Source organism: Anabrus simplex, chromosome 5, assembly GCF_040414725.1.
Source record: "Anabrus simplex isolate iqAnaSimp1 chromosome 5, ASM4041472v1, whole genome shotgun sequence".
Taxonomy (NCBI): domain Eukaryota; kingdom Metazoa; phylum Arthropoda; class Insecta; order Orthoptera; family Tettigoniidae; genus Anabrus; species Anabrus simplex.
The window spans coordinates 145,742,043-145,886,221 of NC_090269.1; the positions used below are offsets into that span (position 1 = coordinate 145,742,043).

The 144,179-nt window shown below is 39.8% G+C and overlaps 2 protein-coding genes across 6 annotated transcripts in view; one reads left to right on the top strand and one right to left on the bottom strand.

Moving 5' to 3' along the window:
- Positions 1-40,848: 40,848 nt before the first annotated feature.
- Cyp303a1 (Probable cytochrome P450 303a1) lies at positions 40,849-109,767 on the top strand. Its single transcript, XM_067147144.2, has 8 exons — positions 40,849-40,933; positions 50,412-50,839; positions 57,447-57,695; positions 57,893-58,001; positions 72,478-72,658; positions 102,896-103,013; positions 106,437-106,578; positions 109,544-109,767. The coding sequence occupies exons 1-8, from the start codon at positions 40,849-40,851 to the stop codon at positions 109,723-109,725; spliced, it is 1,494 nt and encodes a 497-aa protein (XP_067003245.1). The 3' UTR covers positions 109,726-109,767.
- A 28,128-nt stretch (positions 109,768-137,895) lies between these two features.
- Mgat4a (alpha-1,3-mannosyl-glycoprotein 4-beta-N-acetylglucosaminyltransferase a) overlaps positions 137,896-144,179 on the bottom strand; it is a 978,023-nt gene continuing 971,739 nt past the window's right edge. For all 5 annotated transcript variants that reach the window (XM_067147150.2, XM_067147146.2, XM_067147149.2 and 2 more), the window contains one exon: positions 137,896-144,179. This exon is cut by the window's right edge and continues 1,215 nt beyond it. The gene's annotated coding sequence lies outside the window, so the exon portion shown is untranslated.

Below are 144,179 nucleotides of genomic sequence, written 5' to 3' on the forward strand. Positions count from 1 at the left end.
GGTAGAGGTTAGTGAGATCCCTCGCTGAGTCCGAGGGAAAAACCAACCCTGGAAGATAAACGGATTAAGGAGAAGAAGAATTATGGAATAGCTCCTTTCCTGTCCGACCATCCAGGTTTACCGCGCCTCTCCTCTGAGGCGACTAAAAGGGATTATCCACTGAGTGTGGCATTGCGTCCACTTACTTTCTTCTTTGCTGCCCAACCTCTCGTGGTCAATTCTTTTTCTCGTCCGAGAGAAAGAGAATTCAAAAAGGAAAGCTGGCCTTCTACGAAGGTTACCGAGAATATTCATCTGCATAATTAGTCTTTTTAAACAATATTTAAATAATGTTTCGAATTGAAAAGTAGCGAGAATGATTGCTGGTAAAAACAGGTGGGAACAATGGCAGGAGGGTATTCGGAATGAGGTGGTACAGTGTAAGTTAGGAATGAACTCGATGGATGAAACTGTGTGCATAAACCGGCTTCGGTGGTGGGATCATGTGATGCGAATGGAGGAGGATAGGTTACCTAGGAAAATAATGGACTCTGTTTTGGAGGGTAAGAGAAGTAGAGGGAGACCAAGACTACGCTGATTAGACTCAGTTTCTAACGATTTAAAGATAAGAGGTATAGAACTATATGAGGCCACAGTACTAGTTGCAAGTAGAGGATTGTGGCGACGTTTAGACTTGCAGACTGAACGCTGAAAGGCAAAACGGTCTATAATGACGATGTATGTATGTTTGAATTTAAAATAGCTATCACTAATTCAATTTCTTTTTATGATTACCCGAATTTAAATGTTATTTCATTGGTAATTTATCACAGAAATCTTAAAGGAATTTATTATTAACAAATACATCGCAATTAAGAAATATCCCGGTGGCAATGGTCACTTATAGTAGTGTGACAATAACTACTACTACCAGCTCCATGGAAAGGAACTACAAGTTTAACATTCTAAATCCAGCATCTTCACACGTACCTTCAGTATTTCAAAATTTTACTCTGTGAGTTACAGTAGATTGAGTGATCCAATTACTATTACCTTAGTATTGTAAATATAGCTGGTTCATATAAACATTCAGGGGCTACCTGGCCGATGCGGTAAAGGCGTGCTCGGTTCGCCTGGAAGGACGTGGGTTCGAATCCCCGTCACGAAGTCGTAAAATGTAAGAAACGAGATTTCCACTTCCGGAGGTGCATATGGTCTTGAGGTTCACTCAGCCTACACCAAAAATGAGTACCAGGTTAATTCCTTGGGACAAAGACGGCCGGGCGTAGAGCTAACCACTCGATCCCATCACGTGCCGAGGTTAACAATGGTGGAAGCCTTTACCTTCCACTCCTCCAAGGGCCTTCATGGCCTGTACGGAAGTGGCTTTGCTTTTCTATATATATATAAACATTCACACACACCTTAAATAATTCAGATGCCTTAATACTACAATTGACAGTGGGTTGGCCGTTGCATTAAAATATGACACTATTTATATACAAAATAAGAGTTTTGTTTGCACATTGTTCAGAATTTTAAAAGGATGGTATTCCTGTATCGGTCGGTCCACAGTAACAAGGAAATGTACTTTTTAATTTTCCGTAATTTCTGTCTGTCTGTCCGTATGTATGTATGTATGTATGTATGTATGTATGTATGTATGTATGTATGTACGCGCTTCACGAGAAAACGGCTGAAGAGAACTTCATGAAAATCGGTATGCAAAGTTGGGGAAATAAGTCGCTATAATCTAGGCCATAAATAATTTTATTCACGCTGAGTGAAATGGTAGTTTAGGGGAAGGCCAAAACTTAATTCTCAAATATGTATGTTATACTATCGATAAGTATTACATAACTAGAGTTATATAGCATTAAATTTCTCATCATTTGCGTCTTATACATTTTTGCCGTACCGGCTATGATAACAGAGATATTCATGAGTTCGGATTTTTGTTGCTAAGTTCATGTCAGTGCCGAGTCACGAGAACAGAATTTAATGAAAATCGGTATGTAAATTCGGGGAATAAGGAACTACAGTCTACGCTATAAATAATTTTAAAAGGCGCCCTAATATCACAGAGTCGAAAGAAAACCATATGTGAAGGCCTATAATATAGAAAGCTCATAAAATTGATCAACAATAACATTACATTGACCAGTGTTTGTTGTGATGTGATGTGTGTCTTCTGTTGCCACTCATCTCCGATAGATGGGATTACTGCTGCGTACCGAGTATTTTCTTTTTGAATTTGCTTTACGTCGCACCGACACATATAGGTCTTATGGCGACGATGGGATACGAGTGGGAAGGAAGCGGCCGTGACCTTAACTAAGGTATAGCCCTAGCATGTGCCTGGTGTGAAAATGAAACCCACGAAAAACCATCTTCAGGTCTTCCGATAGTGGAGTTCGAACCCACTATCTCTCGGATGCAAGCTCATAGCTGCGCACCCCTAACCGCACGGCCAACTCGCCCCGTCGTACCGAGTATAACAGCCTGCCTAAATATTGGCGGGAAGTAGCTGGGGAGTTAGATCACTTTATTTTTTAGCATGTTATTCCTACTACCGGTACGTAACACACTGGTTCATCATAGCATTCGAGGTATTCAATCCCTGCTCTGAGCCACTGATTGGAATCAACAGTGTGCACATTTAACGGAATAATGACAGAGGAGTGCTCACGGCTGTCTGCGGCCTGGGCCCTGTTTCATAAAACATCTTTCACTAATATTATTAGTAAGAAACCAATAATATTAACGAACAATATTAGTATTATGTTTCATAGAGTTATTAACTAATAATATTACTAATGAAGATATTTTATTAGTCATGTGTAAATCTTTATGAAATGGAATATGGTTAACTAATAATTATTTTTATGAGTTCTAATAATATTAGTTCATTAGTCAGCTGATACAAATGGAGGTTAGAATCGGTCTGATGCATATGTTCTTGGTTTGGGTTTGTTCCTAGCAGTACACTAATGCTTGACTACAACTGACTATTTATCCACATGTTCGAGAGGCTCACTTGATATTTTCGTTGTTGCGACTTTGATGCATATGTAAATGGATAAAAGAAGTGAAAATAATGTGAGAGAAGAAAGTTTCTTTGCGGAAAGTCAACTATTCGCAGCCTTTTGCACACCATAACCCTCCTTGTTCCTTTTACTTTTTTATTTCATGTGTTCTTAAAAATCTCTGTTGAGATGGACTAGCAACATCCACGGTATCCCCTGCCTGTCGTAAGAGACGACTAAAAGGGGTCCCAGGGCTCTCAACTTGGCGGCGTGGGTTGGCGAACACGGGGCACGGAGATGAGTCCTGCCATTGCTTCAACTTGTGCCACGCTCATTTTCATCTACCTTTCCGACCTCCCTTGTTCAACTCTTGTTCTTTTCCGACCCTGACAGTATTAGGTTGCGAGGCCGAGAGAGTCTTTCATTTTCACGCCCTTCATGGCTCTTCTTATTCTTTGGCCGATATCTTCATTTTTCAAAATGTCAGACCCTTTCCATTTTTCTATCGGAATAGTGTTATTATAGATGATGGTTGCCTAGTTGTAGCCTACTTCCTCTTAAAACAATAATCATCACCACCATCATCTTGGTTTACAGGTGGCATAAGCCAAGATTTTTAAGGATGGCTGGAGTGGCCGAGCAGAACTGCACTAGACAAACACATTGATACTGTGTATCACTACCAACCGGTGGAGTGCAATGCGAAGCTGCTATTTTAAGGTTATGCTTCATTCCTTTCAGTGGAACGTTCTGTTACCAATCCTGTCAAGCAAATACTCACAAGTTCTGTAATCTAACCTAAATCTCCCATTGTATTCATATGTTTGTTATATGCCAGTACAGGCTGTTTTTGATGTAACATTTACTGAACGGTGAATACCTATACTCGTTCCCTATCACTATTTGAATCAGAGTCGACCATTTCAGTGATCTTCACGATTTTATGCCAAAATATTAAAATACCACTCACTTTGCTTTATTTAATAATATGAATTATGAGTCAAAATACACTCATGGAAATAATCCTAATAATATAAGTAATTTGTATTAGTCATGTTGTCTATGAAACAATTTACTAATATTATTACGAATAAGCCTATCTACTAATAATTTTTACTCATAAACTAATTACTAATATTATTAGCTAATAACTCTATGAAACATAATACTAATATTATTAGTTAATATCATTAGTTTTTACTAATAATATTTATTAGTAAAAACTAATAATATTTGTGAAATATGTTTTATAAAACAGGGCCCTGGTCATACAAGCACTGGAACTTTGGACTGTTAGTGTCCGTTAAAAGTGAGAAAATGTGCAGTTTTTCATTTGATCGAGTATTTTATATGACAACATTGCTTTTAATCGCAGCATTCCTACTGACGTTTTTGTAATGACCTATGTTGACTTCACACCACAAAGAAAGTATTTCTGAGAATCCCGTAGCGAAGCATGCGTACATAAACTAGTCACATATAAATTTACACACAATTAACAGAATTTTCTAATCTTGAAGCATCTTACATAGCCTATTTAGGAAAAGGGTCTAAGACAGCTGCAGCTAACGCATTCCAATCATCAATTCCCCGCTTACAAACGAATACTTGCCATGAACTGGAAATCAAGTAGGGATGACATAAAATTGTTAGTGTTGAACTGTAGAAGTATTGTAAGGAAAGGAATAGAATTAAGTAATTTAATAGATATATATTTACCAGATATTGTAATAGGAGTTGAATCATGGCTGAGAAATGATATAATGGGTGCAGAAATTTTCTCACGGCACTGGAGTGTGTATCGTAGAGATAGAAGGGTGGGAGGGGGAGTGTTCATTCTGGTGAAAGAAGAATTTGTAAGCTACGAAAAAGTTAAAGATGAGACACATGAAATTCTAGGTGTAAGGCTCATTTCTAAAGATAATAGGCAACTCGATATATTTGGAGTGTACAGATCGGGAAAGGGTAGCACTGACGCGGATTCGGAATTATTTGATAGGATAGTCAGCTATCTGGGAAACGACATGGAAAGAAATGTGATTGTAGCGGGAGATCTGAATTTGCCAGATGTCAATTGGGAAGGAAATGCGAACGACAGGAAGCATGACCAACAAATGGCAAGTAAGTTAATATGGGAAGGACAGCTGATTCAGAAAGTGATGGAACCAACCAGAGGGAAAAATATCCTGGATGTGGTGCTGATAAAACCAGATGAGCTCTATAGGGAAACTGAAGTAATAGATGGTATTAGTGATCATGAAGCTGTTTTTGTGGTAGTTAAAAATAAATGTGATAGAAAGGAAGGTCTTAAAAGTAGGACTGTTAGGCAGCACCATATGGCTGATAAAACAGGCATGAGGCAGTTGGTGACGTGAACGCTACTGATCCACGAAATATCACTGTAATATTTGTCACAATGTGAAAGGTTATCATTGATTTACTCAAATAAAGTCTCAAATCCCAGGTAGATTAAGAAATACCGTCGTTACTAGCAAGAAATATGAATACGTACTTACGAGCTGTAAACAGGAGTCCATCATGTTGCATATCGCTGCTCGCGCCGTCTTTTGTTTGTTTCTTGAGGTCCAGGGCTGGCACCGATGAATGGAAGTGCCATGTCTGTGGATTCTCATTATCTTTGTACATTTGTCTAGCGCAGACAGTTCAAAAAGCAAAATGGAGGTGAACAACATTAAGGATGTTATCGCTTTTTTTGACGACGAAAATCACCATGTAATAAGGAAATTACAAGACCTAAATCTCGTGCCGAAGCAACCGGAAAATAGCATGATCCCTGGACCAATAGATATATTACTTTATTAAAGGAACAGCACTATTAGACAATTGACAGTTGAAGTGACACGACACCAAAGCATTACCGTGAGCAAAGACATGACACACGAAAGTGTTGTGTTACACACAAACAAAACACGGAAGCCGTGCGACGCAGAAGAAATTGTATGTACTTGTAACGCAGTAAAGTATGTATTGTGTAAAATTAAATATTTCCATTATTTCTTAATTTACCTGGGATTTGAGACTTTATCTTAGTAAATCAATGATAACCTTTCACATTGTGACAAATATTACAGTGATATTTCGTGGATCAGTAGCGTTCACGTCACCGAGGCGGTTTCTAAAAAGTAACTACGATCGGTGGAAAACGGTAAATAAAAATGTAAACAGACTCTGGGATGGGTTTAAAGAAATTGTTGAGGAATGCGAAAACAGGTTTGTACCATTAAGGGTGGTAAGGAATGGTAAAGACCCACCTTATTATAATAGAGAAAGCAAGAGACTAAGAAGGAGGTGCAGACTGGAAAGAAATAGAGTTAGAAATGGCTGTGGAAGTAAGGAGAAATTGAAGGAACTTACTAGAAAATTGAATCTAGCAAAGAAGGCAGCTAAGGATAACATGATGGCAAGCATAATTGGCAGTCATACGAATTTTAGTGAAAAATGGAAGGGTATGTATAGGTATTTTAAGGCAGAAACAGGTTCCAAGAAGAACATTCCAGGAATAATTAATGAACAAGGGGAGTGTGTATGTGAGGATCTTCAAAAGGCAGAAGTATTCAGTCAGCAGTATGTAAAGATTATTGGTTACAAGGATAATGTCAAGATAGAGGAGGAGACTAAGGCCAAAGAAGTAATAAAATTTACATATGATAACAATGACATTTACAATAAGATACAAAGGTTGAAAACTAGAAAAGCGGCTGGAATTGATCAGATTTCTGGGGATATACTAAAGACAATGGGTTGGGATATAGTACCATATCTGAAGTACTTATTTGATTATTGTTTGGTCGGAGGAGCTATACCAGATGAATGGAGAGTTGCTATAGTAGCCCCTGTGTATCAAGGAAAGGGTGATAGACATAAAGCTGAAAATTACAGGCCAGTCAGTTTGACATGCATTGTATGTAAGCTTTGGGAAGGCATTCTTATTATATTAGACATGTTTGTGAAATTAATAACTGGTTCGATAGAAGGCAATTCGGTTTTAGGAAAGGCTATTCCACTGAAGCTCAACTTGTAGGATTCCAGCAAGATATAGCAGATATCTTGGATTCTGGAGGTCAAATGGACTGTATCGCGATTGACCTGTCTAAAGCATTTGATAGGGTGGATCATGGGAGACTACTGGCAAAAATGAGTGCAATTGGACTAGACAAAAGAGTGACTGAATGGGTTGCTATATTTCTAGAAAAGAGATCTCAGAGAATTAGAGTAGGTGAAGCTTTATCTGACCCTGTGATGATTAAGAGGGGAATTCCTCAAGGCAGTATTATCGGACCTTTATGTTTTCTTATATATATAAATGATATGAGTAAAGGAGTGGAATCGGAGGTAAGGCTTTTTGCGGATGATGTTAGTCTCTATAGAGTGATAAATAAGTTACAAGATTGTGAGCAACTGCAACGTGACCTCGAAAATGTTGTGAGATGGACAGTAGGCAATGGTATGTTGATAAACGGGGTTAAAAGTCAGGTTGTAAGTTTCACAAATAGGAAAAGTCCTCTCAGTTTTAATCACTGCGTTGATGGGGTGAAAGTTCCTTTTGGGGATCATTGTAAGTATCTAGGTGTTAATATAACGAAAGATCTTCATTGGGGTAATCACATAAATGGGATTGTAAATAAAGGGTACAGATCTCTGCACATGGTTACGAGGGTGTTTAGGGGTTTTAGTAAGGATGTAAAGGAGAGTGCATATAAGTCTCTGGTAAGACCCCAACCAGAGTATGGTTCCAGTGTATGGGATCCTCACCAGGATTACCTGATTCAAGAACTGGAAAAAATCCAAAGAAAAGCAGCTCGATTTGTTCTGGGTGATTTCCGACAAAAGAGTAGCGTTACAAAAATGTTGCAATGTTTGGGTTGGGAAGAATTGAGAGAAAGAAGAAGAGCTGCTCGACTAAGTGGTATGTTCCGAGCTGTCAGCGGAGAGATGGCGTGGAATGACATTAGTACACGAATAAGTTTGAATGGCGTTTATAAAAGTAGGAAAGATCACAATATGAAGATAAAGTTGGAATTCAAAAGGACAAACTGGGGCAAATATTCATTTATAGGAAGGGGAGTTAGGGATTGGAATAACTTACCAAGGGAGATGTTCAATAAATTTCCAATTTCTTTGAAATCATTTAGGAAAATGCTAGGAAAGCAACAGATAGGGAATCTGCCACCTGGGCGACTGCCCTAAATGCAGATCAGTATTGATTGATTGATTGATTGATTGATTGATTGATTGATTGATTGATTGATTGATTGATTGATTGATTGATTGATTGATTGATTGATTGATTGATTGATTGATTGATTGATTGATTGATTGATTGATTGATTGATTGATTGATTGATTGATTGATTGATTGATTGATTGATTGATTGATTGATTGATTGATTGATTGATTGATTGATTGATTGATTGATTGATTAGTTTTGTTTGTGCGATCTATCTTCTACTTCATGCGCATGGTCTGTCCTACGTATGTAACAGTACTTTTGTACTCGACTGTCAACTCTCCCTAAGCTGACTTATCAATGTAAGCATTATACATGGAAAATAACCGTGGGAACACACTGGCCTCTCACCGCAGCGTCCCGTGGTTCAAATCCCGGTCACTCCATGTGAGATTTGTGCTGGACAAAGCGGAGGTGCGACACATTTTTTTTTCTTTTTCCGGGCACTCCGGTTTTCGCTGTCATGTTTCATTCCAGCGACACTCTCAACTATCATTTCATTTCATCTGTCAGCCATTAATCATTGTCCCAGAGGAGTGCGACAGGCTTCAGCAGCCGGCTCAATTCCTATCCTCGCCCCTAGATGGGGGTCTTCAATAATTCCATTCCTGACCAGGTCGAATGACTGGAAACAGGCCGAGGATTTTCATTTCAACGAACAATTAAAATTATTCTAATAACCTATAATGGTTTTGACTTTAATAATTTGTTTAAAAGAATGTTTTATTATTGTTAGGTAGAACTAAATTAAAGTCGATATATAATCGTGAGTTTCTCATTCCCAGTAGCGGTGCTAAAAGCTCGCCCCCCACCCCCACCGCAACAATTGAAAATGGGGCCCTCGTTTCCTGGTATGGAAAGTTACAAGTTTATTTCGTAGTACAGGGTTGTATATTATTTCAATGAACAAAAACGCCGCGTTTTTAAGACACCGATTCTCTTATTCGATTTTTTTTTCTTTTAGTCAGAGTTTCTTATGATTTGGAAAAGAAGACGTCTGCGCTCTCGTAAGACAGTTCCCGATTCCAGTATCTCCCTGGTAACGAAAATGAGAAAGGAATTTGCAGGACCGCCAACCTGGGATTTGAACCCGCAGTCTCCCGAGTGCATTGATAGACCCAGACAGCAGACGAACGCTCTGACATAAGTGGGCTGAAGCTGATAATGTCATTTTTACCATTTAGTCCAGTTTCGAATATGAACTCTGGAGTTGAGTGTTGAGATGAGATTCACATAGTAGGCTACAAGTTTTAGGTCAGTATGCCTTTCCTAAGAGAGCAGTGGCGAATTGGGTGAAACTAGCTAGTAGTGGAGTGTATGGGCAGAATGAAACAGGAAAACATGCATCGCTTACGCTTTAAAAAAAGATAGAGCACAATCATGGGCCCCCACGCCCCGCGGCGTCCTTAACGCCGCCACTGCTCATTACACTGTTCTTAGAATACGTACACTGTCATTCAACTTTTAATTTTTTCTGCACACTTGAAATGTTTACCTCATACTTCATTTCTCTCTCGGATTAGTTCAGTTCAGTTCAACACGGACATGTTTTTGATCGTTCCTGCCAGTATTGTAACCATGGCAACTACTCGTCAGTAGCGTCATCTTCTCATTGTGCGCTTACCGGGCGAGTTGGCCGTGCGATTAAGAGTGCACGGCTGTGAGCTTGCATCCGGGAGATAGTGGGTTCGAACCCCACTGTCGGTAGCCCTGAAGATGGTTTTCCGTCGTTTCCCATTTTCACACCAGGCAAATGCTGGGGCTGTACCTTAATGAAGGCCACGGCCACTTCCTTCCCATTCCTAAACTTTTCCTATCCCAACGTCGCCATAAGACCTGTCTGTGTCGGTGCGACGTAAAGCCAATAGCGAGAACATCTCGCATCAAATGAGCCCCGTTCTACTCCTCAGTTCAGAATTAAAATCCTTGAACTGATCAGGGCCTTGGAATAACAGACCGACACACTACTCTACACCCCAGAGGAACAAGAAGAAGAAGAATTGCATTTGCCAACCTAAGGAAAAAGCCCTAGTGATAATTTTCGTTGACTTCCGGAAGGCCTATATTCGATAAACAGGAAGGCATTGATAAACATCCTGGAAGAGCCTGGGCTGGACAATAAGACTAGAAACGTCATCAAAGACACTCTAACACCAACGAACTATATTTTCCCACAGTTTACAACCGACTCCAGTGCAAAACTTTGGTGCCAAATTTTGAGTTAACCCAATGTATGTCAGGCCATGGAAATTTCAAATCATATTTTGAACATTTTAAACTATTTTGACAGATAACTATTCTTGCTTTTGTGGGTCTATTCAAACAGTTGATCATTTAACATTTTATTGCCCTGTGTTTACAAGAACTAGATTTGATTTGGACTCTCATTTGAACTGCTGTAATATTCAACTTTCACACCGACTGTATAGCAATTTTATATAGAAATCCTGTTACAAACATTTCCTAATTTTCATTCATCGCATCTTTCGTAAACTGCTTCTGTAAATCATCATCATTATGTTATGTATGTGTGTGTGTGTATGTATGTATGTACGTATGCATATATGTATGTTTCAACTATAATCCTAAAATACTTTTTAAAATAAGGTTCATTTGTATTGGATGTTCACAACAATAATAATCAAGACCGGAATCCGACAAGGGGATGGATTAATACCTACTCTTTTCAATTGTGCCTTAAAAGTTCATCACAAAATGAAGAAAAGTCTTCGAGGGAAAGGGAGTCCAAAATTAGCTCAGCTTTAGGGGATCTAAAATTAGACCTCGTATAGATTGCCCGGCTTTTGCGGATGATCTTGCAATCCTAGCACCGTCAGTTGAAGCAGCTGAGGAACTTTATCCTCAGGCAGGCTAAATAGGTCTCAAAGTCTCAATTGAAAAAATAAAATACTAGGTGTATGCATAAGTCTTTTCCGGTTCCACCAAGAGATGGCACCAGCGAACAGTACGCAGCGTATGAATTTGACACATGGGCAATTTGTTCGTCTGATATTAACCTACCAACACACAAGAGTTGAGTCCGCCAAACACTAGCGTCTGTGTTGTATCGCTCAGTGATCATGTCGACGTTTGTGCCTGAAAAGGAACATTCGCGGTACGCATTGATTTTCTTATTTAATCAAAAGAATAAGGCTGTAGAAAGTCGTCGTTCGCTGGTAGAAACATATGGTGAAGAGGCTTCATCGACTAGAACATGTGAGACATGGTTTCGACAATTTAAAAGTGGTGATTTCAATGTGAAAGACAGTGAGCGCTCTGGTAGACCACAAAAGTGCGAAGACGAGCAATTGGCACAACGCTATCCACGCACTGATCGAATGGGCCAGAAGACATGGCAAAGTTACACGACAATGAGGTGTCCCACACAGCAAAACCAGTGAAAGACACCTTGCACCCGCTGCGGGGGCACGCGCACGCAGAGCAGTACTTCAGCAATTATGACCAAGTTGGAAAATAGCTCTACGAATGGTTTGCGCAAAAGACAAGCAATTTTTCTGGTATTGTATTCATAACTTACCTGAAAGATGGCGAAGTGTGTAGAAGCGGATGGTCTATATTTTGAACCAACAAAAAATGAAATTCCCTTGAAAATTACGTGCTTACTTTACCACAGAAACGGGCAAAAACTTATGCATACACCTGGTATATGGAGAACATTAAGAACAGTCCAACAACACAGGGTGACGTTCAAAACGTTGAAGCTTTCAAATATTGTGGTTTCTCTAGGTATACTAAAGGAGGTGTCAATAATTATATATGACTGATGAAGGAAATTGTTGTTGTTGTTCTTCTTTTTCTTCTCATTCCTATCTAGCCTTTTACCCATTTCTTGAGGTCATCAATTTGAGTTGATGTGACCCAGTTTTACGGCCGTATGCCCTTCTCTATGTGTTTCTGTGGTACTGTGTAGATGCCTATCAAGTCAAGGAGCGGGACGATCAGAGGAGTTCTCATTGTGAAATACATCTGTGAGGCAGGTCTTTCAAGGTCATGGTTTAATCCTAAACAAATTGTTGAAAGAATGTTGAATACTGTGGACTGGGAAGACTTGGGAGCAAGGAGACGAGCTGCTCGACTAAGTGGTATGTTCCGAGCTGTCAGTGGACAGATGGCATGGAATACCATTAGTAGACGAATAATATGAAGATGAAGTTCAGTCAATCAATCAATCAATTAATCACTACTGATCTGCATTTAGAGCAGTCGCCCAGGGGCAGATTCCCTATCTGTTGTTTTCCTAGCCTTTTCTTAAATGATTTCAAAGAAATCGGAAACTGATTGAACACCTCCCTTGGTAAGTTATTTCAGTCCCTAACTCCCCTTCCTATAAACGAATAGTTGCCCCAATTTGTCCTCTTGAATTCCAACTTTATCTTCATATTTTGATCTTTCCTACTTTTAAAGACACCACTCAAACTTATTCGTCTACTAATGCCATTCCACGCCATCTCTCCACTGACAGCTCGGAACATATCACTTAGTCGAGCAGCTCGTCTCCTTTCTCCCAGTTCTTCCCAGCCCAAACTTTGCAACATTTTTGTAACGCTACTCTTTTGTCGGAAATCACGCAGAACAAATCCAGCTGATTTTCTTTGGATTTTTTCCAGTTCATGAATCAAATGATCCTGGTGAGGGTCCCATACACTGGAACCATACTCAAGTTGGGGTCTTACCAGAGACTTATATGCCCTCTCCTTTACATCCTTACTACAACTTCTAAATACCCTCATAACCATGTGCAGAGATCTGTAACCTTTATTTACAATCATATTTATGTGATTACCCCAATGAAGATCTTCCCTTATATTAACACCTAGGTACTTACAATGATCCTCAAAGGGAACTTTCACCCCACCAACGCAGTAATTAAAACTGAGAGGACTTTACCTATTCTTGAAACTCAGAACCTGACTTTTAACACCGCTTATCGTCATACCATTGCCTGCTGTCCATCTCACAACATTTTCGAGGTCACGTTGCAGTTGTTCACAATCTTGTAACTTATTTATTACTCTGTACAGAATAACATCATCCGCAAAAAGCCTTATCTCTAATTCCACTTCTTTACTCATAACATTTATATATATAAGAAAACATAAAGGTCCAATAATACTGCCTTGAGGAATTCCTTCTTAATTATTACAAGGTCAGATTAAGCTTCACCTACTCTAATTCTCTGATCTATTTTCTAGAAATATAGCAACCCATTCAGTCACTCTTTTGTCTAGTCCAATTGTACTGATTTTTGCCAGTAGTCTCCCATGATCCACCCTATCAAAAGCTTTAGACAGATCAATCGCGATACAGTCCATTTGACATCCTGAATCCAAGAAGTCTGCTATATCTTGCTGGAAACCTACAAGCTGAGCTTCAGCGGAATAACCTTTCCTAAAACCGTACTGCCTTGCATCGAACCAGTTATTAATTTCGCAAACGACTCTAATATAATAAGAAAGAATGTCGGAATTGAAGAGGACAAATTGCGGTAAATATTCGTTTATAGGACGAGTTAGGAATTGGAATACATTATCAAGGGAAATGTTCGATAAAATTCCAAGTTCCTTGAAAACTTTAAGAAAAAGCAAGAAAAACAATTGCTAGGGAATCTGCCCCCTGGGCGGCAGTTCTGAATGCAGATTGATTGATTGATTGATTGATTGATTGCACTGGAAATACTTCAGTTGTATCTGAAATTGTATATGATGATGCTGGATTTAGAATGCAACTAGTAGAATTTCTTGTAATATATTTTCCATGGAATTGCTTGTTGTTGTTGGGTGATTATATTTTAACTGCACTTTATATCACACTACTGTAAGTGACCATTGCCACCGGGATCTTTCCCAATTGCGATGTATTTGTTAATAATAATGTGAGTTAGCAACCTCTTTTTTTCCGATCCTGCAAATTTGTGCGTTCACTTGCGCGAAATACTCGAGAAGTATGTCATGTAAGTCCCAGGGCTGCTTCTCTGAGCGTGACTTACGTCAATCACGAGGTGTGCCCGACTTGCTACTGTCTGGTCCACAGACCCGCTGCATCTCCTTGCCTGGAACTCCACTTTCTCCTCCGGAAGTGATCCGGTCTCATATTTATTACGCCATACGGAAGTGGGGGCCACTTTCTTCAGACATGTAACCGGTGTTAAACCCGCTTACGAAAGAAAGCTCTGTTTATCTCGAGAAAGTAAGTACTGATGCTCGACAGGCTGCCTTGCTCACTCTATTCCTCACTTTCTTCTTCCCTGATCAGCTCCTCCTCCATGAAGTGGCCGGATATTGTTCTTTTAAAAGGAAATACAAATAATCGACCATTCTGTAATCCACAAACATCGGGTTCGATTCTCGGCCAGGTCAGGATTTGAGGCCTGGTACGAGATCCACTCAGCCACGTGATTACAATTGAGCGGCCGCGGTCGAGAAAGTCCCTTCACACATCTCCGGAACGTGATGTATCCGTCCTTCTCTGTCTGTTCTCACACTTCAGTTCCGCGCAGAAAACTCCGTACTTAGGTGTTCCGTGACAAGGACAGCTTGATGAAGGCGAGATACAAATAACCCTGTATGAAAACGTACAAGAATAAAAGGATGAAAAAATAAATACGTTCAGTGTGCTGATGAAAAAAACGGAAGTTCAGTTGCAGAGGAGGACACTTAATGGCGACCTGCAATAGTACCTAAGGAAGGACTGGCTGCATACCTATACTAGGTATATTTAAATTGTATTAAAATACAGTAGGTACGTCACTGAAATGAATAACATTCATGCTTATGATAAATTCTTATTAACAAGAATGTACACAAGTGAAATATTTTGTAAAAAGTACAAATTTCTTTCTGGCTTTCTTTCTTTCTTTCTTTCTTTTTTAATCCGTTTACCCTTCAGTGTTGCTTTCTCCCTCGGACTCCGTGAGTGGTCACACCTCTACCGCTTCAAGAGCGGTGCCCTGGAGACTGAGACTTTGGGTCGGGGTATACAACTGGGGAGAATGACCAGTACCTCGCCCAGGCTGCCTCACCTTCTATGCTAAACAGGGGCCTTGTGAAGGATGGGAAGATTGGAAGGGATAGACAAGAAAGAGGGAAGGAAGCGGCTGTGGCCTTACAGTAAGTTAGGTACCATCCCGACATTTGCCGTGAGGACAAGTAGGAAACTACGGAAAACCACTTCGAGGTTGGCTGAGACAGGAATCGAACCCCCTCTACTCAGCGGATCTCCCGAGATTGAGTGGACCTCGTTTCATCTCTGGTACCACTCTTCAAATTTCGTGGCAGAGCCGGGAATCAAACCCGGGCCTCTGGGGGTGGCAGCTAATCCAACTAACCACTATACAACATGGGACAAGTGCAAATTTACGAGAAAAAATTATAAACATTAAGTGTGTATTTGAAACAACAGAGAAAAATGAAGTCGAAATCATGAATGCTCTTGGATTCTGAAGTAGTTGTCTTGTTACTGGACTGATTTTTTTTCTTTTTGTTAGGAATGAAGCCATACTTGTCAGTATCGACTTAGTCAAATGAAACAAAAACTTTTCAGTCTGGCAAACACACTGCAATTACAATATAAAGTGTTGTTACATTGAACTGAATTCTACACAAATTCTGCTAAACGCACGCACATCACCATAACACTGGAAGAAAACAGAGAAGCGGAAAGAAAGAAATCACGTCCGCGAGCAAATACGTTTTGCCGGCACGGATCACTCATCACTTCGTTCACAAGGCGACCCAGATAGGTTTTATGGTGACGGTAGGAAAGGAAAGGTAGGGTACAGTCAGTACCTACTAATACTACAGGCCTTACAACAGATGTGTCGTGAGGTATGTGACGTCACGGGGATAGGCAGACGTGGCCAGTCGACGACCCAGCGTTTAGATCACAGCAAAAAGAGAGAGATTCCTTGGCGGTGAAAGGAGGAACTAAGCATAGTAGAGGTGCCAACGTCTACTATTTCACCCCACGTATGGAATATTAATTCCACGCTCAGCATCGTAAATAAATGTGATTATAATGAACTACAAAGAACAGCGAAGTTCATTAATGAATAAAAACGGTTAAATGTATTTCGAACCAATTTATTTTCCCTTCCCTACCTCTTCACCTGGAGAAAAATTGAAGTTTCCATGTTGGCACCCCTACTGTAATGAGTATCATCAAACATGGCTGCTATGTTGAGTTGTGCGTGAGGAACATGCGACTAAATAATGCTGTGCTGAATCTGTTTAATACTGGCGTATGGTCGAAATAATTAGTGTAGTGTACCGGTATTACAGTTCGTAGAAGAATGGTGTTTAAATGTTCCGTTCCCCGCTGCAGGGGAAATTATGATAAAGGATCCCGTGTAGCTGTGTTTTCCTTCCCAAGCGATGAAGGACTTCGCAAGATATGGGTTAACGCAATACGCCGAGACAATTTCCAGGTCACGCAGAATTCAAAGGTAAGCTCAGTACTTATATTTTGAAAATTCTGTTCGTTTTAGATTGTGAGCTCTTATTTTTCACTTAAAAGTCTAGGAAGCTTGTTATACCGTATTCATTATCTCTCAAACTGAACCAGGTGATAAATGTGAACATTTAAGATTTATAATATTTGAGTCTAAGACCACCCTAATTTGAACCACACACATCAAGTTGCTGTCCTGTTCCACATTTTAACTGCCCACCTTGAGATGATTATCCGTAGTTAATTAATTACCTCACTGTTTTCTAAGGTATTGGCATAACAAATTAGACTTTTCTTTTTCTTTTTAAGGTCTGTGAACTGCATTTCAGTGAGGACCAAATCCTGAGGCATAGTGACTGCTATGACAGTAAGACTGGAAATAAGTATTGTATACCTCTTCAGAAACCTCGTCTGAAACAGGGAGCAGTGCCAACAATTATGCCCAACTGCCCCTCTTATCTCTCTTCCACTTCTTCGTGTAGAGAGAGTGGTGATCAAAGAAGAGAAAGATTGGAAAACAGGGATCTTGAAACAGCATTAACAGAAAGTTTGAAAACCCATGCTCAGTACCAAGACAAAAGGAATTTCACAGACTTTCAAGGTTTTCTTCAATGTCTCCCTAATATCCAAATTTTAGATGACTGGATCTGTGTTAAATCAGAATCTAATGTTTCATTTGTCCTACTCGAGGCATGCAATATTCCCACACTCCTAGCTTCCATTGTGGTAAAAAGTGACCTGAGTATGTCCTTACATGTGGGGAAAATGGAACTTAATAACCTAGATAAAAGAAAGTTTCCTATAATAGTTAGTAATATCAATGATGTAGCAGACAGTATGTTCAAACTTGATAAGATTGGACGATTAGAAAATCAGGATTTTATAAAAGATCATTTTCAGTTTATTAAGGACAGTTTAATGAAGTTATCAGAGCTACTTAAAGGAGAAGAATCTAGTTTGATCAACTTTATATGTGAACAGTTACTGTTATTTAATTTACCCAAGAATCATTATTCTTATTCATCAGATTTCCTCATTTTTTGCAGCATTTTATTTTCTATTTCACCTCATGCATATAGATTTATGAGAAGTTCAGGCTATTTGATACTGCCCCATCCCAACACACTGCATAAAATTTGCTCAGCATATAATACCAACCCAGCTATGAAATGGCGTATGGCTTTTAGTGCCGGGAGTGTCCGAAGACATGTTCGGCTCGCCAGGTGCAGGTCTTTCTATTCGACACCCGTAGGTGACCTGCGCGTCGTGATGAGGATGAAATGATGATGAAGACAGCACATACACCCAGCCCCCGTGCCATTGGAATTAACCAATTAAGGTTAAAATCCCCTACCCGGCCGGGAATCGAACCCGGGACCCTCTGAACCGAAGGCCAGTACGCTGACCGTTCAGCCAACGAGTCGGACAACCCAGCTATGGAGCAAATTGACAAGAATTTTCTCCTTTATATAAGGCAGAAATATAAATTTCTTAGTGTATCAGCTAATATTGTTTCACTAATGGTTGATGAAATCCATCTGAAACCTTACCTAGATTATACTGGTGGTAACATACTAGGTGCTGCATATAATTCCTCAAATGCTGCTGCTAGTGCTCAAGATTTTATGATTCAAAGTTTATTGTCATCATTCAAAGATGTAGTACACATACTTCCAGTCAAGAAGCTCAATGGTGAGGGTCTGTTTCAATTTATTAAGAAAGTGGTTTGTGGATTACATGCAATAGGTTTTAAGGTCATATGCATTGTAACTGACAATAATGCACTCAATAGAAGGGCTATGTCTTTTTTTGCCTCACCACCAAAATTATCAATTGTTTATAGGCACCCATGTGATGACAACAAGCCTCTTTTCTATGTGTTAGATTCTGTTCACATTCTGAAATGTATTAGAAACAATTGGCTTAACCAAAAAGATGTTGATCAGTCGATAATGTATCCCTCATTTGAGACATTTCCACAAGACACTGAGTTAGCAGTGGCCAAATTCTCAGCCATTAAGACACTTCATGACATTGAGAGTACTCAGATTGTAAAATACGCCAACAGGCTGAACTTGAAGTCGCTATTTCCTACCAATCTTGAATGTCAAAATGTAAAACTTGTACTGAATGTTTTCAATGAAATGACTATTCAGGGGCTGGAAGCTCTTGGAGAAAGCAACAGAATTGTAAATTTTAAGGCAACTGCCACTTTCATTAAATTAATTTGTACATGGTGGAGAATTGTAAATGTAGGATCACCTGGTAGAGATATTCGTTTTAAGGATATCTGTCAAAAACCATTGTCAAATCCAAGTGATGAAAATTTCATATTTCTGGAACGTTTCTTGTGTTGGTTAGATTTCTGGAAAAATTTACCAAACCGTGCAAGTGCTCTGTCAAATGAAACACATCTAGCCATATCACATACTACTCATATCCTTTTAGAAATCACTAAATACTGTACTCAAGAGCTGAATTTCAAATACCTTTTGCCAGGTAAAATTCAAACAGATGCACTTGAAGCACGATTCGGTAAGTACAGAACAATGGCTGGATCTCAGTACCTAATATCTCTGCGACAAGTATTTGAAATTGATTCAAAGATAAGAATTCAAACTCTATTGTCATTGAAAATTGCATCTAATGCTTTTGGTGAAATTGATCTGGACCTGGATTCATTTGAATGTGATCTCAAACTGGATGACTTTGAGGCTAGTCCCCCAGATGTTGACCTTTACTGTGTAGATGTCAGTGAAGACCAGCTTTTATCCATTCAGGAATATTTGCCTGTTATCACATATTTGTCAGGATATTGTGTAAGAGCAGTTCTTCGAAGGTTGAAGTGTGAAATTTGTAAAACATCACTCGTTTTGGATAGAACGTTATCATTAACAGATGATCAAGGTAATTATGAGCTTATAAAAAGTGTTGACAGGGGGGGGGGGCTGCATTGTCCCAACCCAGAAGTTGTTAATGCCATTATTTTCACTTACTTGACTGTCAAAACCTTGGTATCTGAGAAGTATGAATACTTGTTTATGAAGCACCCATCACAGCAAAATTTAGTTGTAACATTGGCAATGTCTGTGATTAGAAAAGAAGGTGTACTTCTTGTGGAGTTGCCATGTACTCAAGATGACCATACTCATGAAAAAATTCTCTCTTACATTGTAAAAACAGGATGTAACATATTCCTTAATAATTATGTTAAGAAACTTAATAATGTCCAGAGTCACATACATACAAAGAGGAGGAAGCTTAACAGTCTCATAGGTTAAGGGTACTAAAGTATCTTGTAATAGAGTGGTTCTACAGTAAGAGGATGAAATGTTATAATGTAGGTATACCCTGTAAACTTGGCTATTATGTTGTCATATTCCACCCTTTAGTCAGTGATAAACTGGTTCAGATATTTTCATAAATGCAGTGTAGTGTAATTTAAAAAGTGTCATATTTTCAAAGTGTTCTTCAATTAATATAAAGTGTTCATTCCTATCAGAATGGCAACAGAACCATAAGATGTATGTGTTCCTGCAAAGGAGAAAAAAATCTTTAAATTTTAAAGTACTGTCTTAGTGAAAAACTTAGTAGTTCACTTTCGAGCTGTATGCCAAGGTTGAAATTGAAATTAAGTCACATCATGTTTTTAATGAACCTAAATCTTTGCACAGTTTCATTAATGAGTTTCCTTGAAAAATATTAGGTGCTTGCATACCCTTTTAAATGTGTCTTGTAATTTTAAGAATTAATATCTTGCAGTGACTATGGTTTGGGTGCATGATTATATTACCATGTATGCTGTAAATTATTTCTTAAAAAAATATACTCCAAACCTTTGCATATTTCTATTGACAATGAAAAAATATTTTTCAAACATTATCTAAATGGCCAGTGGTACTTTATAGCCAAGTTAAAATATTTTCAAATAGATACTTTTAATTTTTGACATATTGAGTTTGAGAGTACATAATTTAGTATCAGTACTTCCATGTAATCTGAATTTAATCAGGCATTTCTGGGCTCTAATTTTGTGATATTATTAAGCCCATGTACTCATATTCTGAGTGTATTGTTGTTGATTCACTGTTTCAAGGTTAGTCTATTGCCATAAAAGGCTTTACTTCCATCATCCTAATTGTATGCTAGTCTCTTAGTTAATTTAACTACAACAAAACATATTTAAAAAATTTCCTGTAATCTGAGCAAAATTTTAAATTTCTTATGCTAAGAATTTTTTCCATATTATGCTATTTTCTTAGTTAGCCAGCCTAATTTGTCTTCCACAAAAAAAAATAGATTTAACATCTTTCTTGCAATTTGTGCAAAATATGCACTTGTTAGAATTTTTAGATTTTGTTTGCTTAGAATTTTTCCTATGTTATGCCAGTTTCTAAGTTAAATTGTCTTCCATAAAAAAATATTTAACACTTTTCTTGCAATTTGAGCAAAATATGTTTAAACCAGTGTGTTGGAGAGAAAGAGAGCTTTTACATTAACGGAATGTGATTGACAGGGTATTACTTGAAAAGTAAAAAATCAAGTTAATTACTGCATCTTGCCACTAATGGAGAAAAGAAATACGGAACATCTAGGACAAATGTCAGATTATTTCACTGGAAGACTTAAGGAAAATTTCAGTGGATTTTCAGTAATGTTTGTGGAATTATTATGTTCTTATTCTTATTATTAAACATTGAAAATTTACAGGATTTAATTTCATCTAAATAAACAAATGAGTTTAAAGAAGTTTCTGTGAGAAAATTCCCTTGATTAAGAATTAACAGTTCAGAAATGTGTATTGATGTAATGTTTGTACAGAAGAATTAAGTTATTTAACTAAAACTATGTTATTATTGTTAAATTGTTGTATTTCCTGTTATGAATTCCAGCATAATTTCTTCATCCTCTGTGAATCATTCCCTCCTTTGTATTCCATTTTTCATTTGTAACTAATTATTTCCATTATGTATAATATCCGATTTGTTTCTAAGTCAGCACTAAGACAAAAATATTTACCAAAATAGTAAATATAAAATGTTCTAAATAAGAAATAAAGGGAGGTTTCCGGCACGTTAAAGAGTCTTAAATGGGACGAAATTCCAGTTTACGTTGGCTTATAATTAGTAGTATATACGAAAGACCTTGATTATTAATTAATATAATTATTTTATTTTCCAGTAAAATGTTAACTGATACTTCATGAGTAAAACGTAGGTTAATTACTAATCACCAAGGGTCATAAAATTATTATTAACTAAAAAATGGTAACAATCAAATTAAAACCCCTTATTGTTATTTACTATCAATCTGAACTTTTACGAAATTTCCAGAAAACGGAGTGCGCCATCTCTCCGCCTTTCTTCTACTTTAATTGGTCTCGGTACAACTGAATGTGCTTTAATACCCTGAAAGAGCATCTTTTGAAAACGTTTTGTAAAGCTCACAAGTTCTCATCATCAAAGTAATTCTTTCAACAACCACTGAAGTGCCGTTGCGCGCTTCAGGAGTGACTGCCTATCCTTGTGACGTCATCAGCCGTGCTGTGAGGCCTGTTGTATTAGTAGGTACTGGTACAGTCGTAGTGCGAAAGTCGGCGGTTGCAGAATGGGCTTCAGCTGGTCCGACAGCTCTGCACTCCGACCGGCCAACAGAGCAGAGGAGGGGCAGCCATAGCTCTACCGTGGCTCTACACATCTGTATTCGGGAGTCGGAGAGGGGATGGTCCCCACCGTCGGCTGTTTTGAGGATGGTTTTCCATTATCCTGCACTAAAGCGAATGCTGGGACAGTTCCTAGTATAGGTCACGGCCGCCCACCCCCTCATCTTCTCCGCACATCTCCTTCTTCGAAACAAATCTCCTGGCCTGAGAGATGGAGTCACCATCTAGGAGGCCCTCAGGGCTGCCGACAGTGGAGTTCGAACCCACTATTTCCCGAATGCAAGCTCACATCTGTGCACCCCTAACCGCACGGCCAATTCTCTCGGTTCCAATGAATGACGTGTGTATGATGGTAGGAACAGAGAGGCTAAAACCTGGCGCCGGTACATAGTCTCCTCCTGTCGAATAACACCAAAGGACGCAAGGTTTAACGTCACCATCCGACGAATGAATTACCGCCAACGGCGTCATATACTCGCACACCATATGAGCACTGCGAAGAGATTTGCAACTGAATCCAGGCCTCTGGTTCGCAATCTAGTGATCAGAAATTGTCTACCCTGCCGGCCAACATTCTGATGAAACCTGGATGGAAACGTAAGTCAGAATGACAAAATAAATATTCAACGATGTTGAAATTGCTGCCGGAAGTAGTATAATACAGGGATTCTGCGGCCACCACCACCACCACCGGGCTCCCAGAGGCCTCCTCCACCTCCACCACAGCCAGAGGCCTCCCAGAGGTCTCCTCCACCTCCCGCGGGATATTTGAATTTGTAAACATGCCACGTACTTTTTGACAGCTGTCATCGACAACAACGCATCGCTCACCTCAGTACTGCCATCTTGACGGGCCTAAACCTCAGTAGTACCAACTTAACCTCACAAGTGCGAGATTTGAATAGGTAAACAAATCCACGTGTTTTTTGCCAGCCACGTGCTTTTTGACAGACAACAACGTATCGCAAACCTCAGTACTGCCATCTTGACGGGCCTAAACCTTAGTGCTACCAACTTAACCTGACTAGCGCGAGATTTGAATCGGTAAACAAAGCCACGTGCAGCTGTCATCCGCCATCTTTAATCTATAGAACACAGTGCTGCCCTCTTTAGCTACTTACATTTGAAATGTGGTGGTGGATAATTTGAAAAATGCTTTTTGACAGCAGCCATCTTTGAGCACCGTGCTGCTCTCTTTAGCTAGATACCTGTGGTGGCAGACAATTCCACGTGACAGCAGCCATCTTGGAGCACAGTGCTGCCCTCTTCGTGGTGGCGGGAAATTCCACGTGCTCTTGTTTGGAAACAAACACTCGTCCTTTTTTCTGACAGCTGTCATCCGCCATCTTGCGTCACAAACCTCAGTGCTGCACTCTTTAGCTAGATACCTTTGAAATGTGGTGGTGGCAATTTGAAAAATTCTATGTGCTCTTGTTTGGAAACAAAGCCACGTGCTTTTTTGACAGCTGTCATCCGCCATCTTTAATCAATAGAGCACTGTGCTGCTATCATGCGGGCAATTTCGTCAGCTGTCATCCGCCATCTTTAATCCACAGAGCACGGTGCTGCCCTCTTTATGACATGTAGTAGCGGGCAATTTGAGAAGTTCTGTTAGCTGTCATCCGTCATTTTTAATCAAGAGAGCACCGTGCTGCCCACTTTAGCTAGATACATTTGAAATGTGGTGGCGGCAAATTGAAAAATTCCACGTGCTCTTGTTTAGTAAACAAACTCACGCGCTTTCTTGTCAGCTGTCATCCGCCATCTTTAATCTATAGAGCTCAGTGCTACACTCTTTAGGTACATACCTTTGAAATATGGTGACGGATAATTTAAAAAGAAAAATTCTACATCAGCCATCTCTCGACGCTAATTGCACAAGATGGTGGCTATACATGACTCCTTAAAGGTGCTTATGCAAGATGGCCGCTATACATAGGTTCTTATGAGACTCCCTTGGGATGCTTGCGCAAGATGACGGTTATACAAGGCTCCTTAAGAGACTCTCTGGAGATTTGCGTAATATGGCGGTTACTCTTATGAGGCGGCTTAAGGGTCCTTTGCACAAGATGGCTAGATATGCCCTAAGGATGCTTGCGCAAGATGGCGGACGCAAGATGGCGGCTATACACGAATCCTTATGAGACGCCTTAAGGGTGCTTGCGCAAGATGGCTGCTGCTCTTATGAAGAAAGCTAGCTTACAGGCTAACGTGTCGTGCTAGTTCGATTCATTAAATTTGGGGCTTAAATGCAAAATGTTAAATATCTCGAAAACGGTGCATCGTAAAGCAAAACGGGCAAAATTTATCTCCCCAATATCTCGGTTCGCAGTATGAGGAACAAGAAAAACATAGTCTAATGATGAGATCAACGGTTCGGTTCCTACTTAGGCCCTTTGGCATTCGCTCTGTTTTAGCTTGTATTGAAGCAAGTCTTCGTAACATGATGAGGTCTAGCTATGGTAGAGAGTATAACGTGCCATGCAGGTTCGATTCATTAAATTTGGGGCTTAAATGCAAAATGTTAAATATCTCGAAAACGGTGCATCGTAGAGCAAAACGGATAAAATGTTTCCACCTAATACCTAGGTTTGCAGTATCAGGAACATGATAGTATAAGAAAAACATAGTCTAATGATGAGATCGACGGTTCGATTCCTACTTAGGCCCTTTGGCATTGGCAGCTATCTAATTCTACAAGATGGCGGCTAGACATAGATTCTTATGAGACAGCTTAAGAGCGCTTGCACAAGATGGCTGCTGCTCGTATGAGACTCCCTAGGGGTGCTTGCGCAAGGTAGCAGCGACAAGACGGTGACTATACACAGCTCCTTATGATAAGGCCTAGAGGTGCTCACACAAGATGGTGGCTGCTCTGACGAAGAAAGCTAGCTTTGCATCGTGCAGGTGTCTTTACAGCACTAAACCTCATGCCTTTGAAATGTGGTGGCGGGTAATTTGAAAAATTCTACGTGCTTTTTCTTCACAGCAGCTATCTTTAAACAATAGCGGCTATACATAAGCTGTTAAGGCCTCCTCTTATGTCAAGGCATAGCTCTATCGAACAAGTTTAAACCTGCATCGGGATAGCTAGAGTAAGCACGTGCTGCAGTGATGACGTCATTATGCATGTTTAGACTTGCAAATCACTAAAGAAACATAACAAGACTAGAATCGAACACTGCACTCTACGCCGTTAACTTTATCATGTGATCGGAACATTGATTGAAGTGTTTAGAACACTAAATAAGTGATCAAGACTAAAATAGAACACTGTACTCGATATAACATGTGTTTAGAACATGTCAGGGGATACCTTTGTTCTAAGAAGATTAGATTACCGCACATTCCTTGTGGGGCTAATAGGCTAAAGGGCTAATGGGCAAAAGGGCCAAAATAGCTAATGGGAAAAAGGGGTAGAGGGCTAATGGGCTAAAGGGCTAGGGTGCCTCTCCTCTCTTTATCCGGGCTTGAGACCGGCTCTACGACTAGAGGCGGAGTTAACACCCTAAGGAAGGGAGAATGTTGGGAAATAATCTATGCGAATATAGCTACTCGATCGACTATATACTACAGATGGATGACTTAGGTGAGGGTAAGCGCTTACTTAATAATACCTATACAACGTAATTCATGCTCTACTTCAAAAATATCTTCTTTGTGCTGTGTGTAACCAGCATCATGATAGGCTCTTAGCAGTTGTAAACGTTTTACGAGTACGTTGGGGTCTTTACAGTATCTTATATCTACATAGGGTAACAGAGGCTCGTTGTGAACTTTGAGTCTATATGCAGACAGTTAATGTGTAGGGACTTGTTTTGATGTAATACGTGCTTCAGCAGTAGCGTTTCTAGGTACAATCTTAACTTGTTTCGATAGCGATGAAGCGTTGAAATTTCCTTCTTCTTTACCTTGCATCTCTTCTTGAGATGTTTGCACTGCGACAGAACGTGTAGTAGGCTTAGGAAATGAAGTAAAATCATCAAGCTGTAATGGCAATGAAACATTCAGATCTTCTTCTTCTTCTCCTCCTTCTACTTTCCCTTTACTACTGTTTTTATCAACATCATTATCCTTATGATCATAATCATGATCTTGCCTCTCTTTATCTTGAAGTTTGTGCTTAGTAACAGAACTTGCAGCAGGCCTAGACAACAAGAGAGAATTAAAAATATCTCGCAGAGGTGTACTTTTTAACATAAATCAGTGTTCCTTTGAATGTGGTTGAGCTCTTTGTATTTTGTTCCCGATGAAGCTACATTACACGCGGCTTCATTACGTTGAGCGTTGTATGCGTTCTTGAACTCTCTTCTACAATGTTTGCATTGAAAAATTGTCCTACATGATATCTCGTGACGTCTCCTGTGATAGCTTCTGGAAAATGCTTTTCCACACTCTTCGCAAATATACCTAGAAATAGGTTTTTCCATGACGGACTTTTATCTTCTGCTAACAGATTCTTCTTCAAATCTACTTGACATTTGTTACTCTCTACTTCGATGATGCGAACAGCTTAGCGATTAACAGTAAACTAACACAAAAGCGTATAACCAAGGTAGCAACAGTAAGGTTTAAGCCCATCAAGATGGCAAGAGTGAGGTTAGCGACGTTCTGTTGTTGGATTTTAAATTCCGCGCTATAACATGCATAAGGTGGCAGCCTTGAGATTTACCGCCGTAAAGATGGCAACAGTGAGGTTAGCGACGCTCTATTGTCCTTCAATGTGAGGTTAGGGTCCGTCAAGAAGACAGCTGTCAAAAAAGCACGCGGCTTGGTTTACTAAACAAGAGCACGTGGCTGTGACGTCACGGTTACGCTGTATGCTACGTCAGCATGCGAAGTTGAAAAATCCTCGCCTACGCAGTTAATTTTCTGCTATGTTCACAAGATTTTTACAGATAGTTATTCTTTATGCTTTAAGTTCGTGCACATACGTTATGTTAAGATAGCAGCACATGTACAAGCGATGGTCGCACGCTCGCGTAGAAGTTGTTTAGTACGATAGTTGATGTATGCATTATCAAAAGGTGATAGGTACACACTTTTAAACCTTGCTATTCTTACTGCCACTATGTTCGCAAGATTTTTAAACATCGCTATTCTTTGTGCATAGGTCATGCTAATGTGGCAGCACAAACACATGTGAACTTTGTACATTCTAGCGGAATGTGTTTAGTATAATAGTTGATGCATGCAAAATCGATAGGTGATGTGTACACGCTTTGAAACTTAACTATTTTTCGTGCTTTAAGTTCGTGTACATAAGTTATGCTATGATAGCAGCACACTCCACCGGGAGAAGTTTAGTAGGCCTACTCTAGTTGATGCATGTATAATCGATAGGCAATGCGTACACGCTTTTAAAACATTGCTATTCTTACTGCTGCTGCTATGTTCACAAGATTTTATACATCGCTATTCTTTATGCTTTAAGCTCATGCGTATTATACTAAGTTAGCAGCATACTTATAAGGTTGTCGCACGCTCTAGTGGAAGAAGTTTAATACGAAAGTCGATGCATGCAAAATCGATAGGTGATGTGTACACGCTTTGAACTTGTGTATTCTTTGTGCTTTAACTTCATGCACATAGGTTATGTTAAGATTGCAGCACACACACAATCGATGATCGCACACTCTAGTAGAAGAAGTTTAGTACAAGAGTTAATGCGTGCAAAATTGACAGGTGATGTGTACACGCTATTCTTTGTGCTTCAAGTTCACGCACATAGGTAGCAGCACACAATTGCGAACGTTGTACACTCTAGCGGAAGAAGTTTAGTACGATAGTTAATGCATGCAAAATTGACGGGTGATCTGTACACGCTTTGAAACATAACTATTATTTGGGCTTTAAGTTCACGCACATAGGTAGCGGAACACAATTGCGAACGTTGTACACCCTAGCGGAAGAAGTTTAGTATGATAGTTAATGCATGCAAAATTGATACGTGATGTGTACGCCCTTTAGAACATAGCTCTTCTTTATGCTTTAAGTTTATACACATGTGGAATCGTTGTACAATCCGGCGGTAAAAAACAGTCGATGCATGCAAAATCAATCATTGATGTGTACGCGCTGTTAAACGTTATTCTTTATGCTTTAAGTTCATGCACATAGGTTATACTAAGATAGCAGCATAATCTAGCGGAAGAAGTTTTAGTACGAGAGGCGATGCATGCGAAATCGATAGGTGATGTGTACACGCTTTGAAACATGGCTATTCTTTGCTCTTTAAATTTATGGGTATAGGTTATGCTAAGATATCAGCACAATCTAGCGGAAGAAGTTTAGTACGAGATTCGATGCATGCAAAATCAATAAGTAATGCGTACACGCTTTGAAACATGGCTATTCCTTGTACTTTAAGTTCATGCATATAAGTTATGCTAAGATAGCAGCAGAATCTAGCGGATGAAGTTTAGTGCGATATTTGATGCATGTGAAATCGATAGGTAATGTGTACACGCTTTGAAACATGGCTATTCTTTGTACTGTAAGTTCATGTGTATAAAATTATGCTAAGATAGCAGCACAATCTAGCGGAAGAAGTTTAGTATGAGAGTCGATGCATGCAAAATCGATAGGTAATGTGTACACGTTTTGAAACATGGCTATTCTTTGTACTAAGGTCATGCGTATAGGTTATGCTAAGATAGCAGCACGATCTAGCGGAAGAAGTTTAGTACGAGGGTCGATGCATGTAAAATCGGTAGGTGATGTGCACACGTTTTGAAACATGGCTATTCTTTGTACTGTACGTTCATACGTATAGGTTATGCTAAGATAGCAGCATGATCTAGCGGAAGAAGTTTAGTACGAGGGTCGATGCATGTAAAATCGGTAGGTGATGTGTACACGCTTTGAAATATGGCTATTCTTTGTACTGTAAGTTCATACGTATAGGTTATGCTAAGATAGCAGCACGATCTAGCGGAAGAAGTTTAGTACGAGGGTCGATGCATGTAAAATCAATAGGTGATGTGTACACGCTTTGAAACATGGCTATTCATACTGCTGCTCTGTTCCCAAGATTTTTAAACATAGCTAATCCTAATGCTGCTCTTAACGACGTAGAGCTAAGGATTGATTACGTGACCGTGACGTCACTGCCACGTGCTCTTGTTTAGTAAACCAAGCCACGTGCTTTTTTGACAGCTGTCTTCTTGACGGACCCTAACCTCACATTGAAGGACAATACAGCGTCCCTAACCTCACTGCTGCCATCTTTACGGCGGTAAACCTCAAGGCTGCCACCTTATGCATGTTATAGCACGGAATTTAAAATCCAACAACAGAAAGTCGCTAACCTCACTCTTGCCATCTTGATGGGCTTAAACCTTACTGTTGCTACCTTGGTTATACGCTTTTGTGTTAGTTTACTGTTAATCGCTAAGCTGTTCGCATCATCGAAGTAGAGAGTAACAAATGTCAAGTAGATTTGAAGAAGAATCTGTTAGCAGAAGATAAAAGTCCGTCATGGAAAAACCTATTTCTAGGTATATTTGCGAAGAGTGTGGAAAAGCATTTTCCAGAAGCTATCACAGGAGACGTCACGAGATATCATGTAGGACAATTTTTCAATGCAAACATTGTAGAAGAGAGTTCAAGAACGCATACAACGCTCAACATCATGAAGCCGCGTGTAATGTAGCTTCATCGGGAACAAAATACAAAGAGCTCAACCATATTCAAGGGAACACTGATTTATGTTAAAAAGTACACCTCTGCGAGAGATTTTTAATTATCCCTTGTTGTCTAGACCTGCTGAAAGTTGTGTTACTAAGCACAAACTTCAAGATAAAGAGAGGCAAGATCATGATTATGATCATAAGGGTAATGATGTTGATAAAAACAGTAGTAAAGGGAAAGTAGAAGAAGGAGAAGAAGAAGAAAATCTTAATGTTTCATTGCCATTACAGCTTGATGATTTTACTTCATTTCCTAAGCCTACTACACGTTCTGTCGCAGTGCAAACATCTCAAGAAGAGATGCAAGGTAAAGAAGAAGGAAATTTTAACGCTTCATCGCTATCGAAACAAGTTAAGATTGTACCTAGAAACGCTACTGCTGAAGCACGTATTACATCAAAACAAGTCCCTACACATTAACTGTCTGCATATAGACTCAAAGTTCACAACGAGCCTCTGTTACCCTATGTAGATATAAGATACTGTAAAGACCCCAACGTACTCGTAAAACGTTTACAACTGCTAAGAGCCTATCATGATGCTGGTTACACACAGTACAAAGAAGATATTATTGAAATAGAGCATGAATTACGTCGTATAGGTATTATTAAGTAAGCGCTTACCCTCACCTAAGTCATCCATATGTAGTATACAGTCGATCGAGTAGCTATATTCGCATAGATTATTTCCCAACATTCTCCCTTCCTTAGGGTGTTAACTCCGCCTCTAGTCGTAGAGTCGGTCTCAAGCCCGGATAAAGAGAGGAGAGGCACCCTAGCCCTTTAGCCCATTAGCCCTCTACCCCTTTTTCCCATTAGCTATTTTGGCCCTTTTGCCCATTAGCCCTTTAGCCTATTAGCCCCACAAGGAATGTGCGGTAATCTAATCTTCTTAGAACAAAGGTATCCCCTGACATGTTCTAAACACATGTTATATCGAGTACAGTGTTCTATTTTAGTCTTGATCACTTATTTAGTGTTCTAAACACTTCAATCAATGTTCCGATCACATGATAAAGTTAACGGCGTAGAGTGCAGTGTTCGATTCTAGTCTTGTTATGTTTCTTTAGTGATTTGCAAGTCTAAACATGCATAATGACGTCATCACTGCAGCACGTGCTTACTCTAGCTATCCCGATGCAGGTTTAAACTTGTTCGATAGAGCTATGCCTTGACATAAGAGGAGGCCTTAACAGCTTATGTATAGCCGCTATTGTTTAAAGATAGCTGCTGTGAAGAAAAAGCACGTAGAATTTTTCAAATTACCCGCCACCACATTTCAAAGGCATGAGGTTTAGTGCTGTAAAGACACCTGCACGATGCAAAGCTAGCTTTCTTCGTCAGAGCAGCCACCATCTTGTGTGAGCACCTCTAGGCCTTATCATAAGGAGCTGTGTATAGTCACCGTCTTGTCGCTGCTACCTTGCGCAAGCACCCCTAGGGAGTCTCATACGAGCAGCAGCCATCTTGTGCAAGCGCTCTTAAGCTGTCTCATAAGAATCTATGTCTAGCCGCCATCTTGTAGAATTAGATAGCTGCCAATGCCAAAGGGCCTAAGTAGGAATCGAACCGTCGATCTCATCATTAGACTATGTTTTTCTTATGCTATCATGTTCCTGATACTGCAAACCAAGGTATTAGGTGGAAACATTTTGTCCGTTTTGCTCTACGATGCACCGTTTTCGAGATATTTAACATTTTGCATTTAAGCCCCAAATTTAATGAATCGAACCTGCATGGAACGTTATACTCTCTACCATAGCTATACCTCATCATGTTACGAAGACTTGCTTCAATTACAAGCTAAAACACAGCGAATGCCATAGGGCCTAAGTAGGAACCGAACCGTTGATCTCATCATTAGACTATGTTTTTCTTGTTTCTCATACTGCGAACCGAGATATTGGGGAGATAAATTTTGCCCGTTTTGCTCTACCATGCACCGTTTTCGGGATATTCAACATTTTGCATTTAAGCCCCAAATTTAATGAATCGAACTAGCACGACACGTTAGCCTCTAAGCTAGCTTTCTTCATAAGAGCAGCAGCCATCTTGCGCAAGCACCCTTAAGGCGTCTCATAAGGAGTCGTGTATAGCCGCCATCTTGCGTCCGCCATCTTGCGCAGGCATCCTTAGGGTATCTCTAGCCATCTTGTGCAAAGGACCCCTAAGCCGCCTCATAAGAGCAACCGCCATCTTACGCAAATCTCCAGAGAGTCTCATAAGGAGCCTTTTATAACCGTCATCTTGCGCAAGCATCCCAAGGGAGTCTCATAAGAACCTGTGTATAGCAGCCATCTTGCATAAGCACCTTTAAGGAGTCATGTATAGCCACCATCTTGTGCAATTAGCGTCGAGAGATGGCTGATGTAGAATTTTTCTTTTTAAATTATCCGTCACCATATTTCAAAGGTATGTACCTAAAGAGTGTAGCACTGAGCTCTATAGATTAAAGATGGCGGATGACAGCTGACAAAAAAGCGCGTGAGTTTGTTTACTAAACAAGAGCACGTGGAATTTTTCAATTTGCCGCCACCACATTTCAAAGGCATCTAGCTAAAGATGGCAGCACGGTGCTCTCTTGATTAAAAATGGCGGATGACAGCTAACAGAACTTTTCAAATTGCCCGCTACTACATGTCATAAAGAGGGCAGCACCGTGCTCTGTGGATTAAAGATGGAGGATGACAGCTGACGAAATTGCCCGCATGATAGCAGCACAGTGCTCTATTGATTAAAGATGGCGGATGACAGCTGTCAAAAAAGCACGTGGCTTTGTTTCCAAACAAGAGCACATAGAATTTTTCAAATTGCCACCACCACATTTCAAAGGTATCTAGCTAAAGAGTGCAGCACTGAGGTTTGTGACGCAAGATGGCGGATGACAGCTGTCAGAAAAAAGCACGAGATTTTGTTTCCAAACAAGAGCACGTGGAATTTCCCGCCACCACGAAGAGGGCAGCACTGTGCTCAAAGATGGCTGCTGTCGCGTGGAATTGTCTGCCACCACAGGTATCTAGCTAAAGAGGGCAGCACGGTGCTCAAAGATGGCTGCTGTCAAAAAGCATTTTTCAAATTATCCGCCACCACATTTCAAAGGTATGTAGCTAAAGAGGGCAGCACTGTGTTCTATAGATTAAAGATGGCGGATGACAGCTGTCAAAAAAGCACGTGGATTTATTTATCTCGCGCTAGTGAGGTTAAGTTGCTAGCACTAAGGTTTAGGCCCGCCAAGATGGCAGCACTGCGGATGACAGGTGACGAATTTGCATCTACTACGATAAAGAGGGCAGCACGGTGCTCTCTGGATTAAGGATGGCGGATGACAGCTGCACGTGGCTTTGTTTACCTATTCAAATCTCGCGCTTGTGAGGTTAAGTTGGTACTACTAAAGTTTAGGCCCGTCAAGATGGCAGTACTGAGGTTAGCGATGCGTTGTTGTCGATGACAGCTGTCAAAAAGCACGTGGCTTTGTTTACAAATTCAAATTTCCCGCGGGAGGTGGACCTCTGGGAGGCCTCTGGCTGTGGTGGAGGTGGAGGAGGCCTCTGGGAGCCCGGTGGTGGTGGTGGCCGCAGAATCCCTGTATTATACTACTGCCGGAAGTAAAAAAATATACTCACGAAAACGAACACCAATAATTTCAGAAACGAGGCATGTGTTCATTACACGAAACAGCCGCAGCGGTGACTAGTAAAATACAAGAAAGTTGACTTCCTCTTATCCTACAATAATTATTTGCAAATACCACAGCGTAGTGGTTAATGTGATTAGTTGTCACCCCTCGGATGCCCGGATTCAATTCCTGCTTCTGCCACGAAATTTGAAAAGTGGCACGGGGACTGGAACGGGGTCCACTCAGCTTCGGAAGGTCAATTGAATAGAGGTGGGTTCGATTCCCACCTCAGTCATCCTCGAAGTGTTTTTTCGTGGTTTCCCACTTCTCCTCCAGGCAAATGTCGTGATGGTACTTAACTTAAGGCTACAGCCGCTTTCTTCCCTCTTCTTGGCCCATCCCTCCCAGTCTTCCCATTCTCCCAGAAGGCTCCTGTTCAGCACAGCAGGTGAGGCCGCCTGGGTGAGGTGCTGGTCCTCCTTCCCAGCTGTATCCTCGACCAAATAGCTCACTCTCCAGGACACTGTTATCTTTATTAGAGATCAAATTTAGGTTCTCCTTTACTAAGAGGGTTTTAAATATTGTTAATCTGCTACACCTCATGTGAAATTACCGTGTGATTGAGGAGAGTTGTGACTGATTGGCTGAACATAATATATTCGTGTAGAGAGTTAAACAAAATTGTGTATGTTTATTCCAAGAAACCTATTCATCGCCTGTAAAAATGTAATCAAATTTGTATTTTAATATTTTATCTCTCTTCTTATCGTATGGCGTTTAGTGCCGGGAGTATCTGAAGACATGTTCGGCTCGCCTGGTGCAGGCATTTATATGTGACTCCCATGGGCGACCGGCGCGTCTGAATGTGGGATGAAGATTATGATAATGATGTAGTTAGAGGGTGAAACCGTCTGTCGGCACGTAGCCTACTTCTATCGAATAACACCAAGAGGTCTGTTCAAAGCTTAACGTCTCCATCCGACGGACGAATCACCATCAACAGCGTTATTGCATTATACATACTAGAATTATTTGTCTATTTAGATTATTCTTTTGCTGAAGTGATCGGATCATGATTTTACCTAGAGATTGTTATGGTCGGTTGCCACCAGATCTGAGTGGGCGAAGGGGTGTAGTCACTTAGTGGACAAAAATATTTTTTTATTCCATTTTAGCTCCCTGAAACTACGAATTACATATAAAAGAGCAATATGTACCAACCCTGTTGTATTTTCAGTTAATTCTTTCCTTAAATTTCTTTAATTATTAAGAAAAATACTTCGCGAAATTAGGCACAAAATGTTGTTCGTCCCGGCATGTACAGCGCCACAGCAAGTAGTGGAGACTAGCATGTGCTGTGAGGAAGGGCAGCAGGGGTATATTTTCACCAAGGTCACCCGCTTCGTCAGTCTGGCAGTCTCACTCAGTTTGTTACTGTGTAGTCAAACACTAAATTACTTTTTAATTGTATAATCACTACGTACTTCTATTTAACTGCAACACATGTTCCTTTGGTGAAAGTTCTATAGTGTAATACTATTAGTATCGCAGTTAAGTTGTAAACCTTTACGTTTCTATCGAAATTCGCTCAAACAGCAAACAAAAAGTACCATTTTATATCTATTTTTGTCAATTTTGATGTCTACCCCCGCCGTCGGGAAGGAAAGAAATTACATTTTTACGATATTCTTTCAGAGAGTTTTCTTTATTGTTACCTTCCATCAGTGGCGTATGCTGGGATCAAGACGTAGGCTACCACTAGACTTAGGTTATCTCATGTCGATGGTTAGTTTAGTGAACGTCAAGCCTGCAGCCACTAGCCAACGGAGAAGCCTGCTGTGTTGTCAAGGCTGCTTCACAAGCTACTGCCCTGGCCTCAGCTACTGTTAATGCTCAACCCCTGATCAGTGGACATGGTATCCTAAGCTTTAGCAAATTAAAGTCCGGCTTTGTGGCTAAATGGATAGAATGCTTGCCTTTGGTCCCATGGTCCCGGTTCAATTTTCAAAATCAACACCCTGATACTGTTAATTCCCCTCAATTCGCCATTCATTTTATCCCCATTAGGTCACCACCGAGCCTATACAGATGGCATGCACTATTATTGTTATTATCATCATTATTAAATAAAAACGTTGAATTTTGCAGCGGACGTACTTATCGTTCACTGGTTAATTAGCTTCCTCGGGAGATCAGTGGTGGTGTCTGACCTATGATCACGGGTTCGAATCCAACCAACAAAAGAGAACACTAAACCTGAAAGATTGCATTTTATTTTAGCAGATCTACCAATAAAAAGAAACCTATATTGCTCCTATAACAGCAGCCCTGCAGTGTCTTCCTATAAGGATGTAGAAGTAAACGGGAGTGGAATACCAGCACTCTGTTATCTATATAATTAAGTCAGAAGTATGAGATGAGGAAATATATACGATGAGTAAGGCATGGTTGATAGTTAGCAGTGGCGATATGATGGACCGAACTATACCGCCCGGTCCCCGCTCCTATACGATGTACAGCAGCAAGCCGCATGAGGTGAGTCGAGGGGAGAGGGACGAGAGTCTGGGCTGCCATATCAGTCTCCGATGGTTTTTTCTCATTGTTTTCAAGTTTTGTAAATGGAACAATGTGTCAGATGCTTACAATATAATATGCTTTAGACTTATTGAGTTTTGGGCTTCACCGATAGCCTTGGTAGCCCTCGGTATACGCCACTGCCTTCTATATCAATTGTTCTAAGGTCTGCATTGCTCATTCTTTAAAAACGTTAAATTACACGAAAAAAACGAACCTAGTGCATGTTGTTTATGTAAATAAAATATAGTACTGTGAACAATTTCCTGCTAATACGTGTAAAAAGAGCAACAAACAAATAACCGAGTGGAATACAGCACGTAGACATTTATAAAGTGGTAAGAGGGATTAATAATCCCTTTGTTTTGGCATGAATATGTCTTAGAGCTGGTGGTCATCTAAAATTAGCAACCGTTGATGTTTCACTCAGTAACAGTGACCTTGAGAGGTGCACGGCGTGTAGATTTGTTTAACTATGGTGTGTGGAAATAGAAGGCACTATACTCCTGACCAGAGGAGAGGGTATGGGCCAGGGTAAGATGCGAGTGAGAGGAGCTGTAGCTAGGGTGTTGTCATATGGGCAAGGGGGCGCGCGCGTCATGCCTACTGTCAGCACGAGTTACGGCAATGGTGTCGCCAATGCGGAGTTGCCATACTTACTCCTTACATATCTTAACCGCTTGGCTGCAGTTGCTCTCTTAGCCCGTTTAAAACAGCAGTGAGATAATTTAATAGTATTCTTTGCTATCAAAATCCCGTGTATGTGCGTATTATGTGCTCATTATTATTTCTTCGAGCCTCTTACACGTTTGTTGATTTATTCTTACTCTTTCTCGTCGTTATTAAATATTATTTTTTGTGTACACAGACCTTCGTGCAATTGATCCGAAAAAAACTCATCAGACTGTTATCGGTTGAAAAAGAAACGCAAGATTTTTACGTCCGGCGGGAGAGAAATGATTCTGTCTGTTTATAAGCATTTCCTAGTGAAAACTATTGTCGTCGGGATTTCTACTGACATACCTCTCCAGCCGGCGCAGTTCAAATACCAAGAGTAGGTGGGGCATCATTACATTCCCGGTCCGGTCTTCGACTGGAATCGGGCCATATATTTAGATAATAATAGTGATCGATAACTAATAAAATAATGCAGGCCTCATATATATTACGATAATAACAATAATTTGTTGTAAGTAATGCATATTGTGCGTGGGAAAACAGTTCGTTTGCAATGATTTAAGCGTGAAATTGTGGTTGATACATCATTCAGTTCAGTACATTAATTATTTTAAGAATTAGCTTTTAAGATGCGGGTAGATATTTATTGCAACAATTAATTCCAACGAGCCAAAGGCTCATACAGAGGAATTGTCCAAAAGCTGACTGGCGCTTTTGGACTCCACTAATACGAGTATGTTAATGCATTACTTCGTTTGAATGTGCTCAAGTTACAATCGTGAAGTGACCTGTGTCGTAGTGCTGCAATACAATTAGTAGTAGTAGTAGTAGTAGTAGTAGTAGTAGTAGTAGTAGTAGTAGTAGTCAGTGGTTTAGTTGGGCCGGAACGGACCGGAACGCCGTTCCGGAAAATATTTACCCGCTTTAGAATGACGTAACATTTTTAAATTCAGTAAGAAAATCTTATAATCTATACATAGCGCTGAAACGTCATGGGTGCAGCAGAAAACAAAAAAGTTTAGAAACATAGGATTACATGTTTCTAAAAAAGTTGTAAAAATTAACAGAAAGCAGTTTTTTAGAAGTCTTGTGGACAGTTTAAATAACAGGCTTATGGAAAATGTGTCCACATCATCTCATCTTCGTTCCAGCTCTAGTCAGCAGAGACATGAGAGAATGACAAAAAAGTTATCAGTGATTCAAAGGTACTATACAAAAGTAACTGGCCCTCCACTTCTACTTTGGATATTTGCTATGGTGATGAGAGTGTTGGCAACCTTTGTGACTTTTTCCACATGTCATACAAGAGGAGGTACATTAATGCATTTAGAAAGGAAATTCCAATGCAGCTGATGCCTTTAATCAAGATTGTACAGTCCATTTCCATCTCTTCAGCAGAGACTGAAAGAGCTTTCAGTGCCGTGAATGAGATCCACACCGAAAAGAGAAATAGGCTCCTGGTTGCAAGATCAAGCGGACTAATCAAGCGGACTTATTTTCATAAGCAGCGTTGGGCCTGCTGTGCATATATTTAACCCACAACCATATGTGGGGAGGCGTTCGGCTGATGAAACAACTTGTCGGAAACATGAGGCCGCTGATGTTGACACCCAATACGAGTCCATTTGGGAATTGCTGAATTAATAAGGTGAGTTCCGGTAAATATTTTGTTCCAACTAAAGCACTGGTAGTAGTAGTACAATTTCAATCGCGCGCCGATTCGTTTGGCAACCAAGACGAGTGTGACGAGGCAATGACGTTACTTCGCTTTAGTTTGTTCAAAAGGTGGCCCGGACCGCAGTTTTAAGATACGTACCACGGCCAACTAGATCTACGCTGCATCAAGTCGGCCGTGGTAGTACTAACAGTCAGATCCATGGCCTCCCTCTAAAATAGGCCTTTCCAACTCGAGCACTTAGTGCTGGGGCGCACCAGCACCGTTCCCCTCCTTCCCCATGCAGTGGAGGGTGCATGTGTACGTAAGAGACAGTACATTCATTCTCATTCTCTCTTTGTGTGTGTCATTCTTAGTAGAATCTATTCGATAGAATAGACAGTGGAGCAGTTGGTTTCTCCTTCGTTAAAAATGTCGTTTAATCCTTCATGCGCGGATATTTTGTTCTCATTACCGAAGGGAAAGCTCAATGTTTAATTTGTTATGTCGTTTTAAGCGTAAAGTCTACAACCGTTCGACGACACTACCACAAAAAACATGTTTCCACCTATGAAGACATTGTTGGGGCAGCAAGAACCGAACAAATTGCTAAGTTAAAATCGGAATTGCTAAGCTCTTCAGAGATACGTAATAACTTACTCATTAGGAACTGTTTTATATGCAATTTAGATTTTTTCATTTTTGGTTTTGTATTATTAAGAACTGTTTAGAATTAGACCTAGATATGCTGCTAAGAAAACACACCGGGCGAGTTGGCGGCGCGGTTAGGGGCGTTCAGTTGTGAGCTTGCATCCGGGAGGTAGTGGGTTCGAACCCCACTGTCGGCAGCGCTGAAGATGGTTTTCCGTGGTTTCCCATTTTCAAACCAAGAAAATGCTGGGGCAGTTCCTTAATTAAGGCCCCGGCCGCTTTCTTCCCATTCCTAGCCTTTTCCTATCCCATCGTCGCCATAAGACCTATTACAAAAAACCTACAAAGATAATTATTTTAATTAATTTATCTCGCTGTCCCACAGATACTTGAACCCAACACTTTAGAAGTCGTAGTTCGAGCACGTTATGGGCTAGTCTTGCTCTGAAAATTGCAAAAAGTGGGCGACCCTTTACTGATGGTGAATTTGTAAAAGAATGTGTAATAGATTACTGGATCCACGCGCTGAGGCTCACTTTGGGGCGATAAGCTTATCAAAACAAACCATCTCTCGTCATGTACAGGAACTTACGTTTGTCTACTTATGAAAATCTTGGAGACAATCAGATGTCGTTTCAGACTTTGCACTCTGAACTCAATGCCCGATTCAAAGAAATGAATGATATGGCACCTCACCTTGAAATATTTACGACCCTATTTTCAGCACGTCTTGAAAAATCACCATCATATTTCCAAGCAGAGGACCACTACAGTGGTGGTTTAATATCCTTTTACAAATGTGTTCAACCACAAGAATTTCCAAAACTTGAAACAGTTGCCTTAAAATTTACGTCATTATTCGGTACAACGTATGCATGCGAACAGATGTTTTCAATTCTGAATTTAAATAAATGGAGAACGAGGACTTCTCTGTCTGATGCGGACTTAGAGGCCGTACTTAGAATTTCTACTGCCAAATCGATTGCACCCATTATTGGCAAATTAGTTGCCACAAAACGATGTCAACAATCGACTTAAACGCTAAATGAACATTAAGGCAAACGCAAAGTATGTACAGAATAAATTGTGTGTTTATGTGTTCACAAAACTGCCATAAATAATAGTGTTTTCATAGGCTGCGCGCTGACTTGACGACGTGTGGTTCTGTCTTTGCCACTTCCCCTCCTTCCCCCACCACCTCAACGGTGCTATAGCACAGCACCGGGGCTGCTGCCAGGGCCGACCGGAGCCGTGGGAGCACCTCAGTTGGAATCGCTTGCTCTAAAACCACAGCCTCCTGTTTAGGCTATGTCTTTTGGCTGGCGATCATCTGAAATTAGCAGCCGTTCATGTTGTACTTAGTAACAGTGATGTTGGCAGGTGCTCGAGGTGTAGGTCTGTATAAAAAAAAGAACCTCTGTACCCATATCTATGAAATGATGCAAATAAATCGTTCGTTATCAATATTTGAGTTTCATTATTGAAAGACATATTCATGATCATTAGCTTTTCGCAAATGGAAAGGTTTACATTTTTCCTCTTAAAACAAAACTTGAAAATAACCTGTTCCGAAATAATAATGTAGTGTTGTTTATCCCGCAGGATGTGGGTAGCAGCGGTGCTCTTCGTCATCATCCTGGCGCTCCTGTTGTATATGGACACACGCAAGCCTCCCAACTTCCCACCAGGTAATACTTGATCCTCACAGCTACAAACTGAACCTTCTTTGTTGTGCTATCTACAGGGTTTGTATCTGCTTGGGAGGTAAATTATACTTTTATAATAATTACATTTATTTATTTATTTATTTATTTATTTATTTATTTATTTATTTATTTATTTATTTATTATCGTCTTATTTCCTATGGCGTGGCTCAGTCTTTAGAGCGTGCTATTATGCCCAATCATAATACACTGTTTAATTTATGTTAAATTCTACAACATACTAAAATGGTGTAACATAGACGAACTGGAAAAGCTTATCGTCTAGTTCCTATATAGTGTATATAACATGTCCTGAGTGACTGACTGACTGACCGACTGGCTGAGTGATTCATCATCGCCGAGCCAAAACTGCTGGATATAAAGAAATGAAACTTTGGGAATTCATTTATATTACAGTCTAGATGCTCAGTAAGGAAGTATTTTTGTATTCCGTCGCTAAGGGGGTGAAATTTTAAAATGAGTATAACTATACCTCAAACACTCAAAAACTGAACTTGGTATTTGGAATCTCCTTTTAAAATAAAAAAAAGACGCATTTTTTGTTTTCTGAAAATTCACTTAAGGGTGTAAAAATAAGTGAAAAGGGGATTGAATGCTCTTCATGAGGATGCTTATATCTCAGAAACTGTAGTTTTTACAGACGTGAAAACTTGTACATGGAATCTCTTTTAAAAATAAAGAAACACATTTTTGTTTTCGGAAAAGCCACTTAACGGGGGTTCAGATAAGTGAAGGAGTTGAATTCCTTTTATGAGGATACGTCATCATCATCATCATTTCCCTTTATCCAGCTGTAGCCGGGTAGGGGCAAATATGGTTCCTCTCCACTTTCTTCGGTCTTTCCACCACTCCTCCTCCAACACTGTGTCCCAGTCCAGGTTTGTTTCTATAATGCTGCGTTGGATAGTATCCTTCCATCTCAATCGTGGTCGTCCACGGCCTCTCCTTCCTTGGACTTGCATTTCCATCACCTTTTTTGGCATTCTTTCGTCGCTCATTCGCTTTATGTGCCCAAACCATCTTAGTCGGCTCTTCTCTATTCTATCATTCATTTTTTCCACTCCAATTTCTTCCCGGATTTTCTCATTCCTTATTTTGTCTCGTCTACTCTTCTGTATCATACTCCTCAAGAATTTCATTTCAGCTGCCTGTATTCGACTCTCATCCTTCTTTGTCATTGTCCAAGTTTCTGCTCCGTAAGTTGTTATGGGTACGTAATACATCTTGTACATAGTATCCTTTGCTTCCATTGGCACATCTTTGTCCCATAACATATTTCTTACACTATGATAGAAACAACTTCCAGCTTGAATCCTTTTACTAATCTCAGCATCCAGTCGAGCATTCTCCATTAATTCACTCCCCAGGTATTTAAACGTTTCCACTACTTCCAGGGGCTTGTCTGCAAGTCTAATCTGACCTTTCCCTTCTTTCTCCCCTCTCGTCATAACAAGAGTTTTACTCTTTTCTACACTTATTTTCAATCCACATTCTTCAATCTTCCCATTCACCACATTCAACTGTTCTTGAACCTTCCTGTCGTCTTCTCCCCAAATCACAATATCATCTGCAAATAACATCATGTTCATTTCTCTTCCTCCATATGCTGCTTTTGCTGTTCTCATGATGTCATCCATTACTATTGTAAACAGGATTGGTGATAGAACACTTCCCTGTCTCAGCCCACTAGTTATTTTGAACCAACTTGTCCTGCCAACTTGTGTTTGCACGCAACTACAACATTCCTTATACAATGCCATGATCATTTTTATTAATCCCTGTCCAATTCCTTTTTGTACCAGACTGTCCCAAACTTTCGTCCTAGGGACACTGTCATATGCCTTTTCAATATCAATGAATGTCATCACCATATCATTCCCGTACTCCCAATGCTTTTCCATTAGTTGTCTCATAATGAAAATGGGCTCTATTGTTGATCTTCCACTTCTGAAACCAAACTGATTTTCCTGTATCTGCTTCTCAACCCTCAACCTTATTCTACTTTCCAGTATTCTTTCCATTATCTTAGCAACATGGGATATTAGAGTAATTCCCCTGTAGTTCTTCAAAACTTTCTTATCACCTTTCTTGAAAATTGGGATGATTATTCCTTTTTGCCAATCCTCAGGGACCTCCTTATTCTCCCAGACATTCCTGAGAACCCGATATGTCCACTGCAGGCCTACAGCTCCAGCTGCCTTTATCATCTCCACTGAAATTTCATCTATTCCAGCAGTTTTTCCATTCTTCATCTTTCTTACTGCCATTTCAATTTCATTCATTGTAATTTCTTTATCCATTTCTTCGTCAACTAATTGTCTTTCCTGGTCGTCCATTGAATGACTGTCATCCGTTCTTATGTTCAGCAGCTTCTGAAAATACTCTCTCCATCTATTTCTTATTTCTTCTGGCTTTGTTAAAATTATGCCACCTTCATCCTTCACAAATCTGGTGTTTACTTGATCTCTCTTTTTGTTTCTTAAGATACCATACAGTAATTTCTTGCTGCCCTGCGTATCATCTCTCAATTTCTGTGTGAATAAGGCCCAGCTTTTCCTCTTTTCTTCCTCCACTACTTTCTTGGCCAAATTCTTTGCCTCCACATATTTTCTTCTACTTTCTTCGGTCTTGGATGTTTTCCATGCCTTCCATGCCATTTTCTTTTCCTTCCCTTTAATCTTTACCCTATCATTCCACCAGTGTGTTTCTTTGTCTTTCACATTTCCTGATGTTCTACCACACACCTTTTCTGCACATCCAACTAGTGCTTCCTTAAATCTTTTCCATTCCTCTTCAACATTCCCCACCTCTGTCCTGGGTACCAAGGGTATTATTTCCCTTTGAAATTCTTCTTGTACGCTTTTCTCCTTCAACTTCCATACTTTAATTCTTCTCTCTCTTCTTAATTGGGGTTTTTCAATCTTTCCAACTTTCAATTTTCCTATCACAACTCTATGATCTCCACCAAAGGCTTCTTCAGGCATGGCTGTTACATCTACAAGGTTCTTCCGGTGTTCTTTCTCTACGATTATATAATCAATCATGGTCTTTGTTCGTCTGTCTCCCCAGCCATACCTTGTAATCTTCTGACTGTTCTTCTTCCTAAACCAGGTGTTTCCAACAATCATTTGATTCCTCATGCAAAAATCCACCAACAACTCGCCTTCTGGATTTACATTTCCATATCCAAAGGGCCCTATAACATCTTCCTTTCCTTGTCTTTCCATTCCAACTTGTGCATTTAGATCTCCCATCAATAGTACTTCCTTATCTTCTATCTGTCTCTCCATTTCCTCTAAGAAGTCCTCTAGATGTTCATCTATGCAACCCGTTTGTGGGGCATACAACTGAAATAGATCTTTCACGCCATTTTCAAACTGGAGTCTCATCATCATCATCCTATCGCTGACGTACTTTGTATATTCCAGATATTCTTGGATTTCTCTTCTAAGTATGATGGCCACTCCATTTTTTGCTTCAGGTCCTCCGCTGTAATACAGCCTGTATCCTTCTCTCAGAGGGATCTCCCCTGTACCTCTCTTCTTGGTCTCGCACAGTCCAAGTATGGCTATATCTTTTTCTATCATGAAGTCCACCAGTTCTTCTGTCTTTCCCGTCAGTGTCAGTACATTAACTGTCGCAATTTTGATGTAGTTTGGTGCTGGTTGCCCATTTTTCACAGTTCCTCCAGCACCTGAAGAGCTGCGCGTCGCTTTTAGCAGGGGACGCCCTAACCTTTTCCGAGGCACCATATCTGCTTTGTCCATATAGGCTATTGTTACGATGGGCTCGCCACACCCAAAGGCATTTTATACCTACTGCCAGGTTCAAAATTAGGCCGCCCCTAACATGGAGACAGACGCCTTTCGTAGCCGCTCCTCTGGAGTACAGACGCTACGGGTATGCCCCTTCCGCCATCTCCGCCGTACCGAAGTCCACCTTCTCCGCCGTAGATGCCGTTGAGGTCTTCACTCGTAACCCTGAGCTGGGACCCATACCAGATGTTACACACCGGGTCAGTGTGCTCTGGGACTCACATAGGCAGGGGCGCCACTCCCTGGGTAGGGCTGCCTCCGAAGAGGGTCCCTACCTGCTACCTATATATCACACTACGTATATCACAAAAAATGAAGAACCGGGCGATTTGGCCGCGCGGTTGGGGGCGCGCAGCTGTGAGCTTGTATCCGGGAACCCTGAAGATGTTTTTCGGTAGTTTCCCATTTTCACATCAGGCAAATGCTGGGGCTGTACCGCAATTAAGGTCACGGCCTTTTCCTTCCAACTAGCCCCTTCCTGTCCCTTCGTCGCCATGAAACCTATCTGTGTCGGTGCGACGTAGAGCAAGTTGTAAAAAAAATAAAAAAATAAAAAAAATCTGAAGATGTTACAGACGTGGAAATAGGTATTTGGAATCTCCTTTAAAAACAAAGAAACATTTTTTTCCGACTTGAGAGAGGACTGTTCTTCATATGAAGAGTTCTATGTCGTATGGTCGAGTTAGCTCTGCCAGTAGCCTGGTGACCTCAGGTCCAAAAGGCAACACCACAAACGTGGTTTACAAAAAGGAACTGCGGTAAATGAAACGCAATTTTTCGGTGAGTTGTGATGCTTTAGGGATGTTCAGATAATGTCTTAGTGCAGTACCGAGGAATGATTCATTTGATCAACTTACGAAATCCTCGCGAGCGAAGCCGTGGGTAACAGTTAGTGTTCTTATATGTAGGCCCTAAGTAATTTTTGCAACACCTTCTTTTGAAGCGCCGACTACTAGGAATGGTCCGCCTCTGTGGTATAGTGGTTAGTGTGACTAGCTGCCACCCCCGGAGGCCGGGTTCGATTCCCGGCTCTGCCACGAAATTTGAAAAGTGGTACGAGAGCTGGAACGGGGTCCACTCAGCCTCGGGAGGTCAGTTGAGTAGAGGGGGTTTCGATTCCCTCCTCAGCCATCCTGGAAGTGGTTTTCCGTGGTTTTTCATTTCTCCTCCAGGCAAATGCCGGGATGGAACCTAACTTAAGGCCACGGCAACTTCCTTCCCTCTTCCTTGTAAATCCCTTCCAAACTTCCCTTCTCCCCACAAGGCCCTTGTTCAGCATAGCAGGTGAGGCCACCTGGGCGAGGTACTGGTCATCCTCCCCAGTTTCATCCCCCGACCTAGAGTCTGAAGCTCCAGAACACTGCCGTTGAGGCGGTAGAGGTGGGATCCCTCGCTGAGTCCGAGGGAAAAACCGGCCCTGGAGGGTAAACCGATGAAGAGGAGGAAGGAGAAGAAGAGTACTAGGAATGTCCCTAACTTCAGCCGATAAGGAATTCCACAGGCGTATCCTAGCGGCGATGAACGAATCACTGTAACTAGTAGCGTGATGGTAGGGAAAGTTAGCAGGGAGTTAGTTAATGATCTTGTTTGGAGATTATTTCTGGATGATAAGTACTGAAGATCGTCTCTGAAGTAAACCGTTGTTTCGTTCAGTAAAACACTATGAATAACTGACACAGAATGCAGCTTTCGTCTGTCCTCTAAATAGCCAAGATTGAGGTAGGGAGCGATATGGGAATGTCTCGGTTTATTGAAGATAAAGCGGATACATGCGTTGTATGCACGCTGTAATTTGGTACCGAGAGTGCTGTTTAAAGTGTTGAATGCAACGTCTCCATAGCCGAAAATGGGTAGAATTAGACTTTGTATAAATAATTTATTTGTTTTAATTGGGAGATCTCTTAGCCATTTCAATGAGTGTAGTGTGTGAAAAGGTCGCTGGCTGTTAAGTTTAAAAACATATTGAATACGAGGATCATACAATACCATGCGATCATTCTTGACTTTTTTTTTTTTTTTTTTTTTTTTTTTTCGTCAATACGTACGGTGAACCCGAACTCCGCCGTCGAAGTTTCGCAGGTTGTTAGGGATAACTCTGAGTATACTGGCATGAGTGACCCGTGGTCTCCGGTGGCTTCTTACAGAGTAATAATGTAATTACGATTTATTCGGTTTGTTACCCCAACCGTCCTTGTTTCTGTGAAAATACCCTCACAAAAGTGAAAAAGCCTACAACTTGCAAAAACCAAAATGTACAACACAAAACACAGAGTAATGCACAAACCCTCAGTCGAAAGATGTATACACTCCTACCACAGTGCGTTCGATCTTTCTCCCAGTGAACTGTACAGTAAAGGGGTCTTTTAAAGGTACAGTAATAACTCCGTGTGACACGTTAAAGAACTGTTGCGGGATACCCCCGCGTTTGTCAAGTATTATTATTATTATTATTATTATTACAATACAAGCAGGGGCGTAGCCAGGGGGGGGGTTACTGGGGGTTAGAACCCCCCCCCCATTGAACTTTCACAAAAAGAAAATAGAAACTGACAGTAAACAATAAACTTCTTTTATGTGATCAAGATAAACTCCCTGCAATCTACTGCTTGTTGAGAGTGTTTGCCACCCTACCTGTCACCACTGCAGCCAGTGAGAGATCATTTTCAACATTAAGACGCCTTAAAACCTACCTCAGAAATACCACAAGTGAAAGTCGACTCAACGGGTTGGCTCCCTTGAACATTCACAGAGACATAGTTGTAAAACCAACAGATCTGTTAAATTTATTTTCTAGGAAGCCTCGAAAATTAGATTTTAGATTGTAAACTGAACATACCGTTCGAGATAAAACTGCTGACCTCGATCATATTGTTCTTGTTCTGTATTTTAAAGTAAGAATTTTGTAGTGTATTGCAATCTGAATATCACATACAGTAATTCACTCTTGTATCAGTATCCTTATGACAGTCATGCATGCGCGTACCAGACACGCACAAGCACAAGCACTTTCATTACCGTATGTTATATCTTAATTTTGTAACTGTAACCCCCCCCCCCCCCCCATTGGCCGATCCTGGCTACGCTACTGAATACAAGAACCTCGTTTATCCGTCCCTCATTAATCCGGATCGAAAATAATAAAAATGTATTTGTACTTGTACAGTATTTCTTTTGAGGCGTTGACTCTTCTTGAATATCTCTTCCGCCAAGGATAGTTAAGGAGCGGAATTTGAAGTTTGTGTGGTTGGGTTTTTTTTGTTGTTTTTTTTTTTTTTTGCTTTACGTCGCACCGACACAGATATGTCTTATGGCGACGATGGGATAGGAAATGGAAGGAAGCGGCCGTGGCCTTAATTAAGGTACAGCCCCGGCATTTTCCTGGTGTGAAAATGGGAAACCACGGAAAACCATCTTCAGGGCTGCCGACAGTGGGGCTCGAACCCACTATCTCCCAATAATTACTGGATACCGGCCCCACTTAAGCGACTGCAGCTATCGAGCTCGGTGGAAGTAATTCGGCCACGGTCTATCAGTGGTACAGTCCCGGCGTTCGCCTGGAAGTGAGAATGGGAAACCGTGGAAAATCATTCCCAGGACGGCCGAGGTGGGATTCTAACCCACGCTCTTCCGAATGCAACGCACTATTAATTCACTGACGGTGTATTCGAAAATGAAACCGACACTCCATCGGAAGAAACAATGACTCATGGAGAGGCAATAATGCAGCTGGACAAACTGATGGTCTATTTAGAATCCTTGACTGAAACCACACCGGCAGAACTGTTGTTAGCAAAACGTCTTCGTGGTCGTGCTGCGTGCAAACGTTATACAAATGTAAAACAGAAAAAAAAAACTCGCACATTATTTTAGTGCATAAAACAGAATCGTAGGTAATTGTAAGAAAAGTGTTCTTATTTTCTTTTGTTCAATTAAAAAAGGTATTACTGTACAGCTTATGTTAATAGATTATATAACATGTACTGTATTTGTTTTTTTAGTTTGTCGGATTATCCGGATTTTTTATAATCCACTGGGGTCCGAAACCATAACAGTTCTTTTTCTGCAGTAACTTCCCATTTGTCAATTTTCTTTCTGCATATATTTCGATTCAAAATTTATCCAGGTTGAATTTGTGCGTTCTTCATGTCCACTTTTGTTTGTTGTGTCCAAGGGAAATTCTTCAGTTTATCAAACCTTTCAAGAATTAGGTTTGTTAGTCTGGTTTCTGAAAGCCTCGTCCATAAAATTTTTACCTTCTTTTCCTGAGGTCTGCCGCAATATTAGATCATTTTTCTTTGGATTTCCGGAATTGGAGGCGGTACCCTTCTTCCGTGTGTCTTGGTCCTAAAATTTTCCTCACGATTTTTCGCTCTTCTTTTCGGATATTTTCGAGCTCACCCTTTTTATAAAGCGTTAGAGTTTTCCCTGCATATAAAGTCTCGGGTTGATTTTTTTTTTTTTTTTTTTTTTTTTTGCTAGTTGCTTTACGTCGCACCGACACAGATAGGTCTTATGGCGACGATGGGACAGGGAAGGGCTAGAAGTGGGAAGGAGGCGGCCGTGGCCATAATGAAGGTACAGCCCCAGCATTTGCCTGGTGTGAAAATGGGAAACCACAGAAAACCACTTTCAGGGCTGCCGACAGTGGGGTTCGAACCTACTATCTCCCGAATACTGGATACTGGCCGCAGCTATCGAGCTCGGTCGGGTTTGATTACAGTATCGTAATGTTTAATCTTAACGTGGTGAGGCATACATTTTTTGTTGTAAATTTCTCTTGTTCTCCCATATGCTCTTCTGAGTTTTTGGACGCGGTTGTTTTGGGCTTTTTTTTTGTCCAGTTTGTTTGAAGATTTTACCCAGGTAGGTATTTGAAATGAGGGACACTGTTAATTTGTCCGTAGTTTGTATTGAGACTATGGATGTCTAGTTCTGAACAGAAAAAAATCAGTTTCCTGGAAGGAGATATGAAGTCCGACCTTTTCGGCACTTGCTTGGAGAATTTCAACTTGCTTTATCACCGTAACTTCATCGGTGGACATAAGGGCCAGGTCATCCGCGAAGGCAAAGCATGGAATTTCAAGTTGTTTTTTTTTTCAATGTTTACTGTGTTCCAGCTATTTTGCGATTTCAATTCTTTTTCCCATTCCCTCTTCACCTTATCTAGGACGAGGTTGAAGAGGAGGGGTGACAATTCTTCTCCTTGCCGGGCACCAGTTTTTATCAGGAATTCGTCTGAGATTTTATTGCAATGCAGATACAAAGCTAACTGGGGCAACAAATCAAACGAAGTACAATTACTCTATAATGAGCCACTGGAGATCACGTGTCCCTTACTGTATACCAATATACTCAGAAGGTATCCCTGAACAACCTCCGATAGGTTGTCGGGGGAGTTCGGCTTCACTTTGTATTACGAAGGGTATATACGGAAAAAACCAAAAGAACTGAGCTTGCATTCGGGAGCACTTGGGTTCGAACCCGATCGTCAGCTGTCCTGAGAATGGTTTTTGTGGTTTCCCAATTTCAGTTCCGGGCAAATGCCGGGACAGTTCCTATTCAGATTCCTTCTACTGTAATTTATTTCACCTTCATTAGCTCCTGAGCTGAGGTCTTTATGTTGCAGGTCCTCCCTGGCTACCGGTTCTCGGCAGCGCGCTGGAGATCGTGCGCATGCGCAAGAAGACAGGTTTCTTGGCCGGTGCCACCGCAGAGCTGGCTAGACAATATAACAGCTCCCTGGTAGGCTTGCGGGTAGGCAAGGACCTGCAGGTGGTCCTCTGCAGCTATGAAGCTGTCCGCGAGGTACTCAACAGAGAAGAGTTCGACGGCCGACCCAAAGGTATCTTCTACGAAACGCGCACCTGGGGAGTGAGGCGCGGCGTCCTGCTCACCGACGAAACGTTCTGGCAGGAGCAGCGTCGATTTGTGCTGCGTCATCTTCGAGATCTGGGCTTCGGCAGGCGGACAATGAGCCAGCTTATTGAGGAGGAATCGGCTGAGCTACTGGCGAGCTTCAGGGAGAAGGTGATGGCCAGCCCTGGAGGAGCTGTGGTAAGTCAATAGTTACCTTTACGGCTTTCGGAGTGTAATCGTATTTTGGCTGATTACACAGATAATAATAATAATAATAATAATAATAATAATAATAATAATAATAAAGAATGAAATTGTAACTTAGTAAAAAAAAAAAAAAAAAAAACTAAGATCCAACAAAGGCATCGCAGCACAAAATGTAAACAAACAGGTTAGGAAACATGATAACTACGGAATGAATGCGGAAAGCGGCATGGAACTCTGAGAGGTAATGGAACGTAGCTTTTTCCTATGAAAGAAAACGAAGAGGATAATTGCCCTTTGATTACAACATTTTTTTAAAAAAAGAGAAAAAATCAGAAACTCGAAATTGAAAGACCTTTACAAAGGGGAATTAAACAGTTATTAAGCATGCCTCCAGACATGCGCCGTCCGCGAAAAGAAATTTATTCACTAAATTCAAACCTATAGAAACCCTAATCCGACGATATAGGTTGACTAAATGAGGACTAGTGCCATTCTACACGAATATACAAATAAAATCAAACACCGACCTACAGTACACTTGCATCATTATCTAAAACTCTTCGGGTAATGTGCATAGATTTTTCGTACTTATGCAAGGTGACACAGAAATACCGGGAGGCAACGCGAGGGATAATTACAACATAGTACAAAGGTTAAGAAAAGGGGTATTGCGTCCAAACAAGTAGTATAAAATCTTAGGTGGGAAGCTAAGACATTTCGACAAATTTAGCGGTGAACGTGAAACTCGACAGCAAACCCCTGCGTAAGAAAATAAATTATCCCATTTCAATTAAGTTAAAAACCGAAATAAAGGTAGAAATGGTGCTTACCCTGAGACGGGATTTCCCACGAGGGGACCGAAGGGCGAGCACATCCACTCGCTAAGATGGTCAGATGATCAAAGACACAGATCCTACCTCGCTCCCACTGAAGAAGCGGGTAAGATTGAGAGGTACATGAAAAGGTACAACCACCAAAGAAAAACATTCAAAATGTAGAATTCGCCTTCGACTTTCACATTCACCAATTACATTTACTCTTATTTTCTACAATCAAAAATATCTTCTGTCACAGTGATAATAAATTCCAAGAAAAGTCATCGTTTATGAAACAGGGAAGTCTCTTCCAGAACAAGAGAACAAAAATGTTAAAATCGACAGATAAAATGATATTTTTGATACAACCCATAAATAAGAGTTTTGAAAACAGAATTTAAAATGATCTGGATAGGTCCAAGTTTATGAGATCGAAACAATTCTTCCAAGTCCAAAAGTCCGGACAGAATAAAGTCTTATACAAAAAGAAAAAAAATTTACTACAATAAAATAAGACATTTCAAATCAATTCCCACTGATGTATTTATACTGCTGCACGGAGACGCCAAGCACCTTAAAAAACCTGCCAAGTTGAACTCTACCGTCTGCGCTACTTAACCTGGCTGTTGTAGGTGGTAGGTCGTAACACTCAAAGACGCGCTCTGACAGTTCTATAGGTTCTACTGCCTGCTTGGGTGAGAAGAAGAGAGTAGCAGTGGTAAAGTGTGACATTTTTTGTAGGATAGGCTGAGATTTAATTAATCTTGAAAGTAACAAATATGCTCAATTCCTCAAAAATCACAGCCTTATTCTACTACAAAGGCCGTGACCCTTACCCCATTAGAAGTCGACTTTGTTCCCTGCAAGAGGTACACATGTTACTCATACCAGGTATGGAAATAATTAAAATGAGAATAATTATCTTAACTAAATTGTATTTTTCACTTATACACTAATAAGAGAGCAGAAATGTTATTTCAAATTAATAAAAAGAAAGCTTCACAGCTCCGTAAGTGTGTGATATAAGTACATTAGTGAGTCCTTAGAAAGTATCATACATGTTATTGCTTCGCCTATTATGTTTGGCAACCGTTAAAAGTTTAAAAGCTGTATTTTAAGACTAATAATTATCAAATACTAATTATCGAAGGATTCACCAATTGACATTTTGAGCACGATATTGTTAGTAACTCCTACAATCTAGAGGTGTCTGGAAGAACTAACATAGTACAGTATAATGAAACATAAGGGATACAGGGTTTTATACAAGATAACATTGTTTAATGACATGGTTAAGCCACGAAAGTGAAATATCACAGCCTTAATATGTAGGTCCAACATAAAGTTATGTACTGTAATAATAATAATAAAGCTGTATTATTGAAAGCACAAGGGGGCACACACAGTCTATAAGATCAGCACAGGGTTTGTTTTAGCTCTTAGAACTATATCTTCCTCAAGACTGCGATATTTCACTTTATAAGCTTTGTAGTATGAGTCGTGGTTTAACCATGTCATAAAATAATGCTATCTTGTATTAAACCTTGTATCCCTTATGTTTCATTATACTATACTGTGGTACATTGTAGCAGTTACTAATAACTGGCTCAGTGGACAATTGGGGTGTCTCCCACTTAATGTATAGTTATATAACATACTTAATATAACGATAAATGTATTGTTATCAGTGGAATACTGTGTAGGAAGGATACCGACTGGAAGGTGACTGGGGATTTAAATGAGAATATGGAATGGGTATGTGGGAAACTGAGAGTGAAATTTCTAGATCCTAATGGGTGGGTAGGAAATAGGGATCTGTGCTCAGATGGCCTTCACTTAAACCGCAGTGGTACATGTAAGTTAGGAAATTTGATTATAAGGGTTTAGGGAGGTACATTCAGGGAAATGGGGTGACCTAGGGAGTGGTGATAAGGGAACAGGGAACTGGAAGTAAAAAAGGGATGACATAAAAATGTCAGTGCTGAACTGTAGAAGTATTGTAAAGAAAGGAATACAATTAAGTAATTTAATAGATATATACTTACCAGATATTGTAATAAGAGCTGAATCACGGCTGAGAAATGATATATATTGGTACAGAAATTTTCTCACAGAACTTGAGTGTATATCACAGAGATAGGATAGGAATGGTAGGAGGGAGAGTATTCATTCTGGTGAAAGAAGAATTTGTAAGCTACGATAAAGTTAAAGATGAAAAACGTGAAATTCTAGGTGTAAGTCTCATTTCTAAATATAATAGGCAACTTGATGTCTTTGGAGTGTACAGACCGGGAAAGGGTAGTGCTGATGCTGATTCAGAACTATTTGATAAGATAATCAGCTATGTGGAAAACGATAAGGAAAGGAACGTGATTGTACCGGGTGATCTCAGTTTACCAAATGTCAATTGGGATGGTAATGCGAACAACAGGAAGCGTGACCAACAAATGACAAATGATTCAGAAAGTGATGGAACCAACTAGAGGGAAGAATATTCTGGACGTGCTGCTGGTAAAACCAGATGAGCTATATAGAGAAACTGAAGTAATAGGTGGTATTAGTGATCATGAAGCTGTTTTTGTGGTAGTTAAAAATAAATGTGAAAGAAAGGAAGATATTCAAATTAGGACTATTAGGCAGTACCATATGGCTGATAAAACAGGCATGAGGGAGTTAAAAAAAAAGTAAATATGATTGGTGGAAAACGGTGAATAAAAATATAAACAGACTGTGGGATGGGTTTAAAGCAATTGTTGAGGAATGGGAAAATAGGTTTGTACCTTTAAAGGTGGTAACGAATGGTAAAGTTCCACTATATTATAACAGAGAAGTAAAGAGACTAAGAAGGAGGTGCAAGTTGGAAAGAAATAGAGTTAGAAATGGCTGTGGAAGTAAGGAGAAATTGAAGGAACTTACTAGGAAATTGAATCTGGCAAAGAAGTCAGCTAAGGATAACATGATGGCAAACATAATTGGCGGTCATACAAATTTTAGAGAAAAATGGAAGGGTATGTATAGGTACTTTAAGGCAGAAACAGGTTCCAAGAAGGAAATTCAAGGAATCAATAATGAACAAGGGGAGTGCGTATGTGAGGATCTTCAAAAGGCAGAAGTATTCAGTCAGCAGTATGTAAAGATTGTTGGCTACAAGGATAATGTCCAGGTAGAGGAGGTGACTAATACTAAAGAAGTATTAAAATTTATCTATGACAACAATGACATTTACAGTATGATACAAAAGTTGAAAACTAGAAAAGCGGCTGGAATTTATAAGGTTTCAGGGGATATACTAAAGACAACAGGTTGGGATATAGTACCATATCTGAAGTACTTATTTGATTATTGTTTGCATGAAGGAGCTATACCAAATGAATGGAGAGTTGCTATAGTAGCCACTGTGAATAAAGCAAAGGGCGATTGACATAAAGCTGAAAATTACAGGCCAGTCAGTTTGACATGCATTGCATGTCAGCTTTGGGAAAGCATTCTTTCTGATTATATTAGACATGTTTGCAAAATTAATAACTGGTTTTATAGAAGGCAGTTTGGGTTTAGGAAAGGTTATTCCACTGAAGCTCAACTTGTAGGATTCCAGCAAGATATAGCAGATATCCTGGATTCAGGAGATCAAATGGACTGTATCGCGATGACCTATCTAAGCCATGAATCAATGATATGTGTAAAGAAGTGGAATCAGAGATAAGGCTTTTCGCAGATGATGTTATCCTGTACAGAGTAATAAATAAGTTCTAAGTTACAAGATTGTGAGCAACTGCAAAATGACCTTTTAATGTTGTGAAATGGACAGTAGGCAATGGTAAGATGATAAACAGGGTTAAAAGTCATGTTGTGAGTTTCACAAATAGGAAAAGTCTTCTCAGTTTTAATTACTGCGTTGATGGGGTGAAAGTTCCTTTTGGGGTGGACGCCACTGTAAATAACCACCAGCTGGTGCAGAATTGCTAGATGGTGTTTCCAATTCAACCAACGTAAATTAAATGTTCCCATAGTACTTGTAAAAATCATGCTGAAATGCTATTGGACATTATCAGTATGGCAAAACTGACACATTCTTAATTTGTGGCTGGTATAAATTTGCAATTCATTGCAGTGTCCATGAAGATGACCTGAATAAATGATAGAAAAAATTAGTAAAATTAATTAATAGAAGGAGAGAGAGAGAGAGCGTGTTAGTCAAATGGCATAGGTTATATGAGACTTACTTCTTGTTGCGGCATGTGGCGCGTGGCGTATTGTTGTGTACCTCATACTAACGGTTATGAGATTCAAAGGAAAAGAAAGGGGTGAGGCAAGAAGCGGGAGGCAGGGCAAGGGGAGTGGTCGGGGAATAGAGGTGGGGGAGAATTAAGGCAGGGCCGAAGGATGTGGGAAAAGAGATGGCTGCTGAGGAAAGGTGCTGTGAATATTATGAAAAACTGAATTAAGACTTTGGAGAAAGGAGACGAGCTGCTCGACTAACTGGTATGTTTTGAGCTGTCAGTGGAAAGATGGTGTGGAATGACATCATTAGACGAATAAGTTTGAATGGTGTCTTTAAAAGTAGGAAAGCATCACAATATGAAGATAAAGTTGGAATTCAAGAGGACAATTTGGGCAATTATTCATTTATAGGATGGGGAGTTAGGGATTGAAATAACTTACCAAGGGAGATGTTCAATAAATGTTCAGCGTACTGTCATTCGGTTCAGAGGGTCCTGGGTTTGACTTTAATCATTTCTGATTAATTCTTCTGGCTTGGGGACTGGGTGTTTGTGTCTGGCCTAACACTCTCCTCTTCATATTCAGACAAACTACCAACCACCGCAGAAACATGCAATAGTGATTACATCCCTCCATATAGGGTTGGCGTCAGGAAGGGCATCCGGCCGTGAAACAGGGCTAAATCCAATTGTGCGATACAGTTTGCACCTGCGACCCCACTGGTGTTATATTTCTACCATTTATCTAATTTCACCTTCATATTTATCGTTAAGACATCAAGTCTGACACCGTGGTTAGCCATATCACTACAGCCATAAGGGCCTTGGCCTATCAAGCGAATGCTGCTCAGCCCGAAGGCTTGCAGATTACGAGGTGTCGTGCGGTCAGCACAATGAATCCTCTCGGCCGTTATTCTTAGCTTTCTGGACCAGGGCTGCTATCTCACCATCAGATAGCTCCTCAATTCTAATCACGTAAGCTGAGTGCACCTCAAACCAGCCCTCAGATCCAGGTAAAAATCCCTGACCTGGCTGGTAATCGAATCCGGGGCTGCCGGGTGACAGGCGGACGTGTTGCCCCCTACACTGTGGGGCCGGACTTCACAGCAGTTATTCCAGACATAAAACATTATTAACATAACAAAATAACTGCTATCAACAGTGAACTAAAGTTTACATGAGTTTGTAAGCTGTGAGGTAGGTATGTCCAATCCTTGTCATGTTTCTCAACAGGGTCAAGTAGGAAGTGAGATGAATCTTCATAGCAATTGATCAATTTAAAGCTGCCGGCCAGGCGGTAGAGTCCCTATTGATTGCTTAAGTGTTGAGCTCAGCAGCATTAGACATCACTTGTGCCAGGCTTCGTGAGGATGTCCACAATGGAAACAGCTTCGCAATTGACACAGACCATAGTATAGCATACATGTAGACCAATGAATATGAGGTAAAAATTTGAACTGTACAGGCAAGATTCTTCTTATAACTGCAATGTTTGTCCTTTAAAATCAGCAATATTAGTGTAAAAAGAAAAGGATATCTCAACAATTTGTTTTCTTTCTCCAGGTTCCCATGAATGACACCTTTGGTGTAGCAGTGCTGAACACCCTCTGGCTGATGTTAGCTGGTATTCGTTACAGTCCAGATGACATCGAGCTGAAGAAGCTCCAGAACTTACTGACAGATCTATTTGCGAACATCGATATGAGTGGCTGCCTCTTTAGCCATTTCCCATTGCTTCGCTTCATAGCCCCTGAGCTCTCAGGATACAAGCAGTTTATGACCATCCACCAGAAAGTCTGGCATTTCCTCAAGGTATGAAGATCTTTCATAACACTTAAAGCTCAAATTGTAAATCTTCACCAGCATGGACAAATTGAATTTCTGCAACATCATTCCTTCATTTTCAATTGTATATTCCTCTATTTACTGTATTTAACTGTAAATTAATGACTGACAACTTCATCAGTATTTATTAAGAAATTATCTAATATACATCTTAAATGTTTCAGAATGAATTAGAGAAACACAAGAACACACTACGCCCAGACTACGCCCGAGACTTCATGGACGTGTATCTGCAGATGCTCAACTCAAAGGACAGGAAAGAGAGTTTCTCAGGTAACTTGATTTCATGCTTTCCTCACTTTGATGAAAGAGTTTCCAGTTCTGTAATCAATATCGATATAAAGTTGATCCAGTAAATAAATGAATAAATGAATAAATAATAATAGAAAGAAAAATTCTATGGAAAATCTGGGTCCCATTAAAGACTGAAAACGGGGAGTTGAGATACAGGAAGAATGCAGACCTGTACAAAAATAAAGACACAGAAAGAATGTCTGATACAACCAGGAAGAGGAGAGTTAAGTTCTTTGGTCACATAATGGGGATATATATTTATTTTTTTTAATTCGTATTATGGGCTTTGCGTCGCACCGACACAGATAGGTCTTATGGCGACGATTGGGGATTTTTAATCATGTTCACAAGAATAAGAAGGACAATCAGTGGATGAAAAGTACAAAGAGAGATGGGAATAACAGCAGATGTAAAACAGGTGGAACAAATTTTAGGAGGTTGATACAAAATTTCAAGAGTTTCCAGGAGAAAGAAAATAAAGAATGGAATAACATCTGGACAAAAGAGAGGAAAGTAAAACACAGTGAAATAATGAATAACTATTGGGAAGCAAGAAAGGAAACCAAAATGAAGGCTGTGGATTCTTTTACGTTGTCCTAAGATGGCCAGTATCGATATAATAATAATAATAATAATAATAATAATAATAATAATAATAATAATAATAATAATATTCGCTTTATGTGCCACTAACTACTTTTACGGTTTTGGGAGACACCAAGGTTCCGGAATTTAGTCCTGCAGGAGTTCTTTTATGTGCCAGTAAATCTACCGACACGAGGCTGCCGTATTTGAACATCTTCAAATACCACCAGACTGAGCCAGGAATGAACCTGCCAAGTTGGGGTCAGAAGGCCAGCACCTCAACTGTCTGAGTCACTCAGCCCAGCAATAATAATAATAATAATAATAATAATAATAATAATAATAATAATAATAATAATAATAATAATAATAATATCTCAGCTGAAGACGCCGTTAACAGAGATCACTTCTGCAAGAAAATAATGACGAATGGGCTAAACCGAGACGAGCAACCAAAGAGAAGACACGGTGGCCCTTGGACAGAGGAGCGTAAGCAGGCCCACTCGCAAAGAATGAGGGAAATTTGGTCTCTAAAGAAGGCCAAGTTCAGTGTCAAATGCAACAAGACTTAACGTGGTCCTTGATGGCCCCAGCGAATTTTATATATGTATATATTAATATTTTAAAAAATATAACTTATGATCTTTAAATATTGTAAGTACATCTAAAAAATAATCTGGCAGATCAGTAGCCAAATAAGTTAACTGTGGAATATAGGCCTGTATACATACGGTCAACACATTACAGTACAATATTGTATTGACCAGGGTGGAATAATTACATATTTTTCTTTACTGTAAAGTCAGTATGGAACAGCCCAAAATATGTGATTCTAAAATTGCAATATACAGTGAGTTTCTCTTGTCGGACGGCAGGTGGGAGCGCAGTGCCTCATCACTGCCCCCCCCTCCATAGCATAGCAACAAGCACATCACTTCCCTCACTTTATCAGTTATGTTCCAGGCTTAGAACGTGTATTAAGTGTTTTGTTCCAACTGTTCTCGACTTATGAAGTGTTGCTTCAGGGTATAATTCTCACAATGCCTCCACATGCATTCACAGTACTGTCTATGATAGTTATATGAAAACAGAGTCTTGTAGAGAAGTCATTACACAGTTCATAACACAATTTCCAGGTATATGCCTTCTGTGTAGAAAGACTGTACAGAAACTCATAAACAAAATGAGATGACCAGGTTCTTTACTCGATAAGAAGCAAAGGGTAAAATAAGTGCGCTTACTGAGGAGAAAGTAAATGAATGGTTACAGAATAATAGGAACATTTCTTTTCTGAGGACACAGTTAATGCACAAAGGTACAGGAATAATATACTCAAAACATATTTTGATGAACTGAATGACATTGACTGTCGAAGTGGATATTTCCAGCAAGATTCTGCCACCGCACTTACAGCTGATGACCCCATTTCATTAAGGAAATTTTTGAAGATCGGGTTATTAGTATGGACCTATGGCTGCCAAGATCCCCTGATATGAATCTTCACAACATTTATTGGGTAACTTAAAGAATAAAACGTGTGCAAAAAACTCCCACACATTAGACATATCAGGACTGAAATAGCCTCAATTCCAGAAGACAAAATAATGTGTGTGAATCTGAGTATCCTAACACGATGCCAACATTGTGTGGATGTAGGAAGAGGATATCTATTCATATATATTTCCTTTTTTCCAATTTGCTTTACATCACAGTGACACAGGTAGGTCTTATGGCGACGATGGGATAGCGAAGGACTAGCTTAATTAAGGTACAACCCTAGCTATAATTGCTTGGTGTGAAAATGGGAAACCATGGAAAACCATCTTCAAGGGCTGCCGACAGTGTGGTTCGAACCCACTATCTCTCGAATTCAAGCTCATAGCTGCGCGCCCCTAACCACATGGCCAACTTGTTCGGTATTTCATATTTTTAATTGTTACGTCATGTCATGCAGGGACAAAATGGGGGAAGTGCCGTGCTTTATACTATGCCATGGAACGGAGAATGATGAGTCAACGGCTCGCAGGCAGCCTGCACCCACCAGTCAACTGATAAGAGAAACACATGATGGCATGACATTGTTGACATTGTTTCTTGTTCCTTGTTGAAATGCAGTCAATGCATGTGCATTTTTAATGAGGAGCCACAACTGTGGAGTTCATATTCTACATAGAACTGGGAATGCCTTAGCTACAGGCATGACATCAAGAATCATGTAAACCTACAGCATGTTTACATTAACATATTTCCAGAGTCCTTAAAGAGAAAGTAATTTAGGAAAGTATTTACAAACAGAAAGAATGAAAAGACAAATATTGGGGAAGAGAAATTAAAATACAAGCTTAAATAGAGAGTTTTCTAATTATTATCATTTAGTCAAATTTGAAAGTTAACCGAAGAGAAATTAGAACAAGAAAAATCAGCGATGAAAGATAAGATGAAGCAAAATTAATTTTGTAATGAGGCTGTAACTCAGGGCTCAGAGCAGCAGGTTTTAGAGGTGATAAAATCTTAAAACATGAATGGAAAAAATATAACTTATGTAGGCATGATAATATGCTTTTGGGATTTTGCCGTGTCAGAATACAAGGTGAAGTTCTTTAGTTTCGCAGAGAACTTTGCTTCGCATCTTCAGAAGAAAAATCTTGTCTGTTCACGAGCAAGATTTCCCTGATAATAAAGGTTTGAATTTAAGAATGCTTTACCGTTGTTCTATAGTAAGTGGTACTCTTGTTCATCACTAGGTGTCACACTGTGCACTAGCCTTCCAAGTGGGAGGTAAAGACATCTTCTTAGCTCCAATTAAGATGTTCTTTGTTCCATCGTATGTGCGTGTAAAGTAAACCGCAAGGTCATCGGACAAATCAGGAATGAAATGTGGTAGAAGAAATTTAAAATAACTTTTAAAAGTGCAATGAAAGACTGACAGATTAGAAGAACAGAATAGAGCTGAAGATGGAAAGAAAAGCATGTAGCAGAAAAACAAGAAAAATGAGTGTGAGTCTAGCAGGGATGGGAGTGGGAAGAAAAATGCAGGCAGGAGTAGGGGGGAGCTAGAATGAGGTTGAAGATACAGGAATGAAAAGAAGTAGGAACATTACTGTAACAAATGTATACAGGTTATGAAAGTATGACTCATAGCTCACAGCCTAGAGCGAGCCATCTAGTGATGAGGGGAGTCGAATATGGAAAACATTGAAGTGAAATAACAACAGTGACAGGACAGGGAAGAGAACTACGTACATAAATCCTTAATTGCTGGCAACCATACAACTAGTGCCCTGTTCAAATTGTTAGTATTTTTAGATATTTTCACAGCTTCCCATATAATCCTAGACTTGTTGTGTTTAGTGTAGGTAAGAGCTTAGGTAAGAGCTTAAACATCTGGGAACACATCATCATGACCCGCTGATAGGGCATGCTCAGCTATTGCTGACTTGTCTGGCTGGTTGAGGCGGATATATCATTGGTGTTTGTTGATACGAGTAGCAATGGACTGGCATGTTTGGCCAATGTGTACCTTGCTGCAAGTACAGGGAATTTTGTAAAACCCAGGGTATAATAAAAGCAAACAAAAAATATCAGAATATCAGAAAGATGGACAGTGGCGGTTAATACCTAACAAAGTCGTGTACAAAGAGCTAGAACCCATTACAGATATGCGTAAGAGGAGACTGGGATTCTTTGGACATATCATGAGGATGCAGGACTCGAGACTTCTGAAACAACTAGTACAACACAATCTCGTCTCAAAAAATACCACAACAGGATGTAAATGGATCAGAGAAGTAAGAGAGGATCTGAAGGAAATAGGCCTTACAACAGAAGACACCAAAAATAAGATAAAATTGAATACAAAACTCAAGAATACAAACCTCCGCTTTACCCTTACACAAAACAAACCAACAACACGCACATTTTCAACTGAGGAAAGGGCACGAAGATCGGAGCGTCTGAAGAAGTACTGGAGGACCGCAAAACCCGAACAATCCCTTCAAAGAGACCTGAACGACGGACTGACTAAAGTGATCCTATGTGGTCATAAAAGAAGAAGAAGAAGAAGAAAAGCAAAGCAAAGAAGCAAAGTCATCTCCGTACAGGCCATGAAGGCCCTTGGAGGGGTGGAAGGTAAAGGATCCCACTATCCGCAACCTCTTGATGGGGTAGAGTGGTTAGCTCTACGCCCGGCCGTCTTTTCCCCCAGGAATTAACCTGGTACTCATTTTTGGTGTAGGCTGAGTGAATCTCAGGGCCATATGCACCTCCGGAAGTGGAAATCTTGTTTCTTAAATTTTACGACTTCCTGACAGGAATTCGAACCCACATCCTTCTGGGTGAACCGAGCACTCCTTTACCACCTCGACCAGGCAGCCCCTCCAGGGTATAATAGTAGGGACAATTTGTCCTTGCTTTTACCTAAACTGTAAGCAATTTTTGTAATGATGCCAAACATATTTTTTATATTGTGCTTGTGGAGAGCCTTGGCAATTGAATCCCTCTGGGATGCAGGGCTCTATGAAATACAAAAGTTGAATATCATGTCTACAATTACAGGCTGTGAAAGCATCAACCTAGATAATAAATATGCTCTTTACAATGGATGAATTAAACCTGACGAAGGAAGTTTTGCATTAACAGAGATATGTGAAAACATGACAGAATTGCAAGGAGCCTCATGGAGACACACAAAACTGACAACACTGCCCGCTCCTCCATCATATGAGCAACCGCCTGGCACTGAGTTGTTCCTTTCATATGGGCACGGTCATCCACCAGAAAGGTTATTATGCTGAGATTTTTCAGACCAATGACTAGCTTTGTCTCTGAGAAATTCGTGATACAAGAAATATGGAGACTGATGATTAAACTGGTAGGCTGTAAAGATGTGCTCGGTTCATCCCGGGGACATGGGTTTGATTTCCAATCAGGAAGCCAAAAAATTTAAGAAATGAGATTACCTCTTCTGCCACATGGCTGTGAGGTCACTCAGCCTACAGTACCAGTGGACATAGCATCCCATTTAGTGCTGAGGTTACCCTCCACTCCTTCAAAGGCCTCCATGGCCTGTAATGGAGGTGGCTTTGGCTGTTACATATTACAGTTGTTTCAGAAAATTTTACTGTACAATTATGTTTTATATAATTATTTTAACTCTTTCTATTCCATTTTCTGCTGCTGCAGGGAAAAACTATTTAGTTCATTGATAAGTGCTTGAATGGAAAAAAAAAATTCACTGTGACTAACACTTACACTGCTATGCCCGAGATATATCCTGCACAGTAGTATGTCACGTCCTTGCTGCAACTGAGATATCTCATTGGCAACTTCAGCTAAGTTTCTGAAAAGGAAATATACCATATTCCTTTGAAGTTTCCTTTGGTTTTCAAACTTGAGTGGCAGCAAGGAACATAATGCACCATAACTCAAACCACAGACTGCATTTTAACACTAACTGAGGTTAAATATCTGAAATAATGCATTAAGCTCAGTATGCAACCCAAGTTGGCAGTCCCAAAAAGCACCTGCATCCAAGGCTTATACAAATGTCTTCAAATAGTGGACAGTGCCTGCTTTCGGAGTTTGAACTTAGCAGATGTGAATACTCTTAAATCGGAAGGTGAATACTCAGATATCAGTGGCTGAATATTGAACTTTTTATAGGATACTGTAGTTTTGTTTCTAATGGGAAACCCTGATTTTCTCTATCCTTTTGTGCAGATCTGTCAAAGGATAGAGAAGGATCCTATCCTATTCCGAACAACACATCCAAATTTGAAATCAAATGACATTTCAAAGCTGCTGCTGCTGTTGCTGGTGCCGAACTATGTTGTCGCTCCTCAATGTTTTAAAATTTGGATTGTAAATTGAAACATACCAGATGGTTTAATTTATTATGTATTATATGTGAGCATATGTTTTTCCAATTGGATTGTGGCTGAAGATGACCCAGTGTACAGTATATGGGGTCGAAACTAGTCCCAATTATATAAGACACTATAAAAGTTAATGGTATTGAATAGGTGGACCCTTCTCTGCCCTTTGGTAGTGATCAAAATACGGACCATAATGAAATTCATAACCTATGATTTTGTGCAGAATATGGTAAATAATATAACTGAAAGGTATTCTGGAATTCTTTTGCCAATTCATATGACATTTCTCAATATTTTTGCTCACTTTTAATATATTTCATATAATTTTAGACATATTCACATAAATAATTCAACATGGTGCATTCTGATAGTTGCTGAAATATTAGCAGTGAAAATGTTAAACAGTGTTGGTGAGGAAATAATCACATGGTTGTTCACAGAGGATTGACATTGTTTGTAAAAAACTGATTATGTCTGAAAGTGTGTGAGTGGGGTGGCTAGCACGGGGTAGTAAAACTCCTGTGTAACACTGTATGTTATAGCTAAAAGATTCTCATGGTTATGGACCAATACATATTCAGTGGAGATATAATATTTACATGGTATGTGTTCAATATGTTGCCTTTTATTAATACAGTTGGTATTAAAGGTAAAAAAAATGCCTACTCTACAGGATGGTTGTCCGGCTCCGTGGCTAAATGGTTAGCAAGCTGGCCTTTGGTCACAGGGGTCCTGGGTTCAATTACCAGCAGGATGTATGTGTCGTCTTCATAATCATTTCATCCTCATCATGACGTGCAGGTCGCCTACGGACGTCAAATCAAAAGACCTGCACCTGGTGAGGCGAACATGCTCCTTGGACACTCCCAGCACTAAAAGCTAAATGCCAGCCAGGATAGTAAGAAGCCAATATAGTTGGTCCGTTATTGGACATTATAAATTTTCCAGCTAACTCATTCCTGGTTGCCAGCGTTTTGCCCCAGTGTGCTAAGTTGGGCTCATCAGTTGGTAAATAGCACACCTACCAAGATGCATGGCTAGTGCATACCATGGAGGCTATCTATCTATCTATGAATGTTTTCATTCCCTACCCTGAAGGGGTGGGGTGGGCCACCTAGAGGGTTACACCCTATCTCTGGCCAAGAGTTGCAGGTGGGTTGGGGAGATGTGATGGAAGAAGGAGGTGGGTAAAGGATAAGAAGAAGAAGGAGATGGGAGAGGAATTTTGACCATTCCTAAGGATTTTACTATTTATTTATTTATTTATTTCTGCTTTCCTTTTTTCTTTTTTTCTTTTTTTTATTTTTATAGAACGTACATACAATCTACAAGTATATGCATAATAAAGTGGAAGGGTTTCGTACAGTTTTTTTTTTTTCTTTATTGGTAATATCATAATGTACAGCTTGTGATTGTCCATTATATCCGACGCCTGGGATACCAGGTATGAAAACAGACAGCGAATGGTGGAAGTATGTAACCATATGACAATGTTCTTGTAATACATTTACAGTCCTGCAAGATATATGGGAGAGTATGGGATGTTAAACCAGTGTTTCCAGAGGGGTGAAACTGAAATAAGAATTTAAGCCGGAATGCGTGGTGGAGAAGTGGAGGTTTAAGGTTTGGTTGGTTGCGGCCTGCAGGTGATGGAGGACTAAGGAGCGATTGTAGGGGTGAATGTTGAGAAGGGAAAGGGTGACGAAACGGACAAGATCCTCAATGGTGGGTGGTGAGAATAGAGAGGGATTGGGCGATGTGGGCGGGTCTATGGTTCTAATAGGGGACACAAGGTCTGGGCGATTATGGGGAGGTAAAGCGCGGCTTCTACAACGGCGGGAGTATACAGGGTGAGTGCCACCACAGGTATGACACTGGGGTGGTTGGTGGGTGTTGGGACATCGGGGCGTAGCGTGCTGTTGGTTGCAGTGTATACATGATGGGCTTTGTGCAGTGCAGTGCGTGGTAAGATGATGGTTGTAGATGAGGCACCTCTCCCACCTGATGGATTGGGGAGGTGGTGCACGTGATGGTTCAATCTTTTGGTGGTGACGGTGAATCGAGACTCCACTGGCCAGTACCCAGTCAATGTCTGCTGGTGTGGGGAGAAGAATCCGGACCATGTAAGTTGGACCTGTGGTGTTCCTGATCTGGAATGCCTTTTTCGCCGGGATACCTTCTGCGTTGAGCTCTGAGATGGTGGTGGCTTCAGAAATAGAGGGGTCGATGCCATGAATGGCACAACTATGAAGTCTGTAGCGTGGAGGGGGAGGTGCAGTTTTGAGAGGTGGCGGTGGGAGGGGTTGAAGGGGGTTGGTGGATCTGAGGCGTTGAGCGCCGATGGCTGTGGTGAGAAGGTTGACAGCAGCGACCCCGTTGACCTGGATGATGACTCCATTTGTAGTTTTGCAGATATCCGCTACGTCTTCTCGGTGCATATTGTAGCGTAATAGGGTAGAGAAAATGGCGTGGGGTGAGTGGAAGTCTGAGGAAGGACTAGTAAGTAAGAAGGAATGAGTTCCTGCTAGAACGGGTTGGAGGAAACGGGAGCGAGTAATAGGGCGCCGAGCACCTGAAACAGTGGAGAAAGTAAGCTGTGGAGAAGTGGAGGTGAGGATGGCAGTAGTGGTTGGAGGAGGAATAGCCTGAACGGAGGTGTCCATGGGTAGCGGTGGGTCAGTTGGCATCACTGCTAATGCGTGCTGTTGGACTCGTTCCTCTGCTGCTGGAGAACGTGGCGGCAAACTCGAAAATTTAAACTGGAAGTTGGAGGCTTTCCATTGTGGAGCTGGCGTCGTGGGGATGAATCTGGCCTGGTAATCTGGCGCTGCATAACTCGACATGACCGCCGAGTGGTAGGTGACTGCGGCTGATGGGCTGAGATCCGCGATGGTGGTACTAGTAGTAGTCATTGTAGTAGCCAAACAGTGAGGAGAATATGGAAACATAGTGTTAACGTATGTTCCAGTAGACTGGCAGGACAATGTAGTCACCCTGGGTGGTGTGGTAGCCCCTGGCGATGGGTTCATCCTTAGGTGAAACCTTCCCGGTTTTCGTTGTCCACCTGTTCAGTCCACTTTTTCAATAGGGAATGCCCTACGTGCCTGACTTGCGATGATTGAAAACTGTTGGATAGCGAAGGATGTGGCCGCTATGGAGGCATAGGCTACTTGGAGCCACCGGCAGTGCCAATGCACTATGAGAGACTTTGTCTCATTATCTAAAATTGATCCCTACCTAGCGATCAGATGATATAGATGTTGATTCACATAGGGTACCTGAAATATTTGTCCCTAATGAGTCAATTTATAATACCAGTGTAGTTGGTCTGTTACTGGACATTATAAATTTTTCAGCAAACTGATGGTTGGAAGCAATGTGAACTGGGTATAGGAGCATTAGAAGGTTGGTCATACTGATAAATAATTTGATATCTTATGCCTTTGTCGTTATATCAGCTGCTGCTGAACGTAGTCAATCGGATTGCTTCGCGGGCGAATTCAGATGGGGTTTGTGAGACGGTGTTGTTAAATCTCCATGTGGCGTACGTAAGGCTCTATAAGATGGGTATGCTTAGCCGCCATTTTGGTTCATACATGGCGCAATGGGCCATGTGATCAAACTCTAGTTTCTCCTACGAGCGCTCGCTTCGTCATATTGAACGTATTGCTTTAATCGCCGCGTGCAGGGACAGAGTAGTGTCATATTTGTGTGGATATTTATTACATAATGGTGGGTTGTTCTGCACCTAATTGTAGTAATGTCTCTACTGCGGGATACAGGTTGTTTAGATTCCCTTCTGGTCTGCATTATGCATCCACTCCCTATGCTACACCTTCTAATTCAACTGCTGACCCTAAACCTGCATCCAGCTCCCACTGACACTTCTACACCCCTTAATTCAGTCACATTGATCATTCAATATTCAGTTCTGCCCTCAAAGCCCGGGAATAGGAGTTCAACATCCAAGCACCACAGGTACAATATTTTTCAAAACTAACTTCATATGACAGAAATAATTTGTTTAACGTTGGTGGTAGTACAACAAGTGCATTTTTGTAAACTAAGATCTGTGGTAGGCTTATATGCAGACAGGTAAGCCTACATGACATTTCAGCGTTATTTTTGTTCGATGAATATTTTTCTTGTTATTTCGACAACATTGAAAATAGCGCCGAATCAATTTTACGCAAGTGTGAAATACCGACTGAGATCATGTGGTATCAAAATCTTCTATCACAATTTATATATCTTCGACACTGACCGATTACCTCGTCAAATTCCACGATTTAAAATTGACAGTAGCCTATATCAATACCACGGTGTCCCTCATTTCATTAGACGGTAGCGCGGCGCATAGCTTACGAACAACCTGTCTACTTATGAATAATATAATAGTAAAACAACGATTTATTAGTAAGCTATTTCTTCTAATATTTCTCCAGTGAGAGTACATGCCTAGTTTGTTTGTTTATTAAAAGGCAAATTATCAACGACCTTGTTTTTATAATCACCGTCTCGAATAAAAATTACACAATAATGCATGAAATACACTAATATTTATGTTGTGTAACCGTTTGAGTAGTACTGAGAATGAGTATTTTTACAGTATGTTAGTTTAGCCTTATTTTCTAGCGTCGAGAACAGTAAAAAAGAGGAATATATAAGGCTGGGGCAGTCAACTGCCTTACTAACGTAGTGCAGGAATGAACCATAATGGCGGGCGAGCATACCTAGTCTTTAGAGAGCCCTAGGTGTACGTATCAAAGAAAGTGACTTTGCCAGGGGAGGGATTTGAACAGTGATCTCCAAGCTGACAGGATCACTATAGTGACACCTGCTGAGACTCATGGCAGAGTCAGCAACACCGTCTCATTTGAATTCACCCATGAACCGATCTGATTAGTTAATTTTAGTAGCTGATAAAATGATACCAGCGTGAGATCAGAGACCAAGTGCCTATTAAACCAGAAAGGCAAAGGTGTATGCCTATATCAAAAGGTTACTCCAGCCATCTGGTGGATAAGGAAACAGGATAGACTCACAAAGGCTTAGCGGAAATGGCGGCGAATGTAGCTCCTGTGTGCGCTACACCAGGCAGATCAAAAGACAGTAACCACTGCAGAGGATGCGGTGAGATTGAAACTTTGGCACACGTCTTAGACTTTGCCCATTCGGTGGATACCTACAGAACACCACACACCATCACATCCCTTCTTCCTTGGCCAATATGCCACGTGGAAAAGGATATCTGGTACATGAAGAGGTCCATGGCTTCACAGTTAACGGTGGAACAAGACAAATCGGCACAATTGCCTTCAAACCTGAGAGCAAAAAAAAGTTCAATTCTCAACCCGACAGTCACATTTGAAGCACATGCAGAACAGCCCACAATGAAGAGAAAAAGGAGGATATATTCACTAACCATTCACTATTACCTCAATAAGTACAACCTTGAGGACATCGAGATCATAGGGCTCATGCTGGGTGCAAAGGGCACCATTCCTAAATTCCTCCTCACATACTTAGGACGCTTTGGTGTGCCGAACGAGACCATCGTGAGCTGGGGCATACAAACATTGAAAGCCTCGATATCGATCTTGAGGCATCACCTCTATGCTCCATACACTTAATTAAATCTTCTTCTTCTTTCCTGGCCATATGTGTGCCCACAATGGACACTCCCAAGTATCACTGAGGAGCCGGCTCTTCTGATTCTTAGAGAGTATGCCCTGTAGTTGGATGTCTCTGCCACTGGAATGCCATTTCTATTCAAGGCCTTTTCGGCTTTACGCCACCATGTTGATCTTGGATGTCCGCGTCATCCCCTTGGTTCCTCGATTGCAATCTCAATGTTGTATGTGTCCGTACCAACGCAATTGCCCTTCCTTCAGTTGCTCACTCATAGGGACCACATTAAATGATCCTCATATAAATTAATTAAATCAATTCAAGTAATTTATCTGCTGTTCTTTGTGAACAAGTAACATTATCAATAGAATTATTGATTTTATTCCGTATTGTAATTAGATTAGGTACTAAATTTATATCGTATGATATTCTTTGTCAGTTTGGCAAACTCAGTCATTTGAGGAAGAATAACTATTATTATTATTATGATGTCAAATCACTTATATAAAAATATGAAATGGTATTGAATATGTGGACCTTAAGGTGAATGCTTGTCAATATATATCATGATGAAGTTTATATCGTACAAAACAGTGCGAGATGTCAAATTAGTTCTTTCAAATTATTTATCACTAGGGTTCGGAAGTTTATGTCCTGAAGAAGTACAAAGTATGCACGCAAAATATGTCATAGAAACTAGCTAAATATGACCTATAAATGGTAAAATATGACTTAAGCATTTTAGGGACAGGTAGTAAGTATCAGAGTATAACTAAGTCAAAAAGTTATTAGCAATAATACAGCAGACACATTTAATATATCAATTTACTTGGTCCATTATTGGACATTATAAATTTTCCAGTTAACTCATTCCTGGTTGCCAGCGTTTACTCATTCGGGACAAATAATTCAAGTTCCCTATGGGAATCAACTATATTATCAGACCCATTTAATCTTACAAACTGAAAGAGTTACAGTAGGGAAATTAAAACTTTTAACAATCATTCAGTATCGTAGCCCTGAGTTGTAGTTTTCTTTCTCTTTTTCTAAAAACAAATTAAATATTAGCATGCTTTTTGGTATCTGTCTGTGTACATTTGTAGAGCATCTAGAATCCTGTCTTTTAAACCTGCTAGCTATCTATTTTATGAAAATAAAGAAAAATACGTCTAGTACAGTATTTTGAAATCCTATGTTTGAAAACTGATACAGAAAACATGTATCTTGTTAAAAATGATGCCTCAGTTTAAACAAAAATGGTCAAAAATAGAACCAAATATGAATATCAGTGGTCCACCTCTGTGGTGTAGTGGTTAGCTGCCACCCCCAGAGGCCCGGGTTCGATTCCCGGCCCGCCCATGAAATTTGAAAAGTCGTTTGAGGGCTGGAACAAGGTCCACTCAGCCTCGGGAGGTCAACTGAGTAGATGAGTGTTCAATTCCCTCCTCAGCCGTCCTCAAAGTGGTTTTCCGTTTTTCCCCACTTCTCCTACGTTAAGGCCATGACCGCTTCCTTCCCACTTCCTTGGCTATCTCTTCCAATCTTCCCATCCCCTCACAAGGCCCCTATTCAGCATAGCAAGTGAGGCCACCTGGGTGAGGTACTGATTATCCTTCCCAGTTGTATCCTCCTCATTCGAAGTCTCACGCTCCATGACACTGCCCTCGAGGTGGTATGGGTGGTATCCCTCACTGAATCCAAGGGAGAAACCAACCCTGGAAGGTAAACAGATTAAGAAAGAAAGAAAGAAATGAATGAATATCACTGAAATTAATAAAATATGATGAAAGTAATAAAAATTGCCAAAATATTCATTTATATGGAACATAAAATTGCTTTAAATGGGGTCAGGGACCCTCCATTCACAGTTGTTTTTCAGATTTCAGGTATATGACCTCAGGAACGGAATGTCACTTTTCCTTAACATCCGAACATTATGAAATGAAATGGCGTATGGCTTTTAGTGCCGGGAGTGTCCGAGGACAAGTACGACTCGTCAGATACAGGTCTTTTGATTTGACGCCAGTAGGTGACCTGCGCGTCGTGATGAGAATAAAATGATGATGAAGCCGACACATACACCCAGCCCCCGTGCCAGTGAAGTTAACCAATTAAGGTTAAAATTCCTGACCCTGCCGGGAATCGAACCTGGGACCCCTGTGACCAAAGGCCAGCATGCTAACCACTTAGCCATGGAGCCGGACATCCGAACCTTTTGCATCATTATGACCACCCTCTAATGATCATATACCCAGTTGAGATTGTTTCTGACCACTGGTATAATGTGACATGTATTTATGCATGAAGAATGAGTGGTTAGGAAGGGCTTATCCAACAAGCTGACTTACATCCTGTATGTGTTATAGAGTCCCAGCTGGTGGCCATCTGTATGGACCTGTTCATGGCTGGCTCCGAGACAACAACCAAGACTTTAGCTTTCGGCTTCTTCTACCTTCTGCTGAACCCAGAAGTTCAGAGGCGAGCCCAAGCAGAGATTGATGCCGTAGTAGGGCGCGATCGCTTGCCCTTACTGAGCGACCGACCCAAGTAAGTAATGTTCCCCTTTCTTTATATGACTCATCAGTTGAGACTGCATTTTTAAGCATTAATAGGTCAGTTGTGTGAAAGTAGGATGAGAGGGAACAGACTGGTTTGAGCAAGAAACTGGATTAAGACAAGGAAGTGCTCTTCATTGTAGTAATGGATGAGATAAGGGCAAAAGTGGCAAGGAAAATGGGAAAGGAAAAATGAAAATGATGATGTTTGCAGGTGGCCTCTTAGTCTGGGGAGAAAAAGAAGAGGATATCCAGGAGCAGTTACATGCATGAGAAGAGGAGGTGAAACAGTATGGAATGAAACTGAATGCCAAAAAGAGTGAGACAGTGATCATAACTAGAAAGAAGGAGAGACCTACGAGAGGGATAATGCTTGGAGGGTAACAGCTTAAGAAGGTAGAGAGTTTCTCAAGTACCTGCAGAGTATCACAGAGGAAAGTGGAAGAAATGATAAGGAATTGAGTGTGGAAGAAAGCAGGAGCTTTCCTGAAAAGTGTCAGAAACCTGGTTTGAAGCAATGATGTCTCTCAGAGAAGCAAAAGAATGATATACAGGATGTATTTTATACATATTTGCAGCAGAAACTTGAGTAATGAGACTAGGATACAGGCAAGTGAAATGGAAGCAGGATAGGAGTGACAAGAATGGATAAGATGAGAAATGAGAAGGTTAGAGATGAGCCACTACAGAACAGGATAGAGGCATCTAGACTTAGATGGTACGGACAGATGAAGAGAATGACAAAGAAAAGGATACTCAAGAGGATGCACGAAATGTAGATAACAGGAAAATGACCAAGAGTAAGACCAAAGGAATGGAAGAGTGTGTACAGAGAGGAGGAGAGGAAGACAGCAGGATATGGAGACCTGCCAAAAGCTGGAAACTGCATATGATGTTGATGATAATGCTTGTTGTTTAAAAGGGGCCTAACATCTAGGTCATTGGCTCCTAATGGTGCGAAATGAGACGAAATGCAATGACAATTTAAAAGTCCAAAATTCAGCCACTGCCCAGGATTTAAAACATGATGATGAAGAATGAATGGATGAATATGAATTTAAAACAATCAGTGGATCCAACCTTCCCAGAAACTGCTGTATATTACTGACCAAGGGACTGCTTCCAAAACACAACCCTGAATCGATTATGCTTCTTGTCTAAAGGGGTTCAAAATCCCGGTCAACAGTCCCTTATAACGGTACTTATCACTAGTTAAGTAAAATCATGGTATTTCTCAAATTACGGTACTAATCAAAAGTAGAGTACACTCACGGTGTTCCAAACATTATGGTACTACTCACAAGTATTGTACATCGCACAGGTAACGCAGACCTATCGTGTTTCTCATATAATGCTGCCAATCGTAGACAAAGTAAACCCATGGTGTTCCTCACATAGTGGGCACAAATCACAGGCAATGCAGACCAATGGTGTCGCTCATATAGTAGTACTAATCACAGGTACTGGAAACCCGCAGTGAACCGCTCTCTGCTGCTACTGATCACAAACTTATTATGTACCTACCATAGTTGGTACTAATACCAATATAAATGGTCTGTTATTGGACATTATAAATTTTCCAGCTAACTCATTCTTGGTTGCCAGCATTTCGCCCCCATGTGCTAGGCTGGGCCCATGAGTTAGCTGGAAAATTTATATCCAATAACGGACCATTTATATTGGTATTACAAATTTACTCATTCGGAACAAATATTTCAGATTCCCTATGGGAATCAACATCTGTATCATATTGGTACTACTTGCAAGTAAAGGCAACCCATGGTTTCCCCCATGTGATGGTACTAATCACAAATATTTTCATGGTTCTAATTCAATCATCCCTTTGTTGCCCCTTTTAGTCGCCTCTTACGACAAGCAGGGCATACCGTGGGTGAATTCTTCATCTGCATCCCCCACTCACAGGGGGTAGAAATTTGACAGTATGAGACCACTTATCAGTATGAAGTTGCACTCCACTCTGGCCTGGATGCATGCACTGATTCGGTTGTGAAGGGTGTCATAAAGCCATTGTATCCTCTCCTCATGCAAGCTGGCCTGCAACTGTTGTAACTGGTCCTTGGTATCCTGGGGCAGAGTTGACGTCCAAGATGCTTCCATACATGTTCTATCGGGGAGAGATCAGGGGATCCTGCTTGTCGCGAGAGTACCTCAACATCACGCAGACAGTTCATAGAGACATGTGTCATGTATGGAGGAGCATTGTCCTGTTGAAAAATGCCACCACGATATTGTCACATGAGAGGTAACACATAAAGGCATGGGATGTCCATGACATACCATTGTACCATCAGAGTTCTTTCAATAACTACTAGCCGTGACCTGAAGTCATATCTGATGACTCCCCACACCATGACGCCAGGAGTAGCATCACTGCACCTCTCCAAAACATTGGAAGAATGGGACCTCTTCCCAAGTCACCGCCATACTGTACTTACAGACGATGATCAACCGGGGTAGTACAGAATCACGATTCATCGTTGAACACAATACGATGCCATTCATCAGCAGTCCATGCTTCGCGGTCACGGCACCACTCCAAACATAGCCATTTGAGTTGTGGTCTTAACGGCAGCCTATGCATGGTATGGTGGTTCCCTAGTGCGGCTGCTCCTAGTCTCCGACCCATGGTGCGGGATGACACAGAATCTTGTAGGGAGTCCATTACTTGTTGTTGGATGGCAGGCGCAAGTGTGTAGGGGTTACAATGTGCTTGATGCACAATACAGTGATCCTCGCTTGTGGTGGTCAGATGTCGTCGACCAGAACCTTGACAAGGAGTATGCCTGCCCTTACGTTCCCATACAGACCAACATTGGACCACTGTCACATCTGAATGTCCCACGAATCTGGATATTGCACGATTCGACCAGCCGGCTAAATGGAGACCCACAATGAGGCCACTTTGAAACCCTTTCAGTTGCTGATAACGCTGTCTCACACAAGTACGCGCCATCGCCGTGTCCTTCAAAGGGATCACTCAACATCTGACGCTGTTCACACCCATTATATACTCTGCCAGGCCTAGTAACAACACTAATGCATTCTGGTGGCCATTCTACCTGTCATAGAGAATTGTAACTCTAATCATTTACATACCCACCAATGGTGTGTATGTGTACAAATTTACATTGACATCCGACCATTTCCACTGGGTGCTTCAGTTTTTTTTTTTTTTTTTTTTTTTTGTCAGGCAGTGTACATATGGTACAGGTGAAGAGTAGCGACTTGCCATGTAAGAACATGTGGGTAGATCATAGACAAAAGGAAGACATGGCTGCAGCCCTATCAGTGGAGGGCAAATAAAAAAAAAAGCAAACAAGGAGAGGGGATTCTTATTCTATCCCCAAATGACAAAAGTTTCAGTCATGGGTTTTGAATCATTTCTTTCTGTTATGTGTACTCTATCCACCCATGGTTGCACAGCAGATCTCTAACCGTTTCCAGTACGTATACAGTAGAACCTTGATAATTTGAAATTGGTTAATTCAAAATACAGATAATTCTTAATTCGAAGAACAGTGTCGGTCCCATTACCGAAAATCAGACCTTTAATTCAAAACTGCCTTTACATTTTTTTAACAGTATTTTACAGAGTAATTTAAACTCAAAATTTATCCATGTCATGACAGAATTCATCTTCCGGAACATGCTGGGGTAGCTTTCCATACTTTCACTCACTTCGGTGTGTTTCACATTTGTTAAGTTCGAGTAAAGTCGTAATTCTTTTGTATTCAGCGTTTTAAGGAACGCCACATTATCATGTAGCAGGGAGTGTGCAGAGAAGCAGAATCCATGAACACTGGCGATGCAGAGAGTTGGCAAGAAAGCGTAGCTCATGTACTCAATTCGTACGCACCAAACAATATTGTCAATGTCCATTAAACGATATTAGTTTTTTAATGCCGAGCCCAAGAAGTGCCAGCCGGGAAATTGTACAAGGGTGGGGATCGTCGTGCTGTGTTGCAATGCACATGGTAGCGAGAAACTTCCTTCGCTCGCCATAGGAAAGTTTGATAAGCCACGATGATTTAAAGGCGTCGGGCAATTTCCGTGCAAGTACAAGGCATCTACAAAATGCAAACACTACATTAATCCGCCGGCCCCACTAAGTAGGGGTAGCATGCCTGCCTATTACCCGGAGGTCCCGGGTTCAATTCCCGGCGAGGTCAGGGATTTTTACCTGGATGCAAGGGCTGGTTCGAGGCCACTCATCCTATATGATTACAACTGAGGAACTATCTGATGGTGAGATAGTGGCCCCAGTCTAGAAAGCCAAGAATAACAGCCGAGAGGATTTGTCGTGCTGACCACGTGGCATCTCATCATCTGCAGGCCTTCGGGCTGAGCAGCGGTCGCTTCATAGGCCAAGGGCCTTCAGGGCTGTAGTGCCATGGGGTTAGATTAGTACATTAATCCAAAAAATAAAGCATTTGCACAGGGGAGCCAGCATAACTTTTCCTCATCTTTGAATCATGTGTTTTTTCCTTTCGTTGTGTGAGGTTATGTTTGTCAGTGGTTTATCCAAGTAAATGCACCTTGTTGGATACATTTTGGAAATAGCTTTTTCCATGGCATTTGACAGGTTTGAACTATGAATCAAGGTTAATTGCATGAAATCACGTCATTTGAAGTCCAGTTTTTGCATTCCAATGACTTCAGATTAATAAGGTTTGTTTGTATTGAACCCATGACCTGTGTGCCCTAAGAACATTATGCATAAATTAACAATCATTTAAAAGTTGGATTCTTGATAGCATGGATTTGACACGTGACGAGGGGGTGATTACCTTCGGTCCCACGCTCTGGGGTACGTGACGTCAACCACACGTGTCGACGGCGGAAGAATCTCAACTCATTTTTATGAACTATTTCAAAGCGCGTGTACATGGCGTGACCCAATCCAAGTCAAAAAAATATAGTGCCTATCAAAGGAGGTCAATCACCTCACAAATCGAACCCGTATAAATTTTAAATGTCCATGAACACTACCGCCAGAAATGCAGCAAGCATGTAGTCACTTTCAAAACTCTTGAAATTACAGTTTAGGTAAGTCAGAAAATTTATAGAAATTTTCTTGGCGGCAAAGGGAGATATCCGAAGAGAGGGGGTAACTGCTATAAATATGAAGGGACGCCATGACGAAGTCTCCTTCTCCGGCATTTGTGATACAAAGCGGACGAAAAATTGTTGAGCTGCTCTGCGAAATCAAACCAACGAAAGTAGACTGAGTTCAACTGCAGATTTTAGCCATTGTGGTTAGGTCTTGTCTCCATGAGGAGATAGTTTTCTTGAGTGAATAATTGTACCAGATAGGACGGTCAAAGTACTGAATAAATTCTAATGTGATTAAGTAATTCGTGTGCGGAATAATTATAGTCCATCGTGTGCGCTTAGCAAACAAGTGAAGGGTATTTTCTTTTTTTTTTTTATGCTTTATTCCAGGAAACCTGAAGAAACATAATGATATGTACAGCCATGAATGTAAAAATGGCTAAATAAAATGCCAGGGTCGCAGGTGAGCCCTATGACGAACACTGGCGTGACTACATGAGGTAGGTGACTTTCCATCTTACTACCTCTTATATCTTGTCTCATGATCTCTAAAGTGTATTTGAATGGGGATGTACGACGCAGTGGTCCCCCTACTAAGTTTTGTAAATGTGAGAATACGACTAAAAGAGTCATTTGTTTCATTTTCCACTTGGATAAATTTTTGAAGTCTTGCGAGTGCCGTATAATGTTGTAAAAAGTTATTGAATAGGGTTTAGAAGTGATATCACGTTCATTGTAGATCGTCATCCGTGTGAGTGTACTGCCTATATTTTGTGATGTCAAATTAAGATGTTCATTCGACGTAAATTTTTCCTGTCTGCAATTTGAGTTCCATGGTTACTCATTTTCAATCGAGTGGAAGCGCGCTGTCGGGTGAGAACCTAGGGTGATGAATTTGGTCACGGAGAGAAACGTTTTTCTAGGCCCATTTTAAACTATGTCTGACTGACAATAAAAGATCGAGTAGAATGTTTCAGTCATTTTCTCGTAAAAATCAAGTTATTAAATACGATATTCTTTATGCGAAGTTATTCATGATTAATGCATTGTGCGATATTAGACGTCGAGATTTCTAGTAAGGATTTTATTCCAGTTCTTTGTCGATGATAATTGTGGAGCTGGGAAATAGAGGTTAGTTTTGTTGATATGAGATTTGTGAATCAGGTTGGACCTGTCATTGAAGCCGGGACGCGGAAGCCCGAGGAATGTTTTATATGAGTTGAGATGAGATGTACGAATCAGGTTGGACCTGTCATTGAAGCCGGGATATGATAGCCCGAGGTATATTTTATAATGTTGGGAATGGAAAGAAATTCATAGAAATCCATAGCGGTATTAATTGGCGACGCGTATAATTAGTGTGGGCATCTTGAAGCTTAATCTGTGCATTTTGTTGGTCAGAATATCGTATTTGTTTAATTATGTCGGCAGAGTTTAAAGAGAGCATTTTGAGAAGCCAGTCAACTGGAACAAACAGGTGTTTCATGTTACTGCCAAGCGAAATTGGGGGACGAGAGGCCTCAGCTGATATAACGGGACACGCGTGGAATTGAGATTGTACTGTATTCTCGGCCGTGGAAAACGTTAAAATGCTGGATTTAGTTGAAATTTATAGCCGGTAATGATCTGAGTATTGTGAAATACTGTAAAATTTGTTTAATTGGGGACGTATTGAACATTTGAAATCATGAACTTTGAGTATAAGGAACAGAGTAACCAAGTTCAGGGTTGTCCAAAATATAGAGCGATGGTCGTGATGATCGGTTTGTCTGTGAGGGGTGTTAAAAATTCATAAATGGTATGACGAGATATGTCATCGCAATTGTATGGCGAGTTGTTTGGTTTGTATGTAGATTATCAAATCAAATCAAATCAAAATCTCTTTATTTGCAAATGAGGTGTCTACCTCGGTGGCAAATGGTACACTAAAATACATTATTGTCAAGCACTAAATATTAAATTAACAAGAGAAGAAAATTTTTCCTATAATACAATATTATATAATTCACGCTAATAATGTTTTCTATTAAACACACAGCTCATCCTTAATAAATTTATATTGTTTACAAAATTCTAATTATAATATCTCCTGTACTACTTACAAATATAGTCAACTGATATACAGTATGTGGAATTGCTTCAAATGATACTATAAAACTGGTATAACAATAATATTTACATTGCATTTATTTATTTACTTTTTTTTTTTTACCCGTTCTGGATCCTAAGTAGCATAACGACCTGCTGCGTCTTAACCAGAGCCCCTTTTGCCACCACTTTTCAGAGTTCCTGAAGGGCCTTCACAGCTACCGTAGTGGTCCCAGGGCCCTCGAAGACCCCACTGTACTTCACCCCTACAGGCAGTCCCCTACTTTGGCTGTCCAAACTCCTTAGACCAGGGGATGGAATTAATTTATTCACACACATTTTTTTATTTACAATAACCTGCACCGGTCGAATGCCCTCTAACACTTCATTTATTTTCTCTGTTGCTGTTTATTCTCTTCTTGAATATCTGTACAGATTTTGGAAAAGGATCAAACACTACCCCTGGTAAACTGTTCCACTCCTTCACACCCTTCCCAATGAATGAAAATTTACCCCAATCGCTTCTGCTAAAATTCCTTCTAATTTTATATTTGTGGTCAGTCCTGCCGATATAATTATTTTCCAACTGAAGCCTCTCACGGATATCTCCCCATGCTTCTTCTCCTGTATAGGCTCTATATAATCCTATAAGTCTAGTTTTCTCCCTTCTCTTACTTAAAGTTTCCCACCCAAGTTCCTTTAACATTTCTGATACACTACTCTTTCTCCTGAAATCCCCTGTTACAAATCTTGCTGCTTTCCTCTGCACACTATCTATTTCTTTTATTAGGTATTCTTGGTGAGGATCCCAAAGACTGTTTGCATATTCCAATAATGGACGAACCATACTCAAGTAACTTTTTTCTTTTAATTCTTTGTTGCATCCTTTAAGTACCTCATTATGACATGTAATGATCTGTATGCTTTCCCAACAATGTCATCAATATGACCCTTCCAGTGCAAATTACTTTCAAATCTCACACCTAAGTATTTGCACTTGCCATCTTTTGAGATAACTACCCCATCCAAAGTATATTCAAATTCAGTTTTAAAGCTCCTGTTTGTAAATGTTGTAACAGTTGATTTGCCTCCATTAACCTTCATGTTATTCTCTTCAACCCATTGTTGGATACATTCAAGGTCCCTTTGTAAATCTGAACAATCCTCAATGTTGTTTATTTCTCTATAAACAATTATGTCATCCGCATACAATCTTATTTTTGATGTTATATTGTTCCCTAAATCATTTGCGTATATTAAGAAAAGTAACGGACCGATTATACTACCCTGTGCAATTCCCTTCCAAACTTTCTCTTCCTGAGATACATTATTTCCTACTTTGACTTTCTGAACCCTTGAATTTAGAAATGCTTTTATCCAACGTGTAACCTTTACGTCCAATCCTATTCCCTCCAATTTCTTTAATAATATTCCATGTTCCACTCTATCAAAGGCTTTGCAAAGATCTATGGCTATGCAATCTAACTGACCTCCTGAATCCAACTGATCTGATATGTCCTGCTGAAATCCCACCAGTTGTGCCTCACAAGAAAATTTCTTTCTAAATCCATACTGGCTCCTCATGAACCAATTTTTATCATCACATATCCCTCTGATGTACTTCGATATTAAACTCTCCAGAATTTTACAAACTATACTGGTCAGGCTGATTGGTCTGTAGTTCTCTGGTTTCCTTTTATCACCCTTTCCTTTATAAATTGGTATTATTATAGATTCCTTCCATTCCTTTGGTATTACACTATTATTTATGACATAGTCAAAGAGAAATTTTAAATAAGGCACTATGTACCACCCCATTGTCTTTAATACCTCCCCAGTAATTTGATCACTTCCTGCAGCTTTTCCTTGCTGAAGCAGTTGGATTTCTCTGAAAATATCTTCATTTGTGAATGAGAAGCTTCTTGTTTCCCTCTGTCTCTCTCCCTCTCTATCTTCTGTTTCGGTTTCCAACTCTTGACAATCATCTACTGAATCTCTAAATTCCTTACTAAATAGGTTTGCTTTCTCAGTATCTGTTAAATAGTGTTCACCCCCTTCTCCCACCATTGTAGGAATTTGGACTCCTTTTCCTTTTTGATTCCTGATATATGAATACAGCTTTTTCCATTTCCCTTTGTGGTCATTACCCTCTTGAAGTATGCCATTCATATAATTCTCTTTTGCTTCCTTTTTCACTCTATTCAGTTCCCTCATTAGCTGCTTTCTAGTTTCTCTACTCTCCCTACCCTCTTTGATTTTCCTGTTTACTATTCTACATTTTCTTTTTAATTTTCTTATTTCCCTTGTACAATAAACAGGGTCTGAGGTCATTTTACCCTTCTTAACTGGTACAAATCTCTTCTCTCCTTCCCAAATAATTCCTTTAAATTTAGCCCAAAGTGTATCCACGTTACTCCCTTCACTTATCCAACAACTGAATTGTGATTTAAGGTAAGTCCCAAATTCATCAACTTTAGTTTTTCTGTACAATTTCTTGTCTTGTGTAACCCTCTTATTAAGCCTTTTTGGTACGAGTCCTACATCCATTATTACAGCCTTATGGTCTCCTATTCCTTCAATTACCTCAGTTTTATCAACAATTTCCCATGGTTTAACCAAGAATACATCTAGTAAGTTATTGAGACGAGTCGGTTCTTGTACTACTTGTGTAAATCCTCCCTCCCAAATTAACTTATTTGCCAGTTTCTGTTCATGGGCTTCACTTGCAGCTCCTTTCCATTCAACTTCAGGCAGATTTAGATCTCCCCCAATTATTACCATATCAATATTATTGTTTTTATGAGTATAATCTATTATTTTTTCAAAGATTTCCATGTCTCTTTCCTCTCTTCCAGGCCTGTATGTTCCTATAATTCCCACCTCCTTCATATTATCACAAACTAATTTTATCCCTAATATTTCACCCCTTTCATCGGTAAACCATTCATGTGAACAGTAAGTTTCCTTCACCAGAATAAACACCCCCCCTCCCTTTTTATCTCCTCGGTCTCTACGATAGACTGTGTACCCTTCTGGAAATACTTCTCTATTACCCACCCCTTCTTTCAACCACGATTCCACTCCTATCACCACATCAGTCTCATAAGATTCCATCAATGTACCGAATTTTAATTGTTTATTTACTACACTTTGACAGTTTACCAAGAGCAATCTCAGACCCCCTTCCTCCCTAAAACTTGACTGTTGCAATTGGGTAACTTGAAATTCCTTACTATCCTGAGTTTCTTTTTCTAGTTGACTGAGCCAGCTTGAAGTAGGCCTACAGCTGGCTCTTTCTACTAGTTTTCCTGGTCAGTATTATAACTCAAGGGAGTTGCCTGTTTTACAGTACATATCTTAAGATTAATAAAATCTAGAACAATATTTGCTATCTTTCGTTTACCTGAATTGTTTAGATGGAGGCCATGTTTTGTATAACAGTATCTCTCAAAACTGCTGCATTCAATAACCTGAGTATTCCGAAAATGTTTACAAATTTTAACAATATCTGTATTGACCTTGTCCACTTCTATGTTCACACACGAGTCTCTACTCAAATCATGCCTGTGGGGCACGTTCACTACAAAAACGTTAGTGTGGGTCAGCTTCCCTAGTGTATGTTTAAGTTGTGATCTTACATTCTTGGCGTCGTCGCGAGCTACGTCGTTCGTCCCACCGATGATAAGCACTGCATCGCCGCTCCCGAAGTTCCTAGTTGCTGCTTCTACGTTTTCCACAACACTGCTGATAGAAGCTCCTGGATATATTTCTCCGGTTGCTGCTATATTCTCGTCGTTAATCACTCCCACAATTCCCCTTCCTTGGCTATCACCAAACACAGCTACCTTCGCTGATTTAGGCCTAACTGGGTCTTGAATCTGAATTCTAGGCCTAAATTTTAAACTTGGCATGGCAACGGATCGTGATGATTTGGTTTCACGCGCGCGATCACTTTCTTCCAGGATTAAATTATTTAGGGCAGAAAACCTATTTCTAATGTTTATTTCCGGAAATTCAGTTGTAGATTTCTTCTTAGCCGGCCATCCACGAACTACTTGACACCACGTGCTCGAGTTTGTTACTTGTACCAGTATATCACTCGAAGAATGGTCAGTCCCAAATTCTAGCGATCGCAGTCTTTCTTTTAATTCTTGATTTTCAACTTTAAGAGTCTCATTGTCCTTTTTTAGAATGTTTATAATTTCCAATGCACTTTTATATTCCTCATCGACTGTTTTCGGTGCTTCGTCAACGCCGTCCCCAACAACAACATTCCGAACACACTGCTCACAAATCCAAGTGTTAATAACGGTTAGGACTAGATTAGATTTTAAAGTGTGAAATCATGAGACAAGATATATAACTGGACATGAATTATGTAACAATTCTTTTCCAGCCAGAAAAACATTACAAGATTGAATTCACATCACAGCTGCGTAGAAATTTGTGAAGAAACCAGAGTCCGTGGAGATAAAATTTACTGTTCTTTAACATTTCGCTAAATCAGTTAGATTTATTTAATTATTAAATTCAGTGAAACCGCATTTTGAAATAACTTTAATCAAGCGAATAACTTGGAGATGCATTCTGTAAATTTTAGTTTGTTTTCTGGGGAATATTAAAATGTAAAGTAATGATTAAGGGGACATATCCGAAGGAAATGGATTTTACTGCCACAAAGTTTGTGAGCATTGCTATTGTTGTAATTGTTGAACTTTAATTGATTGAGCAGTGAATGTGCTGGGGATAGTAAAGTGGAAACTTTGGTCATCAACCAATGTAACTTAATTGTGTTTAGCCTTCAGCCTAGAAACTTGGATGGTCAGGGGGTCATCAACCTCAGTGACTTAGATTAGGGCCGTACGCCATTGTAGCCTCATTTCCTTGCGGTCATCATCCACAATGACTTTAAAGTAACTTAGAAGATTAGATGTCGGTCCATGACATAGACGCAGGTCACATCGATTCAATTAAGGGTCCATGCCATAGAACCACTGTGTGGCACACACCAATTGGACTGCCTTAATTATACCCAGAGTCCAGAGTTTGTGTTACGAGAGCTGGACCATAACGAATCACTATGATGGTACATGTGGTCTCACATGGAAGCCGAATTTAAGGATTTCCAGACTTTCCTTTCTTAAATGATTAATAATTGAGACAATGGTTTCTAGGATGAATGCCCGTCAGGCAGTTACGTTAAAGTCTCACACCAGTGTTCTGACGTTTATGTAAAAATGATTGTGGTGTCCAGTGGACACAATTGACTTCTATGATACCGTTGACATATCAGAATGCTTCAGAATTTTCCTGAATAAATAGGAATCTTTTAAACAGACCTTTCATTCCAGTAGATAAATTAGAATTACTGAACCCTACCTTTACCTCAGCAAGTGACGAAGAACCTGATACGACCCAAGAGACAGATCTCATGAATTTTGCTGATAGGTAAGAAAGGTAGGTATCCCTCAATATGGACCAAAGGGTTCAGTATATAACTGTTAGCTTTGTTACCTGAGCATTTCTGACCTCTCATTGTGTTTTCCCTGTTATTTGTTCCTCCTCCTTCTCCTTTTCCCTTATCCAGCTCCTCCACCTTCCTCTCTCATTCCACCATTCCTCTTCTATTATTTTGTCCCATCCAAGTTTCTTCTCTATTGAATCGATCCACCTTGTTCTATGTCTCCCTTTTGCTCTCTTTCCCTCCAACTTCATCACCATCTGTTTTGATATTCCTCCCTCCTCCAACCTCTTTACATGTCCAAACCATCTTAATTTACTCCTAACAATTCTGTCATTTAGGTTTTCCATTCTGACCTCCTTTCTTAGATCTTCTTTCTCTGTCTGTCTTTCATCGTCTTTCCTATCATATTTCTTAGGTATTTCATTTCACTGGCTTGAATTCTACTCTCCTCCCTACTTGTCACTGTCCAGATATCAGCTACATAGGTCAATATGGGCAGTAGCGGCAATTGGGAATTAAAAGTGTGGGGGCAAAAAATATACAGACAACAAACAGTACCCGGGTTTGTGGGATATAGTAAGAGGATGGAGGTGGGGGGGGGGAAGTGGGGGGTATATACATCAAAACTAATAATGGTAAGCTTTTCATGCTCTCTCAGCGAATTTTGACAGAGAGGTGAAGATAGACAGCTTTTTGAGATTTTGATTCAACACTGTACAATAAATCTTTCACCAAAGGAACAATATTACACATTTATTACAGTTAAAAAGAAATACGGCATGATTAAACAATTAAAACCAATCAGTACTTGACTGTACACTAAAAGACTAACAGGCACTAAAGAGACCAGACTGACGAATGCACGTGGCAAGGTGGTGAATTGTACCTCAGTGTCTATGACCTTACCAAAAAATATAGCCCTGGTACCCTTCCTCATAGCACAGGCAAAGTCTCCACTATTTGCTGTGGCGCTATACAAATCAGTTACCCGGGACAAAGAACATTTTGTGTGTATTTTCGCAAATAATTTTGGTAATGATCAAAGAAAATATACAAAAGAATTATCTGATAAGACAACAGAGCTTCTACAAATGGCTTTTTTAATAATTCCTATAAATCCTAGTTTCAGCCGGCTGAAATGGAATAAAAATGTACCTATAATCCCGAATACCACCTGCCACCGAATAAGACCCAAACCCTAAATTTGCGACGGCAAAATACGGGGGGAAAAAAATCAAATAATTACATACCTATTTAATTTTCTTCAAATATACCACAAATATAAATTCAAACAGCTTTCAGTTAACAAAATCATCACAAAAATCGTAACTAAAATTGATCCAATACCCACATCATTCAGAATTCACCGTCGTCGTCTGAAGTTTCACCATAGGAACTTCTGTCGCTGGCATCTTTCCACAAAGTCATCCTGTCGTATTCTATGAACAGGACAGGCTGAGGACTTGGGTTCAAATATCAGATTGACCTTTATATAAAACACTTTCTGACACCATTAAATTCTTAGTCTAATTTATTTAAACAAACTATCAAATATACCCTCCCAATAATATTACATCACACTTGTAATTATTCTCTTCTCAATATTACTTTTTTAAATAACCAATTTATCAGTCTCTGACTTCCTTGGAAAATACACACACTTCTATGATTCACTTTACAACATTTATAAATTCCCTTCAGTCTTTAAAGTTTCTTAACTAGTTGATACTTATCTCGGGTTTTGAAGCTTCTTTCTTCTTGCTTCTCTCTTGAATCCTCGTTGTGGTGTTCCTCTGAATCTTCCCTGATGGTTTCAGGACTCGAACACAGAACTCTAAGGTAAATACTAACTGAAGCTACAGTCTCCTTCGAACACTCAGTGAGTTTTCTATGCACTGTCTCTGTACTTTACCCTGTGGGACACTGCTAACCAGTTCTACTGCTTGACAGTCTTAATTGCTGCCTAATTTGAATAACTTCTTATACTGATGGCAGGCTCAACTGCTGCCTAATCTGACTAACCTCATATTCTGCTATCTTCACTGACATTTTTCTACAGAGTCTCTTCTCTGCCAAGTAATCTAGTGTCCGTCCCTTCCCAATGTTATAGAATAACTGCCTGAATGATATCAGGATTACTACCAACAGAATGACACAGAATGACCAGAATGATGCAGAATGCCCGAACGACCGAGTGACCAAATGACCAAAAGACTCTCTGAGCTTCTGGAACAAGTCATCCCCTACTACTATGTTCCCTCACTTTACTGATCTGTTAGTTTCCTATTGGTTACTTCAAGTGTGGTCCCACCCGTCTCATGGATGTACATGTGACTGGTGACCTTCCAGAGATTCTTTCTAGAAAGAATTATTGCACCACAGCATGCAATCTTATTTTTACAGGGCACCTTGCAACGTGACCAACAACAGGTTTGCTTTTCCTGGTCCACCCTCTAAAAGTTTCTAACTATGACCTTGTAGTCTGTTTACTTGTTTCTCTGACCAATATTCTGATTGCACAAGTTTGCCTCATTCTTAGCTCGCTGAAATGTTCCAAGTTGAGACTAGCTTTAAGAAATGCTTTTAATCATAATTGCAATTCTGCACTTATTCACTGCACTGATATTCTATTACACTTACTCATTCACTTCCACTGTTTCTTGCTGTATCTTCCTTTTATATATTACACTTAAACTACTCATGAGTATTAGGGATTTCTGACTGGGAGGTCACGGATCGAATCTCGTTCGATGCGCTCGCCCCATAATTTCCCACGGAAGGACGTGTTGCGAATCGGTGCTCGTGACACCTCCCCGCCCAGGTAAAGAAGTGTATCGTGACCCACGTTCCGATCACTTCTGTCAGTCCCTTCTCTTTGACTCTTTTATACAAATCAAATCAAATCAAAATCAAAATCTCTTTATTTGCAAATGAGGTGTCTACCTCGGTGGCAAATGGTACACTAAAATACATTATTGTCAAGCACTAAATATTAAATTAACAAGAGAAGAAAATTTTTCCTATAATACAATATTATACAATTTACGCTAACAATGTTTTCTATTAAACACACAGCTCATCCTTAATAAATTTATACTGTATACAAAATTCTACTTATAATATCTCCTGTACTACTTACAAATATAGTCAACTGATATACAGTATGTGGAATTACTTCAAATGATACTATACAACTGGTATAACATTAATATTTACATTGCATTTATTTATTTACTATTTATTTTTTTTACCCGTTCTGGATCCTAAGTAGCATAACGACCTGCTGCGTCTTAACCAGAGCCCCTTTTGCCACCACTTTTCAGAGTTCCTGAAGGGCCTTCACAGCTACCGTAGCGGTCCCAGGGCCCTCGAAATCCCCACTGTACTTCACCCCTACAGGCAGTCCCCTACTTTGGCTGTCCAAACTCCTTAGACCAGGGGATGGAATTAATTTATTCACACACATTTTTTTATTTACAATAACCTGCACTGGTCGAATGCCCTCTAACACTTCATTTATTTTCTCTGTTGCTGTTTATTCTCTTCTTGAATATCTGTACATATTTTGGAAAAGGATCAAACACTACCCCTGGTAAACTGTTCCACTCCTTCACACCCTTCCCAATGAATGAAAATTTACCCCAATCGCTTCTGCTAAAATTCCTTCTAATTTTATATTTGTGGTCAGTCCTGCCGATATAATTATTTTCCAACTGAAGCCTCTCACGGATATCTCCCCATGCTTCTTCTCCTGTATAGGCTCTATATAATCCTATGTGTCTAGTTTTCTCCCTTCTCTTACTTAAAGATTCCCACCCAAGTTCCTTTAACATTTCTGATACACTACTCTTTCTCCTGAAATCCCCTGTTACAAATCTTGCTGCTTTCCTCTGCACACTATCTATTTCTTTTATTAGGTATTCTTGGTGAGGATCCCAAACACTGTTTGCATATTCCAATAATGGACGAACCATACTCAAGTAACATTTTTCTTTTAATTCTTTGTTGCATCCTTTAAGTAGCCTCATTATGACATGTAATGATCTGTATGCTTTCCCAACAATGTCATCAATATGACCCTTCCAGTGCAAATTACTTTCAAATCTCACACCTAAGTATTTGCACTTGCCATCTTTTGGGATAACTACCTCATCCAAAGTATATTCAAATTCAGTTTTAAAGCTCCTGTTTGTAAAAGTTGTAACAGTTGATTTGCCTCCATTAACCTTCATATTATTTTCTTCAACCCATTGTTGGATACATTCAAGGTCCCTTTGTAATTCTGAACAATCCTCAATGTTGTTTATTTCTCTATAAACAATTATGTCATCTGCATACAATCTTATTTTTGATGTTATATTGTTCCCTAAATCATTTGCGTATATTAAGAAAAGTAACGGACCGATTATACTACCCTGTGCAATTCCCTTCCAAACTTTCTCTTCCTGAGATACATTATTTCCTACTTTGACTTTCTGAACCCTTGAATTTAGAAATGCTTTTATCCAACGTGTAACCTTTACGTCCAATCCTATTCCCTCCAATTTCTTTAATAATATTCCATGTTCCACTCTATCAAAGGCTTTGGAAAGATCTATGGCTATGCAATCTAACTGACCTCCTGAATCCAACTGATCTGATATGTCCTGCTGAAATCCAACCAGTTGTGCCTCACAAGAAAATTTCTTTCTAAATCCATACTGGCTCCTCATGAACCAATTTTTATCATCACATATCCCTCTGATGTACTTCGATATTAAACTCTCCAGAATTTTACAAACTATACTGGTCAGGCTGATTGGTCTGTAGTTCTCTGGTTTCCTTTTATCACCCTTTCCTTTATAAATTAGTATTATTATAGATTCCTTCCATTCCTTTGGTATTACACTATTATTTATGACATAGTCAAAGAGAAATTTTAAATAAGGCACTATGTACCACCCCATTGTCTTTAATACCTCCCCAGTAATTTGATCGCTTCCTGCTGCTTTTCCTTGCTGAAGCAGTTGGATTTCTCTGAAAATATCTTCATTTGTGAATGAGGAGCTTCTTGTTTCCCTCTGTATCTCTCCCTCTCTATCTTCTCTTTCGGTTTCCAACTCTTGACAATCATCTACTGAGTCTCTAAATTCCCTACTAAATAGGTTTGCTTTTTCAGTATCTGTTAAATAGTGTTCACCCCCTTTTCCCACCATTGCAGGAATTTGGATTCCTTTTCCTTTTTGATTCCTGATATATGAATACAGCTTTTTCCATTTCCCTTTGTGGTCATTACCCTCTTGAAGTATGCCATTCATATAATTCTCTTTTGCTTCCTTTTTCACTCTATTCAGTTCCCTCATTAGTTGCTTTCTAGTTTCTCTACTCTCCCTACCCTCTTTGATTTTCCTGTTTACTATTCTACATTTTCTTTTTAATTTTCTTATTTCCCTTGTATAATAAACAGGGTCTGAGGTCATTTTACCCTTCTTAACAGGTACAAATCTCTTCTCTCCTTCCCAAATAATTCCTTTAAATTTAGCCCAGAGTGTATCCACGTTACTCCCTTCACTTATCCAACAACTGAATTGTGATTTAAGGTAAGTCCCAAATTCATCAATAGTTTTTCTGTACAATTTCTTGTCTTGTGTAACCCTTTTATTAAGCCTTTTTGGTACGAGTCCTACATCCATTATTACAGCCTTATGGTCTCCTATTCCTTCAATTACCTCAGTTTTATCAACAATTTCCCATGGTTTAACCAAGAATACATCTAGTAAGTTATTGAGACGAGTCGGTTCTTGTACTACTTGTGTAAATCCTCCCTCCCAAATTAACTTATTTGCCAGTTTCTGTTCATGGGCTTCACTTGCAGCTCCTTTCCATTCAACTTCAGGCAGATTTAGATCTCCCCCAATTATTACCATATCAATATTATTGTTTTTATGAGTATAATCTATTATTTTTTCAAAGATTTCCATGTCTCTTTCCTCTCTTCCAGGCCTGTATGTTCCTATAATTCCCACCTCCTTCATATTATCACAAACTAATTTTATCCCTAATATTTCATCCCTTTCATCGGTAAACCATTCATGTGAACAGTAAGTTTCCTTCACCAGAATAAACACCCCCCCCTCCCTTTTTATCTCCTCGGTCTCTACGATAGACTGTGTACCCTTCTGGAAATACTTCTCTATTACCCACCCCTTCTTTCAACCACGATTCCACTCCTATCACCACATCAGTCTCATAAGATTCCAACAATGTACCGAATTTTAATTGTTTATTTACTACACTTTGACAGTTTATCAAGAGCAATCTCAGACCCCCTTCCTCCCTAAAACTTGACTGTTGCAATTGGGTAACTTGAAATTCCTTACTATCCTGAGTTTCTTTTATACTCTGGCTTTGTCTTTGATCCTCTGGCTACGGGATGTTTGTACTTTTTCTTTATCCTCCTCTATCTCTGAAATACCTGACTCTGATTCTAGGTTATGAATACTAGGCCTAGTGTCAGTTACTCTTGGTCTCTCAAAAAATGCACTACTATGTCATCGTCTGATGACTTCGCCTTCACTCGACTCGCATTAATTATCTTTTGCTTGACGCAAATTTTCATACAACACCCAGTAGCTGAATCCCAATATTTCTTTTTACATATGCTAACAAGACATGTATTACAACATTTACAACACATTAATATGGCAACTATGGCTACAATAGTCCATACGATTATTTTATAGACGTTAAAATTGGAATACATGTGATTTGTATACATTTCCTTTTCTTTATCCATAATTAAGTTCTCGACTTCCTCTACTTTCTTGCCTGCATGTTTAAAGTCCTCAACATGCGTTAACAAACTGTATAAGGAGGCTTCATTTAAATTTATTACATCTCCTAATTTTAAATCCCTGTTCAAATGTATACAACAATCATATTCTAACAAGACATCTGGTATTAAATCTTTCCTGTCAGTAGTATTTACCTTTTCTGTGGACCGTATTTTACTGTTTGGTCCATACACTGTACAATATTCATAAAATGTAATTATCCCTGAATTATTTAAAGTCACCTCAGTGGTGTCCTTACACACTACAGTTATTTTTGTTGGTTCTGGTGCTAGATACACATATTTATTTTCTTTAATGAACAACCATGTTAATTGTTCAATGTGAATGACATCTTTTGCACAGTTTTTAGGTACAGTATTTATCCCTTTTAACAGAGTAACTATACAGTCTTTATCTACCTGTATTATCTTTAGTGGAAAGTCTGATTTGCATACCCTACATTCCTCGTTAATTTCTATACATTTTCTTATTTGCTTATCAGTTAAGTATGCATACAATTGCTTTTCAGTGTCAATTACAATAAAGTCTTTCTCTGCTCTAATGTGTACAAATTCTCCTGTGTTATTTTGCACTGGTGTTGGGAAAGGAAGTATTTCATACAATTTATAAGTCTTTTTGTCACTAAGAGGCATCATTATTACATATGCCAGCACATTCTTATTAATAAATGCATTTACATTTACAATCTTATAGATTAAATGTTCTTGAGTCGTTCCCAGCTCAAATGGTAAGGTCATACTGTGTGGAAATTGATCCCTAGATTTTCTATAGGCTCTTATAATTTCTGTGGGGCTTAAAATTTGCACATGTATAATTCCTAATTGTGCATACATTATCCCTGATGCTATTACCTTATATTGATCATACAACTGTGATATCAGATCCTCAATTTCGAACAGCTGCCTATTGACTGCAATTTCTATATCCATTTGTGGTAAATACTTGTTTTAACTGACCCGTTTCATTTTTAAGAAATTCTTTTATTTGTTCTAAGTTTTTATTCAAGCGTAACTCATTAGCTGTTACATCATATAAAGTACTATTGACCGATTGTAGAGTTGACTTAACAACGGTTAACTGTTCCTTCGTGATTTTGATCATTGACATCTGCTCTTTCTCTAACTCTGAAATTTTATTTTGATAGTATTCGGAGTCGTTTTCATCTAATGTGCCAAATAATGTTTTAGATATCGTTCCTATAAAATTGAAAATTCCTCTCTTTTTGCGTTTACCCTTTTCTTTAGTAAAGTGCTTTATAGTTTCTTTTAATTCTTGAATCTTTTGCAATCGGCTTGCTTCTAGCTGTATTTCGTGTCGACAAGTGTGATTTAATTCTTGCTGTAATTGATAGCACAATGTTTGGGTCTTTTGCATATTTTTCTGTATAACAACGTACGCATCATTTAATTTACTCAAATTTACATAAGTGATTAATTTCCACTCTATGGAATATAATTGCATTTCCCCTTGATTCTTAAAATAAACACCTGGTGTTTTCTCATAAGGCATAATCTGAAAATCTAACGCCTCTCCCATAAAATTCAATATGCATATTAAAGCTAGAGTATAGACTATTTTCGTTCTGGCATTCTCCACATCGTTTGTCGTATGACCTGTAAAGAAAACAAAAAGTCACTATACTTTTGTAAGTGTAATATTCTTGTGTTAGTTTATCTTATTCTACTGATTCAGGTTTTTCATTACATCTACATTCTACATTACAGTCACTATGTATGTAGGGGTTTGTTATTAATTCGTGTCGCCTTCAAATACAGGGGCACTTATTTATTAAGTGCAGGACTCAGCTTTTCCAGCGCTGTTGTCCTTTTGCGAGGTTGACAGTCTTTTCGTGATGTGTACTAAGGATATATACGCACTGATATTCCCGTACCAAAATTCCTTGGCTTCAATATCCCCACGTTAAATTTCTAATTTCTCTTCAAAAATTTTGCATGCAGTTTGGCACGGTATTTCTACTAACCACACCAGCAACTATCGATAGTTCTAAAAAGCCATTGGGATGGTGAAGAGCGCCAGACCATCGCGGCCGAAATGAAGCCAATTCTTTCTCACACTCAAATATACAATTTTAATCTGTTTCTATGCACCTTTATTAATTTTCCCTTTCTGTTAGTTTTTAGAAGACAGTTTACGCCATCAATTCGCTCTATCTCATAGGGGCCTCTAAACGGAGGTTCTAGCTTTCGGGACCTACCCCGTCTCAGGGTTTCATCCCTTAACAATACTTTATCTCCTACCTGTAAGGTTAGGTCGTGCTGTCATTTGTCATATCTCTCTTTTTCTTTCTCTTTATTCTGTATTAGTGTTTTTCGAGCAATCTCATGGTTTTCTTGTAGTCGGCGAGTTAAGTCTTCGACTACATTTTGATACTCACTATAAGATGTTTTGGGTTTCCTTTGGAGGACTCCCGGAATATTCGCCTTTCTTCCGAATATTAATTCATAGGGCGTAAATGCTGTATTACTGTGTTTTGAAGTATTGTACACGAACGTGGCTGTGGGTAAATATTCATCCCAATCGTTCTGATCCTTGCAAATATAGTGACGCAAATACTCGGTGAGCACTCTGTGTGCTCTCTCTATACTACCTGTAATTTTATTTCTCTGACATGAAGGACAGGAGCGTATAAAGGCTTCCTTCTTCATGTTTGGCCACTGTACAACGTCTTTTATTCGCGCTAATGTTCTTGTGATCCCCTGATGTCCACCTACAAGGGACGTGTGGGCATCACGTAGTATTGCTAACTTTTCTTCCTCAGTCAAATCTTTACGCTCATTAACAGGCGATTCTTCTTCTTCCTTGGACTCATTCTCCTCTGCTTTTGCGTCCTCGGAGTTAGAGTCTTTGGTTCGTACCTTCCCACCTGACCTCTCTGCTTCCGCCTCCATGAGATCATTCCGCTCATTTTTTACTCTTTCAGTTTCACCTGTCTCAGCACTCCCTTGGGATATGATTCCCTCTGAATTCATGACTTGTACCGCTTTTTCAGGCTCAACGGGAATTCTGCTTAATGCATCGGCATTCTTATTTGTTTTACCCATCTTGTATACTATCGTGAAATCATATTCAGCTAACTTTAGCCTGAACTTTATTAACCTGGATGACGGATCTTGGACATTGAATACCCACTTCAGTGGCTTATGATCTGTCACTACTGTGAAATGTCGCCCGAACAGGTATGGTCTAAAGTACTTCGCTTCCCATACAATTGCAAGTAATTCTTTCTCTGTCACCGAGTAGTTTTTCTCTGCCTTATTTAGAGTTCTACTCGCATACGCCACTGGTAAATCTTTCCCTAATTCTCCCTGTGATAAAACGGCTCCGAGAGCTTCACCACTTGCATCCGTAGTTAGGATGAATGGCTTTTCGAAATCTGGATATTGTAATATGGGCTTTTCGGTCAACTTTTGTTTCAAGGTGTTGAAAGCCGTCTCCTGTTTGTCTGTCCATACATAAGGGACATTGTTCTTCAGGAGTTCATATAGGGGTTTTGCGATCTTGCTATACTCAGGTATGAATCTCCTATAATACCCGCTCAAGCCTAAAAATCCCTTCAATTGTTTGGTGGTTGTAGGCCTTGGAAAATTTCTCACTGCCTCAACTTTTTGTTCATCCGGTTGCACCCCGTTCTCGGTAATCACGTGGCCTAGAAATGCCACTTCTGTTCGCAGGAATTCGCACTTATCTGGCTGTAATTTTAGCCGGTGTTCCCTGAGCCTCTGGAACACTTCCCGCAATTTCTGATTATGGTCCTTGATTGAATTCCCATAAATTAAAATATCATCCATATAAATCAAACATTTTACACCGTTTAGGCCTGACATCGCTGTCGTCATGAGCCTCATAAAGGTACTAGGAGCGTCTTTAAGCCCCATCGGCATACGCAAATACTCGTAGTGCCGTCCTAAGGCTGAGAATGCCGTCTTCCCACGGTCCTCTGGCCTTATTAACACCTGATGGTACCCCGACGCTAGGTCCATAGTAGAGAAGTAACGTGCTTTCCCTAAAGCATCTAAGAGTTCTGATATGAGAGGTATTGGAAATACTGTCCCTATCGTCACCTCATTGAGCTTTCGAAAATCGATGCAAATGCGGTATTTTTGCTTTCATGAAGCGTCCATTTTCTTTGGGACGATGAGTAACGGTGCAGACCACGGGCTGGTACTAGGCACGATTATTTTGTCCGCTAGCATTTCGTCAATCTGTCTTTGGATCTCCTCCTTTTGAGCCTCCGGTAATCTGTAAGGTCTCACATTAATTGGAGGTTGATTTTCCCTGATCCAAATTTCATGTTGTAAAATATCGGTGTAGTTAATTTATCCCCTTCCAAGTGAAAAATGTCATTATATGCCGCACAGATAGCATACAACTCTTCTCGGTCTTTGGGTGCCAAATGGTCGACCCTTAATTGGTCTATCACCCTTTGTTCTCGGGACTTCGTGTTCTCATGTTTTACTTGGGTTACATGGTTGACTGTCCTTCGCTGATATTGCTTCAGAAGTGTCGCGGGTTCGACTTCATGGATGCAGAGTACTGGCAATTCAAATTCAACTTCTGCATCTCTTGTATTTAGCACGCTCACTACTGCCTTGTGATTAAGTGCTTTTGTTAGGCAACTTGCTACATATACTCCTGGCAGAACCTCTCTTTTTTCAATCACACCATCTGCCATTCACTTATCTGTCCTTACTTCTATTATAGTCTCCGTTTGGGGTTCGAGACGTATTACCTGGACTTGAGCAGTCCGTTCACCTAAGGGGTATTCCTTCCCTGCTATTATAGCATAACCTTCCTTGAAATTAATTATGCTATCTCTCAAGGCATTCCTTCCAATAATGCCATCATAATGTGAATTAAAGTTTTCATCCACTACGTAAAAGTTAGGGTTCGATTTCCCTACTAGGAGTCTTATTTTGCCCCTAGTTTCGATCTTTTCTGTGCCTAGCCCCCTTAATTTTAAGGTAGGCTCGTTCACAATTAGTGCCTCTCGTGGCACAAGCTTTCTTTTCACAAAGGACACTTCGCTTCCTGTATCTATCAGGAATCGAAGGGGGTCCTTCTGACCCGGCACCTCAACATAAATTACACTTTTATTCTCCCGTGGATGATTCATGCCCTTTATTGCTATGCAACTAATCTCTCTTATACTTAATCCCATAGGGAACTTTTGTCCAAAGATTTCCACGTACCCTTCGCGATAATTAATTATACTGTCTTGTAGAAGGTCTCTTCCCACGAGCCCATCTACTGACAAACGAAATTCATCGCCTACCACATGAAACTCAGGGGTGGATTTCCCTATATGTAACTTCACAGATCCCCTTGTACGGGATGTCCTTCCTGTGACACCGGATAACTCTATTATCGGGTTTCGATAATGGACTTCCTTTCTGGGCACACTCCTTTCCTTAATTAGACTGACATCAGCTCCCATATCAGTAAGGAGCTTGAGGGGTTCCCTACGCTCTCTGGCTCAAACTAGAATAGAGCCGGTTCGATCATGTTCTTCCCGTGTATCTGTCCTCCTGTCCACTTTTTCTTTAGCAGACAGATTTTTCAGGGCTCCCCTACTCCGTGGTTCGTTACTTTGTGGGTCGTTTAATTCTTGGGACCCGCCTTTCGACCCGTATTGGCGGCCCCTTTCTCGTTTAAATTTTGGGTTTTCAGTTTAGCCCAATCTCTGTCTCTGCTGGAGACCTCTTCTCTACCCTGTTCTTTATCACGAGTTCTGATTTTCTCCTTTCCACGATTTTTTGGACCCCTTGTGTTCTGAGGATTGAACCAACAGTTCCTTTGCAAGTGACCCCTACGTCCACACGTAAAGCACGCCCTGTCTCTACACTGTCTTTGGACTTCCCTACAATACTGGTGAGTATGTCCCATTCTATTGCAACTATAACATCTTATAATCTCACAAATCTTTATTTTGTGCTTTTCACTTTGCCTCCTTTCTCTTTTATTCCTACAGTCTTTCTCAAGATGCCCTATCTTTTTACAGTAGCTACAGGTATCTCGTCTCGGTTCCCATTTCACTGTTGTTTGAGCTTTACAATCATGGGCGAGGTGTCCCTCTCTGTTACAGTTGTAACATATGACTCTAATGGTTGCCTGTCTCTTAGGTTTACGAGCGGGCGTGGACGTCCTCTGATAGTGAGGTTCTGACTTTGTTCTTACCTCTACAGGTCTTCGCACCTGTGTCATTAATTGCTGTTTTGCCTGAGTGGAGATGATAACAGTCTCCTCCTCTCTAGCAATATCCATAGCTTGTTCTAGAGTTTGAGCGTTTCTACTTTTAATTAAATTTTGGATTCTTTCATCCTTAAGGCCCTGGACAAAACTAGCCTTTATTAGTTTTCTGATTAATCTCGCCTGGTGTTCCCTAGCTACAGGTGTTTCCCCCTGTGTGGCCGTGTTTCTCAGTTCCGTGCCCATCTAGTCAATCCTGTGGGCCCATTGGACAATATTTTCGTTTTTGCCTTGTCGGGCTGCGAACAACTGACATGCATAGAAATCTATTGTTCGCCTTTCGCTATAATATTCTTCTAGCCCACCCTTAATATCTTCCCATGTTTGGATATCTGATCTTACTATCAACTTACTTCACGCTTCTTTAGTAATCTTCGTTAGGATTAACTTGTAAAATAAATCTAGGTCACCTGGTCTCACTAGCCCCAATGCAGTCTCCACATTTTCACAAAATTCTCGTAACCAATCAGGGTAAGAGCCATCAAACTCTGCTCCAGTAAGTTTTAAAGCCTCTGTTACAGTAGTATAATGGTGAGCATGCACTACTTCCTCATGAGCTACATCAATGTTGCTGGGAGCAGGACTACCACTTCTATCTGATCCATCCATTATGAACTAGGAATTTGACTCACCCTACTGTTGAATAAAACAGGACTCTGAGCTGGGCTGCTACTGCTGGTAACTTTTTTTGATGATGCCTCCAAGTGTTTGCTGCTGGATACTTCCTTTCAACACTGGTCTCACAATACTCGAACTTTCTGCAACATGTACAAGCTTGTATTAGATAGGTTATTACTTCAACCTAACTAATTAATTACCCCAAAATCTGACACCAAATATTTTTCTCGTCCACCTGTCGTATTCTATGAACAGGACAGGCTGAGGACTGGGTTCGAATATCAGATTGACCTTTATATAAAACACTTTCTGACACCATTAAATTCTTAGTCTAATTTATTTAAACAAACTATCAAATATACCCTCCCAATAATATTACATCACACTTGTAATTATTCTCTTCTCAATATTACTTTTAAATAACCAGTTTATCAGTCTCTGACTTCCTTGGAAAATACACACACTTCTATGATTCACTCTACAACATTTATAAATTCCCTTCAGTCTTTAAAGTTTCTTAACTAGTTGATACTTATCTCGGGTTTTGAAGCTTCTTTCTTCTTGCTTCTCTCTTGAATCCTCGTTGTGGTGTTCCTCTGAATCTTCCCTGATGGTTTCAGGGCTCGAACACAGAACTCTAAGGTGAATACTAACTGAAGCTACAGTCCCCTTCGAACACTCAGTGAGTTTTCTATGCACTGTCTCTGTACTTTACCCTGTGGGACACTGCTAACCAGTTCTACTGCTTGACAGTCTTAATTGCTGCCTAATTTGAATAACTTCTTATACTGATGGCAGGCTCAACTACTGCCTAATCTGACTAACCTCATATTCTGCTATCTTCACTGACATTTTTCTACAGAGTCTCTTCTCTGCCAAGTAATCTAGTGTCCGTCCCTTCCCAATGTTATAGAATAACTGCCTGAATGATATCAGGATTACTACCAACAGAATGACACAGAATGACCAGAATGATGCAGAATGCCCGAACGACCGAATGACCAAATGACCAAAAGACTCTCTGAGCTTCTGGAACAAGTCATCCCCTACTACTATGTTCCCTCACTTTACTGATCTGTTAGTTTCCTATTGGTTACTTCAAGTGTGGTCCCACCCGTCTCATGGATGTACATGTGACTGGTGACCTTCCAGAGATTCTTTCTAGAAAGAATTATTGCACCACAGCATGCAATCTTATTTTTACAGGGCACCTTGCTACGTGACCAACAACAGGTTTGCTTTTCCTGGTCCACCCTCTAAAAGTTTCTAACTATGACCTTGTAGTCTGTTTACTTGTTTCTCTGACCAATATTCTGATTGCACAAGTTTGCCTCATTCTTAGCTCACTGAAATGTTCCAAGTTGAGACTAGCTTTAAGAAATGCTTTTAATCATAATTGCAATTCTGCACTTATTCACTGCAGTGATATTCTATTACACTTACTCATTCACTTTCACTGTTTCTTGCTGTATCTTCCTTTTATATATTACACTTAAACTACTCATGAGCATTAGGGATTTCTGACTGGGAGGTCACGGATCGAATCTCGTTCGATGCGCTCGCCCCATAATTTCCCACGGAAGGACGTGTTGCGAATCGGTGCTCGCGACAGTCCTCACTACCGTCCACTGAATTTGAAATTCCACATTTCTTAAAGCTTTTGGACACTAAATCGTTGGGAATGCGCGCCCATGCAGTCTAGATCCAGCTGCATATTAGTCCCACTTCAGGTCTCTCCACACGTCCGGTTGGTGTTAACACGTGATCACCATCAGACATCCATTCGGTGTACAACTGTTTCATTGCAGTTTTGAAAGGCCGGTTCAAGCACACATCCAATGGCTGTAGAATAGAAGCGAGTCCTCTGGGAATTATCGCATGATCAGTTTTTCCTTTCCTCATCATATCTTTTACAGTGTCAGTTGTATGTCCTCGGTAACTGTCCAACACAAGCAAGTTTCATTTTTGTAACAAAGCTCCCGGGCAACATTGCCTAATGCACTTCACCCAGTCCTCAACTAATGCACTGTCCATCCAGCCCGACTCATGCGTTCTAACAATAACACCAGACAGCAAGTTTCCTTTGGGAACTGTTTTCCTTTTCAGTACCACATATGGAGGGAGTTTGGTTCCATCTGCTAATACGCATAACATTACCGAGCATTGCTGCTTTTTGTTACCACCTGTTCTGATGGTTACACTTTTAAAACCCTTTGTATCCACTGTATTTTCCAACGGAATTTCAAAATAGACAGGTGTCTGGTCAGCATTCCCAATTTGCGACAGTAAATAAGAATTTTGCTTCCTCAAATTAATAATGTGAAGCTTAAAGGCCGTTAATTTTTCTTCATACACCCCAGGGAGACGTTGTGAAATAGACGTACGTCTCCTAATGCACAATCCCTTTCTCCGATAAAAGTTTCGGATCCATCCATGGGTTGCAGTAAAACCCTGTGTTTTGAGCTCTTTTGAGATCTCTAATGTTTTCAATTCACACATTTCACTAGAAACACCATATCCTAACTCACGTTTTTCTATCACAAATTTGTGGAGTCAACTTCACTTTACGGAAACACTGCACTCCGCCCGCGGAATGCTCTGCGATCGCTGTTACTTTTTAGATTCCTCAATTTCCAGAAACACTGCTCTCCGCCCGTGGAACGCTCTGCGATCGCTCTTACTTTTTAGAAATTTTCCCTTCTTCTTCCACAAATCACGAATACGCGATTCATCAATATTATACTTTCTGCCAACGGCAAGATTTCTGTATATTTTAGCTTCACTTACAACTTTAAATTTTTCACTTACAGTAAATGGCCTCTGTGGCTCAGGCGGCAGCACATCGGCCTCTCATCGCTGGATGCCGTGGTTCAAATCCCGGTCACTCCATGTAAGATTTGTGCTGGTCAAAGCGGAGGTGCAGCAGGTTTTTCTCCGGGTACTCGGGTTTTCCCTGTCATCTTTCATTCCAGCAACACTCTCCATTCACATTTCATCTCATCTGTCAGTCATTTATCATTGCCCCAGAGGAGTGTGACAGGCTTCGGCAGCCGGCACACTTCCTACCCTCGCCACTAGATGGGGGTTTCATTCCATTCCTGACCCAGTCGAATGACTGGAAACAGGCTGTGGATTTTTCACTCACAGTAAATGACAGCAGACGCCGTTTTGAATCCATTGCTTACTATCGAGGCAGCACTTTCACGGGACAGACATGGAACTCAAATGTGAGCGAGGTAGACTTCCGTAACCAACAGTCTCGACTCTCGCAAAGTATGATATCCAGGGAGATCAGCTATTCGCACACCCAACATGCCAGCAAAACCTGTGAAACAAATGACAATCGAACATCCACAGCAGCGGCTTTCATATTTACCGCATATTTGCCCATATTCTTTGATTTAGCGTATTTCATTACCTTACATTTCGCGTTTACATGCCACTGTAACCGTATTGAGAAAAAATCAATCTCTTTTTCTAGAACGCAACTAAAACACAATAAGACCTGAATGCCCGTTTACATGTGGTATATTGAGTATGGTAACTGTATTCAAATCTATTTCAATACTCCATGTAAACGTAGTAAATATTTACGAGAATGAATGGCTTGAATACAACCCGCAACCAAGATTTAGAACCAATATTTTGGGGAAAAAAGTGTGGGTCGCCGCTACTGAATATGGGTGAATAATTCATTTCGTACATTATCTTGGTAATTCATTATTCCAGACAAGGTTTCTTACACTCTGGTAGAATGCATTGCCCTGTTACACCCCCTAGCCTTGTATTCTGCATTAATTCACTCCCTGGATATTTGAAACCATCAATGATATGGTACTTCTGAACATCTATTTGTTCCTATTACATTGATTTCTACCTGTTTCAGCTTGCCTTACGTGGACGCCTTGTCACTGGAATCCCTAAGGATGTTCATGGGGAGAGGTTTTGGAGTTCCTCATCGAACACTCAAGGATACAGAACTCCAGGGATATCACATACCAAAGGTCCTGTGATACTGACATTCTTTGCTTATGAAACTTGAGTATTTCTATTTTACATTAATATTAAGCTTCTGTTTATTTACTCTAATTTCATTCCTTGGTATTTGTAAATGAGCGCTCTAATTTCTAACATTTGGTTGGACTCCCACAATTCAGAAGTATAACAAAGAAAAGCATATTTATTTTACATTTATAATTTCTGACATTTTAAGTAATTAGGAATGATGAATATTTGAAATACATTGATAAACAGTCACACAACCTATAAAATCACTAAAAGCACAGCAGTAATACTAATAATAATGGTGTGTAACCTCCGAAGAGGCCTGGTGCAGGTCTTTCAAGTTGACGCTGTACAGGCGACCTGTGCGTCTAGAGTATGGGGCCCTACCTATGGTGAATTCCAATGAAGTTATTAGACACTTCAGAGATCATTGATATAATCTATGTTAAGAGAGGTAACTTAAAGGGTCCACCTTTTCAATGCAAATAAATGTTATTATGGTTAAGTTACAACATGTTTACTTGGAACTAGTTTCAACGCTATTTAGTGTCATCTTCAGCCAAAATGTGAGAAATAAGCATACATTACACAAAATATTATAACATTATGATTAAAGAAGAGTAAAAAGGGGAATAAAATAATGAATAGATTTTCAATCACAAGTTCAGAACTTGACAGTCATTATCAAAACAACCCATAGAGGGTGAATTAAAATACCAATCTGATTGTACAAACACGAATTAGGAACTCAACAAACATAATTTTTAAAATACATATAACAGTTTAAAACTTTGCTTAAGTCCGAGATGAACTTGGTATTACATGTTACAAATCTCATGTTATGGTCCGTATTGAAATGTACTTAAAGTCAAATAATAATAGACCTCGGGTGGCAAAGCTGTGACGCGTAGTGAACAGGAACTGTGCATTGAACTGCGAACATCGTACGAACCTTTTCTCAAAACTTTGTCTCCACCTCACACGTTATGTTCCAATATAAAAACAAGAGACCACAGACAACAGCACAGCCATGATGTAAAACTAACTTCAAAGCTCTCAGAGGAACATCTTACGCAAATTGAATATTGTAATTCTGGTCAAAAAGCGACAAAATCTTTACTGAAAGAAAATATTCATTATACTCCTAGTTAATAAGTGTTATCATTTAATGTAATAAGTGACTACAAATTCGAATTTTTGGCTACCAAGTTCATCTCGGACTTAAGCAAAGTTTTAAAGTGTTATATGTATTTTAAAAATTATGTTTGTTGAGTTCCTAACGTGTGTTTGTACAATTAGATTATTATTTTAATTCACCCTCCATGGGTTGTTTTGATAATGACTGCCAAGTTCTGAACTTGTGATTGAAAATCTATTCACTATTTTATTCCCCTTTTTACTCTTATTTAATCATAATGTTATAATATTTTGTATAATGTGTAGTTTTGTATGTGTACCTATGCTTATTTCTCACATTTTGGCCGAAGATGATGCTAAATAGTGTTGAAACTAGTCCCAAGTAAACATGTTGTAACTTAACCATAATAACATTTATTTGTATTGAAAAGGTGGACCCCTTAAGTTACCTCTCTTACATTCTCAGTTCAATACGGATATAAGATGAAATTCTTAAATTTAAATAATCAATGTTGGCACTCAAGGACTTACCATAATATGAGCAAACAGTACATTTTGTACACTAATTCTTTACACTTAAGATATACAAAGGTTATAAATAAAATATAGTCAGCCATGAGTCACACAGACATAAGTTGATGGAGAATACTACTGAACGACAATTAAGGGCCATTATTGAACCACAACTTGAAGAGGAACAGTATGGGTTTAGAAGCAACAGAACAACAAGAGACCTTATCTTCACTGTTAAGATGATAATGGAGAAACACTGAGAGAAGGGAACAGATATCATCTTTGTCTCCATGGATATAGAAAAGGCATGTGACAGCTTGCCAAGAGACAAAATATGGGAATATCTGGAAAGAAGGAATGTGCTAGTATATCTTACCACTGTCAGAGCTGTATCCAGATAGGAGATGGTTATTGTGACTGGTTCACTACAAATAAAGGAGTGCAACAGGGCAGCACTTTGTCACCTCTTGTGTTCATTACGATGATCGATGAAGTAATGAAGAAAGTGAAGAATGAATCTAATGAGGACTTCAATGCTATCAACCTTTGCAGATGATGTGATGATTTGGGGAGGTGCAGGAGAAGAAGTTCAACAGAAATTAAACACTTGGAACCAGGAGTTTAAACAGTTTGGCCTAAAAATCAGCCACACAAAAACAGTAGTGATGCCAGTCAGCAGGCAAGCCCTGCAGGTTAACATCCAACTGGATGGCGAGAAACTAGAAAATGTTAACCATCTTCAATATTTTGGTAGTATTGTAACTAGTGATGCAAAGTCCTCTGCTGAAATCACTAACCGAGTCCAAAGAGGAGTATAAATTTTATCACCAAGTTAGGTCCCTTCTATGGGATAACCAAATACCATTAAGTACAAAGAGAACCCTCTATCAGGTATATTTCGTTCCAATAACTACACATGCCCTTGAAACCTGTACGATCAACGAGTTAGTAGCAGACTTCAAGCTGCAGAAATGAAGTTCCTGAGGTCAATGCTACAAAAAACAGGAAGAGATAAGATCCAGAATGAAGAGATCTGTCGTAATTCACACAAGTAAAGCAGTTGCTAAGCGAAAATGTAAGAATATCAAGACTCAAATGGTATGGCCATGTAAAAAGGATGGATCAAATGAGAACAGCAAGGAAATGGCTAGAAAATGAACTGGAAGGCAAAAGACCTAGATTTATAATCATTATAAAATATAAAAGCCATCTTAGTAAACAGTCTGATGAAAGTATTTATTATTATTATTATTATTATTATTATTATTATTATTATTATTATTATTATTATTATTATTATTATTATTATTATTATTATTATTATTATCATTATTATTATTATTATTATTATTAATAATAATAATAATAATCACAAACAGTCATATCAGCACACTATTTTTATTCAAAACTGGTTTTCGGACTCTAAGATCCATCATCAGTTTTAAAATTATCTGTTCAGTACTCGATCAACAGCTTGAACACGAGGATAAGCCAGCCCTGCCTATGGTATGTCGCACCTTTTACAACATTGTAAGTTTATGCGTATTGTTTGCACATTCTTACACTTGTTCTTTCTTTTTTCTTATTTTACAGTTAATCTCAACAGGGCTCTATCTCTATTTTAACTCTTTTTAACTTATTTTAACTCATTTTAATGACCCACTCATGTGGACTTAAATGTTGTAAATAATATTAAGACTGATGATGGACCTTAGATATATAACTATATATATGATATATAACTGATGATATTATTTTTTTGGTATAAACAGGACACCATGATCCTCTGCAACTTCCACATCACACTCATGGACAAAAAGACTTGGGGAGATCCTGAAGCATTCCGACCCGATCGTTTCCTTGATGAAGAAGGAAAACTCTCAGTTCCTGAACAGTTTACGCCTTTTGGTCTAGGTGAGTGATTTTTTAAATTTTTGTTTCCCTTCCAATGTCTTTAGCAGGTTTAGCTGAAAACTGAACCACTAAACATACTGGTTTCTGAATTAAACATATCAGAGATCAGCAATTATACTAGTATAGCCTTTCATGGCGTGGCTGTTGTGTACAAAGAAGGAGATTTGTACAACACAAATAAAATGTTTATTGTTGAAGCTTTTATACACTGTAGAAAATAAAAGTTTCTCTAACTTGCTTCTTTTGCTGAATGTATATTAAATCCATAATCTGAATAAGCTTGAGGATGCCTGGGAAGAATGACACATATATACAAATCTATCCTAATATGTACAATAAGTTTCTCTTTGCCAGAACACAATGTAAATCAATATCCCTATAACTGACTGCCTAAGTTGGTCATGAGAAGAGTTCAAGCAGAAGGCTATATTAGTTTAAGATCTTAATATGACTGATGTCAGTAAAGAAAATGTACCAAGTGATAGAGCTATACAAAGCAAATAGGATGGGGCTAGAGAACTTATCCTGAGGTGAAATCCCTGGCTAGTGTTAGTCCACCAGTTCGTTGCACATTTTCAAGAGGCGTGACCTCCATGCCCGACATAGGGTGTAGGCTAGTCATTGGACAGCTTCTAACAGCCTGCCTGCCTGCCTCTTCTGCCTGCTCGCCTATGTATACCGCAGGCAGGCTAACATCACAGTCTCGTCAGTGTGCTGGCTGGGAAATACGCCGTGTTCCCAAAGACTCACTGTGTAGCACGCTGACTTCAAACAGGTGAAGTGGCTATTATGGGGCCACACTGCATTGTTAATATCTGCAGTATATATAAATATTTACATTAAAAATAATTTGCGATAATTAATACATAGATTTTTGTGGATTATCAAAAATTGCAAATTGTCCCCAATTTTTCTTTCATTCATTGTCTGGTATTACTCACATATGATCCTTATTAACAAATGGCACCTGAAGCAATCCAAGTCACCTACAAAGTTCCGAAGAATGTGTTGTTGCCACTTTTCCTTACACCTGCACTTGCTTTGTATACCTCTACATGCTCCTCAATAGCCCTGAAATATTGCAACACTCGCTCCACATCGAGTAGATGCTGGTGCATCACTGCTATTGGAGAATGAGGCAGATGAATGCAGCTTACTAGTGCAGTGACAAGAAACACGTTCCGCTACTCTGCTAACACTTGCAGTTACCAAAGGCTTGCCAAACATTAATGAGAATAGTGTGCCTATAATACTCTCAGTGAAGAAGATGTACTGCATAATTAGCAGTAAATAATGTACCGTATTTCTCAGAATCCAAGATGACCCCCAATTTTTCCTTCCAAAAAATTAAATCAGGCTTAAAAATTACTTTGTGAAATCATATGAATGGCTTTCTTGTACAATACGCACTTTTAGACAATCTTTGTCTGCACACCGACACTAAACATCAGTTTTAGTTACGCCATATTTTTTTGCGTTGAAAATTTGCTGGCGATACCTGCTCCATGTCTGTCAACAATACGACAAACCATCAGGAAAATATTCTTGCTGTCTGTAAAACTGTTACTTTTACTAAGCGTCAGGTACAACTGCCTACCGCTAGACGTTCATCTCGCTTGCCGGCTTCCGCTGACTTCAGCGGCTAGCGATAAAGACGAGGAAGTTACTATTTTATTGCACCATGGTACGGCCATTCTGCCCTTGCATTTTTCGTGCCCATACCTGACAACTTAATCTTCGACTTCTTTAAAGCGTCATTGTTGCGGGCCATTGAATGCATTCATTTTTGTACAATGCGCATTCTTTTAACTATCTTTGTTTTCAAGGTAATGCGGAACATTTACTTTAGTCATGCCATATTTTCTTGCAGCTGCACAATGATTCTTCATTTCTGTGAGTTTAATAACCATTAACTTAAAATTGGCCTCATAATATCAATGAGAACCCATTGAAAATTTGCCAGCAATGCCTGTTCCATGTGTCTTTACAAAACGAAGATCCATCGTGAAAATATTCCTGCTGTCTAAAGAACTGTTAAGCCTAATTTTTACTAAGCGTCAGCTACAGTAGATGCATTATAATTCTGCACCCAGTAGCCATAGCCTTTCCAAAACTTTCAAGTCTCGCATGTTTTGATGCCAATATGCAGATTTGAGAGACGTTTTTGTAGAGGCTAGTAGAATGTCTTTCTCTCTTCACTATTTCCCGTACAATCGACTGCCATGTTTAATAAAGAAACGGACGTTGATGGTCAATGAGGTTTGTACGTGCAGGGAGGGGGTGTAAGGGAAGCGGGGTGGTTACCGTGGTAGCTGCCAGTGGTGTTCATTACTGTTAGGTCGTGAATGCAAGAGAAGCCATGATTTCTGAGGGAAAACGTTGTCTTGGATTCAGAAAAATACGGTAATTACATGCTTCATTTTTATGTTATAGATCACTCCAGTTAAATATAATTTCAAAAATATATGAGATTTAAAAAGTACAAAAGTATATGCCATGGGCCTAATGGAGATATAACACTTTAGAAACTGTATTTGTATAATTCAGTTAAGACTACATGTACATGGCCTCCAGAGAAGCCTGTTGCAGGTCTTTCAAGTTGACGCCTTGTGAGGATGAGACGAATTCTAATGTTAAAGACAAATTATCCAATGAGATTGTGTGTTTGGATCACACTGGTGTCCAGTTGGCCAATTTTGTTCTGTATTTAACATTGTTTCAATAGCCTGCCTGGTGGCCATGATCACCAAGGCGTTGAAGTCTCAACGGTCTGACACCATGATTAGCCGGTTCAACATCGTAGAAACACGGCTGAATGTACTTCACGCCCTACATCTCATGTACTAATTTGTCTACCAGGGGATGCAAACACATGTTTGGCAATTGTCAATATACCTCACAACACTCATCACAATGCAGGGAGTGATTTTTCTCTACTGAAGTGGATAATGTTTATCTCTTTCAGGTAAACATCGCTGTATGGGGGAGAACATGGCGAAGGCTAACGTGTTCCTCTTCATGGCCACACTGCTCCAGAACTTCAACTTCAGTCTTCCTCCAGACACACCGCCGCCAACCACCGAGCACATAGATGGAGTAACTCCATCTCCGAAACCCTTTGAGGCGCTCATCACCCTCAGATCATGAACAGAGGGCTACTGATGAACATTATAGAACAATTTGTGATCTTACAGGGAAGTGAATATTCATTTTATGGATAGACAGTAGATGATCCTTCTCTGTGAAGGACTATGCCGCTGAAGCCTGTAGGTTAGTTAGTAATATGCAGTGGCGTAGCACCCACTCTGAAACCAATTCACAAGAACTAAGTTATTAAGGCCACTGGTGAAATTAGGGTCATAGACGAAATTACATAACACAGAATCCATTTATGACAAACGGTAATTACGGACAAACAAAAATAATTAGCAACTGAACAAATATGGTACAGTGCACCAGGGAATTTTCTCTGCTTTTAGAGATGGTATTAAGTTGGCAGCAGCAAACAAGTGAGGTCAGTGGTATGCCTTGAATGGTGAAGGCAAGAGGAAGGTTAGTGAACAGTACAGTGTGTGTTTAGAGAGAATAGCAGTGATGATGTTCACTATTGAAGAGAGAGCATTTTTCACTAAGGCAATCACTTTACAGAAAACATGAAACTAAAATTTTGCATGCATTTTGCAAATTCCACTTGTCCAAATCATTATATTTATGTGATTTGACATGCAAATTTTGTGGGACACCTCCGTTTACAATGTACAGTGAAGTGGCAGGCAAATGGAAAACTTTTCAAGTCTCAGACATGTTGCAGAATTAAACGTGCAAGTTGGCACAAGAGTCCAGAATATCTAAGTGGACAGCAAATAAAGCCATAAGTAAATAACTTCCAGGCCTTTGATTCTGTGAACTGGAGAAAACTATGGAGGGATGTGGAAGAATTCAGAATCCCACAAAAGATAGTCCGTCTTACCCAGGCAATGTCTTACTTGTCAAGTAGAACATAAAGGGAAGCTTTTGCAGTAAAGTCTGGAGTAAGACAGGGATGTCTAGTGTTGCCAATCTTGTTTATCATGACACTGGATTGTATACTGAGAGAGGCTACGAATAGAAAGTGTGCCATTCATTGAGGATTAAATAACAGACTGGAAGAACTGAATTACACGGATTATCACTGTCTTCTTTCAGAATGTTTTCAGGACATGGAAGTCAAGTTGAATGACTTAAAGTAGAAGCTAAAGAAGTAGGCTTAAAAATAAATAATAAAATGAGTAAGGAAATGTGCATCGACCATCGTAACAATTCTAGCTTGATTCTAGATGGAATCAATATAGAAAGAGTAGAGGAATTTTGCTACTTAGGAAGCCTGGTCAGCCAAGATGGAGGTGCTTTAAGGGATCTGGTGAGTCATATAAATAAAGCCAAAAGAACTCTTTCACAGTTACAACCAATATGGAGATGATCTGCTCACATTCGCATAAAAACGAAGCTAAGAATATTCAACTCAAATGTTAAATCTGTGTTACTGTATGGAAGTGAGACCTGGAAAGTGACCAAAGATATTACCATAAGGTTACCGACTTTTATAAACCATTGTTCAAATGAGAATATGGTGGCCAAAGACCATCTCGAACAAAAACATTTGGGAGTCCCGTACAGCAACAGATAATGAGAAGAAAATAGAGATGGATTTTTCACACCCTGAGAAGACCACAAGAATGTATCACAAGGCAGGCTTCGAGCTGGAATCCATAAGGTAGTCGCAGGCAAGTCAGACCGAGGATTACCTGGAATAATAATCATATGGCGTCAGCTACCATGTGCAGACATTTCAATTTGATGCCATCTGGCTGTCTGCTCGTCAATTTCAATGTTCTGTTTTACTCTAGGCCTACTAGATAGCAGAGCGAGTAAACTGAAACACTCTTGGGCGTCAGTGGCTGAGATTTAATTCATTTTGTCTGGTAAGCACCAAATGTGTCACCAGAGATCTTTTACATGCCAGCATCGTACGATATGGAGTGTCGAATGGACTTTTTTCCGTCCTTCAAAAATCCGACTACCTCTGCCTGGTTTGAACCTGCTATCTTGGGATCTGGAGGCTGACACTCTACCACTGATCCACAGAGGCAGCTATTATCTAGAAGAGAACCACAGATAGGGAGATTGCTGGAGTTAACAACACATGGAGAGAGGTGAATGCTGGAGAAATTTCATCGAGGCCCTATGTTCCACCTAGGAATTAAAGGAAACAGCTGAACTGAAAGAATTTCCAATGTACCTCTATAAAATTCTCATGGTTCAAGAATTCACATGAAGAAGTTGTATTGAGCCTGGTTCCAGGGATTCATAAACTTCCTTTACAGGAGAGACATAACCCAACAAAGTCTCAAATTTCATGGATTCTGTTTTGTTAACTGTCCCAATGCAATAAGAGAGCGCCATTACATTTTTAAAAATCAGTGTGTAGGTTGCCATATCATGAGCAATTTTTGTTAGAAGTGCGAGTATGTGTTACCAACATAACTGATGTTACTAGCCCATTCTCCATTGTAGAGCTGCTGCCCAGAAACTTCCCTGGCACATACTACTTCTTTCAAATTAAAGAGAAACAAGTTACATTAAGAAATTAAAGATCAACGGCGAATCCACCTCAAACCCATTGTACTAGATCAGTACCTAAACAAGGAAGAGCTGATAAAAGATTTGTAATTACTGTTGCTCCTCAAAAAGGCTGGAATGAATGGTTTGACGAAACATTAAGGGAAACAAATTTTTTTAAGACCATAGATCAGGGTTGAAGTGAGGATCTGTAATTGTTAAATGTAGAACCTCCAAAAATAAAGAGTGCAGATAGGGATGGGTGCAATGCCACTAGTCAGCAGCAGGCTTCTTTTAGACAGAAGATTCTGAATCAGTCTTATTTGTCTGACACTCAGTTGGAAATGCCTACGGTTGTTCTTGCCAAAATGTTACCTACATTTTTTAGCTCTCTGAAGTACATTTACAAAGTTGTATATGTAAGCATTCAGTATTGTCTGAGGTGTATGCTTGTTAATATTTATCGTAATATTCAATGTAAATTATTGTATCAGGGTACAATAAAAGTGTTACAATGTGTAAATTGCAGCATTTTATCAGCTGAAATGTGTGTTCCTCTTCCTTTTCTCCCAGTCATTGTATGATATAGTAACAACTTCCTTTTGCAGTTTCTCTGAAGATGGCTGACTGGAGTGACAAAGCCCCTGAGACACTTGCAACCAATAAGATATGAATGATCGTGCAATTGTATGTTTTAATGCTTCCACTTGTGCCTGACTTCACTTTATCACCTTTCCTGTATACCTCATAACGTCAAATCTACTTCTCTGCTATTCCCAGCACATATTAGCTGTTGTTGTTTGAGTCATCTGGTTTGATGCAGCCCTCCATGCCACCCTATACTGTGCTAACCTATTCATTTCTACATAACTACTCCCTACTGTTCTTACCACCTACACTTCCCTCAAAAATCAACTGAACAAGTCATTCTAGGTCTTCTTCTCGTCAGATATAGCCAAATCGATCTCCTCTTACCAATCAATTCACTATCTCTTCATTTGTGATTCGATCTACCTATCTTATCTTCAGGATTCTTCAGTAACACCACATTTCAAAAGCTTCTATTCTCTTTCTTTGAGAGCTAGTTACCATCCATGTTTCACTTCCATACAATGTCACGCTCCAGATAAAGGTATTCAAAACATCTTTCTAATTCCTATTTCAATGTACAAAGTGAGCAAATGTCTTTTCCTAAGAAAGGCCTTCCTTGCTTGTGCTAGTCTGCATTTTATGTCCTCCTTGCTTCTGCCATTGTTAGGTATTTTACTACCGAGGTAACATATTAGGTATCAAGCAGAGGTGGATCCAGGATTCACTAAAGAGAGGGGAGAACTTAATAAAAAATCATACCACAAAGCCAAAATTATTAATTGGGACATTTTGCTTCCATAGTGATGAAATTTCCCAAGTTTATTTTTTGGAAAATTGTTACACTGTAACTAAGCAAACACTGGTTAAGATAATTTATTCATATTTATTTCACCACAAAATTCCATTAAATCATTCTTAACTAGAACTTTACTACGTACAGTTATGTATTAGCAGTTCACATCAATCAACGTTTGATCAGTCAGAAATATCTGGTCTTCGTGGTTTTGACTTAAGAGATCATCAACATTTATTGCCCTTTCCTTATGGATGTTTGCTAATGTAATGCCATTAAGTTGGTTCTCTCCCATTGTACATGTAGGATTTTACATTATGTAGGGCTGAGAAACTTCTCTCTGTAGAGGCTGTCATCAAAATCTCTTTATTTGCAAATGAGGTATCTACCTCGGTGGCAAATGGTACACTAAAATACATTATTGTCAAGCACTAAATTTTAAATTAACAAGAGGAGAAGAACGTCCAGTCGTATGTAGCTTTCTCAAGACTACACAGACCCATAGACATCAAAGTACAACTCCGAGCTACAACTGCACTCAATATGGTTTGTAAGGAAATACTACAATACCCATTTTGATTTCATACGAATACCATATAATACCTGAAAATTGCAACTTTTATTCATAAGATATATTAATAGCCTATTTAGAATATCCAATTACTTTATAGATAGTAATTTTGACTGTTGAAGGCTATTCATTATTAAAATAAGAACAAACCTAACACTACACTTACTAAATCTAACCATTAAAAAAAAAAAAGAATTATGACACATTCACATTTAATAATAATACACTGACTGACAGTGACAATGCAACACCAAGGAGGAGTGGTTCGAAAGGGATGAAAGTTGGGGAAAAAACAGAGACGGCACGGACGAATAATTGATGTTTATTTCAAACCGATATGCAGGTTACACAATGCGCACGGCATCGACTCAGTAGGATGTAGGACCACCGCGAGCGGCGATGCACGCAGAAACACGTCGAGGTACAGAGTCAATAAGAGTGCGGATGGTGTCCTGAGGGATGGTTCTCCATTCTCTGTCAACCATTTGCCACAGTTGGTCGTCTGTACGAGGCTGGGGCAGAGTTTGCAAACGGCGTCCAATGAGATCCCACACGTGTTCGATTGGTGAGAGATCCGGAGAGTACGCTGGCCACGGAAGCATCTGTACACCTCGTAGAGCCTGTTGGGAGATGCGAGCAGTGTGTGGGCGGGCATTATCCTGCTGAAACAGAGCATTGGGCAGCCCCTGAAGGTACGGGAGTGCCACCGGCCGCAGCACATGCTGCACGTAGTGGTGGGCATTTAACGTGCCTTGAATATGCACTAGAGGTGACGTGGAATCATACGCAATCATCATCATCGGTTTGCCCTTCCAGCGAGCCGGGTAGGGTGTTTGAAAACGAGCGTCTTCCAAAGTTGCCTATTCAAAAACATTTCGTTGTCCAAGACAGATTCCCAATTCCATCCTCTTCTCTCCACGTCTTCCCTCAGTTGGTCCATCCATCTTCTTCTTGGTCTTCCAGCTGGTCTTCTACCTGTTATTCTCTTTTCCAAATAAGCACATGGTAACCTTGTGCTATTCATTCGTTTAACATGCCCAAACCATTTAAGTCTAGATGACCTAAGTCTTTCCTCCATCGATTCATTTAGACCTAGGTTAGATCGGATCTCATCATTTTTCACATGATCAAGTCGGGTCTTTTGGAGGGCAGTTCTAAGAAATTTCATTTCACAGGCTTGAATCCTACTATAATCCTTTGATGTTAGTGTGCAGGTTTCCAGAGAATATGTAAGGATAGGAATGAAATATGACTTGTACAGGGTCATTTTTGTTCTTTGTGGGACTTTCTGATCCCATAGTAGGTGTCTAACGATGCTGTAAAAGTTAGAGCCTTTGGTTACTCTGTTTGTTATTTCTCTCTCAGCTCTGTTATTACTAGCGATTACGCTTCCTAAATAACTGAATTGGTGTACTACTTCAACTTGGTGGTCCTGTATTTTTATGTTGCATTCTGTATAATGTCTGCTGATTTTTAATGCTACTGTTTTTGATGGGTTCAATTTCATTCCATAGTCATCAAACTTCTTACACCATGCATTCAGATTATTTTGCACTCCCTCCTCTGTTTCATCCCATATTGCCACATCGTCTGCAAACACCAGAGCCTGAAGATCTTTATTACCTTTTCCTTTTAGTTCCTTTAAAATGGTATCCATAACTGCTATGAATAGAAGTGGTGACAAGGCACTTCCCTGTTGTACTCCTTTGGTTGTATTGAACCATTCAGAGTGACCATCTCCAATTCTGACACAACTTTTACAATTACTATATAGCATTTGGATCTTCCTAATAAGGTACTCTGGTACACCAAGTTTTCTAAGACTTTTCCAAATAGTTGATCTAGGAACATTATCATACGCCTTTTCAAGGTCCATAAACACAATAATTAGGTCTTTTCCTCTTTCCCAGTGTTTCTCTGCCAACATCCTCAAAGCAAATATCAGATCTGTTGTGCTTCTTCCAGTCCTAAAACCATGTTGTTCCTCTTCTAAGATAGGCTCTAGTGTATCCCTTACTCTGGCTTCAATGATCTTCTCCATAATTTTAAGGCCGTGTGATAGGAGGGTAATGCCTCTGTAATTTTCACTTTTCCTTCTACTCCCTTTCTTAAAGATAGGAACTATCACCCCTTTTGTCCAATCTTCAGGTATTTCATTATCCTTCCATATTGTTCTGCGCCCCAAACCATGATGCCGCATTGTCTAGCGGTAGGGCGCTCCACAGTTACTGCCGGATTTGACCTTTCTCCACGCCGACGCCACACTCGTCTGCGGTGACTATCACTGACAGAACAGAAGCGTGACTCATCGGAGAACACGACGTTCCGCCATTCCCTCATCCAAGTCGCTCTAGCCCGGCACCATGCCAGGCGTGCACGTCTATGCTGTGGAGTCAATGGTAGTCTTCTGAGCGGACGCCAGGAGTGCAGGCCTCCTTCAACCAATCGACGGGAAATTGTTCTGGTCGATATTGGAACAGCCAGGGTGTCTTGCACATGCTGAAGAATGGCAGTTGACGTGGCGTGCGGGGCTGCCACCGCTTGGCGGCGGATGCGCCAATCCTCGCGTGCTGACGTCACTCGGGCTGCGCCTGGACCCCTCGCACGTGCCACATGTTCCTGTGCCAACCATCTTCGCCACAGGCGCTGCACCGTGGACACATCCCTATGGGTATCGGCTGCAATTTGACGAAGCGACCAACCTGCCCTTCTCAGCCCGATCACCATACCCCTCGTAAAGTCGTCTGTCTGCTGGAAATGCCTCCGTTGACGGCGGCCTGGCATTCTTAGCTATACACGTGTACTGTGGCACACGACAACACGTTCTACAATGACTGTCGGCTGAGAAATCACGGTACGTAGTGGGCCATTCGCCATCGCCGTGTCCCATTTATCGTTCGCTACGTGCGCAGCACAGCGGTGCATTTCACATCATGAGCATACCTCAGTGACGTCAGTCTACCCTGCAATTGGCATAAAGTTCTGACCACTCCTTCTTGGTGTTGCATTTGCTCTGTTAGTCAGTGTAAATTATACCAAATCACCAATCTATTCAAGCGAGAAAACATTGCATTTAAAACCAACAAAACCAATGCTAATATATAGGGTCTCTCATATAAATCCAGACCGAGCGCACGGTGATGGTACACTGTTCTATGGCAGCTACCTCAGCCGAATTTCTGTCGCGTGTGGCCAAGCGTTTATACAATCTTATATGAAATCTTACCTTATAAAAGATGATGGAAGTGTCATCCTTCGTGGGTTATACAGGCATTGTAACCACATTCTGGCTGACACGATTGAGTTCTGCCACTGTAATGTTTCTGATTTCATTTGTAATGTTTCCTTTCAGTTCCTCCAATGTGTGAGGATTTGTTCAATACACTTTTTCTTTCAGTTTACTCCACGAGTAAAATTCACACACTGTATTTACTGCTGTCTTGAAAAAAATAGGCCCGATTATTCGTCTTGCACTATCAGCACAGCAAACACCAATCTTGCTGTCATAATGAGGGACTTCATAAATACCATTAGGATTTTCTGCACACCAATAGTGAGAGTTATGACTGTTCACATGACCATTAACATCAAACCAGGTCTTATACGAAAAGAATACAAGCTGTAGGTCAAATAAACAATCATTCAATGATGCAAGATACCACCGCAGTATCTCACTCTTGTGGCTGGATGAGCAGGTTTTAAGCAATGTTAAAACTGTTTGTGTGCACGCATGTTTTTTATTCAGCACTGAGTGAGTAGCTTCAAATTTATTTACAATTTATTTATTTAGAATTACATAAATTTGAGCTTGTGAAGGTGGCACTTCACCAGGAAATTGCTAAACAAATGCACCGCGTACCCGTTGAGCCGACTCGTACTTAAAATAACTTTTACACACAAAAATTACCATCTCACCATGTTAACAGCTGAGATTCAGACTGGCGATTGCTAGGTCGAACATGTGTACGCTCCTTGCAAGGTCAAGAAATATGCGCGCGCCTTCCATACTGCTGCTTCAGTCTCGGAGAGTAAAAACCCCACTGGACGGTCTGGGTTTCTATGAGAGACTCTGTATTCTTTAATACTCACATTAATAATAACACAAATTCCGATATCATGTCTACAAGTACGGGCCATGAAAGCTTCAATGTTAACATTAGAATCCTTATCCCTTATTACTCATTTTTACTGGGCGTGCTGCATTTCTGTTCCAACAATAGCGCACAAGTCTGTTGAAGTTTCACTGAACTACCTGACCTCAACATTATCAACGACAATCTTGAGTTACGTCCAGCTCCATGGCTAAATGGTTAGCGTGCTGGCCTTTGGTCACAGGGGTCCCGAGTTCAATTCCCGGCAGGGTCGCTACATACGACAACGAATGGGACTCGAACCAACGAAGCACGTGAGACCATATCAACTTGCTGTGATAATGACCATTGACACCAGTTTGGGCTGGGAAGACTTGGGAGGAACGAGACGAGCTGCTCGACTAAGTGGTATGTTACAAGTAACTATTCTCAGTCAAGCTAGCGTTGCTGAAACAACCCGACGTACTTAATACGCTCTGTACGAAAATACTTAATTTCTTCCAACTTATGTTTCAACGGAATTCTAACATCAACTTGACTGTCTTTTAAATCCAATCGACTACCAACATAATTACTGACATCCGCTAGCTTTGACATACATTTTATCATTAGCAACGCCTCTACAAGAAGTTCCATTTTCTTTTCTACTTTCAGATATCCCAACCGTATACATTTTAACATGTTTATTACATTCACACTTCCATTTTAAATAACTGACTGTGATTTTACCATCTTGGATTCAAACTACGGGAATTGAAGTAACATCCCCCTTTGATGATTGTGTTTACATTCAACGCCATCACAGTCTTAATGATATTATAAAAAAAGGATCCATTTTAGTTTTGAACTCTCAAAAATTCATGTTTAACCACGTTTTAATCTTCAAAAAACAGTTAATTTACTTTTTTTTTTTTTTTACATACTTTGGTGCATTATCGTTGTTTTAGATGTTATTGTATAATGTTTGACGAAATCATTTTTCAACATTTTAACCTATAATTTATAAGATTAGAATGACTCCATATGTATTATTTTTAAGATTGATATAGGCTGATGATGCCCGTAAGGAGGGTGAAACATGTACCATTGACTTTTATGTATTATGTTAAAAAAAATTTGACCATATGAAATAGTGGATCATATTGTATTGTATTGAACAGGTGGACTTATAATATTGTAATAATATTTGAGACATAAGTGGTATGTTCCGAGCTGTCAGTGGGGAGATGGCGTGGGAGGACATCAGTAGACGAATAAGTTTGGATGGTGTCTTTAAAAGTAGAAAAGATCAAAATATGAAGATAAAGTTGGAATTCAAGAGGACAAATTGGGGCAAATATTCATTTATGGGAAGGGGAGTTAGGGATTGGAATAACTTACCAAGGGAGATGTTCAATAAATTTCCAATTTCTTTGCAATCATTTAAGAAAAGGCTAGGAAAACAACAGATAGGGAATCTGCCACCTGGGCGACTGCCCTAAATACAGATCATTGATTGATTGATTGATTTATGCAACTTTTATTAACACTTCTCTTCATTGTTTTTGGTTGTTGTGTTATTTATATTTTTCTTATTACATTTACTTCAAATTTCACTTACAAAACAAAGAAATAATTAGTGTAAATATGTTCTTTGTTTTACATTCTTATGTCTATTAATTTGATCAAACTATCTGTATATGCGTACATAATTGCTGATTTATTTGCATGATGCATGATGTTCATTGCAATGAGAGTCGATACACGACATTGTTTTTCCATCTGGTGCGAAAATGAACAGATTCCTAGGCAATGAGTTTCCTAGTTACATGAAACTCCTAGCAAGAAAGGTTACTTCATAAAACAAGGCGGCGTGTTCCCATCCTTCTATGTACAGCATTTCTTAAAAGAATATCATGACATAGAGTAAGTCACTGTTGCCTAGCGACAATCTATCCATCAAGGTCGATCCAAATCTTGGTGTGGCTTTGTAATTAAATAAATTACATGAAATAAATATATTTCCATTGACTTTTCAAGAAATGCAAGATTTTTCCTCTACTATTGAGATGATTTGGAAGATTTTGGTACAAACCACACCTTTTAACTCCCTCTGGTTTAAGAACTTGGGTTTTCTGAAACATACACGTTAGCGTTTTATATATAGGCAGATTTTATTGACAGAGATCATATTGTATCCATTATCTGGGCTGTGGTGTATTTGGTACTTAACTCTGTTTTTTTATACTTTCGTCTTGATAGTGGGATGTTGAGTGCTCTATAGACCACAATGTAGGAAGCCACTTTTTTTCTGGGCTCCCGGATGTACGGAAGTCATTGCACATCTGTGATAGTTAGCGGTATATATCATAAATGAAGTTGCCATTGCACCTATTGATTCTAAAATCTAGAAAATCAGGAGTATGATTGGATTCTGTTTCTACTGTAAATTTAACATACAGATCTAATGTATTAAGGTGATCAAGTATGGTGGAACTGTTTGAGATTTGTTGATCTATGATCATAAAAATGTCATCAACAAAACATATGCCTTTAATTTAAATAATAATGTTTTTGGCTTTATGTCCCACTAATTACTTGTATGGTTTTCAGAGACGCCAAAGTGCTGGAATTTAGTCCTGGAGGAGTTCTTTTATGTACCAATAAATCTACCGATGGGAGGTTGTCGTATTTGAGCACCTTCAAATACCACCGGACTGAGCCAGGATCGAACCTGCCAAGTTGGGGTCAGAAGGCCAGCACCTCAACTGTCTGAGCCACTCAGCCCGGCGGCCTTTAATTTTGTTGGTTATTCTGGTATATTCAAGTTTGTCTGTATATATTTCTGCCATATTCCTGATGCTGGCACACCCACTGGAAGACCATTCTGTTGGTAAATGTTATTACTGAACATGAAATAGTTATTGTTCAACACAAATTTCAATGTGGACATGAATTAATTGATTTCTTAAATGCCAAGTTAACTGTATTTGCGTAAATTGCTTTGTACTAAGTTTATAGTGTTTTTAAGTGGGATATTTGCTTACATATTAGTTACCAAAATTTGTAATATTTTAATGTTTAGATAGAAACTTGTGAATGAAGCATGATAATTTATAGGTCGGACTATTTCTGAAGTTGATAATTGGTGCAACTGGGACATTGGTCTTATGAATTTTGGGTGCTGCTATGCCTGTTGGTAGTTTGGGTTTCATAATGACCAGCTTCGAACGTTGTTCTTCATTTAGTACAAAAGTGGAGTTTTTCGAGATATCTTTAAGGGTTTTATTTTTTAGTAATAGGATCTTTTTCACAATAAAAAAAAGCATTATCTTTGAAACAGGATTACGTTTTTGGATGTATTCTTCTTTTTCCATTATTACGGTGACGTTACTCTTGTCGGCTTTCGTAATAATCAGATTATTGTCTGTAAATTTTTTGTTTGTGTTGGATAATTGGGTGTAGGTTTGATTGGTGTGAGTGTTCAGCATCTTTAAGTACATTTTTCAGTTTTTTTCTTTATGTCAAATCTCACTTCGTCTTGTTTATCAATAGGTAGAAGAGAGATTGCTTGTTCCATTTCTGCTAGATTGATGGTTGTATCTTTCTGGCTGGATGAAATCCAAGTGTGTTTTGGTCTTCTGTTTTGCTCTGCTTTGTCAAAGGGGACATTTGAAAAATTTTTAAGTGGTGGGTGAAGAATATAACTATTTCTGTTATTAGGGCCTATTGATTAATTTTTGGAGGAATTGCTGTAGTTAATTGAAATATGATTAGCTAGATTTTTTGTCTAAAGTGTTTTGTTTGTTTTATCATCAAGAAATTAATCTTATTAACAGTGTGTGATTGGAATGAGTTCCATTCCAACAGGTCCATGAGGTGATAGGCCTTTAAATGTGCTTCATACATTTTATAATTAAGAACAATTTCCTTTTTTATAGAAACTTAATTTCATTCTTAAGCCATAAGACATTGGATATCTTCTGTGTTCGAGTCAAATGGGGCAAGGGCGCCCATACCCGGGGGCAAGGTGGGGCTGCGGCCCCCCTCTAGCTCTCAGAGAATGGCAAAAATCTAGTGTAGTCACGTGTTTTCCTTTCAAGAATATGATTTTAAAGTCAGTATTACGTTAAAGCAGTAGTACCGTTCCCCACCAACAGGCAAGGGATACCGTGGGTAATTCTACCGCAGAATACTAATCGCCATTTATCTTCCAAAATATTAAAATTACTGCGTACCCCCAGGTCGGTCACCCCCCTGAAACTGTCATATGGACGCCCATAGAATGGGGATTTCTATGTTTCATTTTATTTGCTTGAAGAAAGTTCGTTCTATGTTTCATTTTATTTGCTTGAAAAAAGTTCGGAATCAAGTTATTATTGAGACAAGTTTTCAAAAATGTTAAGTCCTTCCCTGTTTTTGCAGTTTTGATTTTATTTTGAAGGTAGGCAACTCAATTTTACCACCAAGTAAGACAACTGCTGTGGAATAAATAAGTACCATTAAAAGCAAAGATGACATTATATAAATGATATTATACACCCATCCTCACGTACAGCTTGGAAACTACCATGTTAATGAGACAAGATACTCAAAACTCCAAGCTGCAGAAATGAAGTTCCTGCGCACCATGATACAGAAGACCAGGAAGGACAAGTTCAGGAGTGAAAAAGTCCAAGAGAAGGTGGCAATAGGAGACTCCCTGTTACAGATGACACAGAAAGCAAGACTGAAGTGGTTTGGCCATGTAGGAAGAATGAGTGTGAGCAGGAATGCAAGAAGAGAAAATGAAAGAGAAGTAAAAGGAAAAAGACCAGTGGGCAGACCCAGAAGAAAATGGACTGATCTGGTGAAGAAAGATGTCGAGGAGAGAGGACAAGATTGGGAGAAGATCATGAGACAACAGTGGTTCATGGACGGACAAAGAAGGAGGGGGCTTGTACACCACACCCGGGCAACTGGAGATGGTTGATGATGATGATCATGATGATGATTAGCCATTCTTAATGCCTGGTTGCCATTGACTGTATTGACTGTTAAAATTTCCACCTATTCAATACTGTACAATACGTTTTAAGCTTGAAGATTAACTAGTAAACCTTACATAAGAACGTATTCATGTTTCAGCTGTATTGAGACATCAACAGTACAATTGAGACATAAAATATTTTTCAGCTTCTTGGATAAGATTATGCTTGATAAAACTCATGCAGATCATAGTGGAATAGAGAAGTTATTGAACAGAGCAAGACAGCTGTTGTACAGCAAGCCATGTAAACAGCTACTCAGTATGTCAAGGAAAGCAAAGAGGTAGAAGCGGAAAACTATCGATAGTGCTATCGATAGTTATCGATAGCGACCACTATCGTCTGCCATCGATAGTCAGTTGCCTACTATCGATAATCGACGATAGTTTTCTTTTTTCGTTATTGGCTTATTTTTCGCGGGTATGATGCGCAAAGGTATCACCCAAATATCACTATAAAATTTGTCACAAATGGAACATAATAATTGCTTTTACACATATCAAGTGAAAAATCCCTGGCAAATTAAGAAATACCGTCGTTATTTGAGAAATATGAAAACATACTTAAGGCTTGTAGACAGGACTGGTTTATGTCGTACTACGCTGCTGGTGCCGTCTTTTGTTACTTTCTTCAGGTCCAGGGCTAGCACCGTGGAATGGGAGGGCTATGTCTGTAGATTCTCATTATTTTTATTTTATTTTTATTTTTATATTATATTTATTATTATATTTATTATATTATATTACAGATATCACACACGAAATTGTTCAAAGTGTAAGACAAAAGACATACGTGTGTCACTGTGAGCGCAACACCAAATGTACTTGTAAAGTAGTAAAGTACGTATTCATATTCTCCAAAAAACATATATTTCTTAATTTGCCAGGGATTTTTCACTTGATATGTGTAAAAGTAATTATTATGTTCCATTTGTGACAAATTTTATAGTGATATTTAGGTGATACCAATGCGCACTATACCCATTTTTCGCACTAACAGAAATTGTACAGATGTTTCACTGTTTGGTAGTAACTTTAATATCCCGGTTTAAAATTTTGAACTTCATGTATAGATGCCCAAAAGGAAGATACCTGACGTTTGGAAGTGGTTTAGGCGCAGTGAGGATGAAAAGTTAGCTACCGGTAAGTGCAATGAGCGTGGAATACTGTAATAGAACCCTTACACCAGAATATCTGCAAATGGAATTGTATTACATCGTTCAGCATTTACAGGATTATATTTTTCCACACGAATGTATGTGCTACATCACCATTGTTTCCGACAAAATATCTTCCTCACATTCATTAGAAATACCAGGTCATCATGCAAAAAATCATTATTACTACTATCAGAATTACCAATATCATTTAGAGATTAATCTTTGATGTAGGCGAGTCCCTTATTTTGTCATCAGACAAACATTTCTCCCTTTTCGCGCTCGCCATTTCTGTTTACCTCCTCAGCTGGTGAGTCAGAGATTGTATAACTTATGGGCGAGAGAAGATAAGGCAAATTTTAGGCCAAAGGCTTCTTCTTCTTCTTCTTCTTCTCCTTCTTGATATTTGGTTGGGCTCTGTATATAACTAACACCCAGTTCCAATACTTTGTAAATGAAACACTGTAGAACACTCGGAAACAGTTAGTTATGGTGACTAAGAAAGACTTTATTACACAGGACAAAGATCACTGGTATGGGTGGAAAATTACATCGTGTGGGTGTAAGGGTAATAGACATAGGAGTAAGCACGGGGACACAAGGTACTATATCTTCACGCCGAAGTGACCCACCTTGGCGTCTTCTACTTTGACATACGGAACGGGTCTACAATTGGGAAGGACAGACGATAGAACACAACAACTAAAGGATCGAGTATTAAGGATGGAATAGCCAAAGGCTTCACGAAAACAACTGAAAACTCTCCTGCCATCCGTTCAGAATGCTGTAAAACATCTTTCCAAAGATATTACTACACCCGAGAAAATATCGGGCGATCGCATAGTGAACACTGCAGCTGAACGATAATTTATCGGGCGGTCACGTTATGGACAAGCACGTGAAGCTCGAGAATGTCTCGGACGTGCTACTAAATAGATTTATGAGTGATTCAGATTTGAATTTCAGAAATTACATAGCATGAAATAGTTGTAATTTCTACTGAATTTTTGTGTGGACTGTGTTCAGTGAAGGTTCTATTTTCATGCATAATGATATGATTGGTTCCACCAAATACAGTAGAGACAATACACGACACTTACGGATTTCGCCTTGCTAAAATGGGAGACAATTCGACGGTGGCGCTCCTAGTGACTTGACCTGAACAAATCGCGCTAAATTCAAATATCAATGGAAATGTATATACGGAAATGGATAAAAAAAATTACGTCTAGAAAGACAGTGGTATTGAGATATTAACTTCGAAGTTGCTAAAGCAATTCTGGATAAATGAATGAAGAATTTTTAAAAGGTTATTATTCAAAGACTGAAATTAGACATATAAACAAGGTGTGAAATGGACTGCTGTGAAATGGCTTGATCTTTCATTTATGCATTACTTTTTAAGCTTTAGCATACCTGCCTGAAATCTTACGGTTGGATTTGTCTTTTTTCCTCATTTAAAAACAATGTATCATCACATTAAGACATTTGTCATTGAAAATATCGGCACATTCCTTACACATATGATGCAATGAATTAACATTTAATAGCTGGACAATTTTCCTCTTAACATAAAGCCTACTAACAGAAAGAAAGTCTATAAAATCCCGGCTTTAATCTGAGAAGAGGGATAAAAGAAAGAAAAGTTTGAAAATGTTGTCGATAGTGATGCTTTGAGGAATATTTACGTAAAATTAGAGTTAAAATGTAACATACCCTTGGCTGTATAGTCGAGGATTTTTAAAGTCGCTGGCCTGGAAATGATCTGAACAGATCTTATAATTCTTATACAAGCGTAACGTCCCTTCTTTCTTGTACACTTTATCCAAATCGCTTCTGTGACATTTCAAAACCCACAGATCACACCTACAACAACACATCGGTATTGAAGGTTAACTGCTGCACTATACAATAAAATATCCGTATTATATTTTAAGCCCGTTAAAACATGGGTCAAGCAGGTCAGAAGATTATGAAGTACTATAAAAAAACTCTGTCACTGGAAGAATATATATGCATACACAATATTACTTACATGTTCTTGTCACGAGGGAACCTGAAGAACGAGCGCGCATTTTTCTCTACTTCGTAATTACTGCAGCCAAACACAGCACATACCTTTCCCCTCATGTTGAGAGGGGATATCAAGGAATGACACACGCTACTATTTAATTATGTCAACTCACTGAGAACGCATAAATAACACCACAAACTTCACACAAAAATACACGTGCTCTTATGACAGAATCAGTACCGTTCAGGTCTATCCGCTAGAGTGAGCTCCAATAGCTGTCCCTCGATATCTCGCTCAGTGTCGTGTATTGTGTCTACTGTATTTGGTTCAACGAGCTAGAATAACATAGAGAGGCGGAAGCGCTGCCTGGGTGAACCTAATAGAACAAACGTCCGCCATGTTTCCTGTTGTCACACAAGCAAGGGGGCATGGCTTTTAAATGACGAAAAGTGTAGAAAATGCGCATTTTAGAATCGCTGGGGGAGAATTAAAGTCCGTTGCCGAAAGCTTGAAGCATGAAAGCTAATACCGCCACTTCATCATATTGCGGCACGAGGCTAACATCACGATCAGTTGATTGTAGGGTAGTTGGAAATCATCGCACAGTGACATACGAATAGGCCTCGAAATCGGAACAAGAGCGTTACCCTGCTTGGCTGTTGTGGTTAAGCGTAAATTAGAATAAAAACGATGGGCATAAATATTTATGACAGGAAACCTTAAAATCAAAGGGACCTATAATAGGTTACAACCTCATTCTGTTAATATTTTTAAAATTATTGCATCCTCATGAGTACTGTGTTCCTTTCTTAATCTGTTTACCCTCCCCGGTTGGTTTTTCCCACGGACTCAGCGACGGATCCCACCTCTATCACCTCAAGGACAGTGTTCTGGAGCGTGAGACATTGGGTCGGGGGATACAACTGTGGGGGAGGGCTGCATCTGCTATGCTGAACAGGGGCCTTGTGGGGTGGGAGAAGGAAGCGGCCGTGGCCTTAAGTTATGTACCATCCCGGCATTTGCCTGGAGGAGAAGTGGGAAACCACGGAAAATCACTTCGAGGATGGCTGAGGTGGGAGTCGAACCCACTTCTACTCAGTTGACCTCCCCAGGCTGATAGAATCCCGTTACAGCCCTCGTACCCCTTTTCAAATTTCGTGTCGGAGCTGGGAATCGAACTCGGGCTTCCAGGGGTGGCAGCTGCTCACGCTAACCAGTGCACCACAGAGGCGGCCCATGAATACTTTACCACAATAATCGTTTAGTGTAATTATTTATTATAATATAGAGGGGATATCATGTTTCCCCCATTGCCATATCATACTGGGATTACTAGCTTGAAAGTTGTCCATTATGAAGTGTGGCATAGTTTTAAAAACCAAGGCAACAGACATCTACAATAAAGGCTGTATACATTTCAAAAATAGCAGTAAAATGCTGTATTTATCATACTTGGTGTACGTTTGAACGAAATAAGTGATTTTTTTGTGGTTACGTTTTCTTGGTGGTGGGCGTTCCATTTCCTTTATTTGTAAATGTGAATGAAATTAAATAGGGCTGGAAATGTACAGAGCATAAGCAACTGAATTGAGTGGGATACCATTTATCTCTTTTCGCCCTCACAACGCATTGTTCAGTTAATTCCTTGTTCTTTAAACGAAATCTGAAACAAAATTCGACAAATAATTACCGTGGCTATCCGTACTTTCGCTAAGTAAACAATAAAATGGATTTAATTACAAACAGAAATTACAAAAAGGAATCTCGGCTATAATTCAGTAATACGTACTTAAAGTACGATATATCCTTGGTTTTATTACTCCGATTAGTACAACCATACGCTGAGCTTACGGCTGGCATTCTTGAAAGCGAGAATCTATCTTTTCACTTCTTAAAACTTAGGGAATTAAATTGGCATGCACGATCTCCCTGTCACCTCAACATATGCTCTCGCGCCAATTCGCTTTGTTTTGACAACCGTTAACATGGCTGCCCCTTATCAACTTGCTTCAAGCAGGGAGCGCTGATGTCAGGTATACAGCCCCTCTATGTTATTCTAGCTCGTTGATTTGGTTCCACTTTTTGAAAACTATCGATTACTATCGATAGTAGAGCTCATAATATCGGAAAATATCGATGGCGTTTACTATCGATAGTTTGCCGCCTCTACAAAGAGGTATGGGCGTAATTTGAGCATTTTGATTCGGGAGGGAGGGATCTGAATCAGTTGCATATTCTATGTAGTTGACACCTAGAAAATTTCTTGCCGGTATTTGCCGTACACTGATAGATACACGAAAATTTTAAAATACATGTATTTCCAATAAAAACAGCTTGACCCTTTACAGTAGTAGAGTGGAGGTAGAGCTCTGGCGTCTTCCAGCTGATGGTGAATGGCCAACCAGATTGGCTCCTGGCTCGAAGAAGGTTAAGCAAACTGAGAAAATAAATGCAGTAGAGAATTTGCTTACCATTTAGCTATTAACCTCTTCAGTGGCACGCCCGAGAAATTCTCGTTTAGCTGCGGCGTTCATTTCGCGATCGCCCAATAATTTCTCGGGTACTCTAATCTCTTTGGAAAATGTTTTCCAGCATTCTCAACAGATGGCGGGAGGATTTCTAGCTGTATTCACGAAGCGTCCGGTCTAAAATATGCCTTATCTTCTCTACTTTACATATACAACCTCTGGCCAGCTGACGAGGTAAAGAAATGGCGAGCGTGAAACGGAAGAGAAGTTTGTCTGAAGACAAAATAAGGAACTACAACAAAGAGAAATCTCTAAGTGGCATTAGTATTTCTGATAGTACGGTAGCAATAATGATTCTATTGATTCTTCAGATGATGACCTCAGTAATTCTAGTGAAAGTGAAGAAGATATTACGTCAGAAGCTAAGGTGATGGTAGATGTTAAATATACACTGACTGACAGAGCAAATGCAACACCAAGAAGGAGTGGTCAGAACTTTATGCCAATTGCAGGGTAGACTGACGTCACTGAGGTATGCTCATGATGTGAAATGCGCCGCTGTGCTGCGCACGTAGCGAACGATAAATGGGACACTGCGTTGGCAAATGGCCCACTTCGTACCGTGATTTCTCAGCCGACAGTCATTGTAGAACGTGTTGTCGTGTGCCACAGGACACGTGTATAGCTAAGAATGCCAGGCCGCCGTCAACGGAGGCATTTCCAGCAGACAGACGACTTTACAAGGGGTATGGTGATCGGGCTGAGAAGGGCAGGTTGGTCGCTTCGTCAAATCGCAGCCGATACCCATAGGGATGTGTCCACGGTGCAGCGCCTGTGGCGAAGATGGTTGGCGCAGGGACATGTGGCACGTGCGAGGGGTCCAGGCGCAGCCCGAGTGACGTCAGCACGCGAGGATCGGCGCATCCGCCGCCAAGCGGTGGCAGCCCCGCACGCCACGTCAACCGCCATTCTTCAGCATGTGCAAGACACCCTGGCTGTTCCAATATCGACCAGAACAATTTCCCGTCGATTGGTTGAAGGAGGCCTGCACTCCCGGCGTCCGCTCAGAAGACTACCATTGACTCCACAGCATAGACGTGCACGCCTGGCATGGTGCCGGGCTAGAGCGACTTGGATGAGGGAATGGCGGAACGTCGTGTTCTCCGATGAGTCACGCTTCTGTTCTGTCAGTGATAGTCACCGCAGACGAGTGTGGCGTCGGCGTGGAGAAAGGTCAAATCCGGCAGTAACTGTGGAGCGCCCTACCACTAGACAACGCGGCATCATGGTTTGGGGCGCTATTGCGTATGATTCCACGTCACCTCTAGTGCATATTCAAGGCACGTTAAATGCCCACCGCTATGTGCAGCATGTGCTGCGGCCGGTGGCACTCCCGTACCTTCAGGGGCTGCCCAATGCTCTGTTTCAGCAGGATAATGCCCGCCCACACACTGCTCGCATCTCCCAACAGGCTCTACGAGGTGTACAGATGCTTCCGTGGCCAGCGTACTCTCCGGATCTCTCACCAATCGAACACGTGTGGGATCTCATTGGACGCCGTTTGCAAACTCTGCCCCAGCCTCGTACAGACGACCAACTGTGGCAAATGGTTGACAGAGAATGGAGAACCATCCCTCAGGACACCATCCGCACTCTTATTGACTCTGTTCCTCGACGTGTTTCTGCGTGCATCGCCGCTCGCGGTGGTCCTACATCCTACTGAGTCGATGCCGTGCGCATTGTGTAACCTGCATATCGGTTTGAAATAAACATCAATTATTCGTCCGTGCCGTCTCTGTTTTTTCCCCAACTTTCATCCCTTTCGAACCACTCCTCCTTGGTGTTGCATTGTCACTGTCAGTCAGTGTACATTCGTGTGAAAAAAGCGTAAGTCTGGGGATAGTGTGCGACCTAATATTATTCCATTTACGGGAAATCCTGGTGTGAGGATTGGATTATTACCAGAGGTGAGTGCGATTGACTGTTTTGAACTGATTCTAACAGATGAAATTGTAAATTTGACAGTGACCAAAAAAATTTGTTGACGCTATGCTAAAAGTGCATTGAAATACTTGTAAATAAATCTCCGCATGCAAGGACACAGTTTAAGAAAAAACAAACTTTTACAAAATTTAGCAATTTATTGCGTTAGTGTTGCTGATGGGAATAATACAAAAGCCTGAAATAAAAATGTATTGCTCACAGGACAGTATACTCAAAACACCAATATTTTATGGAAGTGTATCACAGACCTGCTGTAAAAAAGTGTAAATAGAGTGTAAAATAAGATTTTATTAACCTTGAATAATATATGAATGTGTTCGCTTAATAATTGTTACTCATTCCTTGCTTCCTAAAAATAAACAATTTCCTCTGAAAAACCTCACTTTTCTGGCACGGGAGGTCTGCCAAAACCCGCCACCAAAGGGGTTAAATACAATGAAGAATTCAGAAAAACAGAACATCCATTAAATATAACTACAGGAGATGTATGACAAACTGCACTATAACATAACCGAACAGTGTCCCCACTGCTCGGCAAATACACGTATCTAATCATCGAGACAATCATGTATGTGTGTGGCATTCAGCACCCACCATCAGCATTTTTTCAAACTTATTAGCAATATTTTAATTAGAATTGAGGGGGAAAGGTAAAATTGTACAATAATAGAAGTTAATTTATCAACATTATATAGGTAGCCTATACAATTTTGCAACGGTCATTTTGTTTCATTGAGCTAAATTAAACAGAGTAATGAAAAATGTACTTCTAAAATGCAGAGAAGCAATTGTAATGAACCACTCGTGGAAAAAAGACACCAAAGCTCCCTAGCATATACTATCTGCGCACTTTTTAGTGATAATTTACACCCTAGTGCTGAAGCGGTCGACTTCGGTTATCTTCGAGATTCGTATTGGCAACCTTTGAAACACAAACTAAGAATCGCTTATCATCGCTGAGTGCCATCTGGCGTACACTGTAAGTACTCGTACTGTTCTTGTTTACACAGCAAAGCCAAACTATAGAATTCATGCTAGGAACACATTTCGCAACGGAAAATGTTATATAGTATTATATATTGTGTGTGTGACACAGATGTTTGCTTACAATAATAAAGGTTTATAAAATTCATATCGATCGATCATATTATCGATTCAATTCAGATTTCATTTCCATTCAGTTGGCAGTATTAACGGAACCCTTCTTACTTCTCCTACGAGTACAAAAATCTATCACTAAAAAGTGCGCATACTATAGTTGCATCTGATCTGTTCAGTGTTAGTAGAAATGCCTGCATCATTGTTGCATACAGTTACTCAGGACTTAAAAACTCAACCTCTACATAAGTCATAAACCTCCTAAGAAAATTGTTCGTAGCACAATAAATTCCTGAAGTGCTCAAAACAGAAAATGGATTACAGTACAGCTCTAAGGATATCACACAGTTTCAAAATATCTGGGGATTCCATCATCAGTTCAAATGGACTGGCTGAAAGATATGTTTAGACAGCAAAACTTTTGATCAGAAAATGCAAAGCAGGTGGATCGGATCTACAGTTAGCCCCACTGAATGTCCGCAACACACCCAAAAATGACATGCTTGGTTCACCAGTACAGCATTTGATGGGACGAGTAACAAGATCATTCTTACCAAACACAGTAAAAACATGAAAACCAAAATTAATCATAGGAGTAGAAAAAGACATTATCACGATGGACACTTGCAACCTAGAGAAGAAATGTCACAATGCAAATGGGAGACACACACACTGAAATTCAAGCAATATTGTTCATATGGCAAAAACAGAAAACACAGTAACAAAACTATTGCAAACATACCTACCCATCAAGGAGTCATCTTTACTACTCAGCTGGATAAGCCCCAAAGTGGAAGGAGAAATACAGAAAATAATCAAAATTAAGCATCAACACTCAAGTGGTGATGGTGACAATTGTTTTGAGAAAGAGGTGCTCATGCTGGGCATTCTGTCCCATGGGCGCCCAGCACTGTAAGTGGGTGGGCAGGCAGGCGATGAGCGCATGCTATTCAACCACACAGTGACGTGGCTACATCACAGGCCGTGAAGGTTGGGCAAAGCTCTCCCAATCACTCTCGATTACTGCGGCAATACACGAGTTTGAAATGGAGGCAGAAAATAATGAAAGGAAAAGGCCAGAAATCCACATCATTTTCAATTTATGATGTAAGAAATAAGTTATGTTCATTGAAGTTTATGTATTTTGGCCAGATACAATAAAGAGTTAGGACTACAACCTCAAATATTTTTGTAACGTATGTAATGAATTACAATTTTCACCTTACATTTTAAGACGTGCTTTGGAAAGAGTTCTAATATAAGACGGAGTTAAAGGTGGATAAGCTGTGGCTTGTGGTTGTTTGGGTTTAAATTATCTGATAAACTCACCAACAATCCATCATGTTTACCAGGAATAAAATTAATAAGGTTATTTATTTGAAGGCATACTAGATTTACATTGTTGTACTTTAATCTTGGATAGTAAATATGTCCTTACTTGTAATGAAACTCCCTCTCGCCATTTAGAGGCTAGCTATTATCACCGGATGCCTGTTCAATTTTAAATACTATTTTCAGAAATTCAGTGAAAAGGGAAAGTCACATAACACTACAATACTGTACAAAATCATTGTTGAATTACGGTATGTAATTATATTATGTTTTGCTTAATGAACAACAGGAATTTTACATTTAAAATAAATGGAAATACTGTCATTCCCATCCAAGGAATTATAAATCGTAGCTTCTACGTTTAAACCCTGTACCTTTGTAGATTGTAACACAAAAATTATAACGTATCAGTTTCTTTTGAATGAATAAATATAAGATAATAAAAGAGACTTTTTTATATCGAGCGCAGTTTAATCACACTGAAATATCTTGAAAAGGTCAGGTTTTTGGTTGTTGCGGTTATAAAATTTTATTTTAAATAATGTACCACAATCAGCACTTTGCTGAGTGGTGGAGGAGAGCTTCGTAATCACAATCGAACGTCAGTGCTTCCTCGCTTCCCTGAAAAGTGTGTTCCCTCTCTCGCTTCACTGTGACGTAAACTGCCCGCATTTATGTCACGCCAGCACGGCCGCACTGGGCTAGTCTCAACGGGGAGTCAGCTGAGCACCTCTGTTTTAAGAGGAAGTACAACTAGGCAACCATCCTGTATTATAACACTAATCAGAGAGAAAAAAATGGAATGGATCCAATACTTCAAAAAATGAAGTTATCGGTCAAAGAAAGACCAGGGCTACAAAGGGCATGAAAATGAAAGACTCCCTGTAATACTGTTGGGTTTGGAAAAGAACAAGAGTTGACCAAGGGAGGTCAGATAGGATAGATGAAAGTGAGGAACCTGACACAAGTAAGTGGAAGCAATTGCCAGGATTCAGCTACAGGCCCCGTGAACGCCAACCCACGCTCCAAAATTCAGAGCCCCTGCGGCCCCTTTTAGTCCCCTCTTATGACAGGCAGGGGACATCATGGGTGTTATTCTACTGCCCCCTCCCACAGGGGGTTCAACAATCTAGGTCAAGAAGAATAAACATCCTGTGTCTATGAACTTCAGCCACTGTTAATGTGCATAAAGTCAAGAAGAATCGTCAAACCGATCCAGAGACTGCACTTATAAAAAGGGGGGGGGGGGGGGTGAAGTAACATAACATAAGCAGAGGCATAAGCAGAAATTATTTTGGGGGGTGGAGGGATATTAAATATTAACATTTGAGGATTTCTATATAATAATGTTGGTGCATATTGTGAAATTAGAAGCACTAAATTAAAACTTTGAAAACAACACAATTATTTAACTAAGACACAATTGTATTAATGTTGATGTTGATGGTTCACCTGGGTCTTTTGGCCAGTTCATGGATTATATTTACTACGGTCATATGTTTGTTGTGTATGTACAAAAGATGTAACACATTCAATCTTTCCTGTGCAGTCATATGTGCAAATAACTTTTTAAATATTTCAGGGATGAAAAGAGCGTTCTGATGTGGCAGTTTCAGTACTCGATGTATTGTTGGGAAAATATCACTGTCGCAAAATGTTAAGTGCAGAAATGAAATCCATTGGTTCAGGATGATTGCTTTTAGAAGAGAAACTTATACACTCAACTCTCGATTTACCGTAATCGGACGAACCGTGTTGCGGCTTAACTGCGATATCATAAACACTAAAAAAGCACGAGTTTTCAGAGTTACAGAATTGCAAAGGGTCAGGATAATATTGCCAGAATGATGCTCTCATCACCGAAAAACTTGTTTTGAGAAACTTGAGAAGCAAAATAAAGAAAAAGTGTTTCTCGGTACAAAAGCAGAAAACCATGACTGATTATTTTCATAAACAGTAAAGTTTGGTAGTCTGAATATCTTTCTTTGCCTTATTAGTTTCAATGAATATTTTTCCATTTATTAATTGTGCTAAGTGGTACTTTTACTGTAACATATTGGGTAAGTTAACAAAAAACAATACAGTAGTATCATTTATTAACATTTTAACTGCACCCTGTTCTATTTTAACCTTTTGCGGGTTAACCGCGATTTTGCGATTTTCCTCCTCCTCTCCCCTTATCCAGCTCCTCCACTTCTCCACCTTCCATCATTCCGTCAGAGTCCAGGCTTCTTCTCTTTCCCTCAAACTTCATCTCCATCATCTGTTGTGCATTCTTTTCTCCACCATCCTCTTCCTAATTCAAAACTAAGCATCATCCCTCAAGGTCAAGTGTGCACAAACTTCAACCACTGTTAATGTATAGCAAGTAAGGAAGAATTGTTAAACTGATCTGTTATTCCTTACATGTTATCATATTTACTGCATTAAATTTAAAACTTAATTTGAGATGTCTGGTTTATTTGCATACTATCTAGATTTGATTTCACCCAAGTGCAGTGTAGAAGGGTATTTTCCCTTTGTTAATCTAACTTGTGGTAGGTCCACTTCTGCAAGCTTCAGTTGACCTCTTTTGTCATAATCTATTAACTTCATTTTCCATACTGATATTTCAATGATCACAATTATAAAGATTGGAACTTTCCACCTAATCAATTCTATTATTTATTATAAGGTACTTAAAACCTGTTTACATTGCAGTACCGGTTTCAACCGCATGTCTGGGTCATCTTCAGCTGCTGAAGAACCTTGATCTTATTAAAAAACATAATATTAAAGCACTACTTGTTCTAATATTAAATGACTATTTCTAAATTACATTGATGCATTGTAGTATTAAAATATGCTTGGAAGAGAAACTTAAAAGTCTAAAATTGTTAACCAGTTCGTTATAACGTCACATACTTGCTCATTTGATTGCAGTGTTGATACTCTTATTTTACGTTTTCTTAAACGTATTATTACTAGGTTTAAAGATACTGTGTTTTGTAAAACTAGCGTCAGTGGGAAGTTTAGTAATAAAATATCATATGTCTTGATGCACTTGTACAATGAAACAGGTGCGCGTTGGTATTTGAGCAAATAAATTTAACATCTCCTTGCGGTTTGCTCAGGGTCATGTTATCTGGGTTTGATATCCCATTATAATAAATAATAGTATTGATTAGGTGGACAGTTCCAATCTTTATACTTGTGACCTCTTTTGGTCGAATGTAAGCTGTAACCTTGGTAAGTATTTGTGCCCGTGTGATTGTGGTGTTCATTTGTTGGATGATCTTCGCAGCCAATGGGCCCATATCCAAGTTACACACTTTTTTAAATTACAAGAATAAACACAAAAAGGACGTGATGGACACAAAGTATCTGTCACCCCTTCATAGTGTGAAAGTTCTTCATCCATACTCGAAAATACTGAGGTGACCTCTGGGGCACATCTACGATTTAATACACACAGGGTCTCTCTCATACAAACTAAGACCGAATGCACAGTGTTTGTACTCTGCGCTATGGCGGCTGCCTCAGCATGGCCGCCCTGCTTTAAGCGTTTATACAATCTTATATGAAATCGTATCTTATAAAAGATCCTGGAAGTGTCACCTTTCCTGGGTTATACAGGCACTGTACCTGGAACCACATTCTGGCTGATGCGAGCGAGTTCTGCCACTGTAATGTTTCCGATTTCATTTGTAATGTTTTCTTTCAGTTCCTCCAATGTTCGAGGATTTGTTTGATACACTTTATCTTTCAGTTTACTCCACGAGTAAAATTCATACACTGTATTTACTGTTGTCTTGAAAATAATAGGCCCAATTATTCATCTTGCACTATCAGCACACCAAACACCAAGCTTCCTGTCATAATAAGGGAGGTTAGAAACACCATCACGATTTTCTGCACACTAATAGCGAGAGTTATGACTGTTCACATGACCATTAACATCAAACCAGGCCTCATCGGAAAAGAACACAAGCCATGAGTTGAATAAACGATCATTCAATGATGCAAGATACCACTCACAATATCTCACTCTTGTGACTGGATCAGCAGGTTTTAAACAATGTTAAAACTGTTTGTGTGCACGCATGTTTTTTAATTGAGCACTGAGCGAGTAGTTTCAAATTTATTTACAATTTCTTTCTTTAGAATTACATAAATCTGAGCTTGTGAAGGTGGCACTTCACCAGGAAATTGCTGAACAAATGCACTGCTTACCCATTGAGCTGACTCATATTTAAAATTACTTTTACATATGAAAATAACAGTCTCACATTGTTAACAGCGGGGATTCAGACTGGCGATTGCTAGGCCGAACATGTGTATGCTCCTTGCAAGGTCAAGAACTATGCGCACACCTCCCATACTGCTGCTTAAGTCTCGGAGAGTAAAAACACCACTGGACGGTCTGGGTTTATATGGCAGACCTTGTACTTACTATATTTACATACAGATTGCATATTCATGATGGCATCAACCAACTACATTATCCTGTGAAGCATCCCTTGGATGAACATTGTTCAAGGGAAATAACATAAAAATAACTATAGGTTTAATGACACAGGAGTGGGCAAAGCAGTAAAAACAAAAGCAACTTTGATTTGATGTATATTTTATTTTCACAAATTCACTGTTTGAAAATATATATTCAATGTAATGAAAGAGCATAGCAAAGAAATGACAGGTGGTCTGTGCTACTAAGAGAGTGGCGAGATGACTGCTCTCAGCACCTGAGCAGCACTCCCTACCCTCGGCTTGGGCAGTGGTTCATCTCTCGGTTCACAACCTCAGGATTTAAAGTTATTCAGTCTCGGCAACCAACCTTCCCTTATTAATCGCGTATGTTACGCCTCCTCCTTCCTTAGTACACCAACTCAAGTAGTCTATGGATCTGGGGTTGAGGGGGGGAAAAAAAAGAAATTTCTTACTGCTAGAGGGTGTAAAAGCTTAATCAGCCTTAAGGGGATTGTTATAAGTTACAATTTTCAAATAATTGATTTCTCACACTATCTTTCTATTTATAGCCAACTGTACCAGTACAGTCTGGTGAAAGAATTCTGTAAGTATCTGCGTTAGATTTGTAAACAGTGAGATGCCGTATTTTTGCAGTCAGTGAAAGGTTATTGTGTTAATGTGTGTCTGAGAGAAATGTTTCATTTATTTCCTATAAACTACAGCTGAAACAATTTATTGTGGCATCACTTATAACGACTTATTGGATATAATCGCAAAATCTAACCATCCCATCTTAATCCTATATCGATACAATTTTTTTTTAATTGCATAGTACGACATCACTTATTACAAGATATCGTATAAAACTACGTATTTATATTCCATTTTTCGAGAAATATATTCACTATAATGTCCAATGTTGATTTTTGTTTGTTATGTATTTGGGAATAGCTGACAACAATATAAAGCTTATTTTCAAACTCTTGTTTTCAGTAGATTGCAAGCATCACCGTGAATATGGCACAAAAGAAAGGAAAGTATTTAAGCACTCAGGCCAGTTCGACGCACATATCACGTCCACGGGACTCTACTCATTCAGACAGTTCAATGTACCACAAACGGCCGGTGCAGGCATAAGTTAGAATGCCTATTACTCATGTAACACTGCTGCTTCACAGGATTTGTTTTCACCTTATGAATGAAGTAGTTACGTACTTTCATGCCATCTCCATTTCATAATTAGAACTAATACAAAAATGATCGATATCTGTTGCTTTTGAATCATATCGATAAGGGATACAACATGAGACTCGCTCTATTTAGTTTTAAGGTATCCACATCCTTTTCTGCCATCTTGAGAATATTCTGCGAACTACTGTATATCTAACCAAAAGCAAATACTGCGCAGATATTTTTTTCCTTCGCAGGCTAGCGGCTACTCAGTTGCAGAGGAATGTCTGGGCCGTCTCAGTCTCTTACGGGTGTGGGGATTATTGGTTTGATAAATGACAGCAGTTGAAATGATATTTTTGGTAGTGATACGAACAGTGACTATGCATATCATGAGGTTGCTGGAGAAGTGGCAGACAGCGCAGATGAAGAAGAAATAGCTTCAGCCGTAATAACTTCATCTGCTGTTCAGTGGTTGTGGTGAGAGGTAGATGTCATCATAAGTACACAAGATCCCCTTCACAGGTGTGCCAGGTACAAGAAAGCATTTAGCATCTTTGAGATTTTTTTGCTATTTTTTGACGACAAAGTGATTGACCTAATTGTTTAAGAAACAAGTAGGTACGTGGCAAAGTGTATACTTGGCGCACCCTTGAAACCAAGGTCGCGTGCCCAGAAGTGGAAGCCATTGACAGGGGAGGAAATTCATGTGTTCTTGGGGCTTGTAATGTTCATGGGGAAAGAAACCCACCCTGAAGAGCTATTTCACCAAGGATGGACTTTTAGAAACCCCCTACATTCCCTCAAACAATGGCGAGGGGCAGGTTTAATCTCATATTGCGATATTGACATTTTATTGATAATTCTACACGGGATACATACGTGGGACCTAAAAAGCTTCTCAAAATTCAGCCTTTCCTGGAAATTATAAACAGAAATATTCAGACGGCCTACATCCCCACCAAAAATATTTCTGTGCACGAGTCCCTTACATTCTGAAAATGGAGACTTGGAATAAAAATGTATATTCCCTTATATATTTTTGAAATATTGTGTGTAATTATGGAAAACCCTAAATAGCAGCCGTCACATATATTGTTCAGAAACAATGGACTTGATCTCGGTAAGCAGTCCTAAAATTTTCATTATGTTATATTTCGTAGATTTAACATTATTAATTCTTTAACTTGATGGTGTCTAAACCTCTGCTGAACTTCAATTTAAATACCACCTGAGAAGTGAGCAGCTCTGAATTAAATTGCCAGCTTGAGGAGTTAATACGATACTGAAGAAAAGTCACACATAATATGACGATTACAAAATTATTTAGTGTAGCTGCATTCAAAATCGACACTTAATCAAATGAAAGCGACATAAAATGTCATTTGGAAATTCTCAAATGTGTATACAGTAAAACCTCGTTAAGGCGTTTCTGTAACGGACAACAAAAATGAACGTGTTAAGCGAGAAAACGTACTATTGAATATACAAATAAAAACTACCCAACATGGATATGGAAACAGTAGTTGTGATTTTTCTGACAAGAAGGCATTTTACGTTGTTTATCTGCGGGTACATTTCTCAAGAGGAGAGGAAAGAATTAAAAGGTGTGAAAAACACGAAAGAACAAATATGAAAACCTTTTCTGCTGGGGCTTATAAAATAACAAGTGCACTGAATGGTGTGAAAACATATGCACGGGGCCAATGAAAATATCCAAGTATTATTGCAGATCATACTCTTTCTAAAACAAATGTTAGTAGAAACCTTTCATTTTGGAGCAGTGGGTTATAAAACATTATTTTCTGGTCACACTCTTATTGGGGGTTATATTCGGCCATGCGAAACTGCGACAGAATGACGTTGACCGCCATTTTGAAAACTTCTACCAAGTTGAATCGATCGAGTCAAAACTCGAAGGTGCAAGTTCAATATTCGCGACCTCTGCGCGCTTAAAGATGCAGATGCCAGTCCACTTTCTGAAAGATTTTAATCTTTTCTTCATTAGAAAGGAATTTCACTTTTTCCATATCCATACCTAGGCTATCACAAGATAAATATGCACGACGCTAGTCAATTTCACACGATTATGTTCCTAATCCAGATATAGGCTACCGTATCACACAAAACCCCTTTACTGTGCCACTCAACACAAAAATTTCTAACTTCTGAAAGGAGTACAAGCACAAATAGGCTCACTTTTTCTGGAATCACGCAACTGTGGCAACGGCCGTTGTGCGAGTTAGAAATCATTTTTGCTTCACAAATGATGACAAATAAAATTTTCAGGGCTAGGAAAAATGTGATTGTAATACGTGGTAATATCAAAAATTCATGACGCGATATGCGAGGTATTTTTATATAGATTTAAATACGATGAGAATCGGGACTTCGAATTTACGACGTGCTAAGCGGGAAAACGTGTCATTGAGGTTTCACTGTGTATTTGTATTGTGTAATTTTAATTTATGAGATTCAGTCCCATTTGATTTTAATGATACTGTGTCCTAATAATTTATGGTGAATAGCTGAGTATGGCTGCAATGAACAGCCGAAACTAGTACTATTTGAGAATATAAACTATGTTTTGATTAGGTGGAAGAATAAATTAAAATTTGTAAAAAAGGTAAACTGCACGGGCAGGAATGAAAGAGTTTGCAGCTTCAAATTAAGCCTGTCAATACCGAAGTTTTAATGAATGACTGCTTGTTTATGATCTTCCAGTGAGCTGCAGATATGAATGAAAAAGCTGAAAGTTGTAAATATCCATACAAGGAGTCGGTGCATACTCTCATCTCTAGAATAAATTCATATGTAGGGTGTTACAAAGTGATCCTAGTGGCAGAGTGCTGAACTTCAGTGTTTGCCAGCTGCTACATGGCAACTCCCGGCCATTTATAACAATGCAGGCAATGTTTAGTAGTACTATCCTCGCATTATATCTCTGCTGCTGCGTGAATGTTGCATTTGGAAGAAAGTGAAATGTCTAGTTGGTGTCAGTGCTTCTGTTCCTATTCCCAAGCCCTACAATGTGAAGGAAAATTACATGAATAAGAATAGATGTGCAGATTACTTTCTTAGAAATGCAACGGTCATGCAGTGGCAGAGATACGAAGGCAGATCAAGTATAAATGGGAATTTGAACGTACCACTGCTGTTAGTAATAATTCTGAGGAGGGACTTTGCCAGGATGTTGATCGGGGTGTCTGGAGAAGGGTTTGCACGTGCAAACGACGGTGGAGAGCTGGACTGCCTCAGTAAGCCATGAGTGAACAAGAGTTGCACACTCTGTTGCGCAACGCATCATTATCAATTTTCTCGCAAAAGAGGACACCAAGCCTTCCGAAATTTTGAGACGACTCCGCCCATACTTCGGGAAAGAAACACTTTTGCAGACTCGAGTCTGAGTGGGCTAAAAAATTTGTGGCAGGAAAAGAAGCTGTAGAAAATGAACAGCTCATGAAAGAAGGCCGCGGACAAGCATCACTGCAGACATCATCATTGCCATTCGTGATATTATTGGTGAAGATTGGTGAATAAAAATTTCAAAAATTGTTTTAGCCATAGGAATAAGTTATGGAAGTGTTCAAACCATAATCCAAGATGACTCCATTTCAGAAAACTGTCTGCCTCGTGAGTTCCTCGTGAGTTCCTAGTCTCCTCAACCAGGAATAAAAAACTTTATGCCAGGAAGTTTATCAAAGACTCCTGCTTCGCTATGAGGAGGAAGGAGAGGATTTCTTGAGTCATATTGCGACTTGTGATGAAACCTGGGTGCATCATTAGACCCCAGAGTCAAAGCAAGCAAGCAAGCAAGCAAGGAGTGGCGGTGAAGAGAGGAAGCAGATCCGATCAAGGTCAAAACACACCCATCTTCTGGAAAGGTGCTTGCAATCATTTTCTGGGACTCCGTGGGTGTTTTGCTGGTGGATTTTCTTCATGAACAAAGGAAATTAATGCAGCCTATTACTGTTGCCTTTTGGATGAAGCAAAAGCTGCGTATCGTAACAAGCAATGCCAGCAACCAATCCAAAACGCCATTCTTCTCCATGACAATGCAAGGTCGCATACTGCCGATTTAGCGCGGGAAAAACTGGAGGAAATTCATTGGACACCTCTGGAGGAAATTCATTGGACACCTCTGGAACACTCTCCGTACAGCGCAGATTTATCGCCTTGCGACTACTATTTGTTTGGACCACTCAAACAAGACCTAGGAGGACAGCTGTTTGATAATGATGATGCAAGTGTAGAAGAGTTCATGCGCAACTGGCTCCGCACATGTCCCTCTTCTTTCTATCAGGATAGCATCAAAAACTTATCAATCCGATGGAGAAAATGTGTATTGAAGGCAGGACACTATGTAGAAAAGTGATCTCTATATGTATTTTTTTGGCTGATGCAATAAATTTTTAAAAATAATTCCATTTTTATTTGATCCGCCCTCGTATAATGCGAGGACAGTGATATTGCCTAGCCTGCTGTTCCGTAATGTAGTGAGAGTAATATAATGTCTAGAGTTCTAATAGGCCGGGCCCCTAATGGTTATGCAAATCTCACAGCAGTACTGTTGTGCAGGCCAGAGTATACTTCTCATTTGCTTCAGTAAGTTTCAATTCTAACCTATAAATGCCTACACGCCCGCACTCTAGCGATGCGGTTTACAAGATATGAAGATTTTAACAAAAATTAGGATGTATGGCTGATTCACGTTGGCCTAAAGTGAATAACTAATTAATTATTTTCTCAAATACGTTTAAAACAAAAAACTTGCCTCTAAGAATTAAACCTCTGTTTCACAACATTGACACTCAGACAAAAATGGAAGGGACTTGTAGACAGATGTAGGATATCCCACATCCAATGTAAAGAGGGGCTGATACGTGGTTTCAGGATGACTGCTCCAATAAAACATCAAGGCAGTCATTACCAATTCTACCAAAGGAAAAAAAAGAGAAGAAAGGATATCTCCCTCACAAGTTTTAACGCTTACTACTCGAATACTTTTTTCTGGTTACACAACTCTACTCGCATTTATTTTTCTGGAAAAGTATGGGTGCAGTGATATCTATTCTTATGCTAAAACTGAACAAAAAATGGAATAGACGATCTTTACTTGAATTTGTAGGTAGACTTTCATTGTGTACTTTTATGCTGTGTGTCTCAAAGCAATCATCTCGATCAAAGCCTAGTTTCATTGCAAATATTTTGAAGAAGAAGTGGATTTCTCTTCACCTTTCTAGCACTGCACTTAGCACAG

What these genes read in the sequence shown, in the direction of transcription:
- Cyp303a1 (XM_067147144.2), top strand. Translation starts at nt 40,849, where the DNA reads ATGTGGGTAGCAGCGGTGCTCTTCGTCATCATCCTGGCGCTCCTGTTG. An exon ending in GCCTCCCAACTTCCCACCAG is followed by an intron (nt 40,934 to 50,411) that starts GTAATACTTGAT and finishes TTTATGTTGCAG; the next exon opens with GTCCTCCCTGGCTACCGGTT. An exon ending in AGGGATATCACATACCAAAG is followed by an intron (nt 103,014 to 106,436) that starts GTCCTGTGATAC and finishes TGGTATAAACAG; the next exon opens with GACACCATGATCCTCTGCAA.